We start from the raw sequence: 144179 nt of genomic DNA on the forward strand, positions 1-144179 counted from the left end.
TCATAGTAACTCTACCTGGTGACAAATACTTTTTAAGACGATGCATTTATGTAGGTATTAACTCCAAAACAAAGAGAAATCATCTTAGGAATTAAAGGGCCCAGGAAAGGGTGAAGGGTAAAGATGGTGCCACTTACGGACACTTTGAGAATCCATTTTCTCCTGTGAACTTCAGCAATGTCCAGCAGCAGTTGTTAAAAACAAAGATATAAAATGCAATTCATTCACATATCAATTACCACTAATAAAAAAGCCCTCCCTGTTATTAAATGAAAATTTTAAAATAGCACGAAGTGTCACCTGCTGTCTTGGCAAGAATTTTTCATGAATCATCATGACATGGAGAATATCTTTATTCTTTTAAGCATAAATGCCAAAAATATCTAAGCACATAGTATTAACTTAGCATAAAATATCTAAAACCAAAGAGCATTAATTTTTATATAATCTGCCAATTCATTTATATGACAATTTTTAACATTTTTTCTTTTCCAGAAACATGGCAGCAAATAGCTTACTCCTGTTAAAGAAAATAAAATCTACCATCACCCCAACAGTGAGAATGAGAAGAGGAAGAAACGTCACAGAGAAAATGTCCATGTAAGAAAAATGAATAATTAAAAGCTATTCCAAGCTTTAAGGGAAACTGGATTGCATATGTAGGATCCAGCAATTTTCAATCATAAATGCTATGTACATAAATTTTTTTCCTATCACAAACTCTTGTACTTTACAACAGGAGTAAAAAGGAGGTCATCTTCATCCTGTTGTTTATGATGCTCATCTGTCTAACGAATTTCATGTTGAACAAAGTCTGGTAGAGGAGTGGTTTCCAAAAGTAAATACCAAACCTACCGACAACATTGCTCTGTTTTCAAAAAGATAGTACATCTGCAGAAGGCAGAACTAAGTTGCCAGAACAGAGAGTCCCAAAGCTAAACTTAGTAGATTTGCCTACCATCACTGGAAATGGAATTGTTTCACAATTCATAAAATAACCAAACTAAGATAGCAAACTATTACTCAGTTTTTACTGCATCTCCACTCACAATAACCTCCAATAAAGTAATTTTAAGTTAAACTTACTTTTAATAAGAGTCTAGGTAAAGACTGAAGAAGCAGCTCAGAAAGCTCTAACTACAGAGAAAATCTGTTTTAGTAGAAAATATAATAAGCTTTCTACAGTATTAAACTACTTGGGAAAAATGCTGGATGTGGTGCTGGTTTCACTTACACCAGCATAATTCAGAAAGAATTCAGCTGAAGTCAATGAAATTATTCCTGTGGAAGACTAAAATAAGATCATTAAGTAGCAAAATTGTGGAGACTATGGCAACATATCAATCTTATTGGCTTTATAATACATTGAACATTATTCAACTTTCGGTCCTTTAGATTTTCATTATGCACGTAGGATCTGGGATAAACATCTCCCAAATTCCTCCATGATCATTCGTTCAGCTAGACAGAGAGAGTAACCTCTTTTTTCTGCCTCTTCAGCTTGCACCAGAAGACAAGCACACATTGCTTTCACTTCTTCCCAAGATATACATACAGCTGGTTGCCTGACAGAGGAAAAGAAACTACTATGAAATATCTCCATTTTAAACATAAAAATAATTTAAAAGACAAACTGCAAAACTCAGTTAAGAGTTGGAATGCACAGAGCTCAATCAGAGTAGCTGCACTGTTACTGTAAGATACATCTTTGTAGGAATTTCACTGTTCTACACTGAATAGATTCTGCTTCTAACAGATTGCTTCTCAGTTTTTCTGATTGATCACATGAAAGACTATGTTCACACTACATAATTAATCTATGTAAATGTTGCCCAACAGGTGCAGACAGAGAAAAGTTATACAACAAGCCTTTTCCTCTACCTGTATGCAATAGTCAGATCCTGCCTCATGCACAAGAAAATGTGTTAAAAAGGCTTAGTCAGGGTCTAGGAGGTACTAAATGTAAATTCAGTCTATTGCTGTTAAAGGAAACAGCACGAAGCCCCTCGAGGATTCCCTGAATGGCACCTTAGCAGCCTTGCTTTGAATAAACTCTTGAAACTACCAGTCATTAACATCATAACTCATTCTACTTTATTAAAAACATAACTCATCCTACTGTGCAATTCAAACAAAGGCATAACTTGGCACCATCTACCCCATCAATACACTACCAACAGCAGAAACTATGAAAATATTTTAAAAATAGATAAATAAAAAGTATTTTAAACAAATGAATTAAGATAAGAATTTCAAGGTAACGGTTGATGCAAAGCAGCAAAGAAAATGATGTATGCAAACTGAAAATTTTATAGCCTGGAGTAAAGCTCCCTAAAATCAATTAAGAGGTAGTTTAATTAATTTTAATTGTTATTAACAAGTGTTTCTATTTATTAGGCAAATGACTATAAACCAACCAAAAATAGAGATTAGGCTACAACTATGTTAGAAAGCATAATGACATCAGAAGCGTAACAACTGTTTTAGTATGGCCTTCTTAGAGTATTTTAAAAAACAAATTGCCAACACTAATAAAATGGACAGGAGGTGGACCAAAGGAAAAACACATGGGAAAGAAGCAGTGATATAAACATGCTTATTAATTGAACATCACAAACATATTAATAACATAATTTTCTTAGTACTACTTTGGTCAAAGTTTAGTTAGAAATGAATGCTTGAACACAGAAAAATTTAAGAACAGAAGCACTGCAGGAAAAACATAAAGTAGCTAAGGGGAAAAAGTTGAGAGAAGAAATATGTGATCAATACATAAATAATTGCTGTTTTGTGAGCAGAACTACTACATATATCCCTGAACTCTGTATACTATATTCTTAAAGGATAGTTATAGCGTCTCCTTTATTTTTTTTATATGTTTATAGAAACAAGATGGCAAATGCTGTGTGAAGTGATTCCTTGCACCTGAGCCATCTACCATTTTAGTCACCATTTCTTAGATAATTATAATGGTTACATGAAAAATTAATGAAGTCAGACCAATGGCTTATTCATTGCTATTTCCAAATATTCACCTGTCTTTCTTCAATTTTTGTAACATTTTGAATGTTGAAGTTAAAACTGGGCTATTTCCTTTAATATTTCCAATGTCCGTGTAGTTTAGCACATTCAACTGTTCTTTTTCATCTGGACTTTCTTCATAATTTTTGCAACCAATGCATTTGCAAATAGAGGAACACATAATTTTAGCCTGGCAAATATAGAATACTTATAATAAAAATTGTATAGATCTTAAATTAAACATACATTTGAGCAACTATTGGAGCTCATACCACCAAAGACTTATTCTAGATGTGCTGGTCTTGGATACTCCCAGAGTGAGACTACCAGTATCAATACAGTAAGGAAGCAAGACAGGTTTTTTCCCATGGATTCCCCATGAAGACTGATGTTCTGTACATGGACAAATCACTCCTCCCCTCAATTTGTAGATAACTTTGCAAGATAACAAAATACCATAGATGCAAAGAAACTACCAGGATTAGAAGAAAACCATTCCTTGGTTCTTCTGGAGCAAGGCATAGGCTGAGACTTCCTGATACTTTAACTGATTAACTTCAGCCAGATTCAGTTCATGACAAGAAAGATACTGTGCCTCCTGTGTTCAAAAAGTTTTATGATCAAAAGTGCAAAGAAGAGAAGTGATTATTTTTAGCAACCAGTAGTTACAGAATATAGTCAATGTTAAAGTTGTAACTGATGAGAGGAAAGTTCACCTGACTCACCTCAAAGCACTCACAATAATTCTTGAGGCATCCTGAGCGCTTGCAATTACATCCTTTGTTATGGTGAGGTTTAATTTCTCCTAGTTTCCTTTTCCCAATCTTTGGTAAGAAAGCTTCTGGGTTTCTATCAAGACAGGCCTAAAACAAAAATTGCTAGGTCATGAGAAATTCAAAGAAATGTTTTTAAACACCTGAATGACTGTGGTCCAATGTTTAACAAAGAAGTTCTTACTTCCCACTCTCATTATTGGTGGTATGAAACCCATGGATAAAGGAGTCTTCCATGGCATGTGAAAGCAGAAATTCAAAGATTCCAGAACACTAAGCCAACTTGGCTCTACCACGGGAAGCAACTTACATTGCTTTTATGGAATAACCTAAATGACCCATCTACTATTCTCCTGGGACTGGTTTTCTTTCACTGCTGATGCTACTTTCACCAGAAACAAGAAGTTCTCAGTGAAGAAAGAACCCTTGCCTACATAGCTACATACCCCTCAGAAGTTTTAAATGTATCTTGTTTTATTAATGGCCCAATACAAAGACCATTCACTGAAATCAGCAATGGATTGGAACAGCAGTTTTTAATTAGGTCCCAAGACCTCTCAATGCCATGGACTAACTAAAAGGCAGGTTAAAGAGGTTATACGCCCTTTATTTACAATATTTAGGGATGGCACAGGTATGCTTTCATCAGTGGCAAACAAGATCTATTATGCTCTACAAGATGCTGTCCACAGCAGTGAAAGGAGTGCTTAGACACCAACAACCCCATCAGCTAATCTACAGATGAGCATCTGATTTGAAAACTAGTTGTTGCATATTGACAGCAAAAACTGCTGCGGCTTTGACTGGTTGGATGTGGGAAAGCTCTACCTCTAAACAGATGGACATCTTGTACAATCCTGAAATGATGTGAGTGATACAAAAAGAGTTCTGGAGAGTTGCATAGAAGAAGCACAAAGCCATTAATATATCTTTAAAGCATGAGCAGTAGAATAAGACTTTTCATTATCACTTTAAAACTTACAAAATGTAACATACATATTAGATTAAATAATTGCCCAGATTTTGCAGTTTGATATACACACAAAAATTACCCCACACATTATTCTTTATTCCACTAATAAAATCAGTAGATTTTAGTAGATGTAGAAGCAACCTGCTTCTCACTAGTGCAGGGTTAAGTGTCGCTGCCAGGAAAGCCAACTTTGTATTGCTGCATGGGTCAACCAGAAAGACTAACACAGACAACTGTGGAAGATCTGTCAATGAGAATAATAATTTGGATAATAACAATAATAATTTGTTTTCCTTTAACTACTGGCTGACTTTGGGATATAATAAGTTTTCCTTCAAGTTAAAATTCTGAAATTAACTTTGGGTTTGCATACTTACTTCCAAGAATAAAAATTATCATTCAGTTAACACATTACTAGTTTTAATCCAAAGTATCAGAAGTTCTATAAAAAGGAAAGAAATCCCTAAATTTCTTTATATTAAGAATAATACAGAGGCAACACTTAGCTTTATTTATGTTAAAAATAACATATTTCAAATACTGTAACTAGTGGAAAAAACAATACTGCTATATTTTTCATACATGAAGCTGATACTAATGTGTACTGTACTTTTTTTCTTTTTTTACCTTAATGGCTTTAAATCGCTCAGTTTCATGAAGTTGGTTGTTGTAACAATTATTGCAGTTGCAGTTGTTGCAAAAATCACCATTGGCAAAACAATCACAATATCTATGATTAACATGTAAAGTAACATAAGAAATTAAAAGATTAACTGGTTTAAGTGTAAATTTTTAAATTTAAATTCTACTTCTAGGCAGAATGTTCAGTTTCTACTCATGAAAAATGTTCCTTCCTCTGTAATTTAATCACATCTCTCTCTCTCTCAATTTTACATTTTGTAAAATACAACCAGTCCATCCATGAATCAAACTTTAATTATCGTGTATACATCTCTGTGGATATTATTTATGTATGAGAGCAGCAGCAAGACAGAGAAATTATATTTCAGTATACAGCATTTACATTGTACATAGGATTTTCCAGATATGCTCTGAACAATTTTCTAACTTCTCTTTTTATTTTTCATACTTTGGATTATATGCAGTCATCTACACCTCTGCACCAAATTCTGAGCTTATCTCACACTAGTTTACATAAACTGTGGGTCTTTCTAACTCAGTATCAGATGAGTAATTTTTGACACATATCTACTGTTAATTTTAAAGCACACATTTCTTGTATGTTTGTCCTTTCATCTATACACTGTTATTAGCATTTATTAAATGTTGATAAACTATTACTTACAATTTAAGACACTGAGATTTTGTGCAGTTACATGCTTTCTTAGACTTTGTAACCCCTGAACCAAAAGGTAAGCTACACAAGTTGAAAAGGGAAAAAATTAGAAAACACATACAAATACAACTACAACGAAAACTAATTATTCTGTAGTTTTGAAACAATAGATACCGATTTTATTTTTTTACACCAATATTGGTGCTACTTAACAAGTGTGGCCTCACAGAGTACATGAGAAAAAGAGAATAAACAATCTGTAATCTCGCTCTATCCACCAGCTGTCACTACTTGGGACAGGTTGGCCCTTAGTCATACAACCTGGTAATGGTTGTGCAACTGCAAAGCTCTCTCACCTTTCACACCGGGGTTGCATCTGCCTCTTATTTAAAAATAATCTGCAATTAAATATTATTAAAAGAATTCCACTAGAGTTAGAAATACAGGCTAAACGCTTGCTAATTACATTTGGAAACATATCAATTAACTTAGAAAATTAAATGTTTTTCAGGCAAATGGACAGCACAATTGCACTGATCCTAAGAAAACCCTGCTACATAGTCTTGACTGCCAGCAACTAGCATTCTGACTACCAAGATATATACACACAGCATTCTTACAGAACTGCATGTTTGTTACAAGAGAGAAGCAGCTATGCAACACAAAATATCTAGGAGTCATTGCCAGTCTAAAATTCAAAAGTCATCATGGATATAAGATGTTTCATGCATCTTACCCCTCTGAGGTCATTTTCACTGGTCCATGCAGATTTGATTCTAGATGGAATGTGGCAGTGCTAGCTACTGGTTCTAAGTGTCCATTTTCAAACTGTTTAAGATAAAATGCATATATCCTGTTCATGTTAACTTTTTAAAAATTAATCTTGTAAGTTAACAAAGTAACACAAAGAAACTGCTTCAGGGATAATTTGATTGCCAAGGTTACTAGTATAAACTTATGGAAGTAGAGAGTCATGAAAACAGCATGCATCTCCTCTTGGAAACCATTCAGTATGCTAGGAATCCTGTTTTTCCCAATGCAAAGAACCAAGAACAGCTTTCAGTGCTGCAGCGTTGGTGCACTATTTTCAATTTACTGATAATTCTAGGTTCAGTTGCTTTTAATTCCAGTAGTCAATTGAAACTGGCTAGTGACTTGATGATTTACATTATGTTCAACTACAATATCACATCTAATTGGTTGAAGACTAAGCTCACAAGCTAAGAAAACACACTGCAGATCTGTTGTCTCTTCAGACATATGATTAATAAGGGCCTGGTTATGGAGAGAGACAAGGGAAGAACAATTAGAATTATGCTGATATTACTGGTAATGGAAGGACAGTGAATAATTGTAAATCACTGTTATTTTAATATGTGATTACTCTAGCTGACCATAAAGACGATGAAAATTGATATATTTAAAGCAAGAGAAGAAATCTAGGAAACAACTCATTTGGGATAAAGTTAGAGAAGAGTTACAAGACTGTCTACATCATTGCTGAATGTTTAGGCATCAATTTGCAGATATACTGCCTTTAGAGATGAAAGACTGCCTAGGTCATTGTTCGATCTGACCCTTGGGGTTTTTATCCCTCTTTTATGATAGTGGCTGATATCCACAAACCATTTGCTGTGTTTGTACCAACATCACATATTCACTTTACACAAATCAAAAGTTAACAATTAAAAATTTGCAGTGATTTTTGCTACCAGCTCTGCTGGAAGTAACACCTGAGAAACCAAACATCCACAAAGATTTTTAGGCTTCTGTTCAATTTTCATCAAAAAAAAAAAAAAATTGAAAAAATCATAAAGGCTTAATGACTGTTAAATTCTAATCAAAAGAAAAGAGTGTAAAAAATCCTACTGGAAGAAAATACTCCCTTTCATCTGGTAAAACTCAATGTGCTTTCTTTCATCCCAAAACAGTCTTAAAATGGTTCTCAGAAATAACATACTCTATACAATACCAAATTCAAAGTGTCAAAACTGGAATAAATTTATTTTTCTTATGGCAAACTGTATTTTTAATTCTGGTATTACTTCTAGAAAATGTTGAAATCAGAAACCTTTATGTGCAGAAAGTATACTGAGTGCAGAACTAATCTATCCAAACTAGCTAAACTGTCTTTAGAAAATGCACACAATTGTTATTTACCAACATAGAGTTAACAACACATTTTTAAAGAAGGAAAAAGAGCGTACATTGTACTTAACAAGTTTAAAGGATAAAACTTCTTTACCTCTTGTTCATTCAGAGCCAGTTCACCTGGAACAGGCAAAAACTGCCCCAGTACAGCTGTTACAGGGTTGTCCACATCTGAAAAGAAGATATTGACCTGAAGATAGCAGAACTACTCACAGTATGTAAAGTTTCGTTTCTGCATAAATATTTTTTGAATTAAGCATACAAGCAAATTGGTACCTTCAACTTCTTTTGTTAATAAAAAAAAATTACCTGAGGCTGTCTGTTCTCTGTTAGCACTTTCTCCTACCTCTACAATAAATAGCGTCAATGAAGGACCTAGAATTTTTCTCTCCAGAAATGTTTTTCTCATTACAAAAAAAAAAAAAAAAGAATAAAAACTTGACCACACAAAAATGCCCCTGACAGAAGAACCTGCCACCAATTTGTCAGCTAGGAATTTGAGCACAGGATGTTTGTACTCTGTGAGATCAAGTACCTTTAAATTCAAATGACTGACTTAAAATATTTTGATAAAATAAGAAAAACATCAGAAACAATTAAATATATTTATCCTGAATTCTTATTTTACAAATTTCCAGAGTTCTGAGACAGCATCTGGAACAGAGGTCTTTAGCTTATAAAAAAAATTACTAAAAACCCATGTAGAAAACCATAGCTGCAAGAGTAAGTCTTTGTGTAAGTCCTGGTGAAGAACTGCATGTAAATACATGAGCATCCTAGCCTATGCAGAAAACACCAGTCTTAGTAAGATTACAAGATGAATCTTATACCTGTACATACTTCCATCCCATCTAAAGAAAGAAAGAAAAAAAAAAAAAAAAAAAAGCAGCCAAAAGATAGCTTAATTCAAAACTTGAAGAGACTAGTCCCTAGAAACTTTTAGATATAATTTCTGGACCTAATTCTTTTACTTGCTGTGAAGATAGGTAAAGCAGAAGAAAGCCCAAGCAAATAAAAACTAAAAAACATATACCAGTACACTCCCCCTCAGCTTTTTCTTGCTTAATATTACAGCAAATGAATGAGAGTTTGAATTTTATAAAGGAATATAACCTTTAACTTGAATGTGCCTGGTTTACTCTTCTGATGGCATCTGAAAAATATAAGTAAACAGGCTCCATACCTCGAGCATCTGCTGAGAGATGCTCACACTCAGCACATGATATTGAGAGCAGTATCTGTGCTTGTACGGTGCCTAATATCAAAAGGCTTTGTTTTCGCATTGTTACCAAAATGCACCACAGTAATAAAATTATAATAATAAATAATGAAATAAACCATGTTAACAATGTTTTTGAGGAAGCTATACTTCGATAAATACTTATTTAAAACTAAACTACACTCAAATACTTTGTTGCTGCTCAGACGAAAATCTGTTACTCTATCTAAATAGCATTAACTTTAGGACCTCAGAAACCACTTTCTTTAAAAACTGATGGCATTTTAAGTTCACACAATTATGTAAATATTAGTGAGACATTCTGAATCCCACGGACAAATAATACTCACAGCCCTCAACGCTGCTCTTCATTTATAGAGAAACAGTGACACTTGGTGGCAAGGTGGGGTAAATGCAAATATACGCAGGTGCTTACGCTAAATGTGCTTTATATGAAAAGTAATCTGTGTATTAAAAACTTGTAATAAATTCAACATATCTATTACATCATTCTTATTACACTGAAGTGCCTAGCAATTTTTCAGTTATAAAACAAAGTAAAAATAATAACTGGTGATAGCTACATTAGCTTTGGTTTACCTCCCACTGTTGCTGCTTAAGAACATAGACACACACAGTTGCACATTAATAATCTATGACACACTATCTGACAGGCTAAAGACAATTTTCATTTTTATTGTACCTGATTGAAGATAATTATGTTGGTTGTGATACTCAGGAATTAGATGAACTGGTTTTAGCTCTTGTGTGCCACAACTGTTTATACAGAGTATTTGAGTACCTCCTTCCAACTGGCACATAACCTGGAATGAGTAACTAATGATTAGCTTTCATCTAAGAAACTAATTCTAAGCATATTAAGGTTTTCACAAGAGTACCATTTATCTTATAAAACTTCATAATCCCAGACTGGAATCTCTCAAACAAATGGATCATTATGCATTAAGATGTTTGCTTTTTGACCCTTAATTTTAATTTATGTTTGGAAACAGCTATTGAGATCTAACACTGTAGCTCCTCAACCTAGGTGATACAGATGGCTGGTTCTCTAAATTACTCCATGGGGCTTTGTAGATCATATTCTACCCATTTACTAGTGTGCTGGCTTCTGATTCAGTTCCCTAACCAGAACATGTCATTGTAATTGTTCATGTTTTGTTTCATTTATTTAGTTGTGATTTTAAATCAAGACTATTCCTTTGGACGAAGTAATCTTCACATTGGTGTTTTTGGGTTTTTTCTTTTGTTTCCAGCTGTTAAATAGAAAAGAATATGTTATATATGTATGTATAAAGTAGCACTGTAACTAGATAAAATTTAGACTGTGAGTCCGAGGAAGGGACTGCCTTATTATTCTTGACACAGCATACTAAGTGGGACTTCTTGATGTTAGAGTGGTACAAATAAGTTAATTTTCTCTATGATATAATTTTGCTATCAATTACAGGATATAATTACCACAGGGTTGGAATCATTTCTGTGTGAACATCTGGATTCCTCTGCTACACTGTGCAATGCTAATAACTTGCAGCCAGACTCGTCAACATTTGAACTCTGAAAAATTGCTCTGTCTTGGTGATTCTCGATAACATTCCTAACTGTCTCTCTTACCTCAGCCTGAAATACAAAGTTTTAAATCTTAACAGGGATGCTTTAAAATCTACTTTAAATTCCAAGCAAATACAATACATTTAAAAATGTATCTGCATAAATCATATATTTTAAAACAAGGATTGTATTCAAATGTAATACTGAGAATAGTTAATTCACTTGTCAATAGCACAATAATTTTTGCTTGTATTTCAAGTAAAAATATTCCTGAAGAATAACAATGAACAGTAACATACTTCACAGTAACAATGGTGTTCAGTGTCTCCAACATCACGAAGCATCAACTGATTTCTAAACTGCCTTGGAGAAGTTAGGCAATAGTCACAGCAAATTATGCAAAACAAGAATTAGTTTTGAATTATATAATTTGACTGGAGATCATTGGGATTTAGTCTAAGTAAGTAGTAGTCATCTCAGATTGGACTGCAAATTCAGTTATACCTATAAATCAGATTGTTCCAAAATAACTTTTGTTACGGTGATCAGCTACTGTGTGTCATGGCGTTCCATCATAGATGTGGTGCCACTTGCATTTGTTGAAAACATATTTATCACCTATCTTGGCAATCCATTAACTTATTACAGTGTCATATTCACAAAAGTCACACTTCCAGATGAAGCCTTGCCCCTCTCAGTACACACTTTAAAACACTGAATGGACAACCTTAAAAAACATGGCTACAAAATTCCAGTAATTTTCAGAAATCTCCCTTTCATGTAATACCTGAATTTCTGTAATTTCTCTTGCACATATCTAGGAAATTATATTTGAAAAATTCAAGTATTTTAAGAGAATAAATAAGTTGCAAAGAACATTTCTCCATAGGCAGGGGATGCTAATGTTAAAGCCATATTTCCAACCTCAGCTCTGTTCCTTTTTTATACGCTGCGCATGTGATAAAGGCTCAAATACTAATCAGGTACTCAAAGGGTATTTGGCAGAGTCCCACTATAAGCCATTTGTGTTCAGGTGGCCTTAGGAGATGCCTGCTCCCCAACTGGCCTGAACTGGGACCAGAATATGCAAGTGTCAGACAGGAGCCACCAGGAATGGAAACAAGCAAAAAATCCAGATACTATTCTTTCTTCCTCCACAATGTAGCAGTGTAGGAAATCTATGGAGCAACATTTTTCTTTCCCTCTCTTTTGTGAGCAGACCAGATAGGACAGTGTTTAAAAAAAGCTTTTACCCTCTGGCACTTACAATAAATCACATTTCAGACATTCAACACTTGAACAGATTCTTTCAATGATAATAAAACCTTGCATGCATACTTACTATTTCATCATAGACAGAAGCACTAGTCTGAGGTAAGCCACAGATATTGCTGGAAGATTCTAGTACATAAAATAAAGCACATTTTGTTTACACAAGATCAGTGTTTTATACCAAGAACTCCTTTACAGCACCAATAAAAAAGATTTTGATGTCACTACAGCATTACATTCTTGTGAGAGAAATATTTAATACTCTTTTGTAACAGAATTGCCAGGAAAAACAGACTTTGGGTCTTTTTGATGTCTTTACAAGGTTTATTTTGCCCATTTGGTAAAACTCATTTAGCTTCAGGATAAACTATCTTGTAAGATCAAATCTAGCAGTCAGTTTAACTCTGAGCAGGATTGTGAAGAGACTATGAGCAAAACACATCAAACAACTGCTCATGAGCTAAATGTCAGCAGCAGCATTATTGCAAACCACCTAACTTTCATAACCGGTGGTGAAACTTCAAAATGAAATAAAAACATTGTTCAACTCAATTAAAAAGAAAATTGTGCTGCAAGAAGGAGTATCTTCTTCACAGTCCCCTGCAGGAATGTGGAGGTGGTATGACAGGAAGTGAAAATCAAAAGTAAGACTGAACTACGTGGTTGAAGCAACATGAACACACATGGACAAACAGTGGTTCATTCTTAGTTACATTAACATCATCAGAAAAGGTTCATACTGCAATTTGCCAAATCCAGAAATTAATTTATTTAGCTATTTAAATCCTTCCCTAAGCTTAAAAGAGAAGAAAAAAGAAATAAAATCCCCTTCAATGACTTGGGGCACTTACCATTTAAGCAACTGGTCAAGTTTTGTAACTGCATAGTACTGTTTCGGATTCCTTTAAACTGATCATAACAAATACATTTATTCTCACCTGCAACTGGAGGTATGAATGATCTGAACACCTGAAGAAAAGAATGTTTTATTTATAACTATTTTATGCATTAAATGATTCATTTTTAAAAAGCCAAATGAATAAAGAAAAAACTTAGTGACCTTGAAAATTGGAAGTTATTTACATTTTCATGACATAATTAAGCACATAAATGCTGCAGCCTATTCAGCATTACCAGATACAATTATATGCCTTGAATATTATTTCTGCCTTTTCTACTCAACTTACAGTTTTGATTCAGATCTAATGAATTTACAACTATAATAGCATCATACTTAATACCTACATTTGTATTTTCAAAAACAAATCAAATGAACAGAAAATGGAACAAAGACAGAAACCAACTATTAACCAGTTTCAAATTAGAATTGAGATTGTTCGAGCTAGACAATTCGCTCTCTATCTGTGTGTGCTGTGCTTCCTCTTACTATAGACAGCAGTTTAGGAGGGTAAGCAAGCAGTGTAGAAACAATCAGCCAGCTTGCTTTATTTCAATAAAATTATTTATAACTTGATTAGAATTTTGTTCTAATACCTTCAAGAAAGAGGGCAGGTTAAGGAAACCTGCAGATTTAGTGTGATAAACTGTAATGATACTAGGAAGAAAGCTGGTCAGAAAGATTTTTTTCTAAATCTGATTTTTAGCTCCTTGTACAGAGTCCAACAAATTTTCATTATCGTCAACTTGACTTTGAAGAAAGCAACTGTTAATGCCTTATCAAATCTTTATTTTCCACAGGCTTCTACCAGTCTTTTGAATCTTATTAAGGGTTCAAAAGATTGAAGGTCTCAATTATTAAAGAACTACTAATAACTTTGAGCATGTGTGTAAACAACCTTCCAAGCCAGAGATACTTTTAAATTATAACTGCAACCTGAAATCAGAAAGAAAACCAAAACATGTGAGGTAACCGTCATGACAGACCTCAAGCATCTCAGGATGAAATGCCATTGGGAAACACAATGGACTGGGTAATGTCAGCAATGATTTCTGTGATAGATTTCCTGCACAGACAGCCTGGCATGTGCCACCTGGCTTCAGCCTGGCACCTCAGTGGGATACTGCTAGGGAAAATCAGACCTCATTTTCAACCAAGTGATTTTTGGAGGTTTTTTTAAAGTTTTTGATTTTTGCATCTGAGAACAGCACTGTTTGTCAAAATATTTACATAGAAAAAAATGTCAACTAGTATGCTTAATTATTTCAAGGTAGCTTCTCAGATAAAACCTCAGTACCCCTCCAGAAGGAGCCACAGTACAAACTTAAAATTTGGACATTTCTTCAGATGATATTCTACAGCCATAAACAAAGATGCAAGGACATATAAGTATGCTACATATGAACAGCCTGCATTAAGCAGATGGTCCTGTGAGCTTCACAAGAAGTTTTATGTAGTGTACCTTTCTAGTTACTAAGTGATCCTACATACAAAATGTAACTTCTACCTATACAGAAACCCCTCTCACAAAACTACTTTCCCCATTGAGATTTAACAATACAGGCTACAGTTTACTGCTGCAAATAAATTAATTTTAACTTATTTGGACTATAAATTTTAAGATTTTAAGTGTGTCACCTGTGCAACTATAAAACAAAAGTTAATATCCTATTTGTCTTTTGTACGCTTACCTAATAATTGCTAATATAGATGGTAATATACAAACCCAAAGTGCATATATTTGTGACGTGGTAAGATTTTTTTAAGGAGCAAAATAACTACCCAGTCATTTAAAAATATGGCTCATAACATAGACAAAAGAACAACAGTCAGAACCTTTTGTTCACATTGCATGCTATTTCTGGCAACACAAAACAGAAATTTATTTCTGTATTTACTACTAAGTTTGTTCTAGTATAAAATTCATGACATAATTTTAAGCGTCATGTGGATCCCATATAAGTTTTAATGTGGCAATTCCAAACATTTAAGTCACAAATAAGCATGAATATATAAAAATTCTTATTTCACTTAATCTTACTGGTCTCATTCTGACATTTTGATTGACTGTTCCTTCTAGAGAGAAAATGCTTGAAGTTGGAATACTGCAATTTTTATGCTGCATCGCTACAGAAGAAAGAAAGTGGATGCCATTTGAATGCAGATAAGTTGAATGCGTATGTTCAGCTGCTTCTGGAAGATTTAATTCCTTGTATTTTTCAAGATCATCATCATCATCACAGCTGTTGTTTCCATGCGGGTGTACTTCAACTTTTACTGTTGTATTTTGATTTTCAGCGGTAAGTGGATACTTGAAGTGATCTAACAAAGTCTCTCCCATGTTTACAGTGCATAAATGATTGTCTTGAGTAGATAGTAATCCTTCTTCAATGGGATTATTAATTACTGCAGTTTCCAGATTAAAGTTTTCAAAACTAATAGGACTATTTTGACTAAATATTTCAGTTACAAGTCCACTGTCTATTACTGATCTTATATCAAGCAATATCTGATTCTCCATAGTCATGGACAGACTTTCAACTGGTTCATTTTTATTTTTTTTCATTGAAGATAATTAAATTTTCTATTTTGGTATTCTTCTGAGTATTTTTTCTTTCTAGAAGTGAATGAAAAGCCAAACAACAGCACATATATATATAATACTGCATATTAACCCAATTAACATCTAAATGTGAAACTTAAAAACATAATGCTGGAAGAGGTTGTTGGGGTTCTGAATCTAGCTTTCAGAAAATATAGGCCACCAAGCCACCACAAACAAACTGCTTTTACCATAAGAACACATTCCCTGTAACCTTTAAACACATTAACAGCATTCAGACTTAAATCAGAATTTCACTACATGGCTTTAGTAGTCAAGAAGAATCATCAATAAAATTGACCTGGTACATTTGGACAGCTTAATTACACCATTTCAAGTCAGTAAGTAGCACATTAAGATCAAACCCTACCTGTACTCTCCATGTCACTATTGCCAGTCACAGACAACACAAGCCAAAGCACCTGTACCAGAGTATCACAAGGCAACCATTAAAAAGACATAGGCCAAGATCCACTTGCATTATTATCGCTACTATTTCTGGATTTAGACTAAGACAATATGAGGAGAGTCAAGCTACTCACGTCCCCCTGACCGGACTGGGATATGGCAGCCCTCTAACGGTTTAAGTCTCTCTAACCCATGTGCATCAACCACCAACTGCAGCTCTGGGACATCCGTGGGGCGGGGCGCGGCAGGGAGACAGGCCCTGCCCAGAAGTTCCGGCTGGCCTCCCACCTTCTCACGCTGGTTTTCAGGCCAGGAAGGGTGGGGGCAGGCCCCACCTCCACCCCGGGCCTTCAGGAGAGGATATGTCTCTGCCGTTTCCTCCAGGAAATTCACTTTCCCCCATAGCCAGCGCCGGCTCTAAAGTGAGTGCGGAGTGACGGCCGCGCGCCAGACCGTTTAACGGAGGCTAGGCACGCGCCAGGACGCCGCTTCCAGCCTGCCCTGCCCCCCCCTCCCCCCCTTCACCCGCCAGCGCCGGCGAGTTTTGCACTTCGCAGAGGTTACTGTGAGCACACGCACGGGCTGCAAATTTGGTTAGGTGCCTTGGGGGATTACTTTGTTTGTTTTGTATTGTAAGTGTAATTTCCCTTAGAAATTATCTTGCAGTACCCTTGTATTGTCAAAAAGATCAACCAGAGACCCTGATACTGAGTAAGAGGTTATTTGTTATAATGCATATAGAAGAGTGCTACTTAGCACTGGTAAGGCCATATCTGGAGTGCTGTGTCAAGTTCTGGGCTCCCCAGCATAAGAGAGACACGGACATAGTGGTGAAGGTCTTACAAAGGGCCATGAAGATAGTTAAGGGAGAAGAGGATTGCTCTGAGAAAAGAGCTGGGCCTATTTAGCCTGGAGATATAAAGTGGAAGGGAGGTTGCAAAGATAGACTCAGGCTCTTTTCCATGGTGCCCAGTGACAGGACAAGAGGCAATGGGCAAACTGAAACATGACTTTCCCTCTGAAGATCAGGAAACGCTTTTTCACTGTAGGGGTGACTGAGCACTGGCAAAGGTTGCTCAGGGAGGTTGTGGAGTCTCCATCCTTGGAGACAGTCAAAAAGCCATCTGACATGGTTGGATCAGATGACCTCCAGAGGTCCCTTCTTAACCATTCTGTGAAATAGCTGGCTTCCAGCTTCTGCTCTGAGAAGCCTTTCTACAACTCACTATGTAAATCTTGGAATTGTCACCTTGCTGCCATAAAGATTTCAGAGTTCAGAAAACACTCCAAACCTACCCAGCCACCACCTATGGCCATTTTAGATAAAAGATGGTTTCCTTAAAAGCAGAAATTGAACCTAAACTTTTCATTTAATATATTAATGCCTTCATTCTTAGAAAATTCTGTGTTTAAAAACCCAACACAGCACCTAAACCCACCAAAACAAATTCTAGCTACCATTCATCCATAAGGTGCCAATTAATCCAAGAAGAAACTAGAAGCAATTTTTCCTTATGCTTTTGGGTACAAACTTCTACCCTGCTGGCCCCAGGTCTACAGCCATGAAAGTTAGAAAAAACAGAATGAAGCAAAACAAAGAAACCCATCGCTTTCTCCTTACCTCTCAAAGATTTCAGCTAACAGCAAAGTTTTTTATTTTACTGCTTCCCAAGAGGAGTTCATTAATCTCAGAGCTGATTAATCCCATATATCACGTACAACTACAGCAACATTTTCTGAGTATAAGATGCATCTTATACTTGCCATCCTTAAAAAACAGGCAAAGGGAAGAGGGGGGAAAAACCCCCTCCAAAATACAGCAGTATTTTCTGTGCCTAGAAAGTTTCCATACACCATTTCTATTCAGATTGAACATATCAATTTACAACTTCAGTATCCAGCCTTGGAAATACAACCAGAAACTAGCAGTAACTAAGAGATAAAGTGTGAAATTGAAATCACTGTGTTCTTTCACATAGTGAAGGCTGCAACATCAAGAAAAACAGCAAGCTAAATGACTGTGAAAATAGTCTGTCTCACAAAACTATTTGGTGCATTTTGTGTGGGATTTTTTTGTTGTTGTTTGGTGGAGTTTATTATTATTAAACAGCAATTCAAAAAACAGCACATGAACCTTTAAAGGGTAAGAAAAAAATCCTCGTCAATGTCTCAACATAGTCCCCCTTTTTAATGCAATTTCAAAGGGGTTGTCAGGTACTGGGAATCTTCAGATAAAGCAAATAATGTTTTAACAATGTTAACTTTCTGTGCCTGGACTAGTTCTCCACTGCCTTACCATTCATATTCTATGGATTGTTCACTGTAAAGATCAAACTAGTGCTATCCACTAGCTTGCAGGCAGACTGCTTCACAGAAACATCCAGAAGTTATCTGGATCCCATGAAAAAAACCTCATCTAAAGTAAGACCTATGTTATTTCTTCTTCCTACTGAACCTGAAAAAGAAAAATTGTTCATTAACACATTCCCTATTAGTTAGCAAGACATGTATAAATCACTGCTAAAATAAACTGAGCAGTCTGCTGCTACCATTCTTAACTGGATTTAATAGCAATGATTTCACAAGTCCAGAAACAGCAGCAACGGATCTGGGAAAAAGATACAAAAGATTTTAAACACTGTACTAAGTAGGAGTAATTGTGAAATTTTATTTTATTTTTTGAAGTCACAGAAGAAGTTAGAAAATAGAGACAAAGTGTTGGATGTAAATAACCAACCATAGATGTAGAGTAATTGAAGAAGATAAATCCAAACAACTAACTTAAATTAATATATTTTATATGAGAAAATAATTGGTATGAAGGCTGAATTAGAACCATGAATTTCAAGATCAGGCATACACTTCCTTTGTCCCTCAAAAAACCCAACCCTTAAAAGAATATTTAGTTTGGAATGGTGTTAATCCTGGACAATGGAAGCCTCTAAATGCACTTAAAGCTGTCTTAATTTCTGGCATGAAATAGTTTAAATAAGAAATTTGGAAAATGCACATTTGAGGTATTCCACTAATTCCACACTGCTATTTAATAAACAGGTCAATTATCATCCAACCTTTTACTGCCTACTCAACCCTAATTTTGAGCTCTTAAATCACTAATTGAGAATAAGTGATTCAAGGTTTTAGTAACAAATTAATAGTTTTTCTGGAATATGAACATTTTACTTTATAAAGTACACTGTATTAGAAGGTTCATTAAAATCTAGGTAATTTCAGTTACATTCCTATGGCTTTTGAACAAAAAAGCAAGCAGTTTTACTCTATGTACACAATATTGAACATTAAGATTTAAATTAATATACGCTACAATCACTGTGGATTTCTAAGATTTACATCCAAAAAGCGTATTTTATTTACATGCTCTTGACACAATAAAATCTTATCTGTTTAGGAATTATGATCTATCCCAAATTAAAAAAAAACAAACAAACATTTAACACCACAAAAATGTTTAAAACATTTACAATAAAACCTAACTTTCTGTGCCAATTATACTTACTCTTTAAGAATGTAAAATTGCATTGATAACTGCATTAACTACAATTAGACTTGAAACATTTAAAACCTGAGAGTCAAATCTAAACTTTTTTTTTTAAAAAAGAAAATCCTACAAACTAATATGCCCTAATGTTAATTTAAGCACAGATTGGTCAGTGGTCAATAAAAAAAAACCAAACCAAAACAATGCATTATTTCTGCAGTTCCAAAAGAATAGATCACTGTAAAATTGTTGGGAGTTGTTTGATAAATGCCAGGCCTGCCAGCCACAGTAAAGCTTATTTCAAAGTGTCCTTTCCCACATGCTGTACCTAATCAAATGATGAGTGTCCTTAGCCAATTTCTGTGAGGGTTTCCCTACATTTATGTAAGCATGCATTTGCATAAGTATGCATCTGGGATCTTTGAGGCTTCCCACCTCAAACGTACATACACAGGTGTTTTAATAGCTAGATCAAAGAAGAAAAACATCAAAACAACATGAAGAGGCACAGAAGTTAGAAATACTGGCCAGAAAACATTCTAAGTCTAATGGGAAGTTTTATATCAACACCAAAGGCCTTTTAAAATCAGCATAGCTCTGGAGCAGCATTCACTGTATTACTAAACACCATGTACCTTACATTAAAAAAAAAACAAATTGGTGCTAACAGGTACAGTTTACTGCACTGCAGGATGTAAAAAGTAACTGCACCTATAAAGCCTGGGAAGAGAAGAATAGCACACAAAGTTGCTCCATTTTCTAGTAGCTGTTTTATTTCTACACTTGGAAACATTATGCTCCTGTTTGAGTGAAACAGCTTTCCCCTTCCTCTTTGTACTGTTCAGAAACTGCTTGACCAAGAGCGTCTCCCAGGAGGGGTTTGAGAAGGCCAGGATTTTCCCATTCTGGAGCTATTTTCCACCGTTTTATTAGTTTGCTTTTCTCATGCAGATGGTTGGCAATGTAGTAGTGGTCCTTCCAGGCTGAAAGCAGGCAAACTGTATGCAATTGATCAGTCTCTACAGGCAGCCTTGCTTTGTAGACTATCCAACAGGTTGCATTAACTAAATTGACATTCCCTAGGACCCAGAAACTCTTACCTCAAATGACCACCAATAGCATTCACCAAAATAAACACATGAGTATCTGTAGCTCTGAAAAAGTTACTCCTGCATTTCATCGGGAATGATTTTTACCATTTCAGATGGCAGCATTTCATCACAGCTTTAAGCCTAACTGCACCATATGGCAACATATTCAAGTCTACTTATACCACATCAACCTAACTTATAATTTGAAAACTAGATCTGCATTACTACTACTTCACCTCCTTCACCACTAAGACAATGTAAAACCAACTCCCAGCATAAGCTATTTTCCTGGGTTTAGGATCTTTCTTTTTCTAAGGCACTTGCATGTACAAGCACAGCAGGTCCATTTATTTATACAGAAATAAAAATCAATGATATGGCAAACATGCTTGAAAGTAATAAGAAAAATGTGATACCTGCTAATTAGGTAACACGTTTTACTACCCAATGTAACACTCACTACCTGATTTTTTTTTTTCCCCAAAACCCCCAAAATTTCTATAACTTCGTATGTTATTGTGGGTTATATCAGGGATTTTTTTTTTTTAATGTTTTACAGAAGTTATCTTTAAAAATAAAGCAAAACCAAAACAAAAAACAATGAAGGTAAACAGCCACAAGTTTTGTCATTCATTGACATAAAGCAGCAGATACATTGAAGAACATTCTGCTATTAATACATAGCAAATGGAACTTTTTCTAGTATTTGACTTTAAGACGGTGTCGTTTATCCCTTTGATTCTGGAATACAAAGTAAACTAATTTTAAGTAAAATAAGAACAAGTGTATACAAATTAAGAGAAAGCTGCAGGAGTTAGAATATACATGACCTCATGCAATGATACTATACTTCATCCCTAGAAACATACAAGATTTCAAAAGTCATCCTTTGTGGAAATAAACTCTTCCAACACTACTGAAAAAAACAAAAAGAAGAAACATTCGATACACTGCTAAGGTTTCCGCAGGTGATCAAGAAGATCTTGATTCAGTTTCTTCGCCATCTACTGTTTGACAAACCTTGCTCTCATTCACTGTTCAGAAGAGTTCTCATCCCAACAACAGGAGATTGCTTGGCACCAATAAGGCAAATCACTTAGTACAGTTTTTACTAAGGTTAAATAAACCCATGATGTCAACCATTGCTTTTTGGATGTTTTTTCCAAAACGATGAGAATCCTTTGAAAACAAACAAACAAAAAACAAAACCAAAGACTCGTACTATCAATCAACAGTTATCTTTTAAGCAAAAGAAGGATCCTTTTAACACATTGTAATTTTGGAGCTCATAGAATTAAGGCATGTATTTTACCATAAAACGTGGAATTTAAACTACAAAAATGTTAATACTATACAAATTAATCCAAGTTTATGCTATTACTGACGAGTTCTTCATTGTGCATTTACTTTCCTACAGACAGAATTGAGATCATCTCCTTTTGAAATCAGATGAATCTATACCTTTCTGTTACTTTAAAATAGGTGGCGTTTGGTATTGCTTTTTTATACAAGATTTTGCAAAAGCTAATTTTCAGAAGACAAAAGAATATTCAGAAAGTGTATCACTAATGACCTAGAAGTACTAAAAGAGCAGAAAAACATTTTTTGAGTTCCTATTAGAATCCCGATTCTTTTGCCATTGAAAAATTACATGAAGTATTGAAAATGAAAATCACAATTATCTAAGTGTAAACAAACTATGAACTTGATCCGTTTATTCTAAGTGTCAGATTAATGGTGCAAGGAAGAAATTAAGATTACAAATATAGATTATTAGCTACATTACAGGACCTGCTCTAAACACCCTACGAATATCAAGGCCATGCACATGAAATACTGCCTTTTCTGTATGGGCCTTTGACTTCACTACTAAGTAAAAAATACAGGGATATTTAAAGTACAAGCTAACAGGGATCTGAAGAACAATTTGAACTATGAAAAAACAAAGTTGTATTTCCTAATCTTTAATGATTAACCAAAGGCACCAAGATCTCTCCAACAAGTTAAGGTTAAAAGAGGAAAACTAGTTCAGCTATGTAATCCTTAACAAACTCAGCATGTTTAGTAAAGTCATAAAAAAAATCTGAAAGGGAAGAATGAATTGAAGCTCACTCAAAGTAGACCTCTGCAACAGCAGGATATTGAATAGATGACATCTACTACATTCTAATGGGTGTTATTTTAATAATTTTTTGATTGACTATATTTCTCAAGCACAGATTACAACTTACAGGAAGAAGATTTAAAGAATAGGGAGCATACAATTTACTCTGCCTTTACAACTACAGCCAGAGACAAATCAAAGCAGAACTGCAATAACAAAAAACAGGAGACATCCATCTTACTATTTATGGGACAGATATAAGTCATTTTGCATGAGTTCCAGGGAACCACACATATGTGAAGATTACCTTGGGCCACATGCATAAGTGAAATAGAATATGTTTTTCTTGGTTTATAAATCTATTAAATTTATACAGGTGGAGACAAAAAACCCCCAACAAAACAGCAATATGCTGAGAAAGAAAACACACATAACTATGTTGCAAGTCCTACTAAATTTTTTTAGACAATGAGTAGAACAGTTTTATAATCAGATATCAGAACAGATTTATTAAACCATAGGAAAGGACTGACCCTTACCGTCTCAGAACAAGATATTTTGCTGGAGACATGAAAATGGATGGAATTTTCATCCAAGATAATATAAGAAACACCATAACCATCATCAGCCACCTAGGGGAAGAAAGAGGAAATCACATTCTAAACTTTTTCTTTTTCCTTCCATTCCTAAATTATCTTATACATAATTAAATAATTCTTAGTGTGCCGTTTTTAAAAATCAGTTGCAATTTCTCCTCAAGGAAAAATTAAGCTTCCACATGTAATGCATTATTTCTGAAGACTGATTCCACTTAAGGAAACAGTTCTAGTCTCCTCTGAAGTGCCTGGAATTAACCTTTTCTGAATATATATCTGCAATATTTCCCAACTTTAGTATTTTGAAATAGAATACTTGTTCAAAGACCTTCTCCTACGAAGGTCTGGTCCTAAGCAGTTATACCGCTTCAGTGCTGAAGTAGAAAAATAGTTCAGTTGTATACCTAAATATCCTGTTTCCTGGGATCACTCTGCAGATGTAAACAAATACAGTATATAAATATGGAGTAGACAAGCCTTGTATTATGAAAACTTGCCCAAAGGCAAAGTCAGCAAAGATATGACTCTGAACACCTGTATCATGAGCAGAGCTCTGGTCCGATTTCAACATTATCAGCATTAAATGTAATATCAGACTGAAAATTGGGACAGTTAAAGTATGTCTAGTAAAGGTGCACAAGTCCATGGGACCTGATGAGATGCATCCGCAGATCTTGAGGGAACTGGCAGATGAAGTTGCTAAGCCACTATCCATCATATTTGAGAAGTCGTGGCAGTCCGCTTAAGTTCCTACTGACTAGAAAAGGGGAAACATAACCCCCATTTTTTAAAAGGGAAAAAAGGAAGATCTGGGGAACTACAGGCCAGTCAGTCTTACCTCTGTGCAAGATCATGGACCAGATCCTCCTAGAAACTATGCTAAGGCACATGGAAAATAAGGAGGTGACTGGTGACAGACAACATGGCTTAAACTAAGGGCAGATTGTGTCTGACAAATTTGGTGGCCTTCTATGATGGGTTTACAGCGTTGGTGGATTAAGGAAGTGCAACTGATGTCATCTACCTGGACTTGTGCAAAGCATTTGACACTGTCCCATGTGATATCCTGTCTCTAAATTGGAGATATGTGGATTTCATAGATGGACCACTGGGTGGATAAGTAACTGGTTGGATGGTCACACTCAAAGAGCTGCAGTTAATGGCTCGATGTCCAAGTGGAGATCAGTGATGAGTGGCATTCCTAAGGGGTCAGTACTGGGACCAGCGCTGTTTAACATCTTTGTCCACAACATGGACAGTGGGATTGAGCACACCCTCAGCAAGTTTGCTGATGACACCAAGCTGTGCCGTGTGGTCAACACGCTGGAGGGAAGGGATGCTCTCCAGAGGGACCTTGACAGGCTGGGGAGGTGGGCCCGTGCAAGCCTTATGAAGTTCAACAAGGCCAAGTGCAAGGTCCTGTACACGGGTTGGGGCAATCCCAAGCACCAATACTGGCTGGGCAGAGAATGGATTGAGAGCAGCCCTGAGGAGAAGGGCTTGGGGGTGTTGGTGGATGAAAAGCTCAACATGACCCAGCAATGTAAGCTTGCAGCCCAGAAAGCCAACTGTATCCTGGGCTGCATCAAAACCATCGTGACCAGCAGGTCAAGGGAGGTGATTCTCCCTCACTACTCCGCTCTTGTGAGACCCCACCTGGAGTACCACATCCAGCTCTGGGGTCCTCAGTACAAGACATCGAGCTGTTAGAGCAAGTCCAGAGGAGGGCCACAAAGATGATCAGAGGGCTGGAGCACCTCTGCTATGAAGACAGGTTGAGAGAGTTGGGGTTTTTCAGTCTGGAGAACAGCAGGCTTCAGAGAGACCTTAGAGCAGCCTTCTAGTACCTAAAGGGGACCTACAAGAAATCTGGAGAGGGACTGTTTACAAAGGCATGTAGTGATAGGACAAGGGGTAATGGGTTTAAGCTGAAGGAGGGTAGATTTATATTAGGTATTAGGAAGAAATTCTTCACTACAAGGGTGGTGAGGCACTGGAGCAGGTTGCCCAGAGAAGTTGTGGAAGCCCCATCCCTGGAAGTGTTCAAAGCCAGGTTGGACAGGGCTTTGGGCAACCTGGTCTAGTGGAAGGTGTCCCTGCCCATGGCAAGGAGGTTGGAACTAGATCATCTTTAAGGTCCCTGCCAACCCAAACCATTCTATGATTATTCTATAAACATAGACTATCCTGCTGCCACCCTCCTTCCTCTCATTGCTAACTCAAAGGATCACAACCTTCAAGCTCTTTGCTGCTAAGCAGCCTGATAAATCTTCTTGTCATTAGTACAACAGGGCTATATTCTACAGAATACTTTAAAAACCCCAACAAACAACACATAGAAAGTCTGATGTACTGATCTCTGGGCTACTTCAGCAAACCAAAGCACAGTTTTTATAAGGATACAAAAAAAGTTGAAGGGAAATGCAAGCAGGGTTATTTGGAAAGGCAGACAACTGAATGAAAGAAATTAAAGGGATGAAGAAATATTAAGAAAGGAGCAGTTAATGTAGCATTAGCAAAAACAAAAGGAAAAAAGTGTTAGATATTCCTGCAGCCAAAAACCTATTTCATTGCCAGACCACACCTTTTTGGGGATTCTAAATACTGACTTTATATGCTGAGCAGGTCAGTTTCTCATGAATGAGCAGCATTGCAATAGATAGGCTTCCTTGATACTGCAATTTAAACTCATTCCAGCTTCAAGAGCTACTGAAAGCTGTATCAGAAACATGAATAAATAAATAAAAAACCAACCCACAAAAAACAACTTCCAGCTTGACAAACCAGCCAAAATGTACTGCTCTTATCCCAATTTCTGTGTGGCAAAGAACAGTCCTGTGATTCCCATCATTCTTCTTTCAATAGAAATGCTTTCTAAAACCAGATTAGTCTATAGCCCCATAAAATCTGCTTAATAGATCTTATTAACAACAATATTATCATCAATGGCCATGTTCAAATCCTGGTAAAATACTACAGCATGTCAGAAGTTTGTAAAATCTCTAACAATACACTAGTTTCTTGAAAGTCTACAGAAGCTGTAGAAAGTAATTTTATTCTTGAGTTAGCCACTATTCACACTTAGGAGGGCAAGCAGAACAACGTGTGTAGCTTAATTTGGAAGAAAGCATGAACACTTTTTTTTTAATTAATCAGGAAATATATATAAACAAGTCACCCATAATTGCTTTTATAAATTCCAACCTTAAAATCCAATTAAAGTAATAAGGCATTTGTCACTGTAATAATAGCCTGATGTACAGAAGCTCTGGGCATAGGTAATACGATAAAAGCCCCCACTTTATCAGATCTCTCGGCCATGGAGCCCCATACTACATTTGATAACTGCCTATTTCCTTTAGAATAATTCATTCTTGTAGCAGGGTATGAGAAAAAAGTGATGCAGATTTTTCTGAGCACATCCACATCAAGGGGAAGCATTAAACACATGTATTTAAAAGCATATGTTGCACCTTTGATGGGCAACATTAAGGTATTACAGATCTGAAATTTTTAGATTGTCATATTTAAAATAAAATTGTTTTTAAAGGGATACTTGTATTTAACACACATACCGGTCCAAATCCTCCACCACTAGATAACATCTCAGGGTTCTTCTTCAGATCAATGTGTTGCTGTGGTGTCTGACTTGTTGACAGCCTCCAAGGCTCTGACAAAACCTTTATTAGATATCAAAGAAATGCAAAGTATAACACACTGTTTAAGAACATGAAACTTTCTGAAAAACTAGTCAAGATAAGTTAGAAAGCACTTAATAAAGCAATATTAAGGATAACTCCAGTTCCTATTTAAATGGAATGAACAATTAAGAAGGTTAAAAGAAACAGAGAATAAAAGTTCTTTCCATAGAAATGCTATTTCAAAACAGATTAATCTGGTCTATAGCCTGATAAATTCTGCACTATGGGTCTTGTAACAACAAGATCGTTAATGGCCATATTCAAATCCTGGTAAGATACTTCATCAAGTTAAAAGCTTGTAAAATCTCTAACAATACACATGTATCTTGAAAGTCTGCAGAAGCTGTAGAAAGTTGTTTTATTCTTGACTTATCCACTACTCACATTTGTCTGCTTGCCCTCCTAAATGTGAGTAGCTTAATTAGGAGGCAAGCTGAAACACATTTTTTATTAATCAGAAAACATGAACATGTGCAATATAACAACTTTTATAAAACCCAACCTTAAAATCTAGTTTAAGTAATAAAGTATTTGTCTTGGTAATAAACAGTGACGTTAATGTTGGGTATTAAAAAAAACCCCAGAACCAAACAAACAAAACCCCACAATACACAATTCCTTTAACTCACAGTAACTTAAGTGATTTTTGTCACAGTTCCAAAAGAACTGTCTTGAGAGAAAACACACAGCTTCTGTTGTGCTGCCTTGAAAATATGTAAAAACCACAGCAACCAATTTTTTTTTTAATATTGTCTTTCTTGCAGTCCTTAATAACATGTATTATACTACAAGCTCACAGAAAGCATTACTATAGGTCTATTAATAAGTGCATACGTATAACAAAATGAAACTAACCTATAATCCACCAGCAGACATTAAACAATGCTAGCTAAACTTTTACCTTTTTTCCTAGGAAAGCCAGAGGCCTATAAGTATGTACGCAGATACCACAAAACCCTACATAAACAAAGGATATTTACTGTAATTAATAGTTATCATTAAAGTCACTTACTTCCTTAAGGAAAGGAGAATCTACAGCAAGGTACTTTGACACAACATAAAGGCAGAACAGATGGCGGTCAATGCCAGCACCAGTCATGGCAAGACGATATAAGTGCTGATGTTTGGCAGCAGCAAGTCGAAAGAACTTAAGCTTATTTTCATTCTAACAATGAAAAAAAAGAAGAAAAAAAACTCAGTTAAGTGAACTGGGTTGAGGATGGAGGTGCAGAAATTAAGTTACAGCAATGGCTCTAGAGCACTTAAGGGTCAAGTACAAGAGAGAACGCATGCAACTAACACAAAATACTAGTATCCTCTGGCTTTTCAACCTCATGTATTCAATTTCAGGTATTAGCAAGTGCCAACTATTACCTGCTGTAAACAGTGCATAATGAAAACAAATTTGTATTTTAAGTATGATCTAACCCCAGAATCAAAAATGATTACAACTCAAGTTTACTACATTATTTTATATTTAGTTACTAGAGACACTGGTTTTAAAAAGTTATAGAAGAGCAAATCTCAACACAATTTAAGAAAAGCTGGAACTGCAATAACCATTTTAGAAGGCAAACTAACAACACTGAAGGTATTGGGGTCCATCAACGCTGGTCATTTTTTTAAAGCCTTTTCTTAAGAGCTCAGGAGCAGGCAATTCCAAAATGTCATAAGTCAAGTGGGTGGGGCAGAATGCCTGTCTGAGCAGGGATCTTCTAGAACTGTCACGGTTTAACCCCAGCCAGCAGCTAAGCACCACTCAGCTGCTTGCTCACTCCCCCCATGGCAGGATGGAGGAGAGAATCAGAAGAGTGAAAGTGAGAAAACTCATGGGCCAAGATCAAGAAGGTTTAATAGGTAAAGCAAAAGCCATACACACAAGCAAAGCAAACCAAGGAATTCATTCACCACTTCCCATCGGCAGGCAGGTGTTGTTCAGCCATCTCCAGGAAAGCAGGGCTCCATCATGCATGACAGTTACTTGGGAAGACAAACACCATCACTCCGAACATCCCACCCTTCCTTCTTCTTCCCCCAGCTTTATGTGCTAAGTATGATGTCATATGGTATGGAATATCCCTTTGGTCAGTTGGGGTCAGCTGTCCCCTCCCAACTTCTTGTGCATCCCCAGCCTACTTGCTGGTGGGTGGTGTGCGAAGCAGAAAAGGCCTTGACCCTGTGTAAGCACTGCTCAACACTAACAAAAAACATCTCTGTATAACAAAAACATCTCTATATTATCAACACTGTTTTCAGCACAAATCCATAACATAGCCTCATACTAGCTACTACAAAGAAAATTAACTCCATCCCAGCCAAAAGGAGCACAAGAACTTAGGAATAAAAGTGTATGGACATTGGAAACAAGAACAGGCAACACAGGCGGACTACTGAGATGCTGTTTGCTACTGTGGGAAGAAAATTTGTGTGGCCAAAGCTTCATTAGAGTTCAAGCTGGCCAGTACTGTAAAGGGAAAAAAAAAAAAAAAAGGCTCCTCACAAATCGGGATGTGGACAAAGAGACATTTAATATCTTCTTCACTTCTGTCTTTGACACTGATGAATGGCCCTGGGACCCCCAGAGGTCTGTGCTGGAAGACTGTGACCATGGGGGATGATAAAACTCCCAGTTGACTCTGAACTTGTTCAAGACTTGTGGGTAGAGCTGGAGGCACATGAGTCTGTGGGGCCCAGTGGGATTCATTCCAAGGTACTAAAAAAGCAGGCTGATATTATCATGGGACCTCTCTCCATTTTTCAATGGTCTTGGGAATCTGGAGAGGTCCCAGTTGCATGGAAGCTGGAAAACATCCTGATTTTCAGGAAGAGTAAGAAGGAAGACCCTGGTAATTACAGGCCTGTCAGTCTCAATTTAGTGCTTGGTAAAATCATGGAGGAAGTTATTCTGGGAGTTAATGAAAAACAATTGCGACAATGCAGTCATTGGTCACAGCCAACATGGGTTCATAAGGGAAAAGTCCTGTTTAACTAACTTTATTTCCTTTTATGACAAAGTCACCCATTTAGTTGACCAAGGGAAGCCAGTAGATGTGGGTTTCTTTGGATTTTAGCAAAGCTTTTGATAACTGTCTCTCACAGTATCCTTCTGGGCAAAATGTCCAGCATACAGCTAGACAAGACCATAATACATTGGGCTGATGACTCATGGTCAAAGAGTTATAATAAATGGAGTTACATCAGGCAGGCAGCCAGTTCACTAGTGGGGCTCCCTAGGGCTCACTTTTAGGACCAGTGATCTTTAAAGGATCTGGATGTAGGAGTTAAATGTACATTAAGTAAGTTTGCCAATGATACTAAATTAGGAGGAGCTGTGGACTCCCTTGAGGGTAGAGAGGCCTTAACAGAGAGAACTGGATAGACTAGAGAGCTAGGCAATCACCAACCATCTGAAATTTAACAAGAACATGTGCCGGATTCTGCACCTTGGACGGTGTAATCCTGGTTATATGTACAAACTGGGGGATGAGAGGCTGGAGAACAGCCCTGCAGAGGGCAAGACTTATGAGGAGCAGCTCTGTTTGTTCAGCTTAGAGAACAGAAGGCTGAGGGGTGACCTCATCACAGTCTACAACTTCCTCAAGGGGAGGTGCTGATTCTCCTCTCTCTGGTGAACAGCAATAGAACACAAGGAAATGGAATGAAGCTGTGTAAGGGGAAATTCAGACTGGACATTAGGAAAAGGTTCTTCACTGAGAGGGTGGTTGGTCACTGGAACAGGCTCCTCAGGGAAGTAGGCACCAAACCTGTCAGAGTTCAAGGAGCGTCTGGACAACGCTCTTAGTCATATGGTTTCATTGTAGGTAGTCTTGTGAGGAGCAGGGAATTGGACTTGATGATTCTTATGTGTCCCTTCCAACTTGAGATAATCTGTGATTCTATGAACACTGTGTGAACGTTGCAAGGGCTGAAAGAAAGTGACTGTTCAAAACACTTAGATAGCCATTCTGTTAAGATTTTATAATGCAGAATGCACCACACTGAGTATATGGCAACCTGTCACTTCTTATCTCTAGCATCACTGTGTTTTACATCACTTATTTGGGACACAGTGAGCAGCCTATTTGCCTACAGCATGAGAAACTAATAAATCACTTGTTCTCATGCTAAGCATGCCTACCATTGACACTCAAGAGTAAAGCTTTGTGGATAGTCCACGGAGGATACAAGTGCTCAGGAAAAATTCTAAGGAAAAAAACAGAGAAAAGTCGAAGCAAGCGGTAAAGGCAGACAACTATTTTAAAAATAATATATAAATCCATATAGCAGAATATTCATAACACATAAAAACTAAAAAATGCATTATGAAGGCAGGGTTCCTCTGCTCTGTGGCTGATCATTCCAGAAGAAGGGCAGTAATGGATCAACAAGTCTGAAAAAGAATCATGTTTGTAATAACTAAAAAAAAGTGAGCAGAATGAAGTCTGCTATATATATATGATCTTGCCATGTATGGGGCTACCTTTAACAAAAAGGCAGATGCTAACTGCAGAGATGTAAAGGCAGTTATTTCTGAGATTAGGATTATGTCAAAATTACTTTCTATACACAGGGTAGTTGTACAGCAGCTGTGCCACACAGTTATGTATGACATGTTGATGTGGCTGGATTTCCAGACTTGCACTGGTCTGATCTCACCTCCTAGTACAACATATTGAGAAATCCAGCAGGATTTTACCTATGTAGAACTTCCAGAAACAGGAGGGAGAAAAAAGTTTCTCTGTGCATCTGTTTTCTTGCAGTAACATTTATTCACAGAATCATGGGGCTAGAAAGAATCTCATCTGTTTAGAGTTCTCTGCCCTAAGAACTGATCATCTGAAACTTTCCTGAAGGACCTTTATGTAACTTCCTTTTAAAGATTCTCAAAGTGAAAACACAACCTCCACCAGTAATCTTTTTCAGGCTTCTCACCATTTCCCTCCTCACTCATTATCTTGACTAGCAGAAATTTAAGTCAATTACTTCTTGGGTCAGAGAAGAGATTGTTCCCATCATCTCTGCATCAGACTTTTTATCCTCTTGAGCGCAACCTGGCTCCCTACATCTTCCACAGTGTTCTCTCTCCTTTAGACTAGGCAGGAATAATTAGGTTCAAACTCTCCTCACAGATCCTTTTCAGAGGTTTCTAACCATCCTTCTTGCTCTCCTTTAGACATTCTCCAATCCATACATACCTCAAGTGTGGTATCCAAAACAGGACATACCACCCCAGTTAATGCTGTAATAGAAAAAAAGTGTAGAGACAAGAGACTACTAAAAATAAAGGGCAAGACTAACTAAAGTGAGGGCTCTTTTTTTTTTTTTTCCCCAATGGCATAGCACTGGATGTGCTATGTCAGTTTTCAGTTACTGATTGTTATCATCCTAGATCTTTTTCATTAGAATGTCTACCCATGCAGCTGTTACTTAGGCCTGGATGCAATACCTTGAGTATATTTCTATTTAACAAAATCCTCTTTTTCAGGTCAAATTTTTATTGAATCTGAAGAACTGGAAATCCCCTTCAGCTTACCAAAGCCTACTAAAAAGATTGATTTCATCAGCTGTATCTGTGAAAACTGTACTAGCAGTGGATTAAAGAACAGACAGCCCTCAAGATGACTGTCCTCCACTCTTCCATTTTGACAGCAAAGATTTTAACCAGTATTGTAAAAGTTTTCCAAACCAATAAGTTTTCCTCTAGACCAGGCTTCCTTTGTTTGCTGATCAGAACATGACACGACAGACATATTTGGCTAAATTACTGCCATTTTATTTTGGAATAGCCTTGAATTTCTGCCATGTTGACAGAAAATGTGGACAATTACTTTTTGCTGCACTTCCTTCCTAAAAAAAAAAAGGCACCACTATGTGTTTAAAAACTATTTGGATATGGATACCTAATGATAACACACATGCCTTATGGATTGTATAAGGCAACAAGACATGAACTTACACTTTCAGTTGGGTCTTCCATGGTTTGAACAAAATTACATGATTCAATAGTGCACGAACGAACAGTTTCGGTCCTGCCTTCTCTGAACAAGCGTGTCATAGAGGCTTCGTATGTTAAAGAAAATTTTCCCATGTCCTTGAAAAGGGAAACATAAGAACTTAAAGGTTTTAGCCAGATTTAGCCCCTCTTTCTTAATCAAAAGTTCAAGGTAAGCACACAGGATGTCAATCACTCCACAAATTAAACTCAAGTTTTCCGCAGCCCACCATTAGCAGTCTTACCTAAAGATAATAAAGGCTAATAAAATAATAAAGGATAATAAAAATAAGATTAGTAGTAGTATTTGATAAACACTAACAGAAAAATCAAACTAGCAAGGACTATCTCGGCATTTTATATTCAGTCTTCTTCACTTTATAACAGAAGCAGATTTAAAGGCTATCAAAAACCTATTTGGAAGTTAAGTAGCTTCCTAATTAACACACCTGTGGTAAGTAATGGAGAAAACTGTAACATCCTTTAAAGTAGTTTAAGTTAAAAGTTTAATAGCATGGAGAAGCATGCCAGTGTAGGGATTTTCAAGAAAGTGAGAACTGAAAACTGCCTGCAAAGTCCAGGAAGTGTGGCTTCCATATTTCCTATAGATGTGCACAATCTACAGATTAAAAGTTGCCAAATGATAGAAGTTTATCTAACATGCTAGTAACTCTACCCATCTAAAACAGACATCAGAACAGATTGTGAAAGTCTGTTCAGTTTTAGATTAAGAGGATGGGTGTTCAAAATAAAACAGGTGAGTGGGTAATCAAACTATTTGCCACATAGCTACCCTAACCAATGGTAAAAAAAAGACTAAGTGGTGATAGCAGGCAGGAAATCTGGATGCTTTGAAAAAAAAATTTGGAATTACTTAAAAAAATAAAAATGTTAGAACAGTTTCTCAACAGTGACAACTAGAAAGCAAAATGAAAAACATGCATGTTGCTACACAGGTGTTTTCTGAAAGCACATTATAGAAAAGGTTAACTAACAGAAGATGACACCAGCAGGCATTTCTGTTAATCCTGTTAGGGAGCGTCCATGACTACTGAATGAAGGTTGACTCCAAACTAAAAGACTAAATTTATTGTCGTTTGGATTATAACGTTGCTTGGATTATAAACACTGATACTAGAAGTTTCATATCTACTTCTTTCAAGTTCAAAATGGCTAGGGATAGACCAACTAAGCAGAAGAGCAAAGTTTGCACGAGCATCAATATGTCAACCTTTGGAAAATTAATTTCCAGCCAGTAATCTGTTTAGGGTTTGTAACAATTTCCATTGAATGTCTTTAATAACCTTGCACAACCAGTGCAAGATTACTCTAAAGTACTTTACACAGTCGTGTGTTTTAATCAAAGATGCTGTACCCAATTTAATGTGATTCTAGAAGCCGGAAACAGTCTGTTCTTACCCGATAGTGAGCAAGCTGCAGGGCAAGTTGCACGAAGGCATCAGGGCTGGTTTTTGCTTTCTTTATTAGTCCTTTCCCAAAAGTATCAAAGAAAAATGAATAGAAGTCCACATCATCTGCCAGAGCTGTAGCAGTGCTCAAAGACCTCTCAATCACTTCTTGACACTAAAATAAATAAAGTACCTATATACACATATGTGCATATGCATACATTTGATTGCATTTGAGAGAACTGTTGAAAAAGTGCAAGTATTTTTAACTGATAAATAAAAAAATGCTGCCTTTATGCATGCCAGGAACATAATTATATAAATAATCTCCCTTTAGAGAAAGAGGAGCAGCTATCTTTGCCAGAAAGTTAAAATTCAAAAAGTTAACAAAAAATAAGTTTTAAGCCAATGCACATCTGGAGTAAAAAAAATACACTTTAAAAAAACACCAGCGTTAAGACTGTTCAGATCACTAGTACAAGAATGACCCACAGAGCTAGAATGGCAATAGTTGTGCGGCTTCCAATCTGCCATACGTGCTTAAACAAACATATCACCATTACTTTTTTAATTCAAAATTAAAATCCAAATAGGTGATTGGCAGTTTGTCTTGAACTCAGGCAAAAAAATAAAAAAAAAAAAAGATCAAACATTATTAGACAGTCACTTATTTTTGCATGTTGCCAACCAAGAAAGTTTCTAGTAAAAACTTTGCATTTCCTGGCCGTAATTTTTAGAGTGATGTTAAAAATCTATCTTTTTAAATATACTGAGTAATGTCCATACATGAAATTCACATCTTATAGGACTTATTTGAAGTTTATAGGGTTTATAGTAATTTTTTTTTTTTAGGGTTTATAGGGTTTTGAGTATATAGGGTTTATAGGGTTTTCAGTAATTTATAGGATTTATCAGTAATTACTTAAATGATTTGACAGCTCAGGCAAAAGAGGAGCTTCTTCCTCAAACCACTAGCTGTTCTGTACTTACTGCTTCTGGAATTTCCCACTGCAGTTTGGTAGGAATAGGAATATTTTTATTGGTATCTCCTTTGCAATGCCCATCTTCTGAATAGCCCAGTTCAAGATACTCAGTTGCCATTACATTCTGCAAAGAACGACACTTCTTCAGAATTGCAACACATTACATATTGCTGTGGAATTAGGATTTCATTGTGAAATCAATAAAACTTATTTTCAGTACGTAGTGAAATACAATATACAATCCATTTCCAAATACTGAAAACAGCTGTAAGTGAAGCCCTCTGTTTTACAACTTACTTCAAGGCATTTTTCCTTGTGTTCTGAGTGGGAAGAATATCAGATGTGCACAAACACCTATTCAATTACACTGGTGCATTTTATTAGATGCTACTGAATTAATAGAAATGTTTCAATTAAAAATCCACCTCAAACTTACTACTAGTAAAAAAAAGTCAGTCTTAGAGTCTTAGATTTCACAACCTTTGATCAATTTATATTCTAGAGAAATTCTGCAAGTTTGTTGTCTGTCAAAATTTGCTCGTCAAGAAACAGTTTATTTCAGAGTAAGTGCATATCCCTGCAAGAATTTAATAATTTTTAAGATTTGCATCCCACTAAAAATTGCAGTTTATTTTATATATGCACTAGAGCTCTTGGGTGGGGAAATAGAATGTTTCCAAGATGAACAATACAACTTGAACAACAGACAAAAAGGGATCTGTCTCAAGATGTCAAACATCCTCCTCAATGTAACAAAACCAAAAAATAAATTAAAAAAATACAGAATTATCAATAGATTTGAAGCTACTAAATACAGAAAGGAAAAGCTTGACAAAAATCTACTGCATGTTCTACATATATATTTCTAATACTTTAATTTTCTTACATAGTGGTCAGAACATGCCAACTATGAAATAAAGCTTAATCCATTCTATTCTAAAAATAGACAGTCTATGAAGAGCTAACAACAGATAACTTTAGGAAATTAAATCCTACTTCATTTATTTTAGTCATCTTAATTCTTAGCAGGAAATGAACCAGCTAATAGTAAATACAGGGATATGAACTAAAGCATATAACATCAATCATTAAAAGAAAAAGTAACTCTTTTCCATTGAGCTAGTCTAAACGGCACTATCAAGTCAATCTCAAATCAGTTTGGCCTTCTTACTTCCCTGGTTAGAGAATGCAATGAGAATTTTTTTGTTCTTACACACATGGAAATGCTCATATAAAAAAATTAAGAAATTACTTGGGGCACCAGTCAGACCTGAGACCCATTTGCACAAATACATAATGAAATCAGAATTAACTAATGTTGATGAACCAGTTTTGAGTGATTGAGTCACGTAACTGTTCACAGGTTTAAGCTTTAAAAAGAAAAAAATCAAATAGGATTTTAAGTAATAAACTAACAAACCTGACATGATGAACAAACCTGACAAAAAGTGCATTTATTCCCTTCATTGCAAATAAATACAGGAGATAATTTAAACAGCATATCAATGTGCAGCTGATCAAACAATGCCTTAGAAGAACAGTTAAACTCTGTACCACTTCTTTAAATTTTGAAAGTGTGGGATTTTTATAGCACAAGAAAGCACAACTGCTTCAAGAGCATGTATATATGAAAAATAACAATGCCATATCAAAGAGGAAACAATTTATTGATTTAGAATATTATAAATAAGTTAAATGGGCAGCTGTATCACTTTTCTATGAAGTTGTCTATGCTTATTTAAAAGCCATAAAGACTTTTAATTTAAAGGACAGCAACCTTTTCTTTTAAGCAAGGTGTGGTGGGTTTTTGGTTTGGCTTTTGTTGTTTTGTTTTTTTTAAATTCTACCATCACTGTATATACAGGCCCATAGACACTCATCAGCAACATGAATGCAAAGGACTGAAAGTAACTGCTTATCTTCAGGACTGTTGCATGGACCATATCCCATTATCTTCTGCATTAACTTTTTGTATTAAACACCTACCTCCCACAGGTGTCCAACAATAGGAGCATCTGCCCAAGAGTGCTCTGCATTCAGACCCATTCTGCCATTTTTGAATACTATAAGCGTGAATGTTTTATCAAACCACCTAGAAAAGAAATTAGGATTTCCTTACGGTTTTGTACATTTCAACAGCATTTTTATACCGTAACTTTATCTCCCTCAAAAATTCACATTTACATACACTAGTTCTTGGCTTTTTTTTTTTTTTTAAATAATAGTTTATTTAAATAAATAGACATAAATTTGGACCTCATGAAGTTCAACCACGTGAACACCATGAAGTTCAACAAGGCCAAGTGCAAGGTCCTGCTCCTGGGTCAGGGCAATGCCCAGTATTAATACCGGCTGAGGGATGAATGGATTGAGAGCAGCCCTGCAGAGAAAGACTTGAGGTACTGGTGGATGAAGAATTGGACATGAGCCAGCAATGTGTGCTTGCAGTCCAGAAACCAAATCATATCCTGGGCTGCATAAGAAGCGGTGTGGCCAGCAGGTTGAGGGGAGGTGATTGTCCCCCTCTACTCTGCTCTTATGAGACACACACCCCCCACCCCACCCCCCCCCAAACCTGGAGTACTGCACACAGCTCTGGGGTTGCCAGTACAAGACAGACATGGACCTGTTACAGCAGGTCCAGGGGACAGCCATGAAAATGGTCAGAGGGCAGGAACATCTCTCCCATGAAGAAAGGCTGAGAGTGTGGGCTGTTCAGTCTGGAGAAGAGAAAGTTCTGGGACACCTTATTGCTGCCTTTCAATATATAAGGGAGGCTTATAAGAAAGATTGAGAAAGATTTTACCAGGGCCTGCAGCAACAGGGCAAGGGGCAACGGTTATAAACTGAAAGAGGGTAGATTTAGACTTGCTATAAGGGGGACTTTTTTTTTTTTTTTTATGAGGGTGGTGAGATACTGGAACATGGTGCCCAGAGAAGTTGTGGATGCCCCATCATTGGAAGTGTTCAAAGTCAGGTTGGATGAGGCTTTGAGCAACCTGATCTAGTGAAAGATGTCCCTGCCCAGGGCAAGTGGATTGGCCTAGATGATCATTGAAGGTCCCTTCCAATGCAAACCATTCTGTGATTCTATGAAATTTATCATCTTATACATCACTAATTTATATGTATTAGCCATGTAAATTAGTGAAATTCTAAAAAAGAGAAGGTGTTTTCCACAGTCAACACTGTACCTGTCATAACATCTGCCATGTATTAAGGATTTTGCGTATGCATCCAGTGACCTCACTGGATCTTCTTTCCTGTACCCTTGCTCAACGTCATCCAACGTCACAAAAAATGCTGCTTTTTCAACAGCATCTAAGGACTGTTTGTTCTTTCCACGGCTAAAATAAGCCTGTCGAGCTTTAGCCCATGGTACTCTGCAAAAAGAATTTGGTTTATAACCAGATTACATGAATTTCTCAATGTTTTATCACCCTTAAGATCAGTATGAGACATTGGCCCTACTTCTATCAAATTTGAAACAACTACTTTTCTTGCATTTAAACTATATCAGCAGTGAAAAATTCTGAAAATAAATGTACAGTGTAATCCTAGGAATCAATTGAACATATCATCACACATGTGCAAAGCTTAATCCTCAGAAATTCAACATTTCTGTGGCATGCAATACATACAGATCACCTATGTTTATAACTGCACAAAAGAAAATATCTATTATATAGAAGAAAATAGTAATAATAATGAAAACAATCAACAGATTAATATCCATCATTGTAACACCTAAATCTAAGAGTCTGGACAATTGTCAATGAAGCATTCCATGGTAAATGCCTGAAACAGATCTGAAGTTAAAGAAGTTCTGAACAATGTAATTTCTGTATTGTTGGGCTACTTTTATTTATAAATTTATGTGGTTTTTCCAATGAAAAAAGTATTTCAGTTTGTTTTGAAGCAGAAAGTGAGAAAAAGGAAGGACTCCTGTTAAGAAAGTATATTAAAATCCACAGCTCTTTCTCTCCCTTGTCCAGAAACAACTAGGCAGATTGAACTGTTTGCCACAATTTACTTGAATTCAATGATCTTGCACCTAGAACCAAGTACATACTGCTTTATTTTGTAGGTTCAAGTCATGAATATGGAGTAACAGTTACTGAATTCACATTCTAAATCTTAAAAATTAAGATATTCTTTAAAATGCCAGTGAAGCCCAGAGTAGATAGAATACTCAAGTAGTTCAATATGTGTAATACTGTAAAACTTCCAATGACCACTCTTATGATAACAATTAAACCAAACTTCTCCAGCTAAGTATAGGTAATCTGTATACAGGTTTGCCACTGCAAAATTACTTTTAACTCCTTGTAGTTACAAATGACTCAAGAGCTGTTACACATTAGCAATATACAAAATCAGTGATCAAGATATAATCAACTGACTGCGGCCTATTTAAAATTCCAAAGCCAATATTCAATTAATATGTTATACAGCTATTTCTAAATATTAAAATTAATTTTAAAAGTAATAACCACCATACCTATCTCCTGCAGTAAGAGCTGCTAGTTTCTGTTCACCAGCCTGAGGCTCTGAATCATCATCAAGAATTCTTTGCATCTGTTGTTCGATTTCTCGGGGTTTCAACAGTCTACCATCATGGTACAGCCACACTTTGAAGTAACGGCCCTTATGATACACAACAATGTGTTTGCTGTCTTTCACATGCTGGAGAGTATCTAGAATTACAATTAATTATGTGAAAACAAAGCTGAAGTCCCAAACCACTAATGCAGTAATTAACATCAAATGCCTACTCCATTCACTACCAGTTAGCCACAGCTTATTTATTTTAACAAAGTAATAGTGTGGAATAAAATGCCCCCCCCCATGTTATTTTAGCACAAAGATTCCTGCATGAAACAGTTAAATACCTGGATTTGTTATTCATTTGCATATATAGCACCACCAGTTTCCACACTGGAGGCCAATATTAAAACAACTAAATCTGTATTTCTGTGTCTGAAAAGCAAGCACTAGTAGTATAGTCTGATTAAGCAGTGAGGAAAAGAACACACTAGATGAGTCTGAGGAAAGGTACTTTTAAATCATCTGCATTCAAGTGCTAGACAACTCATGGTACAATCTGTGGGGAATCTTAAGAGAGCCCAAATTTAGCATCATAAGCTTTTGTTCACATTTATCCTGGCAGATGCAGAGTGAATACTCTACCTATGGCCAAAAAGTGTAGCGTTATGGAAGCCAGTGCAGCAGAAACCTAGGCCACAAATTTTTCCTCACTTTATTATTTATATGGCTTAATTGGGGTAAGCCTGAACTTAGTCATGAAGACATTGTATCAAAGCCTTCAATTGATGAAAACTGTTAATTAATTCCTTCACTACCTTAAAGAACTGCTATATTCCTATAAATCTTAGAAGTCCCATTACTGAGATGGTGAAGAAAGATGATGTCAAAACCGAGGGCTGAGCCTAAGAGTCATGATTCCAACAGATCCAAGAAGCATTGTACCAGAAAAAAGTTCCATAGTTTGGGTGCTCTCAGCTATCCATAAAGTTTTGGTAGGTATGCTCCATCTACCGATTGGAAGCAGTTTTATGCTAATCATGCCTTTGGCTATCCACTTTGCATTTCTGCCAAAGATAGGATGCCTGTGATAGAAGATTGGCAGAAGCATCACTCCAACTGTCAAGTATGTTAATACAATGGGTTGTGAATTGAGGAGAACCCCCACAGAGAAGGAAAAGAAACAGCAAAGCAATCATCAGCTAGTGAGGTAACTTCTTCTATAATCCCAACCTGAGTCAGGACACCTCAAGTATTTGTCTCCTGTACATGATGTGTTTCCACAAAAAAGACAACCTCTTGAATGTAAAAAGCAAGTGAGATCATTAGTCATCTACATGAACAACTGACTTCACAACAGTTGTTAAGCCCTGGCAATTACCTCTCAGCTTACTTATGGGTCTAAATACAGATTTATGCTCCTGGAGTAAAGATTTGTTGTAATACAAAAAAAAAAATCCCTTTCCTTTTTCTTGTCACTCCAAGAAGTCATTTATGTACATCTGAAGATACATATAACATATTGCATCAGTTTCCTATAAAAAACAAAAACAGGAATGGAAAGACATAAAGGCTCTTAGCTGCTTAAAAGAAATAGTTCACTCCATAGTGTGTTTTGTTAAAAGACATGAAGATTAAACAACTGTTCATGTGACAGGATACAATGTTCATTAAGATTTTACCACAAATTAACATGAAGACATGCTATAGAATTTTTCTTTTTTTTTCTCCCCTAATATTCTGCTCCTTTAGGAACTGTAACATACATAAAATACTTAAAATATAATTGAAATCAGTGGGCAAGAAATCAAGATACTCATGAGAATCTGAGAAAAGTACCTTTATAACTCCCTTATCCACATACAGAATGACAAAAGTTGTTTTTCCTTTAGAAAAATAGAAACAATGAAAAACTGAAAAAGTAAAACTAAGTGAAAACTTAGTTACTCATAGCTTAGGGTAATCCGACCATTGCTGGGAGTCAGGGCAGGAACTTACAAAATCTGTAGCATATATTTTCTTAATGTGTTACAGGGAAAGTTTTGGACACATTCTTTATTACAGGTGATTTCACTTAGCTGATGTCTTACAGTGCATATAAAAGGTCAAGGTAACAGTGGCATTGAAAACCTTGACAGGACTAAGACTGTACCTGCCTCTAAACAAGGTAAACAACTAGTGCTGAATGTATGTTCACAGTGAGAAAACATTGGAATGTTGTTGTGAATCATATGTTGAAAGGAAAAAGGAAGACTCAAGCAAGCAAAAGATTTTAAAATGGTTGAGATAACAGAACACAACTTTTACAGATATAAAGACACAGATATCAAAGGATCCTGCAAGATTAGAATGAAGAAAAGTAAAGGCTATTTATAAATTAAAAACACAGGGCAAACAAGAGTTTCTTGAAGTTAGTTTTTACTTTAAGTAAAGGAAGAGACAAAAACCACTGAAGGTTCAAAATCACCCTAAAAGCAAAAACATCAATGCACTCTATAGCAATTCATTCATTCCTAAGTATTGGAACAAAGTATGAACTGTGTCCCTGTGTCTGTCAGATCCTTATCTGGGAAAACAGTATTTTCGCAGAAAATACCTAAAAACCTGAATTCCTTTAAGATGTTATTCTCCTTGGCTGGCCCTGCTTACCTGATTCCTCTCCCGGGATACGGGAGGTATTAAACATCCGTTCCCACTGAGCTGAGCAGAGTGGAACAGTAGATCCCATCAGAAGAATCTGTGCCGCAAATGTACATTAAAAATGTAATTTTGCATATATATTAGGACATTAAAAAGGAAAGAAAAAACAGGATCTGGTTAAAGACACGCTGTAGAACAGTAAGATTTAAATACATCAACTCAGGTTCGTGTGTCCCCCCTCCCTCATTCATTGGCTTTCCTTGAACTACATGTGGAAGATTCCACCAACATCCCAGTAGCTGTGGTTTTTTACCCTCCTACCATAAGTTCACCCTTCAGGAGGGATGACTGAAGCTAGTTAGCATCTGAAATCCAAAGAGCTCTCAATGGCTGGTCCAGACGCAAAACTTACACATGCAGCTTAATTTCTTCTTTTAAAGTTAACAACAAAAGTTCACATTTTTCAGATTTGTAGTTACACACAACTAATCACATCCCTGCCATGACATTCAGCAAAACTACTTAATTGTTTCCACAATATTTGTTTGCTACGACACACAGCCACTGGACAAAACAAATTCAAAATGGAATTCACCTTGCTTATCTTTGCTACCTAGAAATTAGTGCAACACAGGATTTTATCATCTTCTATACTTAGGCTGCCACTGGCCCACTCTTGGCCTTAAGGTGCAGTCCTTTGTCCCAACCACCCCTTGTGCTCACACTACATGATACCACAGGCTTTCCAGACTTGAGCAGCTCAAAAGTACCATTACATGCTGCATACATAACAATAACATCTGTCATACACAATGCTTAACATATGCAAGTACAAGCCTCTACTTGTCTTCTGCGCAAACACATATGTTAATTCCCAATACTGCAACTAGTTGGCATGACAGAATCCTGTGTTTTTGATGGTAGTTTCTGCCCACATGCAATTCAAGTGATAACCAAGATGTTTGCAACCACAAATTTAGTTACATCTTACATGTAGTTCTGACAATAAGACATTCCTCTCCCATTCTGAAAACTGATCAGCTTCCTATAGACTGTGCTGGAAAAAGATCAAGAGCCATTTAAAATTTATAAACATACTGGCTTGATTTCTTGTCTGTCCAGTTTTTTCCGATAGAGCAGGATGGCATGGATAACATTACCAGCTCTAGCTGCCTGCAGGGTTGTTGGTGATAAGTTAAGGAAGTCCTATAAAGTACATAAGAATCATAAGTTAATGATTACCAGACTACATTAAAAAAAATAAAATACTGATAGTACTTCTCATCCATGTTCTTAAAGTTTATTCTGGTCAATATAGAAAAGGCTTTAAAACATATATGAATTGCATAGTGCAATGAGTTGATGACTTGAAATTTAAATTTCTTCAACAGTCAATCTCTTTAAACAGCATCAGTCCTAAAACATATATGATAACTGTTAATCATTCCAGTAGGAAAAAAAAAAAAGACAATGCTACTTAAAACTTGAATCCAAGACGACCATATTTGCACTTTTAGGGTCTCTTACTTCCCATATAAACATTTGCAAATATGAGCACACACCTTGCTGAGTTGTGTTACCCATGAAGTTTTACATGGAGTTTTTGAAAGATTGCTTGTTGCAGTAAGCACAAAACTGCGTAAGTCATTACTGCATGAGTTTGCCTAAGTGGTAGGTGTGCTAAGTATATTATTAGGATAGCACTGTACTTGAAGACATTGGCTGCAGGTTATACTAGAAGAAAGAAAAAACAAAGGTCACATACTCAGTGGCAATGGATTTCTAAACAGAACAATATTAGGAAATAAGATACCTGACAGGAATTTTACAGTGCTTCTTTTGACACATAAATGTGTTTATACTATTTACCTACCATCGCAAAATAGTTACTATTAACCATAATCGGTCCACGTCCTCTAAGGTAGATATACTCTTCCCACCAATCACTAACCTGTAACAGGAAGGAAAACAAAAGCATTAAAATCTCATAATTTCCACAGTTTGTGTCTTCTATGTTAATGACTCCACAACACAATATTCCATACAGAAGCAGAAAGGAACCTGATAGCTTGCCCCCCTACTTAAAAAAGACAAACAAACAATCTGATTTGTGTTAAACTTTAGGGGAAAACAGCAAAATAGGGGCAAAAGAATTGAATTAAATTCAGCTGTAGCTCTCTGATAAGCTTCTGAAGCAGTCATCATCTTCAGATAACATTTAAAATCCATCAGATCTCCTGAATGTTTTGCAGCCTTTGCCAGGACACTGTAGCTCAGCTTAGGCTACTGGGTACAGCTAGATGTTAGATAATACATTAGAAAGGAATTATATTACAGTTCTCACTATCATGTAGGGGTTTAAGTTTTCTTTTTGGTAAAAAAACCCTTATTGTTACAATTCTTTATTTCTGTTTCATGTGCTTTAGCTACTCAATATAAAAAATTGTCCTAAATTACTCTTCTAAACTACCTGGGTAGCCAGGCTCACTGTTGAGTTACCAAGCTTAAGCAGCAAATAAACAGATGTCAAAAGCAATCAAAACAACAAAAGCTAAATCACCTGCTCCAGAATAACAAATACAAAATGAGGATTCATTCTTTCAAGTTCCATTCTCCACACTATTTAGCAAATCACACAAGTTATTTCTGTGCAAACCAGGGGGATCTCCGATACACTTTACAAAAATATCATGCAGTATCAATTACCACCTTTTACATTTAAGAAAGAAAGTTAAGCCAAAAAAGGCAACAGAGAACAAATAGTTATGTCATTTGAACAAGTGAGCCTCCTATTTATCTACTCACATAGTTTGTGGCCCACCAGGATTTTAGCTTCAAATACCACTGAAGCCTTGGTCCCAAATTAAATGCAAAATCTTTGGCAAGACCCTCCATTCTTCTGAACTCTTCGTCATCCATAAGTGGCCGAACTGATTCCAGATACTAGAATCCAAGAAAAGAATCAGCATCAGTACAGTAACTAATATGTAGCTTCTTGCCATTCCTACACAAAGCATTTGAACAGTAGACAAAGATTATCCACACTCAATTCATAAGGCTGCAAATACTATGTTGTTAAAATAAGAGTAGAGTCTTCTAAACATCTGCCTGCAAACTACAAAAATGAGATCTTTTTCCAGACATTTGTCAGCAAATCACAAGTGGAAGAGGTTACTTTTCTAAAGATATATTTTCCAATCAAAAGGGAAAGACATACTGTTTCTTCAGTATCAGACAGAGATATTTCATCTCTAAAAATCAAATCTTCAGTTTCTGTGACATGCTGTCCTACTTACACACTTTGCTATAAAGGTTTTGTGTCATAAAACACACATTTATATGTTTGAGCTGTGTAAGATGACAAAACTGGTATGTTTCAAAAGCCCTGGAAATCACACTTCATTGCATAGTCTTACATCAACAGATATCACATCATCCCCAATATAAATTACTCTGGCTTCAAATTGTCACCAGTTTCACTGGTTTGTCATAGCCTTTGTTTTAATTTCTACGCAGAAGTTTTAATCCATTACACCATTATTAATACCACCATGCAATACTTTTATAAGAAATGGGAAAAAAAAACCCAGAAGGACATCTAAATATGGATTCGATGTTACTGAAGAAAATGAATTAATGAGTGTACACACCCTATTGACTGTGTCTTTAACAGCTGGAACTGGCAATCGTGGTAAAGATGTCTGGAAACTGTATAACATGGGTTTACGTCCTGAGAAGAGTTTTACAAGTGCCTGAAGAAAAACAAAAACAAAATATACACCTCAAATTATTAGGTTCAACAAAAGAAAAATGACAGAGTAATAAAGTGTAGCATAATTCAGTTCTTTTCACTGTAAATTATACTGTACTAAGTTTAGCAAACTATCATATTTATCACTGTTTCACAAATAAAAAATGGCACTGACATAAGCTAACTTCCTAAAGGTTAAACAACATGTCAGAAGAAGATAGAGACTGTCATAGTCATTCCTGACTTCCCAGACAACCTTCTTGGTCATTACGCAATATTGTTGTTTATGAATAGCATACCTTGATCTCAACAGAAAAAGACAGAGTTACTTAGCACTTCTTTTCTTCATACGTTTCCTTTTGTAAAGATTAAAAAGCAAATCTACCAGTTGATCTTTTACTATATAGTAGATACTACAAAAATACCTATATTGTGCTTCAAAACAGGAATCATTATCAAGCCCATCACTCAGCTAAGGATCCCAGATAACTATAACCACCTTTAAAAATAATAATTATGTTTTGGAATCATGGTTTACTATTTTCCAAAGTTATAGCTCAACATCAATAACAGTATTGATGTTACAGGGAGTTTCTTCAAGCATGTCTATTTCAGGTAGCCTACTGCATGATTTGAACATATCAAACTGTGCAGGCATGCCAGTGTTATACACAGTGCTTGTGTTACAAAAACACAGCAACAAAACAAAAAAGCTAGAGATGACAGTTCCCATCTTAATTTCAAACATTACAGCATCTCCTGTTTCCACGGGAGACTGAAGACAGAAGCAGTATTCTGTCTATGACTGCTTCTCAGCAGTGACATGCACAAGGCTGGAAGTCTAGACCATGCAACTTCTAGATTACACATGAAAGGATTTTGACATTATCACTCTATTTCAGCATGAAAGTCAAGTATTACACCAACAATCCAGTGGAAACTTTATTATGAAAGTCCAACCTTGGTCCAATATACTATACTGTATATTGTATGTAAGGCAATAGACTAAAGACAGAAGAAAACAGAGGATGTCATTTCACTACTAAATTCCTGGAACTTCTCTCTTCTGTCCTCCATAACTACATTTTTAACAAGTAGTTTTGTCAGATTCCCTTCCCCCGCCCCAATTTCCTTGGTCAGCACAGCTCGAGGAGGTTGTTTTAGGCAGCACAAAACTATTAAGAATTGCAGAGAATTACCAGCAACAAAGACCTCCTTGCAAATGGATCTGTATCAGAGTTGTCAGATGTATGTGGATGCACCACAGTGATATGCCCAGTGAAATCTAGTTGTGCTTCATTACAAGATAAATTTGAAACCAGGTGAGAAAAAACCCCCTCAGCTTTTCATAAGAAAATCTTATTCCATACTTGGAGACAATTTGATCCCAGAACTCTTAAGCCAGGAAAGGCTGAAATTATCTTCTGACAGAGAGTATCTGCTCAACTGACAAAAAACAGCAAACACATTTCACGGTATTTCTCTCAAGTAAACTTGTTATAGAAAAATTATAACAGTTTGAGACCACTAAAGTGATCTGACAGACATGCATACTTAATTATGTCTCTGATTTCATATGCAGACACAGCAAATAATCTCATTCTAGCATGCACTGTACCTGTTCACTGATTATTAATATTTTTTAACTTATTTTTTAACACTACAACTAATATTTGAATTTTTCCCCTAATCCTGCTACAGGAAATTTGGCATTAGAAGATGGAATATGTTCATTAAAAGTGTCACCAGACTTTCAACCAGCCTGAAAATCACTTTGTACTGTGACCGAAATCAGCACTCGGGTTGTTGATCTGCATGACTATTTGAACAGAAGACAGCATATTCATGACAGCATTTTTCATGCTGTTAATAAACATGAAAAACAGCTACAACCTCCCCCCAAATATCAGGAAAACCCTTCCAGAAAATTACATGATATTAGACGATAATAAAAATCTAGAAAGCTAAGGTAGTTGATACTGTTTTAAATAGGGAAACCAGTCTTCTCTTTTGTTGGGACAAAGGTAAAGAAAGAATAAGGTATTAAAATACAGTTTCACATTAAGTATAGATGAGACACTGTTGGGCATACACCTTTATAGTGTTCTATATTTTAAATCACATGTAATACACAAGAAAATATAATACACAACAAAATACATATGCAACATACATAATAGACAAAAAATTACAAATACAATATGCAACAAAGCATGGTAATTAGCATTACAGTTCATACTGTTTAAGATTGATAAGGCAATGTTAACAACTTTAAAATATCTATCTGGTAGGACATGCTGAAAACTCAGACAGCTACAGTTTCAAGCAATTGACAGAAAGCCTTACCATTTAGAGCCTGTACTGTACAAATTCGAGTCATGAGGCTCCTGATACCGCTTCCAGGAGAAACTATCAATTAGAAATTTCATTTGTAACAAATCAACATTAAATTATATTTTAGTGTACTATTCTGGATACCTGTTCTTGAGCATATTTCACAATAAATCATGAAATGTTGTTAGACTAACACAAATCAGTTAATTTTTGAGGCTGCAGAGACTAATTTTTATCATAGTAGGGCACTTAAGTTATTTCTACAACAATACTGGCAAAAGTGAGTTGAAACAACTGAGTCCAAGTAACAAAAACCCACTTCATCTCTTGGAGCACCTATATGTATATTTACTCACTTTGTACCTATCATGTCCTTTAAAGGATCCTTTTCCAAAGCACCACAATAATCAACAGGAGCCAGGTCACTCTCATCCTTACATGAAAGCTATGTAACAAGGTACCTACCTTATGGTTTTTCTCCAACTCATTTTGGAGGCATACTGCTAAATCAATTGAAAGGACATTCAATATTATTTTCTTCAAGTATAAGATTAATTTTAGAATGGATGACTAGAAATCGTAACATTTCAACAAGGAATTAGAGTAGCACTTTCTGGGGAGGACAAGAGTCTTTGGTACTGCAGCCCAAGTTCTTTAAGCTGTAGTTGCATATAGAGAAAAAAGTAGGTATTTGAGTCACACAGTCCCAAGGTGTTGGCAAATTTGTGAGTTATTCTTGAAGTGTTTACTCTTCCTTCTACAAGGCCATCCTGAATAGTTTAATTATAGCATCAGAAGGATGACAGTAATTAGTAGAATTATCTACCTAGCAGCCTCCTGCCCCATGACACAGAAAACACAAGCAATGAAAAAACAATAAAATTTTCTCTTTTAGGGCTTTGAATACAGATCAGACAAAAGTTAGGACAAAAAAGGAAGACAATATATCCTTACCATCCAACACTTGGTGCCTGCAGAAAGTTTGCCATGTTCAGCGAACATCCAACCATGATAGGAAAGCAGCATTTTTAGAGAGTAGCGCATTGTGACAATAAGGGCAATCCAAAGCCCTGTGCCAAAAAGTATTCCACTCACGATGTTCTGTGTTTGGTTTGACATATAGCCACTATTTAAAACAAACGCTAGTTAATGTCAGTTTACGTTTTAAAGAGAACCTAACATTGCAAGCCTAAGTCTAATGGTACTACAGGCAAGTATTATTACATAAGCTTCATGCCCGTTTAGCCCCTTTTCATAAACTCCTTTCCAAACACCCTCTCATGCAGCAAGATCAAAGGCCACAGAGGTTGCCAAATGCGCTTCCCAAATACTCAGAAAGCAATGCAGTAATACTGGTAAAACAACCTACCTGTTTCATACCATCATACATCTGCTTATTTGGCTTACTCTGTAACAAATACACTGTTCAAAAACTGATACACTTTAACAGGATTAGCTTTAAGAGTAGCTACAAGAAAACCTGATTTCCTTTAGAGGAACAGTAACTTTTCAGTCTACTTACGTTGTATCAAGTGTTCGGTTGATTTTAGCTATTATTCCTAAAGAAGGATCAATTTTGGCATACATTGTTGACATCACACCCACAACTACAATAAGCCAGCTAGACGGGCTAGCAGGATAAACGCCAGTGATAATTCCATTCTGGAAAGAAAAGCCTTCACATAATTTTTTCATACCAAAGTGGTTGACTTCATATTACCATGAAAAGAAACAAAAATCAACACATTTAAGTCATTTAGTTTTAAACAAGAAGTTGAGATTATTCAACATTTTCTTACATATGGTTAATTTGGGAGTAGGGAATGGAATTATTTAAGATAGGCTGCTACAGAAAATTGTCACAATGATATCAAGAATTAAAAGAATTTTTAAGTTATTTCATAGACAACACTGATCCTGCTGCAAGTCTCACTAAAAATACTGAAGTTAGTAAACAACTTTGGAACAAATAATTCCCACTTACACTGAGTTAGGCCTCTCTAAATGAATACATGGCAAAAATATTTTACTGAACAAGACACTGAAAACCAAAATTATGTTTTTTTAGTATCATTTAAAAACAGTCCTTCTCATAGCTTCATAAGAAGATATTATTAACGCTACTGATAAAAATATGGTTTTGAAAGATGTTGTAGATAGCCTGTATGTTATCTAGTTTTCTACAAATAAGAGAGATACTTACTATTTATGATCCCATGAACAAAACAATAAATTCACAAGAATCTATATCAAATACCTCATCAGAAACATTACTACTTAGCATAACTTGTACAAGATAGATGTTCAGGTAACTTTTTGAAAACAGCAAACATTGTCTTTAATTTGAGAATTTATTTTTGGCAAAGAATACATAGAATCAAGAGTGTAGCCTTGTACATCTTAAGTGATATGGCACTAAAGATCACAACTAGATATATTTCTGACTTAAGCTAAAAGATTACATAACTACATGATATGTTATGAAGAGAATGAAGTAAATTAAGCTATTCTTAATTTCTGTTTCATCTTGCTTCCACAGAATAAATAAAAAAGATGTACCCATTCAGTCTTTACAGCATCATCCAGTATTATTTTCCTCAGTATCCCTTGTCCTAACTAAAACCCACACAAGTCTTTTACAACAAGGAATTTATTTGCCATAAAGGCAAAAAAATTAAGTTTTGCCTAAACAAAACCTCAATAAATCTATAAAACATTAACTAACCCTTAAGTTTAGTGGACTTGACTAATTCAAAATACCTTGAATCTGATGAACTTTTTCTTCCATGAATGGACGCCAGATAGGTAAATTTGTCTGAGTGCCTCATGGCTCATTCGCAAGTCAATCCCATCTGGTGTTACTGTAAATTGAAAAGCTACTGCTTGATGAGCTTCTGCCATTTTCAGAGGAGTTCTGTCAAAAAGCAAAATTAAAAAATTATTTCCTTTGTGTTCAAAGGAACTAGGAGCTAGTCCATTTCTAGCAAGATATCTTCTACAGAGTAATTTTTGGAAATATTTCAAAGTTTGCCAAGTTTACACACAGTACTTGCCTCTTCCTTACAAGCTATGCTTGCACTTCAATCTGAGCGTCCAGTATGTTAATTAAGGTACCTCTTCTAACCACAACAGCTGAAAATGGAAGCAAAACACTCTCATGTAACTTTTGGCAGGATTGCAGCATGCTGAATATAATTCATACATGCAATATATAAACACTTGAGCAGAGCAGAAAAAGCCATAATATCTAGAAAAAGCATATCACAGGTACATATCGTCTCACTCTGTAATAATAAAGGAGATTCAGAATTTTTTTTTCCCCCATCATTTCAAAGCAAAAGGTATTTAAAGTGTTCACCTCAGCTAGCAAAACAAAGCTGCTTCTGGCCGTATCTTCCTCTGAAAGGTTTTCATATCTTAATTTCAAGCTGATTAGTCACAGCAATAAAACACTACAGCCCATGTGGCTCTCAGTTCTGACTGGTAAATAAGTGCAAAATCAAAACTATGCAGAGTTGAGGAAACCAAACCACAACTGTCAGAAAAATGACCTTCACATAAACAAATCTGAAATTAAAAGTAAATTTAACTGAACTGCAGCTCAGTTTAACTATCCAAACAAATACCAACAACACTGCCAATATAGACAAAAAGCCATCATAATGGGCAGGTATAACAGGCTCAAATAAAAACCACTGGAAGTTAAAACAGAAATGTAACTGATTCTGTTTACACATTTATGTCTCAATTCTGTCCGAGGATACAGCCAACTCAAATTGAACTGTATGCAGTAACACATGGCATACCCTGGACTCAACAGGGTTCGCAAAAGGGGAAAGCACTTAAAGTTAAGAATTCATCATATGTTATAAATAAGAATTTATCAGCTCATCTTCCTAGCTTCTTTCTTTCCATAACCAGCATTTCTACATAAATATCCTGGAAGTTACCCCTACTCATCATTAATTCAGAGTAATGTTGTTTGAGCACTTACAATCAGAACACAGATTTTTTTGCAGACAGGCTCTATGTTTGACATTGATATGGTCCAAACAACATATTCCTGAGAAGACCATTGAGATTCCAAAGTCTTTTGTCCACATTCATTTATTAGCTTACCAAGATTTCTGTGCACAATCCTACAAACAACATCCTCTTAGAAGTATGGCAAAAAGGTAGAGGAATTCATAATCCCATCTGTAGGTCAGGTTTCAAGGCCAAGTTTTAATTTCACATTTTTACCGGTACAAAACACAATATTATCAATACCAAGTGTTTTAAGGTGGCATTGGCATTTCTATTTAAGCAAAATCAGAAGAAAGTACAACTACTTCATGCCTTTTGAATCCTAAAGCCCTAAATTTACATTTCTTTTGCAACCCTGAAGCTCAGACTTCGTACTTAAGTTCTGGTAGACATTCATCCCTTGTTAAACAGCACGTGAAGGCTAACCTGTGCAGGTTAGCTGGGCACTTCAAAAGCAGTTTATTATGATTGTAGTGCTGCTCCTTCAGTCTGTAAATATTCTACTATATCAAAGTCATGTGGAGCACAAAGAAGGGGTGCAAAGGCAATATGACTAGACAGCTAGGGAATGCAAGCACTAGGAATGTTGCAGTAATAGTAGGCTTAGGAAATAAGTACACAGTATAGGAAAGGAAGGAGCATTAGGCAGAGATTAACAAGTGCTGTTGCGCAACATCTAGTAAGGTTTCTGATCAATAGGTAGTGATTGTTTGCAATATTTCAAGTGCCTATCCCTAGACCAGTCTGCAGTAATCAAGCTCTGCAATGTAACTACTGCTGCAGTGGCTGATGGTAATTCACAGATCTCCCAAATCCATCAGCCACTGCTCAAGTTTTATAGGTTGAGTTCTGGGTGAATCAGGCTTCTGGATTCAGAAGGGTAGCTAAAACTCACAGTGTCATACAGATAGTATACAATTTAATCTATGCATGTACAGTGTCTGATTTGGAAAACAAAGAAACCAAATCAGCTCTGAACATCAGCTTCAAAACCTTTTGAGACAAGTCCGGTATGCCCTAGTAACAACAGCAATTTGTAGTACTTAATGACTCCATCACTAACAACTGCTTATTCACAGGGGCCTTGCTGTAGACAAGCATCAGGAAGTGAAAGTCAGCTGTCTATTCCCTCATTTAAGTTGTGCATCACCAGCTTCGCATTAGGACCAAAACTGCAAGAGAGCAATAAAACAGAGACAGGCAGCAGTAACACATGGCATACCCTGGACTCAACAGGGTTTGCAAAAGGGGAAAGCACTTAACTTTAAGAATTCATCATATGTTTAGCAATACTACTAAGACTGGGATAAAAAAACCCAACAAACCAAAAACCAAAACACAAACCATGACAAAAACAACTATATCCCCATACTGAGAATCAGGCACCTGGATTGGTCTCAAGAAGGGCCAACAAGTTCTCCAGTACAAAATTCCATGAGTGAAATCTGGAATGTCAGTGTCTTAAGTACTAGATCAACTAGTTTTGATTATCCTTCAACTCCCCTGTGACTTCTCAGCCTGGGAATTTGTATCTATTCCCCAATTTGTTTCTGAAGAAAAAGAATTTCAGGAACCTTTCCCTTTTTAGGCATTGCTAGCAAGCATGTGACTGTCCAAGGCAGAAAAAAAGATTATAAACAGCATTAGTCATAAACAGTCAACCTCATATTTTAATGAATTAAATTTTAGCATGATCATAAAATTAAATAAGCTTCAGTAAGGAAAATATTCCATATTCCCAAATGAAGAAACATTAATCCAGCAACAATGAATCCTGAATCAAGTAAACAAGCCCGGGAAACAAAGCCAAGTCTAGTTCTAGGACTGTATTACTTGACCCTAAGATGTGAAACAATCGAATGGCTTGTTTCTTTTCATATCCTTTTCCTTTACTTAAGAAAACTGTAAGCCTTTAAGACTGTTCTGAATTATGATGTCTGAACACCAAAGACTTCCTGAAGTCCTTTTCTTTGAACATTTTTTTTTCCTCCTTAAAGGCCAATTTAATCATTAGCTGCTGTACACTTCCCCTCCTTTGCATTCCTCTGCTGTCACATGCTTGCTAGCAAAGTAGGTAAAAGGGCACAGGCCAGAGGAGCATGTGTTAGACTTATAAACTTGACTCGCCCATTTTAGTAAGGCAGCACACACATCAATTGGCTAACTAACACTGAAACAAGAACTTCTAACTTCAGGCATTTTGGTCAGCAAAATATTTCTGTACAGCATATACTAATTAACCTCATTCCCAACAGAGAGCCATAAACAAGAGCTTTTGACTTTCTTAGCAGTTTGGCCAAGTCTTACTTAAAGAGGAAAAAAGAAGAGCACAATAATTTTTAAAAGTAATCTGAAATGGCTATTTTCATTCCTTTCAGTGTTCTCTCATAATATTAACGTATCTTAAAAAATACACTTGCCCCTTAAAACTTGGTTTCTTTTTTTTTTTTTTAATTAAAAGAGAAAGCTGCCTGTTCCTTGCTCTTCTCTAGTTTTACTTCAATTCAAACATGCTGTAATAGCTGCAGATCTTTCTCCTCTTCCCTTTTCATACCTCTGCTCGAGCCAACGAAAACAACACATTTTTTTTTCCGTTCTTATAAACAAGTACTGTTAGATTGGATGTCACTTTTACGTCAAGAAAACACACTGCACGCTAGAAGGCCTAAGCCCTGATAGACCTGATGGTTTGAAAAACTATGCCGCTATGCATAAAGCCTCCTCAGACTGCTATTTTTGCAGTTTCAGGATATCTACACTATGAAGACCGAGGTTTAACTCACAGACCTTATGATTTCAGGTTGCAGACACTGAACAGTCAACTCTGTATTAGGGCTTACGTGTACCTAGAGCCATGGAAGAAGATGAGTGCCTCAGCTCTGGAAAATCTGAAGCTAAAACAGATCCCATGTGCAGGATTCTTCCATTTAGTCAGGCATGCAAGAAGTCACTTGTGATTGGTAATGTCTCTCTGAAGCACATAACACAATGTCTAAAAGACAGTGAAAGAATTACCAGGTGCACCAAGCCATGATACAAAATGTTAAATGTATTACAGTACATTGCACAAAATAAGGCATTAATTCCTGAAGCAGTTACTTTTGGAAATGCTATTGAGTATGGACCTGTCTATGTTTCTGTAGATTTCATAAGGTTTATATGGATAAAATGATAGTGCTAAAAAAAAGTTAGTCACTACCTCTACCTCATAAAAAGCAACTCCTCTGCTTTAAGGGGATACCCATGTGACCTCTTATCTCAGAGCTCATCTTAGCCACTTGCTTCCCATACATTCCTTAGCTCATGCAATTAATTTTTCTCCCCATTTCCTATTCCTCTTGGAATAGGGAAAATCCTGCCATTTCTCCTTGGTGGGAGTCCAAACATCCACTGGAAAAAGAGAGACATTATTTAAATGTAGTGTTCACATCTATAGCTCTTTTTCCTGCAAAGCAAGCAAGTTAGCAAATGCAAAGGAAAACTGGAGAAGTCTTATTCACAAGACCCAGCATAGCTAAAACTTCAATGATTTCACCAAGGGGAAATCACGTCTGACCAATCTGATAGCCATCTCTGATGGCATGACTGGCTGGGTAGATGAGAGGAGAGCAGTGCGTGTTGTCTACCTTGACTTCAGTAAGGCTTTTGACACTGTCTCCCATAACATCCTCACAGACAAGCTTAGGAAGTGTGGGTTAGCTGAGTGGACAGTGAGGTGGGCTGAGAACTGGCTGAAGGACAGAGCTCAGAGGGTTGTGTTAAAGGGGCACAGAGTCTAGCTGGAGGCCTGTAGCTAGTGGTGTGCCCCAAGGGTCACTACCAGGTCCAGTCTTGTTCAACATATTCATCAAATACCTAGATGAGGGGATAGAGTGTACCCTCAGCAAGTTTGCTGGTGATACAAAGCTGGGAGGAGTGGCTGATACACCAGAGGGCTCTGCTGCTGTTCAGCGAGAGAGTTGGGCAGAGAGGAACCCAATGAAGTTCAACAAAGACAACTGTAGGGTCCTGCACCTGGGGAGGAAAAACCCCATAAACCAGTACAGGTTAGGGCTTGACCGGTTGGAAAGCGGCACTGCAGAGAAGGACCTGGGAGTCCTGGTGGACAAGAAGTTAATCATGAGCCAGCAATGTGACCTTGTGGCCCAGAAGGCCAGTGGTATCCTGGGGTTCATTAAGAAGACTGTGGCCAGCAGGTCAAGGGAGGTTCTCCTCCTCCTCTACTCCGCCCTGGTGAGGCCACATTTGGAGTACTATGTCCAGGTCAGAGCTCCCCAGTTCAAGAAAGACAAGGAACAACAGGAGATAGTCCAGCAAAGGGCTACAAGGATGATTAGGAGACTGGAGCATCTCTCATAAGAAAAGGCTGAGAGAGCTGGGTCTGTTTAGCCTGGAGAAGAGAAGACTGAGAGCACTGAAACAGGCTGCCCAGAGAGGTTGTGGAGTCTCCTTCTCTGGAGATACTCAAAATCTGCCTGAACACAATCCTGTGCAATCTGCTGTAGGTAATCCTGCTTTAGCAGAGGGGTTGGACTAGATCTCCAGACATCCCTTCCAACCACTATCAGTCTGTGAAAGTCTTACTTCTATGACTCTTGCAATCCACCTCAACAATTTAGTTTGAGGTTGTCCTCACAGATTTTTGACATCTGTTTGTAGATTAGCTTTTATATACAGGGCATACACCTGTCAATATCCAAACTAAGCTCACAAAACAGCTGTCTCCAATTATTCTACTTTGATGATCGAAGTTTGACAGTTTTCTTGGAAAAGCAGTGACTGCTGCATACAGTTTCTCAGAGAACACCGCTACGTACCACCCCACAGGTTTCATACTGAGAGCACCCTCTAATAGACATCTTTGGCACCCAAACCACAGATGATGGGCAGACTTGCAGCATTACATATTCCTGTGCTAAGAGCTAGAACACACTGCATCTTGAAGTATGATGGCAGTTATGAAATCAGAAGGAACTGGAAGCCCTCATAACTTCATGCAGATTGAAGGTACAACCAATAAAGCAATGAGAAGCATCTTACCACATAGGTAGTATCTTCTGGCTCCTGCCAAGTTCCTACTAGCAAGCTTAAAAGTAAAGCAAAAAACCAACCAGAAATCTGAGCTTGAAGAATTATTTGCCTCTTAAAATAAACTTACAACTTCAAAATTTAGCTTAGCACTCAAGTTTCAAATAGGAATAGAGACTGGTGAGGAGAAAGAGAGGGATACTAAATCATTTACAATTATATTGTTTAAGGAAGTTTTCAAGATGAGAAGTGGAGAGAGATAGAAGTTGAAAGTGCATTAAACCCAATTTTAGTTAGAAATCATACTTAGGACTATATTAAGATTTCTATTAAAAGCTAGACACCTTGAACTTAGAAGGTCTTGGGAAATCAAGCAAGTGCCCCAATATCTTTGTCCCCAAAACAGTTTATTTCAAAAAGAAAAAGGGTGTGTGCATGTATTGGGGGGGGGGGGGGAAGGGGAATTCCATTTCTAGCAACATGCAAAGCAGTAAGAGTTACTGCTTGAATGTTACAAGCAGCCACACAGAACAAGAAAAAATCTGGAGCTGTCAAGCTCTCTTAAAAGACTTCAACTCTGAACTTCAATGTTTTCAGTATGTAAACAAGTTTTATCCAGTATTTTATTGTCCACACATCAAATCTCCCTTCAGGAGATGAGCTTGCTTCAGCTTTTGGAAGAAAACAGACATCCAAAATGTTTCATTTGTACATTCATTTGTTAACATATTTTGACACTTTAGGATAGATCACTGAATTCCAAGAGTCTGAGGACAGACTTAATGAAATCAGAGCCAGTATTAAAACACTAGAACACCTGCGCTGTGTTTGTGCTGAGATAGTGATCAAGTATTTTCTCTCACCTTTTTAAGCTATTACTATAGAAATTTGCATTTCCAACTCTCCCAGAAAGCCAAAACTATGAATGCCTTTTGTTTTATACAAATCAACGAGTAATTGTTTATGCTCAAATCTGTTGATTTCATACCAGATAGTAAACTAAAACCAAGAGAATTCTGAACACTGAGATGTCCATCCAAGTCTCTTCATGCATTATTCCAAACTTCTCTTCAGATTTCTGTTATTGATGCTCCTTTCAATCCAAACCTTCAGTATCACCTACACAAAGTAATCCAGACTATCTTATGGAAGCTGACTTTGCCTAGATAGCTTGCAGTGGAACAATACGTAGTGAGGCACAACAAAGCCAGTGCCAACATCTTAAAATAACTCACTAGTATATTAGTTTACTTCCACACTTTGCGACCAACTACAGTTTAACGGCAACATTGATCTATACAGCCATCCCAGAACTGGATGCAATCTACATGGATAATCAAGATCGCTTGAGTTTTTTGGTTTTGTTGAAAACGACTCATATAAATCAGGTTCTCCAAAACAAAAAGCATATCACTTACATCGAGCAGCAGGATCTCTTCTTAAACAAACGTAAAGGGCTAGAGTCTTAAAAAAAAAAAAAAAAAAACACCAAAAAAAATTCGAAGTGTAGTTGTCTTTGTAACATTCATCAATTACATCTTCACCTATCTGAATTCTGCAGAGGTTCTGAAATCTATCAATTTGACATCCTTCCACATGTTTGATGCAAAAGCAGTAGCTGTCAAACGTATTTAAAACGTTGAAGACAGCAAAAAAACAATGAAAGAAAAAGAACCAAACTGCAGATGTATTTACAAGTACAGGGACTGAAACTGGGAGCAGTGGCTGATAGACCAGAGGATTTTGCTGTCATCCAGATGGACTTTGGCAGGCTGAAACCTTATTAAGTTCCACAAAGAGAAGTGCAAAGTCCTGAACCTAGGGAGGAGTAACCCCATACACTGGAGACTGACTGGCTAGAAAGCAACTTTGCAGCAAGTTGCACACAAGCCAGCAAGGTGCTCTCACAGCAAAGGTGGCTAACAGAATCCTGGGGTACATTAGGAGAAATGTTGCCACCAGGTTACGCAAGGTGACTCTTCTCTTCTACTCAGTGCTATTAAGGCCTCATTTTGAATACTGTATCCAGTAAAAGAGAGAAATGAAACTACTGGAGAGAGTCCATTGAAAAGCCACTAAGAGGATTAAGGGCTTGAAGCATCAATCCTATTTTTCTATACAGTTTTAACTGTATACCTAGCAGAGATGCTTTATGAAATTTTATGTAGGAGTTTTTATAATAGATTTGCTTCAAAAAATAAACTTACTTTAGAACACTAAGGCCTGAACAAGAAATCATGTGCTTCAATTGCTTTAAATGAACAGCACACCTTGGAAGTCAAATTGGTAGTAGCAGTCAAACATTCAAGAAGAGCCAAGTTTTCTGCAACTGACAAAAGTGTTCTACTAGTTTGGAGGATAAAAGAAGCTGAATTTTGCAGTAGAATTTTTACAGAGATTTTGCATGAACTTTTCAGACAATGATTCATCTTAACTTTTCAACATTATTCCAGTAACTTTGCCCTCACTAAAAAGCACCAGGGTATCGTTATACAAAGCTTTTAAACGCGCATTGGTATTTTAAACACCACTACATTGTGCAATGAGAGACTGCTAGTCTTAAGGCAGCAGGTAGATTTCTGGAGCTGACCTTAAGTGCCATGCATACTGCAGTGAAACAGTGGGAAACAGTACAAACTTCTGATAAAAAAAATAAGCCCTTGCAATTTAATGTTACATGTATATACCTATCTAGAGAAAACATTGACTGTTCCTATCAAATTAAGGAAGCCTGCATTATCAATAATAAACCCAATGTCACTTCAATAAAGTGTTTTCATGGAGTTTGCTACAGATGCAATAGTTTCAGACACTAAAGTTTATGCTGTACAGCAATATCCAGCACTGACTCAGTAACTCAAGGTCCTATCTGCCTCCCCATCACTATCTGACATAAATACCTAAATTTTGCCCTAATGCTAGAGGGTCAATTAAGTAAGGCAGCTAACTAGAGAATGCAAAATATCCCTCTACTGATGTGCATCTGGTGCTCCTTTGATGCAGAGTTGAACAATGTTAAAACTAAAGCTAAAGTAAAAAGCATTCACTTTAACAGAAATGCAAACAAAGATCAAAGTTGTCTAGAGTGTTATGTCTTTCAAAGGAAATTCAGATTTTGATCTATAAAATCTTCATTAAACTGTGCAAAATATAGAGCTCAAACATTTAAACATATGATCAAAAAGGCTAACCAGTCACTCTTGTATCTGTTTCTTGCATATTCTACTAGCTAATGCCACTTTGTTGCAATGTATACTACACTTCTGCTAAAAGGTAACAAGATATTTAAGCCTCAGAAAGAGTAGAGAGCTTATTCATAGTTCATGTGATATTCCGCAAGGCACTGACTTCTGAACTTACTATAAAGATTAACCAGACACTGTTATTCACTTGAGAATTGCTATTTCTAAATAGCTTCCTTGCATACTAATCTTCAACAATATCTAATCATGCTTCAGCATATAAAAAGACACTGATACTTGCTGCTCTCAAGTCTTATCAACCTTACAATGATTAATCATACTCTACAGGCACAAAATCATTAAGAGAAATAGGAGAGGAGTGAAGCCACATAATTTCTGTGCAATAGTCACATGGATTAAATTCACTCAACAGGGTTTCTCAGGTGAACCTAATGACTATAGCATAGAAACAAAACAGAAACCAAAGCAGTACTCTCCTTTAAAGTTTTAATTAACATAGCATTCAATCAATTATCATTTGATCTGACAAAAACAAAGTTAAACTGACAGGCTCTCTCATGCTACTTTAGTTGTGACTTGACACATGCTAAAACCAGTTTAAGCCTCCTAAAAGCTAAATCTGTTGTTTATGCAGTAGTTCTCCTCCACAGGGTCCCCAAATTAAAGTTACTATGTGATGACTGAAGTGGTTTAAGCCACGTGGAAAGGGACAGAAGACAACAGCCATCATTTGACATGTAAATTTCAAGATATCATCTCTGATGATTGCTAATCATTGCCTCCAATCCTTCTCACCCTCACCTACAACTGACAGCTGTGGTCCCTTGGAATTGCAAGTGTCTTAAAAGCTTTAGCACATTTAAAAACTGAAGAAATACTGTGCAGCAGGACAAGATCGAGAACTGAATACCTGTATTTGCCCAGATATAGCAACACTGGGACCTACTGCAAACCTCACCCACAGCAGACAGTTGAAATCAGAACAGCTAAGGAGTTCGCAGTAACTTGCTGTTCCACTGACAAACCTATCCACTTGTGTTCTGTCCTCAGCAGTTTTCCACTATCACCTGTGGGTGAATATTAGCTACCCTCTGCAGGCATCTCCTTTGGAATCCTGGACCAATTTCTTTATTCCCTTCCCAAGTGGTAAACAGGAGCAACAGGCATATATGTAAAGGGAAGAGATAATAACAAACGGACCAATGAATGAAATGTAAGCATACCTGAACAGCTGTCTTCCTGAAAAGCAGACTTGAGATTTGTCACGCAAATCTTCTATCCCACAAGCTCACTGCAGCTCGGATCTTGGAAAGGTTAGGACACACTGAGTGGCAGATTCATTCCAATGCTGCTAGCTCCTAATAGACATCACACTACAGCAATGGCTAACAGTCAGTTGTAGCTCTGAAATAGAAAGTCAAGAAAAAGTTAGCTTTGATTCACACACAGCTTTCAACCACTCAGAGGGACTGGATCAGACTGGAACCATTTTAGAAAAAATGATGGCAATGGAGAGAACAATCACAACAGTTCTGAAACACTGTTTTCCATTACACTGGATAAATGTAGTATCTGGAACAATCTGTCTTTATTTAACAGGTCTGAGATGGTGGGGAACTGTGGAGTGAAAGAAAATTTATCTGCTACCCACTTAGTAATTTCTGAGGGCTCAAATTAATGATTGCTAGCTAGTGTGATAAACAAGCTGACCTCGGGCTAGACTGCAATGCTAGTTTCAGCTTTCAGTTTAAGACATCCAAGTGTTTTCCTGCAGGCTTTAAACTCACATTACAGTCATCACAGATGCCATAAAGATTGCACAGAACACAGTGTTTTCACTGCCACTCCAGGAGAAAAGCCACAGATAGTAAGTTGTCTTCTCACCTGATCAGACTGGAGACAGTCAGGTAAAGTAGGAGACTGGCTATAGCAGACAATGTGTTAATTACTAGGCTAACACTAAGGCATATTAATCCCTACAGTTTCTGTATCATATGGCCTCTCTCCTCTTCCCAAATAGCATGCTCCTGTAAAAAAATTGTACCAAAATGTACACTTAAAACCACCAAACCCAAAACAAAAAACCCACAAAATACCAACATGCTCCACAACTGCAGTCAAAACAGAAGCTTTTACAACTGTCACATTATTTATGGGTTTTTACCCTATATACAGAGTAGGACATAGTATACTGTTCCTAGTCCTTTTAGATTATTCTAGTATCTACTGTAATACACATTGTATTGTACACATCCCAGCAAGCTACCTCCTCTGCATTCTAGAAATTCAGAATAACCTTGCTGAGTAAGAGATGAGCATACAAAACTAAAACACTGCAAAGTTACCATACCATGCAGAAACCTCCCCCACCCCCAAAAACCTAGGCTCTAGGATCTGGGTATTTCTTTTTAATACTGCTACAAAAGACATACCTGGGCATTTAGATTACACGAGTTTTATTCCTTCTCTCTCCCCTTTGCACTGAGCTTCTACGCTCATGCAGTAAAAGAAAAATGGTTGTCTTCTTTACAACAACAAATATGCCTGGAATGGCAGGACTTTAATGAGACATGCAAGATGTCACATTTTAGGACTTTGAAGATCCTGGAAGATGGGCAACAATGTTTGGTGACCAAAGGCAAATTGAATGGAATGCTCTTGCAGTAGTTCAATGATCATTTACTGTACAAGGTTGAAAGACCTGAATAAGGTTTTTCAGCCTGTATAAGGTTGAAAGAGTGAAGAACCAGTTCCAAACATTTTACAAACATTTAAATTGAACATTCAAATTAAAGGTAATCCAGACTTGGAAAAAGAGGGATGTTTTTCAGTCATTAAGATCTTGTTTTTCTGAACATGTGGAGTTCAAGACTATGACACAGCATGCTGCAGGACAAAGGTTTTGGAATATTTAAAATAAAACCAAAAACAACACACAGATTTGAGGGGGGGTTTTGTTGGTCGGGTTTGTTTGTTTGTTTTTTAAATACACAGGCATTCACTTAAGTCACCTTTTACCCAAGATTTTCCAAAACCAGTCATGCTCGGGATTCAATATTTTGACTATCCCTGCATGCAGCAAGCAGAAACATCCTCCCTGCTGTGCACACATATAACCGTCGATCACTCTAGAACTTTATTTGCCCCGGAGGATGCGCTGGTCTGTCTCCTCGCTCCCCGATTTTCACCCCAGAACGCGGGGAGGCCTCTGCGGGGCGCGCCCTCTCCCCCAAGCGCTCCTCCCCTCTCCGGGTCTGCTCACGTGACCACTCCCGAGAAGTGGGTGAAAGGTCGCGCCGCCGCAGCGTCGCGCAGGCAAACAACAGCCAGGCCTGCGGCTGGGACAGCCCCGCCCCGGGCTACCAGCATCCCCCAACTTCTCCAGTCTTTTCTACGCGGGCCGTGAAGGCACTGCCAATGCCAAACAGAAGTTTCCAAAGAGAAAGACCGGAAGCAATGAAGGAAGCAAAGCATATCTCAAAGCTAGGAGAAAAAAAAAAGGGGTGTACTTAGCTTGTGCAACTTAACAGTTTCTATTCTGGTTCTCAGTGCTAAAAAGCTTCACTTGTTTGATGATAGTTTTCTTTAACCAAGAATAACGTTTTCTTGTGGAAGAGGCTCTTGATTCAAGGCTGTAATACCCCAAAATTTTAAAGACCCCTCAGATCACTTATCTTTCAAACCAAGTCACAGCTATGACAAAGCCTGATACTGGTACAATCATATAAAGTTACACTTCCTAAACTAATAGAGATCCACATCGTGCTTACCTACAATATTACCTGTGCTATTATAAACTGGTGATTATCAGTTTATATCAGTATATCGATATGCTCACAACAGGAAAAGAACCTGTTAATTACCACTGAAGACTACAATACTTTTTTTTCTTAAATAACATCCGTTCACAATGGCCAGAAAACAGAAAAATCCCTTGTAGATCTGGAAATAGAAGAGGTCAGACACTCGGGAAACGTAATTGATTAAGGAAAGGAGAATTAAGGCATTAGATCTTCCCCATTCTCAATGCTACACTCCTACAAACGTGGTAAGAAAGAAAGCAGTTTTCTGTAAACTCCTCTAGACTGCAGTTTCAATATGATTGTCCTCTAAAGTGCTGACAAATTGCCAGATAAGATGAAGAATGAGACATTTGCCTTGATCCTACTTTACACTTTTCTCTTTCCAAAAAAGGTGCTTCCTGATAGTTTCATCAAGACTAGTATAGATCTGTTATAACTGAAGTCATATTTTAGGTTGATTTTTCTACTTCCACCAGAAAACATAGCACAAAATATGAAAGTTGTGTGAAAATAAGGCAAGAAAATGGAGTTCTGAGATGCTGCAAAATTCTTAAATCTAATTTTTGCAACAAGCCTAATTAGCATTCTCATCCTGTAAACCTGCCATGAACAAAGTATAACACTTCCTGCCTATGTGCATCTCAAGAGCAGTTTGCAGTGACTGCGGTTTTTATACGTCTCACAACCTGCAATCCCATGAGCATGTGGACTAGCGTCTCTCTCGCTCTCACACACACAATTAAGTTTACACACACTTGAAAACCCACCACTGATACCAAGCCGCGTGCACACTTCTACAGAGCTGACACTCGTCCTGGTAATGGGTCAAAGCAGCTCTAACAAACCCGCGAAGCTGCGCGTCGCCAATGTCGTCTTCGTTTACACGGCGTAGATTTAGTGAATCTCCTCGTATAACCGTAACATCGCTCCCCCTGCCCCCATCCCCTCCCCCCCTCCGCTGCGGCAGTAACGCACCAACCCTCAAGCCAGGGGAAAACGCGAGCAGGATGCCAAGGACACCCTGCCTTTCCAGGGCGCTCCCGCGCCCGTCCGGGTGGACCCTCCCGCGCCTGCCGGCACCGCTAGGGATCGGCCCTGCACCCATCACCCTTACTGCGTTTTCACCCTTTCCTCCAGCAAGGATAATCCCCGCTTAGGAAACAGCACCCAGCGCACTCGCAGATTTACCACAGAACTTCGTGCTCGCCCTAATAAAAATAACTAGGCTAAACCCAGACCAACCGAACCCGTCCGCCTGACTCCAGCCACGTTCTCCCTCAGCCCCAGCGAGGACAGCAGTGCGCTGCGGGAGTATCCCGGCTGGGGGGGCGGGGGGAGAGGGAGGGGGAGAAGAAGAGGGATGGGTGGAGTGGCAGCCCGCAGTGAATCAGCCAACTCAGAGGAGCACGGCCTTTCGCTGCTCCCTACCCCGTTCCTCTAGGACCGCCGGAGCCCACCGCCTGCAGGCGGCAGATCTAAGCCAAGCCGCACCAGGAAAGCTGCGTCCCACACCTGCCCGGGGCTCGCTGTCGACGACCGGGCCCCCCTCCCGCTCACCTGCTGAGAGAATGGCGGTTACCGGCGCTCAGGCGGGCAAGGTCGAGCTAACCTGAAGGTAGCAGCAGCACAAGCAAGACACGAGTGAAACAGCGACCGCTCCCTCACACACCCTACAAGAGCCAGGCTTGGCGCCCGCTCCCCCATTGGCTGCCGGCGGCGGGGGGGGCGGGTCCAGAACGGGGTAGGGGAGGAGGTGCAGGCCGCGGCCCGTGTGAGCGGAGCGGAGGCGGGTAGGTGGGCACAGATAGGGGGGAGAAGGGCCGTGCCGTGCCGTGCCGTGCCGTGCCGTGCCGTGCCGTGCCGTGCCGTGCCGTGCCGTGCCGTGCCGTGCCGTGCCGTGCCGTGCCGTGCCGTGCCGTGCCGTGCCGTGGTCTGCACGAAACACAGGCTCCGTGGTCTCACAGCCGTCCTGGGGAAGGAAGCTCTAGGGATTGTGAGGGGAAGCCCCGGGGGTGTAAATGTGTGTGGGAAAAGGTGCACTTTGGGGGAGCATTGCGTGTGGGGGTACCTGTTTGGGGTGCAGCCATGGAGCCAAGATGGCCTCCCTGGGAAGGAACAGCCGGCCCACTCTGCTCCAGCAAATACTGGGATTTGAAGGAAGTAAGTACATTCAATGCATCTCAGCAAAAGTAATTGCATTCTTAAAAAAGAAAAATCATGAAAGTAATTCAAACAAAAGCCTATGTGCCAGTCTCAGGGCAGAATGGCACTCAATTTAAGATTAGTAGTTCTCAAATTTGTAATGGGCTGGTCACTTTCAAGAACTCGGAGCTTGAATATCTGATGCTCTGTTTGATTTCGGCATGATAAAAGCAGGAAGAATGCTCTGTCCCAGAAGGAGGTCAGACTGCAGTGATGTCAGTATGAAGTCTATTCTTTAACTAGTACGAGTTGGGATTCATACATTTTTCCCTCATGGGTAGATCCATCCAGCCACGCACTCCTGCCTGCTGTGATTTATAGGATGTGGCTGAAGGCTCCAAAGCACCCAAACATATGACCAAATTCAGAAGTGTGGACGCTGCACACTAAGTCTCTCCCTTACCCTTAAGATCATGCAATGCCAATGAAAAAACCCGCAACACTTCTGGTCAGAATTTTCCCTTCTAGTGTTCTGTGCCTAATGGTGCAATTTTATGAAGATGTTATTCTTTCAGAAGGAAACATGAAGCCTAATAGAAAGTAAGGGAAGGAGGAGAAAAAGAAGAGGGATTTAGATCCATTAATATTAGCAGGGAGAGAGAGAAAACAAAAGAATAAAATCACTACAAACCCAGCTATGCCCCCAGATTCAGCAGCATTCATATGTACATATTTTTAGTCATAGCTGATAGGAATGTAATTTGCATGGTTACAAGAAGGTAATTAGTAACTTAAAAAAATAATCTGTATGTTTTTCATTACACAAAGGCAACCTAAAATGTCACTGAGTCTTTTTTTTTTTAACCTTCCAAGTGCCTTTTACCTTTGAAATATTAAAATAATAAACCAAATCTGCTTTTGCTCATTCTGCCAGGAGTTTCATACATTCTGCCAGGAGTTTCTTACGTATCTTAGTCTCAGTCAACATTTTCATCTACACAGTAATCAGGAGGGAATCAGTCAGCTGGCAACAGATGTTAGTTATTTTGTTCTCCAAATAATTGTGCATGCTGTCATGAATTAAGGAGCACCAAGATAGAGTGCTTACTTTAACATGACTCTAAGCCTCCTGCAGCTAACTTTAGCAAGACATGAAAAATATTGTATTACATAAGGCTGCAATGATTGCAACTTAGCCAAACTTCACTTGGCTGTGTTTAGCTGGCAAATGTAAACCTTACAGATAATCCTGTGACTAGTTCTTAGTGGTCCTGACACTGACACCTAGGTCAGGCTTTATTCACCCATTAAACCACAAGGAGCAAGTTAGATACTTCTGTAAGACTGTCCTAACCAGAACATAGTGCATCTTTTATTGTGGCAACATGCACTGCTGAAGTGCTCTGTCTCCTCTGCTAACCATGTTTCTTCAGCTAAGGGCATAAGGTGGTTCTCCCTCTCATTGCTGCAACTGTAGTCATCTGCAGGCTTGCAGTGTGGCCTGTGCTTCTCTGGCAACCTTTCACTGCTCAGCAAAGGTAAGTCAATTTTCCCCCCATAATTGACATATTTCTAATTTCTAAAAAATTATCATAGAATCATAGAATCATAGAGTGGTTTGGGTTGGAAGGGTCCTCGAAGATGATCTAGTTCCAACCCCCCTGCCATGGGCAGGGACACCCTACACTAGACCAGGTTGCCCAAAGCCTCATCCAACCTGGCCTTAAACACTTCCAGGGATGGGGCCTCCACAACTTCTCTGGGCAACCTGTTCCAGTGCCTCACCACTCTAACAGTAAATAATTTCTTTCTAACATCTAATCTAAATCTACCCTCCTTTAGCTTAAACCCATTACCCCTTGTCCTGTCACTACACTCCCTCACCATCTTTCCTGTAGGCCCCCTTCAGATACTGGAAGGCTGCAATTAGATCTCCCTGGAGCCTTCTTTTCTCCAGGCTGAACAATCCCAACTCTCTCAGCCTGTCCTCATAGGAGAGGTGCTCCAGCACTCTGATCATCTTTGTGGCCCTCCTCTCGACTTGCTTCAACAGGTCCATGTCTCTCTTGTACTGGGGCACCCAGAGCACCCAGAGCTGGATGTGAGACTCAGGTGGGGTCTCACGAGAGCGGAGTAGAGGGGGAGAATCACCTCCCTCGACCTGCTGGTCAGACTTCTTTTGATGCAGCCCAGGACACGGTTGGCTTTCTGGGCTGCAAGCGCACACTGCTGGCTCATGTTGAGCTTCTCATCAATCAATACCCCCAAGTCCTTCTCCTCAGGGCTGCTTTCAATCCATTCCCTGCCCAGCCTGTAGTTGTGCTTGGGATTGCACCAACCCACGTGCAGGACCTTATGAGAATCAGCAGCACAGACCACATGTGCTTGGTGCTGTAAGACCTCTTTAGCAATTAATTCTGATCCTTGTAATCCAAAGAAATAAAAATAATCAATGACAGGTCACATTTGTCGGTGCCTGGGCAGACTGAAATAATTTCAGCTTACCATGATGGATATGTAGCTCTTTTAATTAAATACATTTGGTTATCTTCTCCCAGCCCTTCAAGACTTCCTGGCTTTTGTGCATGCAACATGGCTTCTTTGTAGTAGCTTTTCTTATCCAATATATCTATCTGTCATTATTTTTACTTTTCTCTACTTTTTAATAGATTTTAAAGATGGCAAAGCACTATACCTTAAACCTGGATCTGGAGTGGAAACCTGGCTATCTCCAGTGTGACTTTGTGGTGTTCTGTTTTAGTGTCTTTTTTTTAATTAATTCAGGACTGAAAAATGTTTCTGGCCTGAAACTTCCCTCAGCAGCCCTTTCACAGAATTTTTTTTTTTAATTTTTTGAATTAATTAACCACTGCAGTTTCATTTTAAACAGGAACAAGATCATTTGTTTTTTTCACTCATGTTATCTCCCATGATATCTGAAAATGAAGGTTTCCATCGTTAGGATGTAAGCACAGGTAAGTCAGTGTCCCATAGCAACTTGCCACTGATAGCCTGAGTGGCAAAACAAATCGGTAGTAAGTGAACTGAAGAACAGCTCCAAAATGTAACTTTTTTAGATAGGTAAGTGGATGCATGTTTTTATGCCCAGGAGCCGAGGGTGAGAGCAAAGCAGGCAGGGCAGGACCCTCCCTCATGAGGACACCTTCCCATGGTACCTGAGCAAGGTGAGCAGAACAGGTCCTCTGACAACAGAGTTGGCCAGATCATTAGATACATCTTCAGTGATGAGGCAAGTCCGAGGTTGTCAAGCTGGAAAACTGAGTAAGATTGGGGTATGGATCAAAAGGGAGCATGGCCAGGTGCAAGGCAGCTGCAGGAGGGCACCAAGGATGAGAGCCTCAGCTTAAACGCTACTCCCAAGCAAAGTGGAGAGCCCCACTGGGGCCTTGCAGCACAGCTTCCCCCAGCAGTTCATTGCAAGACCGGACACCTGCACCATGTGTCTGAGCAGGCCCAAAGGTCTGGCAGCCAAAAGCCCCGGAGGGGTGGAGGGAGAATATTCTCAGGTGACAGTGTACACACATACACATGTGCAGACTCACAAAATAGCCACATATACCTTTCTGTGAGATGATGCAGGAAAAGTGAAGGTCCTTACAAAATGCTAAGTCCAAAAGGGTATAGGATTTTTTGTCGAGAATGAAATGTTGCAAAACTGCAGTGCTTAATACTGACCAGTGAAAATCACTGAGTGATTTTACGTACCACGAATAATGCACATGCTTTGCCACATCCTCCTTTTCTTACATGTTCCAGACCACTCCTGTCTCCCAAGCCATTATTGCTGTAAGTCAACCATCTCAGCCACTTCAGGGTTATTATACGGAATATGAAGCTGTTGTTATACTGAATATAAAACTCTGCCAGCACAGTAATGTCTCAGACTTTGATCTGGCTTGGTCTTTGTCCATTCTTAAATACTTTCTCATGAAGATACAGTAGCAATTCAACAGATATTTAAACAGAACAGAGTGAGTTGCCACGGCTTGTCCTGCTTTTTTTTAACCAAATAAAATGGATATTACTAACCTCACTTGACTGAGTTGTCAACAGGGTTATCGGCCTATCCTGTGGCAGTGAGACCTAGCAGAGAACATATGGTGTGCATCTGTGACTGCAACAGCAGAAAGACGTTTTGGGAACATAAATATGCCCCTCTTCTCCTAAGCAATATCATTTTTAGAACTGATTATTCACTTTTAGTGTATTCATTTTTCTTGAGTGGGACAAGCATTTTGTTTTTAAATTTATTGATTAAAGAATTGCAAAAAGATCACTCAGAACATGTCACGGGTTTTGATTAGAGTTTATAAATCAAAATAAAACAAGCATACCTTTCCAGTGCTCTGTCAAACTAACTAGACTTTACAGTCTTCTTGAAAGTGAACACTTGTAGATGACATTTAGCTAGTAAGTAATATGTTATTGCTTTAGAAATGACACAATGACAACTTTTCAGGTGCTGAAAACCCACCTGACTTCCTCAGATCTGATCCATGGCTAGGGTTATGCTCCCAGTGTCTAGTATTACTATTTTGTACACCTGAAATAGTCTTACCTATTGTAACATTACCTCCAAAGAGATGACCAGGGGACCAAGTGAACACAAGCACTAATCAATATCTGTTGAGAAGTGGATAGGTATAGGTCTAATACTGTCATGGTTAACCCGGCAGGCAGCTATAACAACCACAGAGCAATTCTCTCCCCCATCCCCCCCAGGGTGGGATGGAGGAGAGAATTGAAAAGAGAAAGGTAAAACTTGTGGGTTGAGATAAAGACAGTTTAATAGGACAGAAAAGGAAGATAACAATAACAATGTAAATGATAAAAGAATATATAAAACAAGTGATACACAGCACAGTTTCTCACCATCTGGAGCCAATGCTCAGCTAGTTCCTGAGCCACGTCACCTCCCTAGTTATATACTGAGCATGACGTCATATGGTGTGGAATATCCCTTTAGCCAGTTTGGGTCAGCTGTCCTGGCTGTGCTCCCTCCCACCTTTTTGGGTGCCCCCCGCCTTCTCATTGCAGGACAGTATGAGAAGCTGAAAAGTCCTTGACTGCTTGGCAACAACTAAAATATTAGTGTGTTACCAGCATTATTCTCATCCTAAATCCAAAACACAGCACTATACCAGCTGCTAGTAAGAAAATTAACTCTATCCGAACCAGGACAAATACATTGCTGGCCAAAATGTCCATAAACTTGGCAGGTACCTAAGTTTTTCTGGAAAGGTTAAATTTATAATCAAGTAACCAAGGGTAGACCCCATTGAGATTTCCTAAAAGTACCTGAGCATCTTGGTGGAAGAGCCCAAAAGAAATTGTGACATCTGCATACTCAAAACACCAGGTTCCAAGCAATTCACTGTGTCTCCAAGTTATTTTTAGTACATATTGATCACTAAGAGCAAAATGAATAGTAATACTTTATGGACATTTTGGCCAGCTGTGTATCTGTCCTGGTTTTGGCTGGGATAGCGTTAATTTTCTTACCAGCAGCTGGTATAGTGCTAGTAAAGCCACGGCATACAGATGAGAGGGCCCTCTTGGGCAAGCTCACAGTGGATCCTCCACTCAGAAAAACAGGGCAAGAGGCTATTTGGTAGGAACATCCACAGCAAGTGACAGATCTGCCCCACACACAGATTTTTAGATCTCTTGGTTTTCATTTCTCTCCTTCTGATGTTTCAATTCTTTTCTCTTACTTTGTGTATTTATGACTCCTGGCTTTGTCCTTCACAGTTACATTGGGTGAGGAATATGGATCTCCTGATTCCACCCCTGATGTGAGAAGATGGATGACAGGACATTACTTACAAGCTTCGTAGCATGTGCCTATGATTATATTAACAGTAGCAGAATGGAGCCTAGTGAAGCTTTGAAAGGAAAGTATGTAGTTGGAAGTTTTCTAAGGTAGGAGAACCTAAGTCAAATATACAATAATAAATGTCACTGCATATTAAAAAAAAGCCACAGTGAATGTTGTAACCTAATGGTGGTTGTGTTTGTGACAGTCCCTAAACTCTGCAAAACTTTTAGAAAGAAAACTGTAGCCTGAAAATGCACATCATTATTTCTATCAAAGATTAGAGGTTTATTTAGAGATTATTTAGAAGGTTATTTAGAGGTTGGTTTGTTCACGTTGAAGGATCTGGCAGATAATTTTGGGAAGACACTGTTATATCCACTTGTAAAATATTTTAAATAATCCACTATCAATAGAAAATCTGTCATTCAGATGAACAATTGCTCATAAATTGATAGCATCATTTTCCTTAACCGTTTCAAATGTGAGGCATAACTAAAGGGGTTTGTATTGCAGATCTTTTGCTTATTGGGCAACAGATACTGTATGTATTATTTTCTACTGTAATCTACTGGATGGAAGCAGAACCATTTGTTTGCTACCCACACAGGTCTGCAAGGACAATAGTATTAACTATTTGTGACTATTTGTTTGATATCTAGTATACCAATTATATGCCTTACAGTAATTCTCAGACTGTATCAAGAGATTGAAGGAGATTGAACTGCTGTTTAGAGACCAAGCCTAAAATGAAGGGAGTTCAATTCCTTGCTACTCTACTTTAGGGACAAAGCCTATTAGCTGAGTTCCTCAGTAGTATTCGTAGTTCAAGATAAGCAGAGCACATAGGAAGGCCATGCAAAAACTGATCTGTGCAGGTGGGGAGTAAGGAGGAGAAACTTCCCTTTATTTCACGTGGTTTTGCTATTTTAGACAGAATGAAAAATGTACAGGATAAATGTACATGCCTCCAGCTGAGTGGATTAAGAGATTCTTCTTCCACTTTCTTCATAGCTTTTGAACAAATAAAATAAAACTCCAAAGCATCGCAGCACTCAATGGGACTGCTGTTGGTTCTGTAGCGTTGCTGTGTCAGTGTAGTCTTTTCCATTCAGATGCCAGCAGTTCATCTGTAGGTGACTGAAGCACATCCATACTTCATTGATGGCATTTTCCTTATTAATTGTCATGCTAACTCAGATATGCCTTTTCTAGTGATGAGTACAGCTGTGTGAGGACATATGCTTCCATTCTGCATAGTGCTTTGTGATTTTCTTGCTCTACATTTCAGAATACCTCCCAGAAGATACAGGAAATCTGGATCATACCAACCCTGCCCCCATCAAGCTTCTCTTGGCATCCAATTTCAGTGCCAGAGCTATTTCCAAACTAAGCCAGATAAAATATCCAGTACTGAACACCATAGTCACAGCAATCAAACTAAGACCCACAGTGCTACTCTTTACAAAGACTGTTCCCCAACCACTGTTTCAGGAAACAAAAGGATATTCTAACTACTCAAAGTTGTGAAAGAGGGTTCATTTTCATTATAATGTTCATGCCAAAATGAAAACTATCTGTGCTGTAGTTGCTCTCTTATCGCACTAGTTGATTTCCATAAACAGGCTGCAATATAAGCTCGATTCCATAGACTTTGTTTCAGATGTATAATGCATAACCAAGAGATTTTTAAGGCCCTGTAGGTTTGCAGTGTATGCAAGTCTCATCTTCAGTCAAAGCTGAGTGCACACATAGGATTAAAATCTACCTTTGTACCTTTTCTATTGAATTTCCTTATCTTTCTATATCTGCAGCCATAATAAAGCACAATTTATTTGCAATGTTTCCTTTAACTTATATAGTATCATCAACTCAAGCAAAGCAGAGTGCTGAGTGGGTAAGAAGAGGGAAAAAATCCTCCAGAAATTGGAGCAGGACACGAAAAAGCAAGTGTGAGGCAGCTTGGGTATGACAATGTTCGCACTGGAAGAAAAGCAGTTTAAAATCTCCTTGCATAGTTATACTACACATCCATGTTACTGATGCAGCTCCTCACCTGCAGCAGTAGTGTGTGCTTGCTGTGGCAGCAAGTATCAGAGATCTTTTGTGGATTCATGGTGCTAAGTCTTGCATAAATATAATTTAGTTCCTTACTCTGCCTACATGAATTCTGTTGCAGGACTCTGGCATTCAATTTCCTCCCTTTCAGCTTGTGTTCCACCCTGTTGCCTTTGCTGACCCTGATGACACTTTGAATCTTCTTGCATCCTTACTGGGAAGAGAGGAAATGTGCATTTAAAAGACAAGCAAACATTGCCATAACCTCTCAAATGGTCTCTAGGAACATTGTGGGGGCTAGGGAGGCAGCACAGCTGTCAAAACAGCATCCGATATTCACAAATAGTACCCAAAATGGGCAGTACCCACAGTTATGCTGAGTTTTCATAACTGCCTAAGACAGCTATGAAGCAGTGGGAACATTCTGATACCAGCCCTGGTTCTCCAAGAGTGAAGCAGCACAGTGCGATAAACTATTTAGCTGACTTTAAATACACTCTTACAACAGATGGATCCCAACTATAATGCTCAAAGCTGTAGCTGCAAAACTAGGATCTTGGTTAATGCTCATAAATGTTTAAATTAGAAACTGAAATCTTCCATTCATATGCCATGGAATCTCTGACATCAAGTAAGTTTGGTCGGGTTTTTTTGGCCTTTTTTTCCCCTATCAGAAGCTGACACCAACATCAACAAAGGCAGTTAGCTAGTTTTTACCACTGAGGCCTTACTAGAGAGGAAAATTGTTTAAAGGCTGGAGAATTACCAAGTTCAAAAGTTTGGGGGTTTTATTCTGTAGTCTTCTGTTCTACTGTTTGTATTTATTCTGCTCCCTCCATGAGGAAGCCCCTTCCAGAACAAAAAATTTGTCATGTTGGTCTTTCTTCCTCACTTAATTGGCAAAATGTATTGCCTTTATATTTTTATAATTTAATATTTCCTGAGCACATTTATGTATTTACATATATAAAAGCAAAGCAAGTCTGAAAAAGTGGTTTATGTTTGGTGCAGCAGGCAGTGAAGTTTGTGGTACTCTTCATTGAATATCAGCAGGTGAAATATTGACTCTGTGGGTAAATAGCTAAGAAAAGCACCATAAAATTTTTGAGTTTCTGGAGAAATTTAAATATTTTTCATGTTTAACAACCTCATGTTTATCAAACTATTCTAATGAGTAATAAAAATTGTTACAGAAGGCGAAATGTTTGACTAACCTATTTACCAACATTAACTTCAGCTCTTATCAAGATAGGCAGCAGAAAGTAAACCAAGCAGTGCACAGTACTTTTGTGCTGTTTGGCTGACTCTTGGAAGTGACGTAAGCATCCAATGGACTTTGTCCGTATTTGTGACTGAATAGTTCAATTCAGTGTAACTCTGCTCAGCATTGTGGTAGTACATGAAGCACAAATGCTACTTATACATATCTAAAACACACATCAAAACCACATAAAGAGATGAGAATAGATAAGGAAAGGTGACTGGAAGCACAGACCATCAACATATTTCATAAACAAGTTTTCTGGGACCTAAAGAAATATAATATACATGTCTCTGTGGGCTATTTACTAACCTGTAGACAGATCAGCTTCCTAGGTAAGCCATATCTGCCAGGCTGCTTTTCAAAGTACTGTCAGCCAGGGAATGACTATTGCAAACCCCATGTTCTGCCTGCTGGACCTTTACCTCATTGTCTGTGAGAATAAGTCTAGTTTGCATTTGTGCCGGGGAAACTAATGAATTTAAGAAGCTCACAGATAACCTGCTGAATGACTGGAATACCACCAAGCATAAATATGTTCCTGCAGTTCAATGAAGGAACAGAAGGATCCAGGGAAAAATGGCTAGGATAAGAAAGCCATCAATATGTGGAGTTATTAAAAGTTATATAGGGCCAAGAAGTCTCAGTGTATGACAATATAGAAAAAATTGAATTGATCAGAGAAGGGACTGAAATTGCACTTCTCCTTCAAAGACTATACTTTTCTGAATGATTTAAAATTAATAGTGAAGACAAGCAATATTGTGAAACATCACAGAATCAAAGGAAAGACTGATTTCTACCAAAGCCCATGAAAATAGTAGAACAGTGTTTCTCAGGATATCTTAATGCAGGCCTAATGTTTGTAGCAAAGTGTTAATGTAACTGATTTTACATGGCTTTTCTAGGAAGCTAATATGATTTGAATCATGAACTTGATGAAGGCAGATTTTGATTTTAAAAACAAATACATGAAAATGACTTTGTAGAAAGAATACATGTGGGAAAATTATATGATCTTGTATAATGCCATTTTAAAAAGGCCATAATAAGTCTCTAATAGATGTTCTTGTTTTCCTGAATCCTGAATTTCATTCAGGATTTCAAAGTGATCCTCACTTTGAAAACTTGGTGAGTTATTGCACTGTCTCACATTAGGTCCTTAGTGCTATTGAACAAGCACTTTTTGCCACGTGTTCAGAAATTGAGGGAAAAAAAATGCTTCCTTCAGTAGAAAATAGAGCTTACTGCCCTCGTGTGGCTATTGTAAAAAAAAAAAAAAAAAAAAAAGCCTTGGAAAATTTATGCTTCGGGATTTAATCCAACATAACTACTAGGAACAGGCACTCACAAAGCATAGATTGCACATTTTTCTCATTGTGAAACTTTCCTGTCTTGCCTTTGAAGCAGCTGTGACTTCTCATACTCCAGCACTTAGCTAGATGACCCAGCAATCTTATATTGTCTGACTATTTCTGGGCTTTTCTAAATCTGGGGAGGTATTTTAGATCTTCTGTTTGGAGATGGTAAGGAAATTATGGATTCATTTTCTCATTCTATATTTTTTGTGACTGATCTTTTGTTATTTCATAATTTTCTCAGGAACATAGGATTACTTGCATGGAGGTCAATGTTCTTAAAAACTCAGCATGAAATGTGTTTTAATAGTTTTTGATTACTGCATTTGAGAAATTAGCTAAATGTAGAATTACTCTACTCATACTTTTTCAGAGGGTACTTCTATTAAGCCCTTTTGAAAGGTTAAGGCTTTTTTTTTATTTTGTTAATTTTTATCATCATAAAAACTCCTACACATTGCAGGCTCCTCACAGATATCTGCAGTTCTCACCCCTCTCATGGGATTTGAGCTGGGCATGACTTCCAAAGAGAAAAGTGTACAGTTTTGCTGAGCTTCTTGTGAAAGTGTGCAAAATGCATGAATATTGAATCAAATATGATTGGACTGTTTGGAGATTAGCTAACATCACTCACTGCCTTTCATCACTAGCTTTTGTAGAGATGGCTGTGTCCCTCACTACTTTTCAGCAGCTATAATAATGATGCCACATAGATGAGCTTGCACAATCTCTGGGTTTTTTTCACAGGTGGATACCTTCATAATCTTCCTCTAATACCTGGTGATTACACTGACAACATTATTAGCCCTGTGAGATCATAATTGACCTTCCCACATTGTACTTGCAGCCTCCAAGTGGAAATGTCACCCTCTGATGTAATGAGATACCAGCATTGCATGAAGGGCCATTTCCCACCAAAGATGTCCTTGCCTGGAGTTTCATGTGTAGGATGCTGTCAATTGTCCACACTCCTTACCCGAACCAGGGATGTTAAGTAAGTAATGCATATGGCATGTGCAGGATGCAGTATATGTGTAGGGTAAATATCAGGCACATGACCTGACTTTACTGGGAAAATTTAGGTGTGTTCTCCATTCCTACCTCTCCCTCCCAGACAGTCTTGCTGCAGTCAAGAGACTGTGGAGACCTTTGAGTCTGCCTTTAAAAACAAATGATGGGGATAAATAGAGGGAGGGAGTCTTTCTTAAACAGCCTGTCCTTTCAAAAGAAGGCCACAGGCACAAAAACACTTGGTACCCTTGCCCAAGATGGACTCTTGAACTGGACAAGATATTGTCCAGTCTGAGGTTTAGCAACTTATTTATTTCTCTCTCTGTAAATACTGGTGCTAGGACACTATCACTTGCTCTGGTATTTACACTCCAGCCTACTGACAGACAAGGTGCACAAGTGTAGCTCAATCACATCTCATTCTGCAGAATCCCACCAAATACCAACCAGACACAGTGTAAGTGTCTCAGGTTGTTCACACAAGTGCTCAAGTTGTTCACACAAGTTAAAAGAAAAAGAAAACCAAGCAACATGCTTGGTTGGTAAAATTACTCGAGAAAGTGTCATTGATGGTGTCCCAGCTCTCCAGGGCTCTCCAGGGTGCCACAGATTTTTTGCATAGCCCCAGACCCTAGTCTGAACTGTTTAAGCAGAGCACTGATGGTTTCCTGTACCTGGGGAGTTTATGATTTCTACCATGGAAGAGGAAAGCGTAGTTTATTCATGAGGCTAAAGTGGGAAGCCTGATAATAAAAAGAAGGGCCCATAAAACCAAGGTGGTGGTTTTTTTAGGCCCAGCAACCCAGCTTAATGAAAATCTTCCATTATTCAGGCAGTTGCCACAACTAAATCTGCCATGAAGACAGAGTTCACCTTACTTCATGGTGGCTCACTGATACTCAGTTCACTAAGTCTGATCCCAAGTCCATCTGTGAGCAGTGGCAACATATCCTCTTCCAGGTAGCTGGAGCATGGCCCACAGGCATTGCCATCACTCTCCAGGGCTAAGAAGCCCACAACAATATCTTATACTTACATAATCAATTCTTAGACACCTAAAATTAAGTGAGATGGATCCTCCACAAGTAAGTTGGTCCAGTGCTATTTATTTATGGCCAAATACTGCCTACCTGCTCCCATTAATGACCACAGTACTGTACAGTTAGCCTCATTTCTTCCATATGTGAGTGAAGTGTTAGGCTGTGGGAGTTAAAGCTACAAATCTGGTCCTATGAATATAATCTCTGTTCTATCTATATAGCAACTGGAGCAAAGAAACATTTAATTTGAAAAGGAAGTGATATAAAACATCAACTTTGAAGCAAAATATTTTACCTTAATGAAGCAAGAAAGTTGCACTGACTCATTTTAGCTTCATTAAAATGACAGGGCTTCCCAAGAAGTATCTGCACTTTGATGGAATCTCCTTTGAAAGCCAACCCAATTCACTTATTTCTCTTGGATACAGCCACAGTGTGGCAATGCCTGGGAGCCTAGTCTGAACTTTTCACATGACATGCTCTGTGAAAGGCATTGGCTTTCTGGATGAAGAAGCTACAGAAAGGTTTACACCCACCTTGCAAGACTGCTAATTTAGCCTGCTGAGATCCTGGCTCCGACAGCTGATTGCCTTGACTATCCCAAGTTGCTCATTCAAGCCCATCCATGCTCTTCTAGTCTACAGCTCATAGTGCACACACAGCCTAAACAATCTACAGCATTTCAGTAAAATTACTAATTGTACTTACTGCACCTGCATCCTGGTTACATTTAAATAAATATAGTCCTGTCTGACTTTTGGGTCAGGGCCTTACCATTTGTAATGATGGATTCTTATCAAGAACAGAACCAAAAAGTCAGTTGCAGATCCTCCCTCTTCCCAAGAGAGATCACTACTGTGACTGTTAAGTCCCTGACTCCAACCCAGCAAAGCACTTACTTAAACCATTTACATGTGCATTCAGTTGCAGTGTTCTTGTGCTTAAAGATGAACCTACATTTTGATGGCTTCTGGAGAGGACACCAAGTCCTTAACATGCTGTGTAATATACAACACCACAAGCAGCATTAATACAAAATACTGTATTTGAACTTCTCACTTTTAGAATTTTCAGGCCTTCCAGCTAAATGACAGTGCTGAACTTTGTCAATGCTCAAACAACTACATTCAGCAGTGATTTTTTTTTATATTAAAGTCTCCTCTTAGGTTTTGCAGTCTAGATTTTTCCACAACCACAGAGAATGGGACCTGGGGTTCAAATTCCAAGACCACCAACCTCACTAACAGGAGTGACAAATAAGACAGAAAGAGTTGAAGAATGTATATTGTTGGTGCATGTCTGGTGTTTGAAATACCCTTCTCTGCTAGATGCCACCACCAGTTATTTTTCAGAAATCATTTTCACAGCAATATATATACTTAAGGTATGAGGATAATAAATAACACAGTGTGAGGTACAGAACAAGTTGCCATTAGACGAGCAGACTCAGCACCAATGGCACAAAATTGTGCAAGAATCTGTAACTGATGACTTATTAAACTAAGATGTGTTTATAGACTGCAGGGATTGGTTAGTTATCTACTTCCTGGAAGTACTTAAGTGTTCCTAGAAATATTTAGTTCACTTTAACTGAACAAAGTTGGCTATAACACAGAAATATCTCACAGATTAAAGACAAAACTTGTCAAGATTAAAAAAAGGGGAGAGCAAGACTGGCATATGAAGTAAACCACTAGAATCAGCTCTTACGACAGTCTCAAGCTATTGTAATTTATTTGCTGCATACCTGGCATGTCTTCTGTCCTGGTTGTCGACTGGGATAAAGTTAATTTTCACAATAAGCTGGGAAGGGACACAGCCAAGATAGCTGTCCCAAACTAGCCAAACACATATTCAAAACCATGATGTCATACTCAGTTGATAAAGGGGGAACTGGCCGGGGAGGAGGAGGTGCTGCTTGGGATAAACTGGGCATCAGGTCCTAGGCAGTGAGCAAATTGCATAGTGTATCATTCCCTTTGTGTATTTTTATAAGTATTGCTGTTGTTATTTTCCTCTTCCTTTGCTGTCCTAGTAAACTGTCCTTATTCCAATCCATGAATTTTACCTGTTTGTTCTAATTCTCCTCCCAATCCCACTGGATGGGGGGAGGGGGATGGGGGGAAGTAAGTGAGCAGCCACGTGGTGCTTAGCAGCTGGCTGGGGCTAAACCATGACAGATGGATAAGGAATCAACTGGCTGGCTGCATCCAAAGAGTCAATGGCTCAATGTCCAAGTGGAAACCAGTAAAGAAGGGTCGCCCTCAAGACTCTGTACTGGGCCCAATACTGTTTAATATCTTCATCAATGACATAGATAATGGGATTGAGTGCATGCTCAATAAATTTGCAGATGACACCAAGTTGAGTGGTGCAACTGATACATTAGAGGGAAGGGGTGCCATCCAGAGAGACTTTGACAGAAGTGGGCCTACGCAAATCTCATGAAGTTCAACAAGGCTAAGTGCAAGCTCCTGCACCTGGGTTGGGGCAATGCACGGTATCAATAGTCTGGGGGGTGTGTGTGTGTGTGTGCGTGTGAATGGATTGAGAGCAGCCCTGCAGAGAAGAACTTGGGGATACTGGTGGATGCAAAACTGGACATGAGCTGGCAATGTACACTTGCAGCCCAGAAAGCCAATCATGTCTTGGGCTGCAGAAAAAAAAATGTGGCCAGAAGGTCAAGGGAGGTAGGTGATTCTCCCCCTCTACTCCATTCTCACGAGACCCCACCTAAAATACTGCATACAGCTCTGGGGCTCCCAGTACAAGAAAGACATGGACCTGTTGGAGAGGGTCTAGAGGAGAGCCATGAAAATTATCAGAGGGCTGGAACACCTCTCCCATGAAGAGACGCCAAGAGTTGGAGTTGTTCAATCTGGAGAAGAGAAGGCTCTGGGATACAATATTATGGTCTTTTAATATATAAAGGAGGGTTTATAAGAAAGACAGAGACTTTTTACAAGGGACTGTAGTGATAGGAAAAGGGGCAATGGTTATGAACTGAAAGAGGGTAGATTTAGATCGGACATAAGGGAGAAACTTTTTTTGATGAGAGTGATGAGACACTGGGACAAGTTTGCCAGAGAAGTTGTGCCCCATTATTGGAAGTGTTCAAAGTCAGTTTTGAGCAACCTGATCTAGCAAAAGATGTCCATTCCCATTGCAGGGGGGTGAAGGGGGGAGAGATGATCTTTGAAGGTTGCTTCCAACACAAACCATTCCATGATTCTGTACTAAGCCTGGGCAAAAATTAGGAGAACTACTATTGCAAGTGTGGGACAGGGTACAATTGATCCATCTTGGAGCAATTTCCCAATATCCAATGGTCGTTCAGTGATTCAAAGGGGCAGAGGCAAATGGAAGTGTGATTTATTTTCTTGGGGAGTGTTTGGGGGGGGGGCAGTGAAGCTACAGCAGCCCTCCCAATTTGATTGCAATTATAGAACAGTGACATGGAAGTGCTTGTGCCATCGGGGGGGGGGGCAGTATTTGAGCTATTTGGTTATTCAACAAAGCGTTTACAATTTTGCCTTTACTAATAGAAGTATTTAACTCCAGCAATGCAATCCAGAGTGTTAAGCTGGAGCACGTTTTCATCTTAAAGGGGAGATGATATCACTCCTGGGAGTTGCCCAGGCGAAAGTGGTCAGTGGTGTAATTCTGGCATTAGGGTAGTTTGGAGAATACCAGGCTGAAAGGGGAGAGGATATTGTGCTTTGGAGGGGGGGGGGGGGGGAAGAAAAAAGTTACCTGAAAGGACATGTTTGTAGCTGTATTCTTGTCTGGAGGCCCAAAAGGCAGAATTGATGGGAAAACTAACCTCTGTTTATGGGAGATATATAAGCAACTGCAAAGGAAAAAGAGATTACAAAATTATTTCAGAACAATGGATAGACCAATTACACCCTCCGCTCCCCTCCTCCATCTTCAGTGAAGAGAGGAAGAGTACACCAGGACGAAGGGATAAACCCATCTTGCCTCAGTGGTTCACTGGAAAAACATATAAAACTCAAACGGACTGACTAGATCTGGATACCACCTCCCTTCAAGGTGCAACAGGTTTTTCGGGTCCCACAGAGAGAAGACAGATTTTGTATTCCACTGACAATACGTTGGAGCCATCATAAGCAGCAGTGGGTGACAGCTCTAATGGACACAGGGGCTAAAGTAATTTTAATTCCTGGGGACCTATTCCAACATCCTATCCTGGTTTCGGCTGATATAGAGTTAAGTTTCTTCACAGTAGCTAGCATGGGGCTATGTTTTGGATTTGTACTGAAAACAGTGCTGATAATATAGAGATTTTTTTTGTTATATAGAGGTGGTTTTTGTTGTTGTTGAGCAGTGCTTACACAGAGCGAAGGCCATTTCTGCTTCTCACACTGCCCCACCAGCAGGATGGCTGGCAGTGCACAAGAAGTTGAGAGGGGACACAGAGAGGACAGCTGACCCAAATTGACCAAAGGGATATTCCGCACCTTAAGGGAAAGAGGAAGGAGGGGGGACATTGCGAGTGATGGCATTTGCTTTCCCAAGTCACCATTACATGTGATGGATCCCTGCTTTACTGGAGATGGCTGAACACCTGCCTGCCCATGGGAAGTGGTGAATGAATTCCTTGTTTAGCTTTGCCTTCATGTGCAGCTTTTGTTTTACCTATTAAACTGTCTCTATCTCAACCCATGAGTTTTCTCACTTTCACTCTTCTGATTCTCTCCCCATCCCATTGAGGGGGAGAGACAAAGTGGCTGCATGGTGCTCAGCTGCTGGCTGTGGTTAAACCACAACATATCAAAAAAAATAGACTGATGGAAATTTATGTCTTTGGGGGGGAGAAGAATCTGTTTGTGAAATCTCTTTGATACTGCAATTGGATTCCTACCTACCCTCTATAGCAAAAGTGTGGATAGCTAAAGTATCCAAATATATTATTTGTTGGAAGGTAAAACTTCCATGATGGGGGAAATACTCTTTTGTAGTTATGCCTCCTGTTGTTTTGGGCCCACCTCCCTCCAAACTGGTTGCATCCAAGAAGTACAGATAAAGATTGCCCAGATAATTAGACAGGTATCAGAGACTGAATTGTTCCCCGATGGATCCTGAAGAATGACAGTTGATTGCTGATTCTTCAATAAGGCTGCCCTCACTTGCAGCCTTCATGTCTGATATCATCACTTTCCCTGAGCTACGTGAAACTAAAGCCGGACCATGGCACACTGTGTTAGAGCCAGCTAATGCTGGACCCAACTGCTAATGAATCACAGGAGCAACTGATATTCTCATGGGAGTGTCAGCAACATGCCTTCATGGTTCTACCCCAGAGGTATCTACAGAGCCCTGTGATTTGCCACAGGCTAGTAGACCAACATTTGGAAGATTGTAGTATTTCCTCATATTATAGATTGTGGGGGAAATCCACACTGTGGACAATGTTATGATCACTGGTCCCTGCTGAAATCCTGGCCCAAAAGAACAAGGGTTCAAAATTCTTAATTTTGGAACATTGTACTAATATTTATAAATATGTTATGCCAAATTTGATTCATAGAAAACAGTGAATTTAGTTTGTTTTGCAGAAAATGGATATTGATACCCTACTGCCTGTCACATCTGCACTAGCCCAAAGTGATGCCTGTCAATGATCTCTATAATACACTCAAGTTTGAAGCCCCACCTGTTCAGCCTATGTGGACTCTCTGGTGGGAACTAAAGGGCCCACCAGTGTTGTCTGTCTGCTTAGATTCTTCCAAGTCTCCTCTGGGGCCATTCAGCATCCTCTTGGTGCCTCTCTGGCAGATCTGGGGTATCCAAGTGCCTTTCAGTGCACCCTAGAGGTTTCCGGGTATATTTTGTTCTAGCAGAGTATCGTGGGGTTTTTGTGCATCCCAGGATCACCTGAATCCCTTTTCTTGTAACTCCAATTTCCTTTCTGTGCTGTCTGTGGTCATCTTCATATCCTCCAGGGCAGTTCTGTGTCCTCCAAGTGCCTTTTTGTGTGCTCCAGGGCCTCTGAGTCCCGATCAGTATTTTCAAAGCACTGCTGAGGGCCTTTTGGTGTGTTTCAAGTTCCCAAGGTGCCTTTCAGAGCAGTCCAGGGTCCCATGGGAGCCTTTTTGTGTGACCTGTGTTTCTGAGTGCCTTTGTGGGGACAATAAGTACTGGCATAGTCCTCCAAATGCCTTTATGGGGATTGTGAGCCCTCCTTTCAGTAAAGTCTAGAGAAAGCTCCAAGTGCTTTTCAACAGTGTTAAAGGGCTGTGAAGTGCCATCCTGTGCTACCTGGGGTCTTCCAAGTGTCCTCTGGAAGAGTTCTGCATCCTCCAAGGTGCCTTTTTTGTTTTTGTGCATTCAGGGGATAGGAGAGTGGTGAGGAAATGGGGACAACACACCAATTGCCTGTCAGTACTGTCAAAGCACCACCAACTCTCTTTCTCTGAATTTTAGCATCCTCTGAGCATTTTTTTGGTGCAGTTCAGGTTCTCCAACTACCTTAAGGAACAGTCCAGGTGCCTTCCCATGTAGTCAGCAGCCTCTGAATTAATTTTGCTGGGTTCAAAGGTTCTCCAATTGCTCTTTGTTGGCTTTGCAGAGCTGCTGAGTGCCATCCTGTACTGCTGGGGTCCTCAATCAGCTCTCCAAGTGCCTTTCTGTGTGCTCCAGGGGCCTCTGAGTGCTTGTTGGCACAAAGTGCCACTGAGTGCCTTTCAGTGCAATGCAGGGCCCCCTGCATGGCTTTCAGTGTATTCTGTGGCCTCAGGGTAACTCTCTCTCCAATTCAGCAGTCTCTAAATGTATTTCGGTGCAGTTCAGGTTCCCTGGGAGCCTTTTGGAGCAGTCCAGGGTCCAATGGTAGCCTTTTTATATAGCCTGTAATCTCCTGAGTGCATTTCAGTGCTGTCAGTGGGCCATAGATTACTTTCTGGGCATCCTTCTGTGCTGCCTACATTCCTCCTGGTGCCTTTGTGTTCTATCCAGACTCCTCTGAGTAGCTTCTAGGTCTGTTTGATGTTCTCCACGTCCTTTCTTGTGAGAACTGAGGAACATGCCAGTGTGTTTTGGTGAAGTCCAAGGGTCCCCAAGTGCCATTGCATGCTGTCTGGGGTACTCCAGGTGTCCTCCAGAATGGTTCAGCTTCCTCTGTGTACCTGTCAGAGGGATATCCGAGTGCCTATGGTGCTTGCCAGGGTGCTTCTGGTGATACTCATTGCTGTTACTGGGAAAAGTAACAGCCCAAGAGAGACCAAGTGCCCTTTGAGACAAGGTAGAGTATCCAAATTCCTTTAAGGACATTCCAGCTTCCCTATGTTCCATTCAGTAAAGTATTGTCTTGAGAACATTTCATTGATGCCAAATGACCCCTCTACAATTCACTGTTACCAACAGTATCTGAGTGCCTTTCTTTTCTCTCCGAGACCCTCTGTTCACTGGAGGTGGTAGAGCAAACGTAAATCTTGAGGCCTTGGTAGAGCTGCCAAGGGAAATTGAGAGCAAGAAAAAGCTTTCAGTTCTGCCAATTCCTGTGTGGAAAGCCTCACTGGGTTATTCTTTTGGACTTAGACTCTGAGTAAGAGCAAGGCAGTATGTGAGGGAGATCCTTAGGTGTCAGAACAGAGTACCAGTGTTGGTGTGACTGATGAAATTGGCAAGGGAAGGCGAAAGTTACAAACAGCTTTGCCCATGGCGCCCTCTGCAGACGGACACTCACAGAATATTTTTCTCTTTCGGACTTGACCTCTGGCTAGAGTGAGGCTAGAACTCTGGCTAGACTAGCTCTGCCTTAGGAGGCAGCAGAACTCCCGTGTTTGTGAGGCTGTGTAGGGGCTTTCCAAAGGAAGGTGAGAGCCAGCAAGAGCTTTCAGTCTGGCCACTTCTGTGTAGGAGCCTTACCTGGAAGAACTCTCCGTTGTTTATTAGGTTTGGCTACACAGAGGCAGGAGATGATGGAAAACATTAATTAGGTGTCAGAACAAGTGCAGATCCCCATCTTGAGGGAACTATAAAATGTGCTGCCAAGGGATGGTGCGTGCCAGCAGTAGTTTTCAATCCTATCCACTCTGTAGGAGTGATAGCTGTACATTCTATTGCTGGGCTAAGGTGATCGTGTGATAACATGTTAGAGCAAAGTGAAAGCCTTGGATTTGGTGGGGCTCTGAAAGGATTTCTGATAGAACATGAGGGCCAGGAACAGTTTTCAGTCCAGGCCACTTAAGTTTGGGATGCATATCTGGAGGCTGTACATTTTGTTCGTGTGCACTGGCAACAGTGGAGGTTACATGGTGGAGCAAGCACTGAGCTTCCATGTTGGTGGGGCTTTTCAATGGCCTGCCAAGGCAAAGGACAAGCTTTCAATCCTGGCCATTTCTGTGTCGAAGCCTTAGCTGGCAGCTCTCAGTTTTCTTTCTGAGATCTGACAATGGTGATGATTAGGTGTCAGAGCAGAGACAGAGACATGGTTTCAGTGGGGCTGAGAATGACTGCCAAGGAGAAGTGAGGGCCAGGTACAAGAGCTGTTCCTGGCCACTTTTGTGTTGGAGCCCAAGCTGGACTTTCTCCCTTTCCTTTCTGAGGTCTGACAATGGTGATGAGTACATGTTAAAGCAAAACAGAGCTCTGTTTCTGGTGACACTGAGAATGCACAGCCAAGTGAAGGTGAAGCTAACAAACAATTTTTCAGTCCTAGCCACTTCTGTGTTGGAGGCATATCTGGTGGTGGTACATTTTGTTACCATGCACTGTCGAGAGTGACTTTTAGTAGTCCAGCAAGCACAGAGCCTCGCTCAGTGTTGGTGGTTCTGTGCAATGCCAAAGGAAGATGAGGGCTAGGAACCGCTCTCATTCAAGTCTGTATTTGAGTCCAAGGTTGCCATTCTCCCTTTCCTTGCTAAACTATGACGATGGTGATGATTAGATGTTATAGCAAAACAGAGCCCTGGCTTTGGTGACACTAAGAATGCAATACCAAGTGAAGATGAGAATAACAAAGAGCTTTCGGTCACAGGTTCTTCTGTGTGTTTGTGCCATACATGATAGTTGTATGTTTTGATAACATGCACGAGCGACAGTGAAGGTTAACAGAAGGAGCGAACACTAAGCCTTTGTGTTTTGTGGGAATTTTCAATGGCCGCCAAGGGAAGGTGACAGAAGAAACACTATTTAACCAAGGTAAATCCTTTGTGGGAGCCTGAGTTCATTGCTTTCCACTTTCTTGTGTAGGCTATGATGATCATTAGGTGTTAGAAATCCATCTTTGTAGCCCTCCACTGGACGCTCTGCTGTAGTTCCTTGTCTGGAACTGGGGAGCCCTGAAAAGGACACAGGACTCCTCCCTAAGGAAGAGTAGAGGGGGAGGGCAACTTCCCTTGACCTACTGGCCACAGTCTTCTTAATGAACCCCAGGATACCACTGGCCTTCTGGGCCACAAGGTCACATTGCTGGCTCATGATTAACTTCTTGTCCACCAGGACTCCCAGGTCCTTCTCTGCAGCACCACTTTCCAACTGGTCAAGCCCTAACCTGTACTGGTTTATGGGGTTTTTCCTCCCCAGGTGCAGGACCCTACAGTTGTCTTTGTTGAACTTCACTGGGTTCCCCTCCACCCAACTCTCCAGCCCATCCAGGTCTCACTGAATGGCAGCACAGCCTTCTGCTGTATCAGCCATTCCTCCCAGTTTTGTATCATCAGCAAATCTGCTGAAGGTACACTCTGTCCCTTCATCCAGGTCATTGATGAATACATTGAACAAGACCAGACTCAGTACTGGCCCCTGGGGCACACCACTAGCTACAGGCCTCTAACTAGCACAGCCTCCCTTAGCACAACCCTTTGAGCTCTGTCCTTCAGCCAGTTCTCAGCCCACCTCACTGTCCACTCAGCTAACCCACATTTCCTGAGCTTGCCTATGAGGATGTTATGGGAGACAGTGTCAAAAGGCTTACTGAAATTGAGGTAGACAATACGCACTGCTCTCCTTTCATCACCCAGCCAGTCAAGCCATCAGAGATGGCTATCAGATTGGTCAGGCATGATTTCCCCTTGGTGAATCCATGTTGACCACTCCTGATAACCTTCTTTTCCTCCACATGCTTAGAGATTACCCTCAGAATGAGCTGTTCCATCACCTTTCCAGAGATGGAGGTGAGACTGACTGGACTGTAGTTTCCTGGGTCCTCCTTCTTGCCCTTTTTGAAGGCTAAAGTGACATTGGCTTTCCTCCAGTCCTCAGGCACCGCTCCTGTGCTCCATGACCTTTCAAAGATGACATCTGCCAGCTTCCACAGCACTTCTGCATCTAACCCATTGGGGTCAATGGATTTGTGGATGTCGACTTTGCCTAAATGATCTCTCACCCGATCCTCCTTGACCAAGGGAAAAAAAAAAATATCTTCCTTTCTCCAGACTTTCTCTGTTAGATCCAGGGTGTGGGATTCCTGAGGGCTGACCTTAGGAGTAAAGACTGAAGCAGAGATGGAATTCAGTAACTGCCTTTCTCTAAATCCTCCTTCACCAAGGCCCCACCTCATTCAGCAGCGGGCCAACATTTTCGCTAGTATTCCTTTTATCCCTGAGCCATTAATGGTCCTCTCTTGCTTGGCCTGAGTGCACCTCTGAAATTGGAACCTTCCAGCAACTATTCTCACAGGAAATGTGCCATGACTGCAGTAGATAGTGAAGCAAGCCTCGTGCCTCAGTGTCAGTATGGCTGTGAAAGGATTGCTGAAGGAAATTTCAGACCAGAACAGTCTTTCGGTGCTGCCATGTTTGGTCTGGGAGAATTGGCTGGATGTTTTCAGTTTTGAGGCTGGAATCTGCTAAGCACTGAGTGTGACATAAAGGCACTGTTAGGACTGATTAGGTTTTGAGGCAAGCCCACAGCCCAACTGTCTATGCGACTGTGAAAGGGCAGCTGAGGGAAGTTTCAGGAGAGATGCATCTTTCAGTGGTGGCAGCTTTCCTGTAGGAACATTGGCTGGATGTTTTCAGTTTTGAGGATGAACTCTAGTAGACAGTGTCACCTAAGGCACCACTAGTATTGCAAGAACGTCCATCCTGGAGGATTAGTTACAAAAGACCCAACAACAGATGCCAGATAAGACCACCAAATGAGAGTCAGGAAACGCCTCTTGTAAAACACTGTGACAAAATTGCTCGATGAGCCAATTCATGATCATGTATGGCAGAAGTTCATCAAAAAGTACACCAAAAGTGCCTATTCAACAAACCGCTAGGGACCACCAGACAGTTAAAGCACATGCGTAATTAAGATGCGAATAATATAATGATTTCTGGGAAACATAATGAATATGTAATATTTGAGGCAATATAACCCTCACTGGTTGTAGTTGGAGCCATGCACAACAGGCAGAGCTATCTCCCGTGCATCCAGTGCTGTAATAAAGAATGCCTGTTTTTTAATACTACATTGGTGTTAAAGAGTTTTATTTCTCATTTTTGGTGACACTAGTACTGTTTAAGTGGCAAAGCAAGCTCGCAGCCCCAGTGTTACTGGGGCTATGAAAGGGATGGTAAGGCAAATTTCAAGAGAGAAACATCTTTCAGTACTAGGATCTATGCTATGGAGTATTGGCTGGACATTTTCAATTTTGAGACTCGACTGTGGTAGATGGTGAATGTGACCCAAAGGCAATATTAGGACTCTTTATTTGTTGAGGCAAACCCACAGCCCAGATGTTAGTGGAACTGTGAAATGGCTGCTGAGTGAAGCTTCAGGCCAGAACCATCTTTCAGTGCCAGCAACCATCCTTTGGAACAGGGGCTGGACATTTTCAGTTTTTGAGGTTGGATGCTGGTACTATGCCAAGAATGAGGGTAAGACAGTCCTGGGATTGGTTCAGTGGCTAGGTGAGCCTGCAGCCCCAGTGTTAGTAGGGCTGTGAATGGATGTCAGAGACTTTTGAAGAGCCACCAGTAACCTGTTTTGTCTTAAACAAATCCTGGTTGCCACGGGCAATGCAGAGGGGTGGGGGTTGCACGGGTGCTGCAGTGGTGGGGGGAGCTGCCTCCCTCTACCTCTGGTAACTTTCCAGCACTTGCTTTGGGCATGTGCTGGACACCTGGGACCCCAGAGGAGCCCCCAACCTAATTTCAGAACTCTGTGGAATATCAAACTGCACAGATGTGAATCACTGAACCTTCCAGAATAATGGACTGCACAGGTGCAAACCATCTGCATGTTATTGCCATGAGGGTGGTACCAGAGGGGCAGAACAGCACAAAGACGAGCACATGTGCCACATTGTTGTCGATCCACCACCTGAGGAACAAGACACTATTCATACCTCTGACGACACTGTGGGATCCAAGGGTGGTGATACCTGTTCTAGCCTCTTTATTTCTTCTCTTACTTCTGTCCTTCTTCTCTTCTTCACCTTTCCTCTTAAGAAACTTCTGCGTTAGGAAACCGTTGTTGCCTTTGCCAGAAAAATGTGTTTACTTGACAGTTGTCCTTTGTGGCAAGGGTTTTATCCATTATCAGCCCAGTTGCCCATGCCTAGCCTGTAGATTGTTAATAAAACAGTTACATTGTTCCTACAAGTCATTATTGTGACCCATTCAATTTGAAGCTCCACTGGGCAGCACTTGTTCCTGTGGGGGGATACAAAGATTCACCTTCCTCACAATTCATGAAGTGAACAAGGCAATGAGTTGATGAGACAGGTTTCCGGAAAGAAAAACCTTTTGGCGCTGGCACCTTTTGTCTGCGAGCAGGATCAGGCTTGACTTTTGAAGCTTGAAACCGCTCGAGGGCCAGAGAGAGATGGTAAGTCACTCATTGGATTTTTTGAAGCCTAGAGGAGCCAAAAGTCCCTGTCTTCACAATTGTTAAAATTTGTTCCTAATACATGACAGAAATGGGAGACAAACTTAAAGAATGTTCCCAAGCACAGTCCTGATAACACGGGGACTGCAAGCAACTCTAAGCACTGAAAAACTGCAAAGACTTAATTCCATCTCTCTGGCCATCAACCTGCTTCGAGCTTGAAAAGAGAAAAAAAGTCGCAGCCCTGCTCCCAGATAGTGTTTCTTTCCTGAAACTTACTGCATAGTCCCATGCACAGTCCTGATAAGACGGTGACTCCAAGCTCCTCTAGGCTTTGAAAAAAATCTAAGGAGTGATTTACCCTCTCTCTCTAGCCATCGAGCAGCTTCCAATTTCAAAAGTCAATAATGCCCCATCCTGCTCCGAGATGAAAGGTGACTTTCTATAAAGGTGTTTCTTTCCAGAAACTTATAGTATGTTCCCAAGCACAGTCGTGAAAACACGGGGACTCCAGGCTCCTCTAGGCACTGAGAAACAGCTGAGAGTGACTTTCCATCTCCCTGGCCATTGACCTGCTTCGAGCTTGAAAAGAGAAAAAGTCCCAGACCTGCTCCCCGATGCAAGGTGCCTGTGACTATAAGGTGTTTCTTTCCTGAAACTTACTGTATGGTCCCATTCACAACCGTGACAACATGGGCACTGGAGGCTCCTCTATGCTTTGAAAAATCCAAGGACGAAACTACCATGTCTCTGATCATGGAGCTGCTTCCAGCTTCCAAATTCAAGAATGCCCGGTCAGTCTCCCAGACAAAAGGTGTCCATCCCAAAAGGTGTTTCTTTCTTGAAACTTATAGTATGTTCCCAAGTACAGTCCTGATAACACAGGGACTCCAGGCTCCTCTAAGCTTCAAAAAATCTAAGGAGCGACATACCACCTCTCTGACCATATACCTGCTTCGAGCTTCGGAAGTCAAGAATGCCCACTCCTGCTCCCAGACAAAAGGAGACTGTTCCCAAAGGTGTATCCATCCTGAAACCTCTCCCTGCCCCTTCACAATCTACAGTCCTTTATATCTAGGCCCAGCCCCATCTTCTTCCAATACACCTGGGCTACCCCATCCCACCACATACCTGTGAAGATTTGTTCCTAAGGCCCAACAGAAATAGCAGCCATAGAGAACAGTTTTTACATTAACCTTACTTCAACCACCTATTCACAGTTCTTGAAACACTGTGAATAAGGGCTCACCCAACCACCAAAACAAAGTTCTAGGATCAACTTAACTTCCTTCTCAATGTGGACCAGTATCCAGCCAGACAAATGAAAACGTCCCAGCCCTGTTCCAAAAGGTGTTTCTTTCATGAAACTTACAGTACAGTCCCATGCACAGTCCTTATTCATTGGGGACTGCAGGCTCATTAGGAATCTGAAATCTGTGAAAGGCGACTTACCATCTCTCTGACCATTGAGCGCCTTCATGCTTCAAAGATCACCAATACCAGGTCCTGCACCAGATGAGCGGTGACAATCCCGAAAGGTGTTTCTTTCATGAATGTTATAGTATGGTACAATGTTCAGTCCTCATTACACAGGGTCTCCAGGCACGTCTATGCTCCAGAAGATCCAGGAGATGACTAATCCTCTTTCTGCCATCAAACTGTTTCAAGCTTCAGAAGTGTAAATGACCCAATCCTGATTGCAGATGAAAGGTTCCCATCTCTAAAAGTGTTTCTTTCCTGAAACTTACCATATGGTCCCATGCACAGCTGTGGTAACACAGTTACTGCAGGATCCTCTAGGCTTTGAAAAATCCAGCAGGTGACTAACCCTCTTTCTGCCGTCAACTGGTTTTGTGATTCAAAAGTGAAAAATCTCCCAACCCTGTTCCCAGACAAAATATGCCCATCTGTACTGGGTATGGCTGAGATGGAAATAATTCTCCCCACAGCAACCCTCACGGTGCTGTTCATTGGTAGCTAGCAAAATGTTGCTAACACACCAAAGTTTTGCCTACTACAGAGCACTGCTAGCACACATCAAGGCTGTCTCTCTCCAACATTTCTTTCCCCCCCCAGCAGAAGGCTGGGAGTGGGCAAGATCTTGGAAGGGGACACAGCTAGGACAGCTGACCCAAACTGACCAAAGGGGTATTCCATACCATAGGATGCCTGCTCAGCAATAAGAAACTGAGAGATAGGGGGAGGAACAAGGCAAGGGAATTCATTTTGGTTTCTTTTTACAATGTTTGTCTTCCAGAGTAAGGAGTATGATTACTGAAGCCCTGCTTCCCAGGAAGTAGCTGGACATAACCTGCTAATGGGAAGTAGAGAATAAGCTTTTTGCTTCGCCTTCATGCGCGGCTTTTTGCTTTAGCTACATTAAACTGCCTTAATCATGATACCTGTGTTTAGGGTTGTTTTTTCCATCTTATTTTCTCCCCTCCCCGCCTTGCTGAGGAGGGGAGTGATAGACCAGCTTGGTGGAAACTTGGTGTCCAGCCAAGGAAAAACCACCACATGTTCCTAACATAGCCTGCAGCCCCACTGTTAGAAGGGCAAGGAATAGGGCCATCAGACAAGATTCAGTAAGAAACGCCTACGGGACTGGGACTTTTCGTCTGGGAGTAGAGCCTGGACGTTTTCAGTTATAAAGCTCAAAACAGGACAACGATGCCCAGAAACATGATAAGTCGCACATTGCAGTTTTCTTTGTCCCTAAAGTAGCCTGCAGCCACAGAGGTAGTAGGGCTAGGAGTAGGGACATGAGAGAAGATTCACAAAAGAAACACCTACCAGACTGGTAATTTTTTGTTGGAGCAGGGCCGGGATATTTTCAGTTTTGAAGGTCGCAGCCGGAAAATATCCATAGAAATGCTGAGTTGCACATCGGAGTACTTGGATGCCTAAAGGAGCCTTCCGCCCCAGGGTTAGTAGCGCTTTGAATGGGGCCATGGTAGAGGTTTCAGGAAAGACACAGCATTCAGGCCTGCTGGGAGGTTTTGCCTGAGAGCAGGTCCTGGACGTTTGCAGTTTTGAGGCTGGAATCTCGAAAATGACTAGAGAGCTGCTCAGTCGCATGTCGGAGTTTTTGGCTGCCTAAAGGAGCTTGCAGCTCCAGGGTTAGTCTGGCAATGAATGCGGCCATGAGACAGCTTTCAGGATGGAAAGACCTCTCAGGGCTGGCACTTTTCTTCCAGGAACAGAGCTGGTCTTTTTGACTTTTGAAGCGCAGCCGACTGATGAAGAGAGAAATGCCGAGTATGTCTTTGGCCTGTCTTTGGTGCCTACAGCACTCTGCAGCCTCAGTGTTAGTCAGGCAGTGAATGGGGCAATGGGAGAGGTTTCACGAGGTAAACGCCTTTCGGAGATGGGACTTCTTTGTCTAGGAACAGAACTGGACATTCTCAAGTTTTTTCAGACCTGATGCTGCTACACCTCGACAAGGAGGTTAAGGTCACTGCTAGAAGTGGTTCCTTGGGAGGGCAAGCCCCTAGTCCCCGAGATAGCAGGGCTGTAAATGGGTTGGAGTGGGAAGCTTGGTCTAATAAAATATTTTTCTATTGCTTGTATTGCTGTTGCTGACCAAAGGAGAAATCTTCACAGCTGTGTGCTGGGGGTTGGCAGCACAGGTGGTAGAGATGAAGATGGGCTGGGTGTGGTGTTTAAAAGGAGTGTAGGTTGCAAAGGGGTGGGGGCAGTTTGTAAGAGAGAGAAACACCTCTTGGGGCTGGCATTTTTCTTCCAGGAGCAGAGCTGGTCATTTTTGAGTGTTGCAGCTCAAAGTTGCTAGCTGGCTGGAGAGAGATGGTGAGTAGCTCTTTGGGCTTTCTTTGGTGCCTACAACACTGTGCAGCCTCAGGGTTAGTCGGGCAGTTAAGCCTGGGAACAGGGCCCGGACGTTTGCAGTTCTGAGGCTTGACTCTTGAAAATGGCTAGAGAGCTGCTCAGTCGCATGTTGGAGTTTTTGGATGCCTAAAGGAGCCTGCAGCCCCAGGGTTAGTAGGGCTGTGAATGGGGCCATGGTAGAGGTTTCAGGAAAGCAATACCATTTGGGGCTGGGACCTTTCAATGGGGAGCAGGGCCTGGATGTTCTCAGTTGTGAAGATTGACACCAAAACTGGGCAAACAGATGCTCAGTTGCATGTCGGAGTTTTTGGATGTCTAAAGGAGCCTTCAGCCCCAGGGTTTGTAGGGCTGTGAATGGAGACAATGTATAGGTTTCAGGAAAGCAATACCATTCAGGGCTGGGACCTTTCACCTGAGAGAAGGGCTTGGACATTTTCAGTTTTGAAGCTTGAAGTCGGAAAATGGCTAGAGAGCTGCTCCGTTGCATGTCGGAGTTTTTGGATGCCTAAAGGAGCCTGCAGCTGGAGGGTTAGTAGCGCTTTGAATGGGACCATGGTAGAGGTTTTGGGAGAGCAATACCATTCAGGGGTGGGACCTTTTGCGTGGGAGCAGGGCCAGGACGTTTTCAGTTTTGAAGAGTGAAACCCAAAAATGGCTAGAGAGCTGCTCAGTTGCATGTTGGAGTTTTTGGATGCCTAAAGGAGCCTGCAGCCCCAGGGTTACTAGTGCTGTGAGTGGGGCCATGGTAGAGGTTTCGGGAGAGCAATACCATTCAGGGCTGGGACCTTTTGCCTGGGAGCAGGGCCTGGACGTTTCCAGTTTTGAGGCTCGAAGCTGCAAAATGTCCATAGAGATCCTAAGTTGCCTGTCAGATTTTTTGGGGTCAAACAAGCTGCAGCCCCAGGGTTAGTAGCGCTGTGAGTGGGGCGATGGTAGAGGTTTCAGGAGAGCTACACCATTCAGGGCTGGGACCTTTTGCGTGGGAGCAGGGCCTGGACGTTTTCAGTTTTGAGGCTTGAAGCTGCAAAATGTCACTAGAGACCCTAAGTCGCATGTCGGAGTTTTTGGGGGTCAAAAAAGCTGCAGCCCCAGGGTTAGCAGCGCTTTGAATGGGGCCATGGTAGAGGTTTTGGGAGAGCAATGCCATTCAGGGCTGGGACCTTTTGCGTGGGAGCAGGGCCCGGACGTTTTCAGTTTTGAGGCTTGAAGCTGCAAAATGTCCCTAGAGACCCTAAGTCGCATGTCGGAGTTTTTGGGGATCAAACAAGCTGCAGCCCAAGGGGTTAGTAGCGCTGTGAGTGGGGCCATGGTAGAGATTATAGGAAAGCAACAGCATTTGGGACTGGCAGGTTTCGCCTGGGAGCAGGGCTGGACATTACCAGTTTTGAGGCTTGAATCTTGAAAATGGCTAGAGAGCTGTTCAGTGGCATGTTGGAATTTTTGGATGCCTAAAGGAGCCTGCAGCTCCAGGGTTACTAGCGCTGTGAGTGGGGCCATGGTAGAGGTTTCAGGAAAGCAATACCATTCAGGGCTGGGACCTTTTGCCTGGGAGCAGGGCCTGGACGTTTTCAGTTTTGAAGAGTGAAACCCAAAAATGGCTCGAGAGATGCTGAGTCTCACGTCGGAGTTTTTGGATGCCTAAAGGAGCCTGTAGCTCCAGTGTTAGTAGGGCTGTAAATGGGGCCAATGTATAGCTTTCAGGAAAGCAAGACCATTTGGGCTGGGACCTTTCACCTGAGAGAACGGCTTGGACGTTTCCAGTTTTGAAGCTTGTAGCTGCAAAATGTCCATAGAGGTGCTGAGTGGCATGTCGGATTGTTTTTGGGGTCAAACAAGCTGCAGCCCGAGGTTTAGTAGCGCTGTGAATGGGGCCATGGGAGAGATTTCAGGAAAGCAACAGCATTCAGGGCTGGCAGGTTTCGCCTGGGAGCAGGGCTGGACGTTTCCAGTTTTGAGGCTTGAATCTCGAAAATGGCTAGAGAGATGTTGAGTATCATGTTGGAGTTTTTGGATGCCTAAAGGAGCCTGCAGCCCCAGGGTTAGTAGGGCTGTGAATGGGGCCATGGTAGAGGTTTCAGGAAAGCAATACCATTCAGGGCTGGGACCTTTCACCTGAGAGAAGGGCTTGGACGTTTCCAGTTTTGAGGCTTGAATCCAGAAAATGGCTAGAGAGATGCTGCGTCGCATGTTGGAATTTTTGGGGTCAAACAAGCTGCAGCCCCAGGGTTAGTAGGGCTGTGAATGGGGCCATGGTAGAGGTTTCAGGAAAGAAACTTCATTCGGAGCTACTGGGACGTTTCGCCTGGGAGCAGGGCTGGACATTTCCAGTTTTGAGGCTTGAATCTCGAAAAAGGCTAGAGAGCTGCTTAGTGGCATGTGAGAGTTTTTCGATGCCTAAAGGAGCCTGCAGCTCCAGGGTTGGCAATGCTATGAGTGGCGCAAAGGTAGAGGTTTTGGGAAAGCAATACAATTAGGGGCTGGGACCTTTTGCGTGGGAGCAGGGCCTGGACGTTTTCAGTTTTGAAGAGTGAAACCCAAAAATGGCTCGAGAGATGCTGAGTCTCACGTCGGAGTTTTTGGATGCCTAAAGGAGCCTGCAGCCCCAGGGTTACTAGCGCTGTGAGTGGGGCCATGGTAGAGGTTTCGGGAGAGCAATACCATTCAGGGCTGGGACCTTTTGCTGGGGAGCAGGGCCTGGACGTTGCCAGTTTTGAGGCTCGAAGCTGCAAAATGTCCCTAGAGATCCTAAGATGCCTGTCAGAGTTTTTGGGGTCAAACAAGCTGCAGCCCCAGGGTTAGTAGCGCTGTGAGTGGGGCCATGGTAGAGGTTTTGGGAGAGCTATACCATTCAGGGCTGGGACCTTTTGCTGGGGAGCAGGGCCTGGACGTTTCCAGTTTTGAAGAGTGAAACCCAAAATTGGCTCGAGAGATGCTGAGTATCCCGTCGGAGTTTTTGGATGCCTAAAGGAGCCTGCAGCCCCAGCGTTAGTAGGGCTGTGAGTGGGGCCATGGTAGAGGTTTCAGGCAAGCAAGAGCATTTGGGGCTGGCAGGTTTCGCCTGGGAGCAGGGCCCGGACGTTTTCAGTTTTGAGGCTTGAATCTCGAAAATGGCTAGAGAGCCGCTCCATCGCATGTCGGAGTTTTTGGATGCCTAAAGGAACCTGCAGCTCCAGTTTTTGTAGCGCTTTGAATGCGGCCATGGTAGAGGTTTTGGGAAAGCAACACCATTCAGGGCTGGGAGTTTTTGTGTGGGAGCAGGGCCTGGACATTTCCAGTTTTGAGGCTTGAAGCTGCAAAATGTCCCTAGAGATCCTAAGTTGCCTGTCAGAGTTTTTGGGGTCAAACAAGCTGCAGCCCCAGGGTTACTAGCGCTGTGAGTGGGGCCATGGTAGAGGTTTTGGGAGAGCAATACCATTCAGGGCTGGGACCTTTCGCTGGGGAGCAGGGCCTGGACGTTTTCAGTTTTGAAGAGTGAAACCCAAAATTGGCTCGAGAGATGCTGAGTCTCACGTCGGAGTTTTTGGATGCCTAAAGGAGCCTGCAGCCTGAGGGTTACTAGCGCTGTGAGTGGGGCCATGGTAGAGGTTTCAGGAAAGCAAGAGCATTTGGGGCTGGCAGGTTTCGCCTGGGAGCAGGGCTGGACGTTTGCAGTTTTGAGGCTTGAATCTCGAAAATGGCTAGAGAGCTGCTAAGTCGCATGTTGGAGTTTTTGGCTGCCTAAAGGAGCCTGCAGCTCCAGGGTTATAGGGCTGTGAATGGGGCCACGGTAGAGGTTTCGGGCAAGCAACACCATTCAGGGCTGGGACCTTTCGCTGGGGAGCAGGGCCTGGATGTTCTCAGTTGTTAAGCTTGACACCAAAACTGGGCAAACAGAGATGCTACGTTGCATGTTGGAGTTTTTGGATGCCTAAAGGAGCCTGCAGCCTGAGGGTTACTAGCGCTGTGAGTGGGACCATTGTAGAGGTTTTGGGAGAGCAATACCATTCAGGGCTGGGACCTTTTGCCTGGGAGCAGGGCCCGGACATTTTCAGTTTTGAAGAGTGAAACCCAAAATGGGCTCGAGAGATGCTGAGTCTCACGTTGGAGTTTTTGGATGCCTAAAGGAGCCTGCAGCCCCAGGGTTACTAGTGCTGTGAGTGGGGCCATGGTAGAGGTTTTGGGAGAGCAATACCATTCAGGGCTGGGACCTTTCGCTGGGGAGCAGGGCCTGGACATTTTCAGTTTTGAAGAGTGAAACCCAAAATGGGCTCGAGAGATGCTGAGTCTCACGTTGGAGTTTTTGGATGCCTAAAGGAGCCTGCAGCCCCAGGGTTACTAGCGCTGTGAGTGGGGCCATGGTAGAGGTTTCGGGAGAGCAATACCATTCAGGGCTGCGACCTTTTGCCTGGGAGCAGGGCCCGGACATTTTCAGTTTTGAAGAGTGAAACCCAAAATGGGCTCGAGAGATGCTGAGTCTCACGTTGGAGTTTTTGGATGCCTAAAGGAGCCTGCAGCCCCAGGGTTACTAGCGCTGTGAGTGGGGCCATGGTAGAGGTTTTGGGAGAGCAATACCATTCAGGGCTGGGACCTTTCGCTGGGGAGCAGGGCCTGGACATTTTCAGTTTTGAAGAGTGAAACCCAAAATGGCTCGAGAGATGCTGAGTCTCACGTCGGAGTTTTTGGATGCCTAAAGGAGCCTGCAGCCCCAGGGTTACTAGCGCTGTGAGTGGGGCCATGGTAGAGGTTTCAGGCAAGCAAGAGCATTCGGGGCTGGCAGGTTTCGCCTGGGAGCAGGGCCCGGACATTTGCAGTTTTGAGGCTTGAATCTCGAAAATGGCTAGAGAGCCGCTCCATCGCATGTCGGAGTTTTTGGATGCCTAAAGGAGCCTGCAGCTCCAGGGTTATAGGGCTGTGAATGGGGCCACGGTAGAGGTTTCAGGCAAGCAAGAGCATTTGGGGCTGGGACCTTTCGCTGGGGAGCAGGGCCTGGATGTTCTCAGTTGTTAAGCTTGACACCAAAACTGGGCAAACAGAGATGCTACGTTGCATGTTGGAGTTTGTGGATGCCTAAAGGAGCCTGCAGCCTGAGGGTTACTAGCGCTGTGAGTGGGACCATGGTAGAGGTTTTGGGAGAGCAATACCATTCAGGGCTGGGACCTTTTGCCTGGGAGCAGGGCCTGGACATTTTCAGTTTTGAAGAGTGAAACCCAAAATGGGCTCGAGAGATGCTGAGTCTCACGTTGGAGTTTTTGGATGCCTAAAGGAGCCTGCAGCCCCAGGGTTACTAGCGCTGTGAGTGGGGCCATGGTAGAGGTTTTGGGAGAGCAATACCATTCAGGGCTGGGACCTTTCACTGGGGAGCAGGGCCTGGACATTTTCAGTTTTGAAGAGTGAAACCCAAAATGGGCTCGAGAGATGCTAAGTCTCACGTCGGAGTTTTTGGATGCCTAAAGGAGCCTGCAGCCCCAGGGTTACTAGCGCTGTGAGTGGGGCCATGGTAGAGGTTTCAGGAAAGCAATACCATTCCGGGCTGGGACCTTTTGCCTGGGAGCAGTACCTGGAAGTTTCCAGTTTTGAAGGTCAAAGCGGCAAAATGTCCATAGAGATTCTAAGTCGCATGTCGGAGTTTTTGGATGCCTAAAGGAGCCTGCAGCCCCAGGGTTAGTAGCGCTGTGAATGGGGCCTTGGTAGAGGTTTCGGGAAAGCAACACCATTCAGGGCTGGGACCTTTTGCGTGGGAGCAGGGCCTGGACGTTTCCAGTTCTGAGGCTCGAAGCCGAAAAATGTCCATAGAGGTGCTAAGTCGCATGTCGGAGTTTTTGGGGTCAAACAAGCTGCAGCCCCAGGGTTAGTAGGGCTGTGAATGGGGCCATGGTAGAGGTTTCAGGAAAGCAAGAGCATTCGGGGCTGGCAGGTTTCGCCTGTGAGCAGGGCCCGGACATTTGCAGTTTTGAGGCTTGAATCTCAAAAATGGCTAGAGAGCCGCTCCGTCGCATGTCGGAGGTTTTGGATGCCTAAAGGAGCCTGCAGCTCCGGGGTTAGTAGGGCTGTGAATGGGGCAAAGGTAGAGGTTTCAGGAAAGCAATACCATTCAGGGCTGGGACCCTGTGCCTGGGAGCAGGGCCCGGACCTTTTCAGTTTTGAAGCTCGAAGCCACAAAATGTCCATAGAGTTGCTGACTCTCGTTTCGGATTTTTTAGATGTCTAAAGAGCTTGCAGCCCCAGGGTTTGTAGCACTGTGAATGAGGCAAAGGTAGAGGTTTCAGGAAAGAAACAGCATTCGGAGGTGCTGGGAACTTTTGCCTGTGAGCAGGGCCTGGACGTTTCCACTTTTGAGGCTTGAATCTCGAAAATGGCTAGAGAGCTGTTCAGTGGCATGTCGGAGTTTTTGGCTGCCTAAAGGAGCCTGCAGCCCCAGGGTTAGTAGGGCTGTGAATGGGGCAAAGGTAGAGGTTTCAGGAAAGCAAGACCATTCATGGCTGGGACCCTTTGCCTGGGAGCAGGGCCTGGAAGTTTCCTGTTTTGAAGCTCGAAGCAGGAAAATGTCCGAGGAGATTAAGTCGCATGTCGGAGGTTTTGGATGCCTAAAGGAGCCTGCAGCTCCAGGGTTAGTAGCGCTTTGAATGGGGCCATGGTAGAGGTTTCGGGAGAGCAATACCATTCAGGGCTGGGACCTTTTGCGTGGGAGCAGGGCCTGGACTTTTCAGTTTCGAAGAGTGAAACCCAAAAATGGCTAGAGAGATGCTGAGTCTCATGTCGGATTTTTTGGATGCCTAAAGGAGCCTGCAGCCCCAGGTGACTTTCCATCTCTCTGGTGGTCAACCTGCTTCAAGCTTCAAAAGTGAAAATCTCCCAGCACTGATCCCAATCAAATATTGCCCATTTTGAAAGGTGTTTCCTTCCTGAAACTTACTGTATGTTCCCTATCACTACTGTGATAACACAGGCACTGCGGACTCCTCTAGGCACCGATAAACTGTGAAGAGTGCTTTTCCATATGTCTGACTGTCAACCTACTTCAAAAGTGAAAATGTGTCCATCCCTGTAGGTGTTTCTTTCCTGACACCTGTCTCATTGCCCCATTCATTCCCCTGCTAACACTGGGGAGTCAGGCTAGTCTAGGCACCTAAAACTCCAACGTACGACATAGCAGCTCTCTGGCCATCGACCGTCTTTGAGTTTCAAAAGTGAGAACATCCAGGCTGTGTTCACAAACTAAAGTTCCAAGGCCTGAAAGGGATATCTTTCTTTAAACCTATCTCATAGCTACATTCACAGCCCTACTAAAGCTGCCCTAACCCTAAGCCTAACAGAAAGCCAAACCCTTACCCTAATGCTAACCCTAATTTTAAAGCCTAACTCTAATTAGACATTTAGCCTAACCCCTACTGTAACACTATCCCTAACTCTTACCATAAGCCCCATCCTAACCCTGACCCTTAACCCTATGCTAACATTAACCGTAAGCCTTATCCTAAACCTTACCCTATCCCTAACCAAAAACCTAAACCGTACTCTAACCTGAAACCGAACCCTAATCCAAAGTCTAGCCCAAACCCTTATCCCTGAATGTAATCCTAAACCTAAGTCAAACCCGAACCCAAAGACTAAAACTAACCCTAACCCCTAAATATCTAACACTAAACGTAACCCAACCTGAACCCTCACCCCAACCAGATCGCAAACCCTAACTGTAATCCCAAACCTAACCCCTAGCCCTTGAACACTAAACCCTAATCCAAAACCAAACCCTAACCCTAAACCCTAGCCTTATCCCTAAGCCTAACCTGAACTAAACCCTAAACCTAAGTGTAACATTAACATATAAGTGCCAGGACTGCAAGCCATTGACTGCCCTGACATTGCCATGCCACTCTTTTACAGTCATACCAACACTGGGGCTCTGTGTTTGGATCGACATGTAAGGGAACACAACATCCACTCTCACTCTTTACAGAGCCCAGCTCCAAAACTGAAATATTCCAGCAAGTTCTACTAAAGGATAAGTGCCTGGACTGAAAGGAGTTCCCAACCCTAGCTCTGACCCTAACATTAACAGTTTAGTACCAGGACTGAAAGCTGTTGCATGCCCTCACCTTCCCATGGCACCCTTTTACAGTCATAGCAACACCTGGGCTCTGTGATTGGTTACACATGCAAGGGATACAGCACTCCCAGTCTTCACAGAGCCCAGCTCCAAAACTCAGCTGTTCCTGCAACTTATCCCAAAAGATAAGTGCCAGGTCTGAAAGGTGTTGCCAGCCCTCACCTACCCATGGTACCATTTCACAGTCACACCAGCACTGGGGCTCTGCGTTTGCATAGACATGTAAGGCATACCACATTCATGCCTAGTGTTCACACAGGCCAGCTACAAAAGTGAAATATTCCAGCAATTTCTCCCAAAAAGTACCAGGACTGAAAGTTGTTTCAGGCACTCACCTCAACTCCGTGGATTGTCTTATCCTATTTTATGCATCTACCACCATCCTGCTGAAAAACTGAAAAACTCTATCCCATCCTACCATAGAAAAGCTGCAAGCATTGAAAAGTGTTTATTTCAGGAAAACTTTCTCCTCGCTTCATATACAGCGCTAATAACTGAAAACGGCCAGGCTTTGCACCCAGATGCAAGGTGAGAGCTCCGATACATGATTCTTCCCTGAAACCTGTCTCATAGCCCATTTCACAGCCCAAAAAACACTGGGGCTGCAGGGTCATCAAGACACCGAAAAAATCCGCGAGCAACACCCTGTCTCTCTGGCTGTTGACTGGCTTCATGTTTCAAAACTGAATCTGTGCAAACTCTGCTCCAAGAAGAAACGGGCAAGCTCAGAAAGGTGTTTCTTGCCTGAAACCTGTCTCATCAGTCCTTTCACAACTATAACAGAAAATGTTAAACCTAACCCTAGCCCTTAAACCTAGTTAAACCCTAACCCTAAATCCTAAGACTAATGCTAACCCTAACCCCTAATCCTATCCCTTAACCCTAACCCTAAAGGTACCCCTACACCTAACCCTAACCCTTACACTATCCCATCCCTTAACTCTAACCAGTAACCCTAAGCCTAAACCTGACCCTAAACTTAAACATAACCCTAAACGTAACCCTAACTTAACCATAACCTAACCCTAACCCAAATCCAAATGCTAACCCTAACCCTGAACTTCATTCAAACTATAACCCTTATCCTAAGTTAACCCTTACCTTAACCCTAAATCTCCCCTAGCCCTAACTCTAACCTAACACTGAACCCTAAACCCAACCATAATCCTAACCCTAAGGCGTAACCCTAACATTAACCATAATGCTAACCCCTAGCCCTTACTCTAATCCCAAACCCTAACCCCAACCCTAAACATAGACCTAACAGTAATCTAACTCTAAACCTAATGTAACCATAACCCTACACCTATCCCTATACCTAAACATAACCCTAAAACCTACCCCTAACACTAACCATAACACTAAAATAACCCTAATTCTAAAAGCAGCCCTAACCTGTGCATCTAACCCTAAACCTAAGCCTAATCCTAACCTCAATGCCTAACCTTAACACTGATGCCTAACCTGAAACCTAACCCTAATGGCTCTGAGACTAATAGCCCTAACCATAACACTAACCCTAGCTCTAACCCAAATGCTAATGCTAACACCTACACCTAAACCTAAAGCCAACAGTAACCCTAAGTCTAACCTAAACTGAATCCTAGTCCTAACCATAACCCTTAACATAATCCTAACCCCTAACCACTAGCCCTAACCCTAATCCTTAATTGTAACACTAAACTTAACCCTAATTATAACCCTAACCTAACCCTAACCCAGACCTTAACCCTAATCCCAACCTATCCCTAACTCTAACCCTAATGCTAACCTCACCCCTTACCCTAGAGGCAACCCCCTAACACTAACCTTAATGCTAACACTAACCTTAACCCAAAAACCTCCCCAGGACTCCTCCCAGGAAATTCCAGAATTTCTTGGACACCCCTGGAGACAGCTGATTTTGGTAGGTAGCAGCCCCAGACTCCTCTAAGTTTGTCCCCAAGGACTTTTGCCCATGCTGGAGAGAGGTTCAAGCCCTGTATCTTCTTCGGAGTGCTCCCAGGACTGTCTGGCATGTGTTGGCATCTCCTAGAGAGCACCAAACTTGGCAGGTAGCAGCCCCAGACTCTTCTAAGGTTACTCCCCAAGGACTTTTGTCCATGCTGAAGGCAGGGTCAAGAACTGTAGCCCCTTCAGAGTCCACCCAGGTAGGTGTGACTCATGATGGCATGTCCTGGAGAGCATGGAATTTGGCAGGTAACAGCCCCAGAGTCCTCCAAAGAATCCATGCAAGAAGTTTGATGAGTGTTGCAGGCAGGTCTATGCTCCGTAGCTTGCTGATATTCCTGTCAGACAGCTTTGGAGGGCTTTGACCTTCCCTGGAGGTGGCTGAATTTCCTGCATACTGGGTGATGACTCCTCGGTAGTTAAGTTAAAAGATTTCTCCATGTAGGACTGAGGGGCACTGCTGGTAGGTGCCCAGGTCTCCTCCCACTTACATCCAAGAGTGTCTAGCTTGTGATATCCGTGGTGGTTGAGGAGCTGATAGGCCAGGAGTAGGCCACTGGCTTCTGCATGTCCTGGTGCTGTTTCTGAGCATTTTGTCTCTAATGGAGGCAGGTCCAGGCCTTGTATGTCCCCGGGACCTCTTCCAGGAATCTGCTGGAGTGTTTTGGGCTCCTCTGGAGATGGCTGAATTGTCAGGTAGCAGCTCCAGGCTCTGCTAACATTGCTAGCCAAGGCATTTTGTCCGTTGGAGGCAGGTCCAAGCCCAGTAGCTCCCCAGGATTCCTCCCAGGAAGCTCCAGAATTTCTTGGCCACCCATGGAGACAGCTGAATTTGGCAGGTGGCAGCCCCAGACTGGGGCCCCTCTAAGGCTGCTCCCCAAGGAGTTTTGTCCATACTGGAGGCAGGTTCAAGAACTATAGATCCTTCTTCCAAAGATGGTGTTCAGAAGAAAAGGACTCCAAAAGGGCCCACTGATTTAGTCTTATTTGTAAACTCTTTTTCTGAAGGGCCTCCTCTTAGGCCTTTTCCGCTTATCTCTATTTATCTCGTCCTTCTTGGCCTCCTGTGTCCTGCTCTGGCCTCCTCTTGCCTTCACATTTCCCCCCTCTCTGGCATCCTCTTGCCTCAGCCACTTCCTCTAGCCTACTCACCCTATTCTTGCCTATTCTGCCCTCATGCTACCTTTTCCTCATCTTTCTCTTGCCTTCTCTTCCCCCATCTTGCCTCTCTCTTTTGCTCCACCTCATAGGCTTCCTCTAAACTCATGCCTTCTGCTGCCCCCTCTCTCTGCCACTGCCTCATCCTCCAGCTAGCTCATCTTGCTTCTTTCTCCTCCTCCTCTTTTGCCTGCCTGCTCTTGACCCTTCTTGTCTCCTCTTTCTCCTTCCCTTCTTTCTCTTTCCTCCTCTTGTTACTATATGTTTCTTCCTCTTGACTCCTCTTCTTCCTCCATGTATTTCCTTGTCCTCCAGGAAGCAACAGGAAGTAACAGGAATAGGAGGCAACAGCACACAATAAAAAGGCAACAGAAAGCAAGAGGAGCGGGAGGAGAAGGATGACGCTGAGGATGAGGAAGCAGAGGACGAGGTGCAGGAAGAGAAGGATGCCACCACAGAAGACAACAAGAGGTAACAAGAGGCAAGATGATGAGGAGGAAGATGAGGAGGCAACAGAAGGATTACTTGGTGTGGTGGGTTGACCCTGGCTGAAGGCCAGGTGCCCACCAGAGCCGCTCTCTCACTCATTCACTAGAGAGGGGAGAAAAGGTATAACGAAAAGCTTGTGGGTCGAGATAAGGACAGGGAGAGATCACTCACTAATTATCGTCACGAGCAAAACAGACCAAACTTAGAGAGGGAATTCATCTAATGTATTACTAAGCAAAACAGAGTAGAGGAATAAGAAAATAAAATCAACTCTTAAAACACTTCCCCCCACCCCTCCCATCTTCCTGGGCTCAACTTCACTCCCGGCTTCAACCTTCCCCCCCATCAGTGGCACAGGGGGACAGGGAATGGGGGTTACGGTCAGTTCATCACACGGTGTTTCTGCCGCTTCTTCATCCTCAGGGGGAGGACTCCTCTCATCATTCCCCTGCTCCAGCGTGGGTCTCTCCCACAGGGTGCAGACCTTCAGGAGCAGACTGCTCCAGCATGGGTCCCCCACAGGGTCACAAGTCCTGCCAGCAAACCTGCCCTGGCATGGGCTCCCCTCTTCACGGGTCCACCGGTCTGGCCTGGAACTTGCTCCAGCGTGGGCTTCCCACGGGCCACAGCCTCATTCAAGTGCCTCCACCTGCTCCATCGTGGGGTCCTCCACGGGCTGCAGGTGGAATCTCTACAGCCCCTCATCCCTTCTTCCATGGGCTGCAGGGGGACAGCCTGCTTCACCATGGTCTTCACCACGGGCTGCAGGGGGACCTCTGCTCCGGCGCCTGGAGCACCTCCTCCCCCTCCTTCTGCACTGACCTTGGTGTGTGCAGAGTTTCTTACATCTTCTCTCCCCTCTCTCCAGCTGCAAAAGCTCCCTCTAACTGTTTTTTTCCTTCTTAAATATGTTATCGCAGAGGCGCTGATTGGCTTGGCCTTGGCCAGCAGCGGGTCCGTCTTGGAGCCGGCTGGCATTGGCTCTATCAGACACAGGGGAAGCTTCTAGCAGCTTCTCAGAGAACCCACCCCTGTAGCCCGCCCCCCCCCAAAAAAAACCTTGCCATGCAAAACCAACAGTGTTGGGGAAGGGAACAGGAGAGCAGAGGAACTTCAGTATGAGTCGTAGGAGGAGGCTACAGGAGGCAAAAAGAAGACAGAGGAGGCAAGAGGAAGACAGAGATGTGGAGGAGGAGGAGGGGCAAGAGGAGGCAGAGCTGACAAGAGAAGTAGGCAAGAAGAGGCAGCATGAGCAGGACTGAGAAGATGAGGTGAAGGGCATAAAGAGGAGGAGGAAGAGGAAAGAGGATATAATAGCACGCATCATGATGATGCAGGAAAAGGAGGCCAGAGGAGGAGGATGAGGCAAAAAAGGGAAGAGTAAGACACGGTAAAAGGAGGAGGAGGACAAGCACAAGGAGGTGCCGGCAATAGGAGGAAAGAAGAGGCAAAAGGAGGCAGAGGAGAAGAAGGCAAGAATGGCCGTGACTAGGCAAGAGGAAGAGAAGGAGGAAACAAAGCCAAGAGGACAAAGAGCAAAGAGGATGAGGAAGCACCAGAAGGCAACAGAAGGAGGAGACAATATGAGGCAAGAGGAGGAGGCGGCAAAGGGAGGCAGAAGGAGGAAGAAGAAACAGGCAAAAGGACGAGGAGGAGCAGGAGCTCAAGGCCAAGGAGAAGGAGGAGGCAAGAGGTGACAAGAGGAAGAGGAAAAGGAGGAAAATGGCAGAGGGGAAACAAGTAGGCAAGAGAAAGCAGCAGGAGGAGGAAGAGGAAGAGGAGATGGAAAGACAAGCCAGGAGGAGGCAAGAGCAGAACGGTGGAGCAAGTGGAGGAGGAGGAGGCCAGAAAAGGCCAGAGAGGGAAGACACTTTGGCCTTTTGCCACTTGTTGCCTGCTGTTGCCTGCAGTCTCCTCCTTCCTCATCAGGTTGTTTCCCACGTACTTGCTTCACATTCCTTACATGGTCTCCGAACCTGATCTTCTCCTACAGTCGGCAGTTCTCCATCCTCCCAGTCCCTGCTTTTGCCTTCTTTGACTGCTTCAGCACTTGCTAGTGAAGACTGAGGCAAAGAAGTCATTGAATACCTCAGCCTTCTCCATATCCTGTGTAACCAGGTCTTCCTTTTATCACTGACATAGCTATAGAAACTTTTCTTCTTGTCCTTAACCTCCCTGGACAGATTTAATTCTATCACAGATTTAGCTTTCCTAACCCAATCTTCCATTCCTGTGAAGATCTGATTTCCAGCAGTAGAGATGATTTTCACTTTGCGGAAGGAGGGAGGGAAGACTGCTGGAAGTTTTAAAGGGACAAGAGGCTGAATGAAAAAGAACTAATGTAAGTGTAAAGAAAGATGACAGCAACAATTACATGTAAAGGGAATAGAGGGAAAGGAAACTTAGTGAACATAAATGATGTGAATACAGACATATAGACACAATGCAAAGAAGAAACATCCAAAAGTTAAACAAAACACCCACAGACATAGTCAGAGTAGTGGGAGGAACATCATTTTAGCAACAGGTAAGTTGAAAAATTATTTCATAGCTTTATAGTCTGCATTTTCTACAAGTTCTATTCTGAGCTATATTCACAGGCATTGATACAAAAGGTCAGGACCTGGCTTTAAATTTCAGTTCAGAAGTTATTCTTGTGAAGAAAAGAACTGAGCACTGGGTTATATTTTTCCCTGTTAGGCATTTCCTTTTTTACTGATGCAGAAGAAACAAAGTCATCCAACAAGGAGACTAAGTAAACTTGTTTGCATATAATAAGCTCAGTTCAATGGGAAACACAGTGTATTAAAACATTAGCAATATTTAGCAGTTCAAGGCAGTTCTAAAAATGAAAAAAAGTCCCGGTCATTTACTTCTTCTCTAATGCTTTTCTTGAAAAACCTGCAGTATGCAGAGAAGTAAAGATTAGCATAGATCCAAATATTTCTGAATTGGTATTTGGAAGGGAAGCAAGATCCCAGGAGCCTTTGTGCATTCACTGAGGCTGCAAGCCAGGCACTGAGCAGAGCAAAGATGTTCCTTTATGCATAGATTCCACGAGGGGAGAAGTATGGCTTTGTTTCCATGAGATTACTTTGAATTTTTGTGGGAGGTGGTGCAGCTGGTGGACCAACATACAGTCAGAAATACAGCTCATGTTGATCTTAAACATCGTGAAGGTTGCTATTTATCTTCTGAGGAGACAAATGGGTAAAGCCAACAAAATACCAGGCTTCTGACTATATCTGAGCACAATCAGAATATTCTGTTATCATTCAGTTCTGACCACAACCAACTCAAATAATCTAATAAGTCTCACTCAGCTCTGGGATATTAGTGCTTCTGGCTAGATTTACCTGTGTTCCACATTAGGATTTAAACAATGTGGGATATTCCTTTTGTCAAACTCTTCACCCAATAAAAGAATACTGAACAAACTCTTTGACATGAAAGAGCAGTGAAAAGAAGCAGTCAGAAAAATTATGTTCCAGAATACTGTTTTACTAATTCTAGCTGATTCTCTTTTGTGCCAGAAGGAGACTCCAAATATGCTATGAAGCTTTCATCACTGAAAGCATAACCGCATTGGATAGCTCTGCATGTTCATAGACATCTTGCTTCCACCTTTTTGTGAATATTATGGTTTCACATGCAAAGTAAACTCTTGGAAGTTAGCTCTTGGAAATATAAACAACTCCCTTACTTTGTTATTTTTAGCCCACTACTATTTATTCGCTGAGATGGATTTGTGGGTCTTCACATTGTAATCACTGTCAGAGGATTTCACTGATCACTCTTCTCACGAGATGTGTCTCGTCCCAGTAGGTGAGTTGTGAGGGAGGTGAATCTTTGTATCCCCCAAAGGTGTGAGTCCCGCCTAGCGGAGCAGCGAATTCAATGACTCACAATAATGACTCAGAGGAACAACGTAACAGAGTTTTATTAACAATCTACCGGCTAGGCATCAATAACTGGCAACTGTGGGGTAATGGTAAAACACTTGCCACAAGCAACAGCAAGTACAACCGACAACTAGGCAAATTTATCTGGCAAAGGCAACAACCGGTTTTACAATGCATAAGTTTAAGAGGAAAGGAGAAGAAGAAAAGAAGGAAGAGAAGAAAAAGAGAGCATAGAACAGGTTTCACTACACTTGGATCCTGCAATGTCGTCACAGGAATGAATAGTGTCTTGATACGCAGGTGGTGGATTGACGACAGTTTGGCGCACATGCTCACCTTTTTACTGTTCTGCCCCTCAGGGACCGCCCTCGGGGGGTAACATGCAGATATTTTCCACCTGTGCAGTCCGTTATTCTGGAAGGTTCAGGGGTTCACATCTGCGCAGTTTGATATTCCATAGAGTTCTGAAATTGGGTTGGGGGGGCTTCTCCGGGGTCCCAGGTGTCTGGCACATGCCCAAAGCAGCTGCTGGAGAGTTACCAGAGGTAGAGGGAGACAGCTCACTGCCCGAGCTCTGGAGCACCCCTGCCCCCCCCTCCGCAGTGCCCATGGCAACCAAGAGCTTTTTGAGACAAAGCAAGGTACTTGTGGCTCTTCAGCAGTTTTTGACACCATTCCATGAGACAGGGTATTTGTGGCCTTTCAACAGTGTCTGACAAGGTGTATACCAATCAGATAAAATTTTTTGTAGCCACTAGAGTGGTGAAACACTGGAACAGATTGCCCAGAGAGGTGGTAGGTACCCATCCCTGGAAACATTCAAGGTCAGAGCAATCTGATCTAGTTGAAGATGTCCCTGTTCATTGCAGGGGAGGTTGGACTAGATGACCTGTAAAGGTCCCTTCCAACCCAAACTATTCTATGGTTCTATGATTGCATATAAGTGTCATTATCAGAATTCAATAAGTCTTCCAGTTGCAGTCATTCAATGTTCTCTCTAATTGCTCTCTGCACCACTACAATATTGAGACAGACATTGTTGAAGTGTTGGTCACCTGCGCAAGCATGTTGCCTGCTGAGGCAGTCTTGACTTTTTAGAAGAACTTCACAGCACTAAGCCCAGAAATCTTCAGGCTGCACATCATGCAGGGTTACATTTCATCCATGCACAGCATGTGCCAAATTCCACATGTCTACATAATCCAAGTATTTTGAACAGAGCATTGAAAAAAATCTTTTTTTTTGTTGTGCTGCAATCTATACAGTTGCATGTTGAGTATTCACTTGGCTTTTCCTTTGTGCTAGAGCTTTACTAAAGAGAGAAAAAAATCAGTAGCTCACAGTCAGCCTTTGACATAATGTTGCATGGGTTTTGAATAGGTGATCTTCTGACCAAGTTGCCACCAGACTCAGGAGGTCCTTCTTCACTTTTCATGTTATTCTGCTGTTCTGTCCCAGCCTGTGATAAGGCATGCATGAGGGCAGGTAGCATCAATGGCCAAGAATGTCACAGTCATGGCAGAACAAGCAAGTATATATCAGAAACTCAAAACTGGAGTTACAATTATAGAGGCTATGTTGCTCTAATTCTCCAGCTCCACGTGGTTAATCAAAAGAAACAATAATGACAAAACAAAGAAATAAAATTTCACTGAGGTTTGGCTTTTAAGTACTGCTGTCTCTCATGATTTAAACATGAGACTTGAGGTACTCAGCATTTTTGTTTACCTTTTAAAAGTTCTTCTAGCTATCTTAGTGGCAGAGTTGCAGTAAAACATAAGCTGAAAATAGTTTAAAGTCTTCGAAAACAGAAAAACTAGTAAGAAATCTCAGATATTTTTATAATTGTAATTATTCTTATGTTGCTCTCATGACTTTGCGGGGGATGTGGGTTGTGTCTGATTCATGATTTTTAAATGCTTGTGGTCAGTGTTGTGATTGAACATTCATTTAACATCCAGCTCCTTGATTAGCAAGTAATTAATCTGAAATTAAGGCAATAGCTGCACATAACAGCTCTACCAGCTTTTTTAGCATAGCGCCATTATTTATATCACATCTGATGCTCAAATAAATTTTTGAACTGAGTTGAAATAACAAAGAGTCTAGCAATGCTGGGAAATAGGCTTTGCAACTACTCATACTAGTGTCTCATTTTGAGGCAAGCCAATGTATGTTACAATCTTTCACTTAAAACACTTTAGATGAACTTGAAAATTGCTAAATTGTTAAACAATATGTTTAAGTCATTGTTGATCAGTGGAACAGAAGCTATGAATGACGTAAACTCTGCAAGACAGTAAAATTCACTAGTTTCTGGAATAAAAACCAGATTCTAGCATCATAGCTATTTATATGATGCTGATTTATTTCTTTCTGGAGCAAGTAATTTGAAGGCAGTTACAAAGAAGCAATGCACTAAAATTTTGAAAGTTAAATTGAGATAAGTGCAATTGGTTTGTGAGGTTGACAAACCAATAACACAATGTACTATAAATATAATTCTACCTTAGTACTTTGGCATAAGTAAGAAAACATCTACCTAATAGCTCTTGTGTTTTTGTTCAAGACCTGCAGAGTTATTGTTTGTGGATATTTGTAAGCGATCTGCTCCTTTCTCCTGAAGAAAATGGTGGCATCCTGGAATGGTAAGACAGGAAATAAGGCATTTTTTAGGATGTCAAATCAGAAGCTCTGGCAAAAATATAGGAACAGAGGAAAAAAATGGCAGAATGACATATGAAAAGTTGAGCAGAGCTCTTCAGTGAGTTGACAAGAAGCAGGGGCCCCTCATTTCAGTTGTTTTCTAGCATCCATTTTTCATAACTGTTCTGAAAACTCACATGTGTGTACGGGATTGGGTGGTGGGGTGACTGGTTATTTTCTTCATTTTTTTTTCTATATGCATTGAGATAGCACCCGGTTGCCTTTGCTTCTAAATATCATAGGGCTAAACGTAAAGCAGCACAGAGTTATAACTCTATTGATGACAAGAAGGTTATCATACTTTAACTCAGTTGAGAATTTTTAGACTATGTTTGCCAAATGACAGCACCACCACACCCAAATGACCCTTTTTGCTGTAGCAGTAACACTGATGGTTTCTTCTGAACTGTAGTAATCTGAGGAAAAAAATACAGTGAAGCAAAGAACATTTCAAAGAATTTTTTTGTAATTAATTCAGTGAAAGAAATTACTGGCTGAGGAAAACATGATTTCTGATATGAACCAAAATAGGTACAGAAAAGGAGAATTTTTGCCAATCTCTTTCTGATATACATGTATCACATATAGGTCCACACACATGGATTTCTCTGTTCTTTGTGACTGAGACTCACAATGCCTTTTAACCCTACTGCCATTTAGTAGAAATGGAGATAGTTTAGGAGACTTGAAGGAAAGAATTAAATAGAATTTAAACCTATGGTTCTTTATGTTCTACTTCACATCTACTTTCTTTTTTTGGGAAAATCCAGAAATGTTCCATGGACTAACTACTGTAAATGCATAAATGGACCTGATTCTGGCTCTTGCCTTTCAGATTTCATGCAAAACTGCTCAAAACAGTTTTAGCTCTTTTCTTCAGACATAAGCTGCTTCCCCCTTTCATAACTAATTCCAGCTTGGGTAATTCCTAGCAGAAAGACAGCTGAGATAATTAGTGGGCTAATGTGATCTTAAAGATCAATGCGTAGTCAATAATTATCCATATAGCTGTGTATACTGAGGAAATGCGAAGTACTCAGAAGTTTTCATGGATAGATTGTAGAATTGAAAGAAAACTCTGATCTTAGTTTAAATAAAGCAATGATGACATATGGAAAATGTAAACATTTGCGAGGGTCCTGAAATCCTTTGATATACTGGAATTCATTTATAGAGCAAAGTAATATTTCAAGAACATCACATTTCCACCTACTCATAGCATTATTAATGGAACATATGAGAATATAAAATATATTAATATTTTTAATAAACATATATTAATATATAAATGTATTAATAGAAAAATATATTAATATATCAATTTATTCAATATGCTCTAAAAGTTTATTTTCTATGCATTTCTACCAAAGGATTTAATGTAGAATATCTCATACAGGTATATATGTGTAATTGTGCTTTTGGAGGAATATCACATATTCAGTGAATAATATTGAATTTCACAGAATTCATACAAAGTGATCTATATGAAGCTACCAGGTCCTGTCTCCGATACAAGAGGATTACTAGAGTTGAATTTTGATATCTGATTTTTTGTTATTTCTCTGAGTGGCCCACTGAGAGAAATGTTCCAAATGTCATATCTAGTTACAAACAACTTAAAAAGTCAAATCAGTGGCATTTTTATCAGTTCTGAGTTGCTGCAGAATGTAATTCAAATCTAAATAAGTACAAAAATCTCCCCCCAGTTACTTTTGCTTAATTCCAGTAATTTAATGACATGATGCCAGCTTACTACGCACACAGTTCTGAAGTTCACAGTGCCAGGTAGAAAGTCAAGCACTCCTTACTACAATGCAAGTGTATTGACCCAAATATCTTTGAAAAATGATGAATTAGAGACCTAGTCACTCTTAGCATCTGAGCAAAAGAGAATAATTGTTTACCACAAAGTAAAAACAATTTTGGCCGTCTTGAAATCAATGGGAATTCTTTCAACATAAGAATATCACTGGTCATGAATGACCAAGGGGTGGCAGGGCAGAGACATGCAGAAGAGCTGGATAGAAAGTCACAAAAGAACAGGGAGAACTACAAGTCACTGACAACCCACTTGTATAATGACAGGATATTGCGAGAGATAGCCATCTGTGCATTAGATGGTTCCAGTTACCACCTCTGAAAAAGACAGAGACCTCCAGGACATGTGTGGTGCCAATGATCTTCCCAACCATACCCTCCGTAGACAACAACTCTCCTCTTCCTGTAACAGTCTTGCGCTCAGTGCAATAAGCAGGCCACTGTGTGTATACCCTGGTACCAGCTCAGTGGGCAGAAATAAACTACTGAAAGCCAATTGCCATTTTGGAAAGAATACAATATCTCCTCAGATCATTGCAGAGATATGTTTTAAGAATGATTTTGAAGATAACCTGTTGAATGTATCTCCCCCATTCTCTATACATGCCTCCACATATGTAAGATTTCACACAGTGAAATATCTGGAATGAAATCCCAGTCCTCCTCAAGACAGAGAGAATTTTCCCCATCAAATTCATCAAGGACAGGATTTCACAGTTTATTTCTACTGACTGTCAGCAGGAAAAAAAATCTATCTGACACTTTCACAAGTTTTAAGAGTTACTTCTTACTAGAAATGCAAATAAAAAACAGTGAGAAGAAGGTGAATTCGCATTGTCTTTAGAGTATGAAAAGATTTCTCTATTAATTTTTTTTAGGCTATTGCTTTTAGTGAAAAAAAAACATTCAGAAATATCACTTAGATAGAAGAGTATGTTACCTTGCAAGATTACAATTCTTCCTCCATCAGGGTAAGCTTTAGGTAGGAAAGGAAGAAGTTATTAGTATTTGCATCATTGCTATCCGAATGGTAATGACAGATCAGGAGATTTATTGCATTGCTTGTGACTTTTCATGATGATTTTTTCAAACACGAAAAGTAGATTTGCTTAGTGAAATGGTACCTGGGAAGATGGATGAACAAGCAAAGACGGGTGTGAAATAAGCCTGTTGGGTTTGGAAAAATTGAGAAGTAGGCACATGCTTGATTTTGTAGTTTACTGTGAGGAAAATTTATTTCTCCAAGCTGGGAAACCAATATTGTGAAGTAGAACGGCAGCTTCAGCCGCTGCTGAGGCCTAGACTCAGACTCACAAGTGTGGGGCAAAGCTGCCAGTGTCAAATCCTACCAACAGGTTTGACCGCATGCTGTGACAGGCAGCAAAGCCCTTTTCAGAAGGAAAAAATCCTATGTTACTCATGTGCAGTGCATACTGCTGCTCCCATATAGAGCCATGGATGTTCTAGAAAATAATTTTAATTATTAATATCATTAGCAAAGATAATCTCTTTTCAAATATTTTATGCAAACAGGACATTGATTTGGGTCACATCGAATAGTATTTCACTATTGGCTGATGCTGCTTATGTACACACATACATATCTGCTTAAACAGAGTTTGTGGACAATAGAAAGGGGAATAGACAGACTGTTTTTATACAACAGGAGAGCTTTACAACTCTTGGTTTTACTACAGATAGTGCTGGGTTTGAAGAAGCTATTAATTAGCTGTCACATTACAGACAATCTCTTTTGATTTAGTGAGACAGACCTAGATTGTTAATTTATTAAAAAGTATTTATTGAAGCTCATTAAACCAAAGTCAATTGTTATTACTGATAAAACTGGTCATGCACAAATGAGAATAGCAGGCAGCTCATCAGTTGCATGCCTGATAAAATCATCACAGCAAAAACACTTCTTTAACAACATACAGCTCTTTTAAAAACAATGACTTCAATAAAGAAATGGGGTTTACTTGTAGGTAGGTGATTGCAGAAATGAAGTCCAGAATAGGTCTTAGGAGCAAGGGGAGAGCAGGAGGCTTTAACAGGAGCACAGCCCAGCGCTTTGGAAATAAAGCTGCCTGCAGGACTATGATATGCAGAACGCCTTAAAGACAGGTTCATTTGGTTTTTCAGGTTCTTATACACACCTCTTTTGATGACAGTGTTAATATACAGTATAACATAGCCCAGGGATTGGGGGAGAAACATTTTCATGTGCAAAAAGTTTACCTTTCTCCTTTTTTTTCATTCTCTAAAAAGTGTTGATTTACATAAACGTGAGTCTTGGACCACCTTAAGCAAACTTGCTGTGTTTAAGCACTTCAAATAATGAGACCCTCATGCTTTCTTTCATGATGTTAGTGTGTATGAAGGGCTATCACATTTGGTTTAGAGCTCTCAAAATCCAGGAAGTGGCATTCTCACCTGGTCTCAAAGACCAGGATGCAGAAAAGTGACTGTCTCAAAGCTATGCAGCAAACCACTCTGGGTGTTAAAGAAAAGACAGCACTTACCTGATGTCAGGCAGTATCTCTGGCTAAACACAGTGCTTCTGTGATCCACAAAAAAAACCCCTGCTGTATTATAGCTGTGATGCAAATTCCTTTAGGTCTGAAATGACTGCAAAGTGATTTCAGCGTTCATGGATAGGATGCTTGGCATTATTAGAGGCAACAGATCAGAGACAGATCACCCTCACCACGTCATTAGAGGTAACAGGTCTCTACCATGGCAGTGGAGAGCATGAATTGGAGAATGAAATGAATACATCTAATATAAAATGATACCTTCTTTTAATATAAATTAGGAAGAGCATTGTTCAGCCAAAATCAAAATATTTTTGTGCCCCAGAGGTTAATGTTAATTAGTAGTCACTTGAGGATGCCTGCATAAATATCAATAGTTAAAAATTTAGGCACATATAACACCTCAATTATCCTGAGATACTATTTCTTATACTGAAAATATCTGATCTTTAGTATGTTTTAGATGGGCGTTGTACTAAGATTTTCCTGTGTTCAGAAATTTCTCAAACAGAATTTTCATTTGGGATGAGGGGGCGAGGGGAGGGGGGAGCAATTAAATGAGACAACAGAGGCAGAAGCTCACAGAATCCCTTTGGTTTTTGTCTTCTGCTTTTCTTTTACACTCTTGCTTCAAGTGAAGGCATTTATTTGCTCCATTACTGTGGCATTAGAGAGCCTCATGAGCTTTACCATGCTGCTCTCTTGTCCATCTCACATGAGTGGTGCTACTTAGTGTGACTGTAGCGAGAAGCGAATCTCATGTAAGGAAATGCTGTTGCACAGTGTGAATACAAGGAGAAGTGACTGAGAGGGAGCGTCACATTTTATCTCCCCAGTGCAATACGGGCTACGACAAGACATACTGCTAAAGAAGCTGGTAGAGGGCCATCCAGGTGCAGTGTCCCAGCTACCCATTTCAGAGCAGCACATTCTACTAGGAGACTTAACCTTCAGTTACATAAGATAATGTCTGAAAAACACAACTGAGGGTTCATCTGCATGGCTCCCATGTGGCAAAGCCTTAGCCCTGGATGACCCCTCCTTCATTCTCCCCACTATGTTCTCCTCAGTCTCCTTTAATGAACTAAATTCTCTCTCTCCCCCTTGCTTCTTTTTTTTATTTCCTTCTTTGCTTACCTTTCTTCTATTTTTCTCTCTCCACATTTCTTCCAAAATGGCAAAATGATGGAGTTTGCTTCTACTAATGGGGAAAATGCATATATGCTGTGCCAATTCCATTCCAAGCAGATCTTGGTAGAATACCATAGGACAAAGCCCTGGAGGGAAGTGGGGCCCAAAACAGCTGGCTAATATTCAGGAGTCACCTCCTCCAAGCTCAGGAGCGATGCATCCCAACAAAGAGGAAGTCAGGCAAAAATGCCAAGAGGCCCCCATGGGTGAACAAGGAGCTCCTGGGCAAAGCCAAACAAAAAAAGGAAGCCTACAGAGGGTGGAAGAAGGGTAAGGTAGCCTGGGAGGAATACAGAGAAACTGTCCGAACAGCCACAGATCAGGTTAGGAAAGCCAAAGCCCTGACAGAATTAAGCCTGGCCAGGGATGTCAAGGACAACAAGAAAAGTTTCTATAGGTATGATGTCAGTGATAAAAGGAGGACAAAGGAAAATGTGGGTCCCCTCTGGAATGAAACAGGCAACCTGGTTACCCAGGATATGGAGGAGGCTGAGGTACCCAACGACTTCTTTGCCTCGGTCTTCACTGGCAAGTGCTCTAGCCACACTGCCCAAGTCACAGAAGGCAAAGGCAGGGACTGGGAGAATGCAGAACTGCCCGCTGTAGGAGAAGATCAGATTTTAGAATATCTAAGGAACCTGAAGGTGCACAAGTCCATGGGACCTGATGAGATGCATCCACGGGTCCTGAGGGCACTGGCGGATGAAGTGGCCAGGCCACTCTCCATCATATTTGAGAAGTCATGGCAGTCTGGCAAAGTCCCCACCGACTGGAAAAGGGGGAACATAACCCCCATTTTTAAGAAGGGCAAAAAGGAAGACCCAGGGAGCTACAGGCTGGTCAGTCTCACCTTCTGTGCCTGGCAAGATTATGGAGCAGACCCTCCTGGAAACTCTGCTCAGGCACCTGGAAAATAAGGAGGTGACTGGTGACAGCCAACACGGCTTCACTAAGGGCAAATCCTGCCTGACAAATTTGGTGGCCTTCTAGGATGGGGTTACAGTGTCAGTGGACAAGGGAAGAGTGACAGACGTCATCTGCCTGGACTTGTGCAAAGCATTTGACACTGTCCCACATGACTTCCTTGTCTCTAAATTGGAGAGACATGGATTTGATGGATGGACCACTTGGTGGATAAAGAATTGGCTGGAAGGTCGCACTCAAAGAGTCGTGGTCAATGGCTTGATGTCTAAGTGGAGACCAGTGACGAGTGGCATTCCTCAGGGGTCAGTACTGGGACCGGCACTGTTTAACATCTTTGTCGGCAACATGGACAGTGGGATCGAGTGCACCCTCAGCAAGTTTGCTGAGAACACCAAGCTGTGTGGTGTGGTCGACACACTGGAGGGAAGAGATGCCATCCAGAGGGACCTTGACAGGCTGGAGAGGTGGGCCTGTGTGAGAACAGCATGAAATCCAACAAGGCCAAGTGCCAGGTCCTGCACATGAGTCAGCATAATCCCAAGCACATCTAATAGGCTGGGCAGAGGATGGATTGAAAGCAGCCCTGAGGAGAAGGACTTGGGGGTACTGGCTGATGAAAAGCTCAACATGAGCCAGCAGCGTGCACTAGCAGCCCAGAAAGCCAACCGTGTCCTGGGCTGTATTAAAAACAGCATGGCCAGCAGGTCAAGGGAGGTGATTCCGCCCCTCTACTCCTCTCTCATGAGACCCCACCTGGAGCACTGCATCTAGCTCTGGGGTCCCCATTATGAGAAAGAGATGGAGCTGTTGCAGCGAGTGCAGAGGAGGGCCACGAAGTTGATCAGAGGGCTGGAGCATCTCTCCTATGAAGGTAGGCTGAGAGAGTTGGGATTGTTCAGCCTGGAGAAAAGAAGGCTCCAGGGAGACCTTATAGCAGCCTTCCAGTTCCAGGGGGCCTACAAGAAAGCTGGAAAGGGACTGTTTATCGGGGAGTGTAGTGACAGGACAAGGGGTAATGGGTTTAAGCTGAAGGAGGGTCGATTTAGATTAGATGTTAGAAAGAAATTCTTTACTGTTAGAGTGGTGAGGTACTGGAACAGGTTGCCCAAAGAGGTTGTGGATGCCCCATCCCTGGAAGTGTTTAAGTCCAGGCTGGATGAGGTTTTGGGCAATGTGGTCTAGTGGAGGGTGTCCCTGCCCACAGCAGGGGGGTTGGAACTAGATGATCTTTAAGGTCCCTTCCAACCCAAACCATTCTGTGATTCTCTGATTCTATGATCTCTTCAGAAACCTGGTTCACCACATGTGAGGCCAAAGAAATGAGTTTATGCAATAGCTTATCATTTTGTCCAAAGCAAGACTGATTTCCTGCAATGTGATTTTTGTATTGATAAAGCAGCACACAAACTCTGAGATCATCCAGACAGGAAATTCTTGGTAACCTTGTAAACATCAATAACTACTTCAATAAGGACTAGCAGTCACTGTATTGTACAAAAGGGTTCTCAAAGGCTGTGTAAACACTATGTGATAGGTATATCCCTAAGAAATGAGTCACCAAAAAAAAAATCCTCTCCTTTCTCTCCCACACCATGAAGATATTTAAAGAAAATTCTCAGTTGTCAAGGATGTGGAAAAAGGCTTCTCTTTTAATGCTTGTAAGTATGCTTCTGCCCCTGTGAATTCACAGGGCAGCACCAGGCCATGTTGTGTACCTTGTCTTGCAAACAAGTGCCTGAGCCTTGATATTTAGCTCCTGAACAAAGACTTGCATGTTTAAATAACATCAAGCCCTCGCGAGTAGCAGGAAGAAGTTATTATTGGATTAGCCCATGACACCATCTTTCGCTGGTTTTAATGAAGTGCCTATCACAGATCTTTGCAGACTGATTGGAGAATGCTGAATTGCTGATGAATGCAAATGGACACTGAAGATTTCCACAGTAAGATGTTTCTGATTCAAATGCAGCTCAGATCTCGACTGGTTAAAATGAACTTTGTTCACATTCTATTAAACTGAGTTCATTTGATATTGCCTCAGTTTATGGCCCATTATTATTTTTTATTTCTCACAATCATCAGAGTGATGCCAAAGAGACTTTGACTTTTATTATGTGGTCTGGAAAGTGTGGTGATGATAACACTGTGGATACTAACGTATTTTTTTTTTCTTTCAGCTACAGCAGCAGAAACTTGATTAATTCTGTTTCCTCCACTAACCAATACCAAAAAACACAGAGTGAACTGCACTGTCATAATGGAGTGTATGATGAACACACTTCTGTGTAGCATGATCAAACTGTGTGCACCTTGGGCAATACAGCTCTCAGGCACTGCAGCCTATCCCATTTATCTCTGAATTGCCTGTAGCAAAGAGCCAGTGTTTTCCTTTCAAAGCGCTAGTCAAAATGTTAGTAAAAGTACCAAGTGAGCTACCAAATCTCAGTGACAATGTCCATATCAGTGAGCTCTCCTCAGCATATCTGAGATCATAATGACCTGTTTTATTTCATCCTTAAACAAAGCTAATGTGAGTGTTCTATCAGAAGGGGGGGGAGCCTTTACAAAGACAGGCAGCGTTAAGGTTATGTGACAATATAACAGACAGTACACTGGGGAGGGAAAAAAATAATAAAAAATCCACCAAACCAATGAAAAAACCACAACCCATGCCTATAATGAAAGGTAAATATTAGGTCCATGTTCAAAATTAATATACATAATGGATGAGATTTCTTGGATCAAGTTTCAAGACTCTTTTCAAGGGACAATACTTACAGTACATGCTAATGTAGTTTGGTTTTTTAGCCACAGCAGCATAAAAAAATATTAATTCTGTTTCCTTCATTCAGAGCTGACCAACACCAAACAGCTCAAGTTCAACTCTCCTAGCATAGCAGAGGATGTTGTGAACACATTGTATCACATCTTTATCCCTGCACATGTAGATCGTTTAAACAAGAATCATGCCACTTTTCCTGGAATAGAACTTTCTGGGAGATCTATCTGGAAAAACATTTATTGGAAAAAGACAACCTACTAAACCAAATGATGGACTAACTGAATTAATTAACACTTTTTCACAGCAATGTCCTCTACAAATCCTGACATACTTCTGAAAAACTGTATGAGAAACAAAAATCTGAAGTTTTAGTGACATGCATGAAATACATTAAATATTCCATCATTCCTCATTGAGTGTGCATCACCCCATGGGTCACCATCAGGACTGTCACCCTGACATTTGCAGTGAGGATAAGTAATAATGTTCGAGCAGAAGGAAGACTAGGTAAAATGTGGGGCAGCTGCTAATGAGGTGGGACCATGGTGATGAAGGATACAAAGAACGTGGAGTTACTGAATGCCTTATTTGCTTCAGTCTTTACTGCTAAGGCCAGCCCTCAGGAATCCCAGACTCTGGAGGCCGGAAAGTTTGGAAAAAGACGACCTTCCCCTGCTCAAGGAGGATAGGGTTAGAGAACGTTTAGGCAAACTCAATATTCACAAATCCATGGACCCCAAAGGCATGCACCCATGAGTGCTGAGGGAGCTAGCAGAAGTAATTGCTATGTTATTCTCCATCATCTTTGAAAGATCGTGAAGAACAGGAAAGGTGAAGGAAAGCCAATATCACTCCAGTCTTCAAAAAGGGCAAGAAGGAGAACCCAGGAAAACTACAGGCATCACCTCCATCCGTGGAAAGGAGATGGAATAACTCATTCTGGATGTCATCTCTAAGCATGTGGAAGAAAAGAAGGTTGTTAGGAATGGTTCACATGGCTTCACCAAGGGGAAATCATGCCTGAACAATCTGATAGCCTTCTATGATGGCATGAGTGGCTGGTGGATGAGGGAAGAGCTGTGGATGTTGACTTCAGCAAGGCTTTTGACTCTGTCTCTCATAACATCCTTGTTAGCAAGCTTAGGAAGTGTGGGTTCGATGAGTGGACAGTAAGGTGGACTGAGAACTGGCTGAAGAGCCGAGCCCAGAGGGTTGTGATAAGCAGCACAGCATCTAGCTGGAGGCCTGTAGCTAGTGGTGTTCCCCAGGGGGCAGTACTGGGTTCAGTCTTGTTCAACATATTCATCAATGACCTGGATGAAGGGACAGAGTGTACCCTCAGCAAGTTTGCTGACGATATAAAACTGGGGGGTGGCGGCTACCACACACCAGAAGGCTGTGCTGCCATTCAGCGAGACCTGGACAGGCTAGAGAGTAGGGTGGAGAGGAACCTAATGAAGTTCAACAAAGGCAAGTGTAGGGTCCTGCACCTAGGGAGGAATAACCCCGAGCTCCAGTACAGGTTAGGGCTTGACCTGCTGGAAACCAGCTCTGCTGAGAAGGACAACAAGTCAATCATGAGCCAGCAATGTGCCCTGGTGGCCAAGAAGGCCAATGGTCGAGGGAGACTATCCTCCCCCTCTACTCTGCCCTGGTGAGGCCACATCTCGAATATTGTGTCCAGTTCCGGGCTCCCTAGTTCAAGAAAGACAAGGAACTACTGGAGACAGTCCAGCGGAGGGCTACAAAGATGATGAGGGAACTGGAGTGCCTCTCGTATGAGGAAAGCTGAGAGACCTGGTTCTGTTTAGCCTGGAGAAAAGAAGACTGAGAGAGGATCTTATTAATGCTTATAAATATCTAAAGGATGGATGTCTAGAGGAAGGGGCCAGACTCTTCTGTGTGGTGCCCTGTGACAGAACAAGGGGCAATGGGCACAAGCTGGAACATAGGAAGTTCCACCTGAACATTAGAAAAAAACTTTACTTCAAACGTGACAGAGCACTGGAACAGGCTACCCAGAGGGGTTGTGGAGTCTCCTTCTCTGGAGATATTCCAAATCCACCTGGATGTGATCCTGTGCAACCTGCTCTAGGTGAATCTACTTTAGCAGGGGGGATGGACTAGATGATCTCCAGAGGTCCCTTCCAACCCATATCATTCTGTGATTCTGTGAAAAATCTAGGTGGTTAAGCAGACTGAATTATTACTGTGATGTTACTGTTATGTGATTTTGTTTCGGATTTCTCAGGCACCTGGGCTACACAGATGTTCGCAGACATCACTGTGAACTTATTCCATGGGAGCCACCATGGAAGGCATTTCAGACCAAGAACCAGGCCTCTCCCAGGTTCTTTTCCACCAAGTGGGATATTAGGTCAGGATAGCATGAACCACTGATTAAATTGGCCTGTACCAAAGAGAGCAACTTGCACAGATTCCTTGCACAGCTCCCCAGTAAGCTAAACAAGGGTGTAGCATACGACAACTTCCCAGCATCTCTTCTGACATATCATTCCCTTGGAGAGCCTCTCTACCAGACAGTCCTATTAACACTTTTATTAATTTTCCATTATGCTGGCTTACAGGTCTCTCCCAAACCAACTTTTAATGAAGAAGTTTAGAAGGCACGTCCTTACTGCTCATCCAATTCCTTTTACAACATTGAAATACCGTCAGGTCTTAACATAGACAGTACCAAGGCCAAGACAGATAGTACTCAATTGTTATGATTTGAGCACATTTGCTTGTACTATATCTCTGTATATTTCTGTGAGAGAAGAGTTGCAAGTAAGGTGCCCTGGGAGGGCAGAGGCAGGAGTAATGGGGAACTGCTGTGATTCATGTGTGTTAAACACCTAGAAAGTGAGGAAAGTATCTTTGTTTACTTTTGCTGTGCGGGTTTGCAATGGTGTTTTCAAGGCTTCAATTTTTTCCTTTGGGATGTCTTGGAGTCTGCATTAGAACAGCATTAGCTGTCACATAGCTTAGACACAGCTTATGAGAGTGCGATACAGTTGTTATCACATAATGCTTGTGCAATGACCAACAATGTAAGCTTTACAGCCACAAGGAGCACTCATCCTTCTTGCTTCATTTTTAGTCAGTAGTTCATGTTATTCTTTGTGCTCTTTTTTTGTGTAATTTGTGAACATTACTTTTTTTGGAAGGCATCTCTAGCATCTTATGGGTCTTTAATAGGCATTTCAGACAGGATAGATGTTTAATAAGCATTTCAAGCAGGAGCAGTCCCTTTATTTGTATACTGTACCTGGAAGAAGTCCTTAGTGCTTAAGCTGACTGCGGTCCTCATTTACCTAGGCACTTGACAAGGTAAATTTTAGAGTTTAATTCACAGTAAGATAAATCAAATACTTTAAGATATATGCATAATTAAATATAGGAAGGTTAGTACCATCTAAGCGATTCATCTGTCATTGCAATATTATTCTTTAAATGAATACAATAACCATCCATAACCTATAATTTTTAGAGGCAAATATGTTCAAAAATCTCATCAGAAAGCAGGTTTGAGTACTACAATTTGCTCCCAAGTCCTGTTTAGTCTTGTCCATAGAACAAGGATAAAATATGGAGGAGAATTATCAATGGCAAAAGCTCCTTTCTGCTTATTCAGGATGTTGCTAAGTGTTGTAGAGCTCCAAGAGTTTGAATATGCTTCCATTAAAATTCTGTCTACAATTTAAATATATGCCAATTCTTGTAAGTTCACAAAATGGAACTCTGATCCAAAACTTGTTATGCATCTTAATCAATCAGCGACAAATGGCATCAATTGGTTGTCCGCAGTAGCCTTACATAAGATATATCTAGACACTCATTTTGCAACCATCCTTTTATTAGATTTTTAAGAAAAAAAAAAACCAACAACCAAAAAACCAAACAACAAAGACTAACAGCGTGAACAAGGAATGAAGTATATGTTTTATGATACTGAGAAAGCTCAAACTCACTTCAGACAGAGACTTTTCAATAACGTACATCATTAGAAAGTAGTTTTTATTCATCTAGACCGTAACATTGTTACATACAATCTCACAGTCTTTGTAGTTAAAACTACATATGTAGTTATCTTTAATTTATGAAACCTTTTTGTTTGACTGTAGGGTGGAAAAAGTTAGTTGCTTGTTTAAAGTCTACTGCCTTTAAAAAAAACCCTCAAAATGCAGAAGAAAAGAGAAAGACTCTGGAAGGACATATGCATGTCTGGAATCCACAACAATATGCAAAGGAGCAAGATTACTACATTAAATGTACTCAGGCAGGCATGGGTCCCAGGCTGAAACAAAGAGCATGCTAGACTGATAAAATAGATTTAGGCAGTAAGTCAAATTCTTACTTCTCTTAGCATTGGCTCCAGATCTGAGTTACTAGTGCTCCTGGAAATTTTTTTTTTTTTGGAATATGCAGTTACTGCTTGGCAGATGTAGTGGAGGCTCCATGGGCAGGTGTAGGGGCCATGTATACTGCCTTTACAAGCAGGTAGGAACTGTCAGTGAGGAATGTAGCTCATAGGCTAACCCCCCCTATTTATGACTCCTTGTGGAGAAGCAAGATCCAAGTCCCTAAGCCAAGGTTAGGAGTTCTTTTTTTGTTAGACACTAGTGACTGCATTTTCTGATAAGTACTTGCATGCAATGCTGGTGAGGAATCTGCCAAGACAGCATTTTTCCACCAGAGAATTCCCTTTTGTTAAAAATTGAAATATTTTGTGAAAATATATCCACTTCAAGAGAGTATTTCTGGAAATGGCACTCTTGATCAAATCAGATAGTGAGGAACTCTACTTGGTTCAAGTAGGTGAAGCTATGTGGCAATAGCAAGACAGATATAGTTTCTTAGAGGGCAAGATGTCCAAGGTTATACTCGAGTTAGGTGAATATTCTTTCCTGTGTTGGATTTGCGTGGCAAGGTTTTGGGGGCTACTGGGGTGGGTTCTGTGAGAAGCTGCTAGAAGCTTCCCCTGTGTCTGATAGAGCCAATGCCAGCCGGCTCCAAGACAGACCCGCTGCTGGCCATGCTTAAGTCAAGCAGCACCTCTGTGATAACATATTTAAGAAGGAAAAAAACCCACTTAGAGAGAGAGAGCTTTTGCAGCCGGAGAGAGGAGTGAGAAGATGTAAGAAACTCTGCACACACCAAGGTCAGTGCAGAAGGAGGGGGAGGAGGTGCTCCAGGCACCGGAGCAGAGGTCCCCCTGCAGCCCATGGTGAAGACCATGGTGAAGCAGGCTGTCCCCCTGCAGCCCATGGAGGAAGGATGAGGGGGTGTAGAGATTCCACCTGCAGCCCGTGGAGGACCGCACGCTGGAGCAGGCGGAGGCACCTGAAGGAGGCTGTGGCCCGTGGGAAGCCCACGCTGGAGCAAGTTCCAGGCCGGACCGGTGGACCCGTGAAGAGGGGAGCCCACGCCATGGCAGGTTTGCTGGCAGGACTTGTGACCCTGTGGGGGACCCCACGCTGGAGCAGTCTGCTCCTGAAGGTCTGCACCCCGTGAGAGGGACTCCATGCTGGAGCAGGGGAACGATGAGAGGAGTCCTCCCCCTGAGGATGAAGAAGCGGCAGAAACACCGTGTGATGAACTGACCGTAACCCCCATTCCCCGTCCCCCTGTGCCGCTGATGGGGGGGAAGGTTGAAGCCGGGAGTGAAGTTGAGCCCGGGAAGATGGGAGGGGTGGGGGGAGGTGTTTTAAGAGTTGATTTTATTTTCTCATTCCTCTACTCTGTTTTGCTTAGTAATACATTAGATGAAATTCCTCTCTAAGTTCGGTCTGTTTTGCTCGTGACGATAATTAGTGAGTGATCTCTCCCTGTCCTTATCTCGACCTACAAGCTTTTCGTTATACCTTTCCTCCCCTGTCTAGTGAAGGAGGGGAGTGATAGAGTGGCTCTGGTGGGCACCTGGCCCCCAGCCAGGGTCAACCCACCACACTTCCATTAAATTGTTAAAAGATTTGGTAGTGAAGGAATACACAAACGCAAAAGAAACATCCTTACAATGAACTGGAGTGTAGATTTTTTGAAAGAATTTTGATGTCTGTTGTTAGAACTTTGAACACACACATAGATGCTTTTTTCCTTTGCGCAATTGTTACTGTTTTGGTTCCCAACATGGTAGACAATGAAGGTGAGGCACTGATATAGACAGCTTGGACAAACACATATTTATTTGTCAATGCCATTTTGGTGACTTTAGCTACAAATAGATTTGATATTGTATACTCCCAGCTGACCCCAAACTTGTGCGGGACTTGCTGCTCCACCTGGATGCATACAAGTCCATGGGGCCCAATGGGATTCATCCTAGGGTGCTCAGAGTGCTGGCTGATGTCATTGCGAGATCTCTCTCAATTATTTTTCAACGGTCTCAGGAATCTGGAGAGGTCTCATTTGACTGGAAGCTGACAAACATTGTTCCAATCTTCAAGAGGGGCAAGAAAGAAGACCCTGGTAATTACAGCCCTGTCAGTCTCACTTCAGTGCCCCTGGTAAAATTATGGAGAAAATTATGTTGGGAGTTATCGAAAAACACCTGAAGGACAGCGCAGTCATTGGTGACAGCCAACACAAGTTTGTGAAAGGAAGGGCCTGTTTAACAAACTTAGTTTCCTTTTATGACAAGGTCACCAATCTAGTTGACCAAGGGAAGCCAGTTGATTTCATTTTTATGAGATTTCAGTAAAGCTTTCGATACCGTTTCTCACAGTATCCTTCTGGACAAAATGTCAAGCATACAGTTTGACAAAAACATAGTGCGATGGGTGAGCAACTGGCTTATGGGTCGGGCCCAAAGAGTTATGGTAAACGGGGTTACATCAGGCTGGTGGCCAGTCACTAGTGGGGTTCCCCAGTGCTCCATTTTAGGGCCAGTTCTTTTTAATATTTTCATTAAATGACTTGGATGTAGGACTAGAAGATGTTGTGAGCAAGTTTGTGGATGACACCAAATTAGGAGGAGATATTGATTCCATTGAGGGTGGAGAGGCCTTGCAGAGAGATCTGACAGATTGGAGAACTGGGCAATCACCAACCACCTGAGGTTTAACAAGGGCAGGTGCTGGATTCTGCACTTGGGAAGGGGCAACCCTGGCTATACATACAGACTGGGCGATGAGACAGTGGAGACGAGCCATGCTGAAAGGGACTTGGGGGTCTTGGTGGACAGCAAGTTGAACATGAGTCAACAGTGTGCCCAGGCTGCCAGGAAGGCCAACTGTATCCTGCAGTGCATCAAGCACGGCATTGCTAGTTAGTCTAGGGAAGTGATTGTCCCAATCTACACTGCACTGGTGTGGCCTCACTTTGAGTACTGCATGGAGGGTGTCCAAAGGAGGGCAACAAAGATGGTGATGGGTCTAGAAAGGAAGATGTATGAGAAGAGGCTGAAGTCCCTTGGTTTGTTCAGCCTAGAGGAGAGGAGACTGAAGGGAGACCTCATCGCGACCTACAGCTTCCTCATGAGCGGGAGTGAAGGGGCAGGCGCCGATCTCCTCCCTCTGGTCACCAGTGATAGAACCCGAGGGAACAGAATGAAGCTGCGACAAGGGGGGTTTAAGTTGGAAATCAGGAAAAGGCTCTTCACTGAGAGGGTGGTTGCGCAGTGGAACAGGCTCCCCAGGGAAGTGGTCACAGCACCGAGCTTGACTGAGTTCAAGAAGCATCTGGATAACGCTCTGATTTGGCTGGTCCTGTGTGGAGCCAGGAGTTGGACTTGATGATCCTTATGGGTCCTTTCCAACTCAGGATATTCTATGATTGGTTATCATTAACATTTATCGACAAATTCGATAGTGAGTACCAGTAGCAGTCCTTTTATCAAAGACAAGCATCATAATTTCTGTATTTTACTATTTTCTTTGTGATATTTGATTATTCCTGAAAGAGCATTATGCTGGTTTTGGCTGGGATAGAGTTAATTTTCTTCATAGTAGCTAGTATGGGGCTATGTTTGGATTTGTGCTGGAAACAGTGCTGATAACACAGGGATGTTTTAGTTATTGTTGAACAGTGCTTACACAGATTCAAGGCCTTTTCTGCCTCTCATGCTATCCCACCAGCAAGTAGGCTGGGGGTACACAAAAAGTTTGGAGGGGACACAGCCAGGACAGCTGATCAGAATTGACCAAAGGGATATTCCATGCCATTTGATGTCATACTCAACAATACAAAGCTGGGGGCAACAAGAAGGAAGGAGGTAATGTTCAGCGTGATGGCGTTTGTTTTCCCAAGTCACTGTTACACATGATGGAGCCCTGCTTTCCTGGAGGTGTCTGAACACCTGCCTGCGGATGGGAAATAATGAACAAATTCCTTGTTTTACTTTGCTTGCATGCACAGCTTTTTCTTTACCTATTAAACCCACAAGTGCCTTACCTATTTGCTTTACCTATTAAACATATCTCAACCCACGAGTTTTCTCACTTTTACCCTTCCTATTCCCTCCTCCATCACACTGGAAGGGAGTGAGCATAGTGTGATACTTATTTGCCAGCTGGGGTTAAACCATCACATGCATTAATCGTCTCCCCTGCAACTGCTGTTCAAGTGTTATAGGATCCATTGCTGTCATCTGTTCTCTCCCTGATACCTTTTATCTTATTTCTTTAACAAGGCAATATTTTGTGGTTTAACCTGGCAGGCAGCTAAAACAACCAGACAGCCATTCGCTCACTCCTTCCCCCAGTTATATAGTTATATACTGTATATGATCATGATGTCATATGGTATGGAATATCCCTTCGGCCAGTTTGGATCAACTCTCCTGGCCATGTACCCTCCTAGCTTCTTGTGCACCCCCCCACCTCGTCGCTGGCGGGGCAGCATGAGAAGCTGAAAAATCCTTGACTTGGTGTAAACATTGCCTAGCAACAATCAAAATATCAGTGTGTTGTCAACATTATTCTCATCCTAAATCCAAAGCATAGTGGGATACCGGATACTAAGAAGAAAATTACCTCTGTCTCAGCTGAAACCAGGACATGAGCAAAAATAAAATAGCTTGGAAGAGACCACTTTACACAAAACTGACAGTCATCTCCCACTAAATTACACAATACTGTACTTGACTTAAATGCTCTATTAGTGCAAGACAACTAAATGCTGTTAAAATTGAAGGGAGGAAAAGAAACTGTGAGCCCATTTGAGGAAACAAAAACTCAACACAGTCTGCTGCTAATGTAATTCTCAATGTTACCGATTTTGGAATTTCTTTTCAGGTGTCCCTTCGATCTTCCCTACTGCAGAAATATTAAATGATGTTTGCTGACTCAATATTAAAATCTGAAACTACTGCTAGAAGTTTTCTCTTTTCCAAATTACAGAATCATTGGAATTGACCTGAATTGTAACTCATCAGCTTAATTCTGATGGATGTTGCACTTAATTCTTCTGAATTATAATTAATTACTTGTGTACCGAATAGGCTTAGATGCTTGGCATGTTTCTGCTGCTATGTTGTTGTTGCAGAAATACTCTGAAATCACTAGACTGAGACCCATTCATTGCAAAACAATCAGATGAGCTAATAGCTCTGTCATGGTGTAGCCCCAGCCAGCAGCTAAGCACCATGCAGCCGCTCTCTCACTCCTCCCCTGTGCGTTGGGATAAGGCCAGTTTATCAGGACAGCAAAGGAAGAGGAAAGTAACAGCAACAGTACTTATAACAGAATATACAAAGCGGGTGATACACAATGCAATTTGCTCACTGCCCAAAACCCAGTGCTCAGCCCGCCCCCAAACAATCTCCTCTCAGGCCAGCTTCCTCCTTATATACTGAGTGTGACGTCATATGGTATTAAATATGTCTTTGGCTAGTTTGGGTCAGCGATCTTGGCTGTGTCCCTTCCCAGCTTCTTGTGAAAATTAACTCTATCCCAGCTGAAAAGCAAGACAGGCTCACATTTTGTTTCTTGTCTTTGCAGTCTTTTTTTCCCAAGCAAGCTTGTGCATGTGTAAGTTCATGTGCATCTTTCCTGTCTGCCTCCTTGTTTCTTTTGAAGCTCTTGGTCAGTTTCAACTGTGTTTGACACATGAGTAGCAGTCCCAAGGATGAGAGATTCAATGGAAATTGTCAGGAGAGGAAAAAGGGGACACTCTTCAGGTCCCTCAGTAAAAGACAACGTCTAGGAAGTGCTGCAAAATTTACTAGACAGGAGAGAATCTAGATGAGACATATCTACAGTTAACAGTCCTGCTGTGGGAATCTCTCAGGCACAGCCCACGTGAATTTTGAAAACTGTGCCAGAAGACCCAAATCCACAGGCAATTGGGATTTCTTGGTCTCACTGCTTATAGTGCTGCTCTTTCTGACTTCCTCCTTTTCAAGAAATTCAGTGTTTTAACAAATGAAGATGGGGGACGACTCTAACTGGAGAGAGGAGGAATGCTTAAAAATGCTTAAAAAGACAGAGTCTCAAGAATGTATTTTTCAGAGGAAGACAACATGTGTGGCTTGGTATAGAATTGCAACAGGTTGAATCTAGATAATCTGGATTTTTAGAATTAAACTAAAACCCTGATATTTTTTAAGGTATGTCATACCTGGATCTGATTCTGCTCGGAAATTTAAATCAAAACCATCCTTAAACTCCAAGTTTCCCCTGATTCATAGACCATTTTTAACTTATGCACGGACTACATACGTCAAGTGAGACAGAACTGATCTTCTGTTAGGAGTAAGTCAGGGGTTCCCAGAGTCGTGCAAGCAGTAGCAACTCGTTCATTCTTTGTACGGCGGTTCCCCCTGAACTCAGGGGAATCACAGCTTTTAATTTTGGCTTGTTGCCCACCAGATGGTGCTCTTTCCCTTCTCCTAAGGTAGTTGTTGGTCAATCCCAACCAATTCGTACCTAGGTGTATTAGGCTCTCTGAATCTTTTTTTACCGGTCTTTACCGACACTGTGCACCTGAATGCATTGCACTGGGTGATCGCCTTTGGCAAGCCTTGTTTTCTCAGGTCTGACCTGCAGTTGTGCATGACTGCTTTACAGGATGTTTGGAGTCTCTTTGGTTCTTCAAAACCTTATGCTTCATTGTGAAATTGTGATATTGCAACTGAGTCCAATCACATTGCATCAATATGTCCCAACGCTTGGTTACAACCATACATATTCATCTTTATGGCACTGAGACAATCAAACAAAAAAAAATGAGGTATCCTCTGTGTAATTCCACACACCAGCATGACTGTTAGAGGTCACAATGTATTAATCAAACATGGGATTATGACCTACAATGGAATGCATTAGCTCTTTGGAAATCATGTATTGCTTTCTCCAGACTAGGTCTATATCACTGTAAACAAATGGATGACATGCCAAATTAAAAACAAAGGATGAGTCAAGTAGGAAGCAAATCTGATTTTACACTATCTACATCCTGTGATTTCCAGAGCACTTGCTGCACTTGCCTTGACACAGGGGTGTCTGCTCCCTGCTGAGAGCAAGCTCTGATCTTGCATCAGCCAGAGCAAAGGCAATTTGGCTCATCCAGAGCAGCTCACCAAAGAGCTCTTGTAACTTCCACTTGCATCTAGTACCAGGAAGAGAGCGAGCATAGGATATTGTAAAGACTTCATTATCTCTAGTAAAAGATCTGCAAAGTATGAAGTTAACACAGTGTCCCACGACATGTTCCCTGTCATTTTACATGCATGGAGTGACACCATTCAGAACAGTAAAGGCACTGATCAACAAAAAACATTCCTGGGACCTGAAAAGTCTCCAGCCACTGACTACTTAGTAGGGGTTACAGAGCCAGCTGCAGCCCTGTCCTTCAGCTGTCAGCATCCTCAACCTGCCCACCATCCTCACCTCTACCTTTTCCATGGATCTTCTTTTAAGAAAAATCCTGAAATAATGAAGCATATATTTTGCTGTAAGGTTTTTCCTTCCTTTCTTTCTCCCTCTCTATATATTCCACCTGCTGTCAGTCCCCACACTACCTCCCCACTGCCTGTGATAGTGTATTATTGGTGGCGTTGAGGAAATACACCTGCCAGATGACTCAATGATTAACTCAGTGTCAGAAAGGAATGGGTCGGGGTTCCAACATCTGCTATAAATAGATGGTGGGCCATAGGAGTTGCTTTTCTGTAGGACTTTTGCTCTGATAATGTTACTGGGCTAGGAAGGAGGCAGGTAAGAGAGTGTAGTTACAGAGCTAGAGTTTTTCATAGGAAGTTCTTAAAGTATTTTATGAGACTGAGAATTGTCACTCCTTCGTTCACCTCTTCATGAAATAAGAGAGACACTTGCCCAAGGTGCACAGTGAGTCACTGTTTAATAGGTATGCCTGGGTTTTAGCTTGTGACTTTATAACGCATTTTGGGGAGTCTGTAACAACAGCAGATTTAAAAGGGAAAAAAAGTATTAAAGAAAACCTTGGTGATACTACTTGACTGTAATGAACCTAAGCCTTTCAGCTGTTGAGTCTTAGCCTCTGTTGTTGGAGGCTGCTAATTCAAATAAGTCCTTTCATCCATAGATAAAGTGCCATCTTGAAAACAGTTAGGACTTTTACTGGGCAGCTGAACTAAAATTTCATTCTACTTCATTATTTTTTTTCCACCTTTCAGTGGAAAATGAAGAAAATATATTGCTGATGATGCAGAAATGCAAATTGTACAGTATGTGTGCAGAAGAGTTAATCCAACAAAAAGTGTTTTTCTCTCAAGACAGGCACAGAGTTTGAAACTGTGCTGCCCTTTCCTTAGACATTTTAATTACAAGTGGATAAAGATAAGCTAGCGCTCAAAATGATAGCAAGCCAATTTAATACTTTGTATTGAGATCAAAGGAATGAGTAGCTTTCTTGTTACCAATTTCAGGTGTGGACAGGCAAAAGAAAAGGTAATGTTAAGATTTGGGAAGGGTCTAGACATCTTGCTGCCTCCCTACACTAGCCAATCCGGGGCAGTGGAAAGGTAGCTCCATTGATGGGCCTGGTACAGTCTATTTGGACTCTTGAAGTTTAGCAGTAGCACTATCAATAGTTAATGGGCCAAAAGTTACTGAGATAAACTGCTTTTGCTGAGTCATAGACTCACACAATATAATGAAGAAGATAGTCTAGAAGTGACAAAGACAGTGGCAGGCTGCGCTAATGTCTTAGTTCTAGCTCAACTCTGAAATTAACAGGCTACAAAAGCTAGTGCTCAGATGATGTGTAGTAGGACTCTGTGAGGAAGGAGTGGACTCTGCCTCCCAAAGATTACCAGAGAACTGCAGTGATTCAGAGCTTATCAGAGCTCAAGTGACCAAAACAAGAATGTGTCTTCCAGAGACCCTCCAGCTATGTAGCTCAAACAGGCACTGCTCCTGGCATGGTGCCATGATATCGATTGCTGGGCTAGCACTATCTGGTGTCGTTGAAGTTGATGGCACATGTCTTCTGACTTTGCTCTCTGCATTTAGATTTGGGTGCTGGTTGTTAGCAGGCTCTTTTCTTCTCCATAGATACTATGGTAAACATTCTGTTTAATTATAAAAAAGAACTCAATGTCTAGGCCAAGTTCTCATCCACCACTGAAGTCCTCAAGAAAGATTTTCAAGGGTGGAGTACAGAGTATGAGGCACTCTGCAGCACAGGCACTGGCAATGACAGTGCCCCTTGGCACCCACTGAGATGTCCTAGCTCCTGTGGCCTTTTCAGAGGCTGTGAGCATTTCCTGGAGAAACGCATCTAGTTGAAGATCTCTCAGTCACATCCCTTTTTCTCTCTAGGGCATAAGAAGGGCCAGCAAAACTGTATTGTATAGGTCCTGCATATTAGCAAAGTAATGATGAGTTGCTTTGTTTCTTTCTCAAGGGAACCTGAAAGAGTGATTCAAAGAGCTTTGGGAATGTATGTTTTAATAATCACGCTGGACTCTGCTTGCTGGTCTTCGCATTTGGCTTGACATTTTGTTTACTATAGTGTTTGTGAAACAGGGACAAGCCATCTAGCTGCACCTCTGCAATGACATGCTCTGACATGCACAAGCATTTTCAGTGGAAGTATTCCTGTAGCCATCTTAGATCTTTGTGGGTTCTCAAGTCATCCAGTTAGGGAGAAAAACAACCATTACATGTTACTGAGGTCACAGGATGAATAAGACATTATGAATAGTCATGCTGGAAACAAAAGCTTTGGTGAATATTTGGTGAGAACTGTGGGGGCTGACAAAAGTTTGCAGAGAAGTTCAGAATAATGAAGCACTTGGAAAAATGTTAGCTTGTGGATAATTTCAAGGCAAAAAAAGTTTCTGAATAAACTGTTCGATGTGGGGATTTCACTCACTCTTATTTTAATCTGAGCTGTGAATCTTCCAATCATTGTCTTGTAGGTAAATCATTAAGTAAAAAATTGAGGGGGGGGTGTCAATGTGTCAGCTTTACCCTGTGTCCCAGAGCAGTCAGTAATTGCTTTTTGTTGCTGTAGTAACTGATGGCTTAATCCCCTAAGCTTAAATTTGTCACCAGTAGCATCAGCTCTTCTGAATGGGTCATAAATAAATGTGAATATATCTTCTTTGCACCAGAAATTTTGCCAAAGGTATATTTTCTATACCCTTCTTTCCTATGCCTTTAAAAAGAGGGCATATACTAACATGCCCACATAATAACTTGTCCATTTGTGACAAAGCTTTTCTCCACATCACATCTTACTGTTAATTCATAACTTCCTTCATGAACTGCTGGGATTTTATCTGGAAGTTTCAATCATATGTGTATTTATAAAATTTTCTGAAATATAGATTGTGAACATACATACATTTATTCTCCCAGCATCTGTATAAATAGATATAATGTTTTACAGCTCTGGACCTGAAAGACAGGTATCGTATAACCCCCATATAGTCTTGCAGAAAGTCTATGGTAGAAATACAATTACACTCCAGATTTCCTAAGATGAACCCCACAGCCTTAAATACACAATCATCCAAGCTAAACATCAACTCTGCCATCATGGGTCCAGGCATATCTGTCCCTAATATGATAAATGGCAGAAATATACCAGCACAAAATGATGGGGTGAGGTTGAGTGTTAGAATATTTACTTTTCTCAGTCTTACAAAATCCTAGCGTGTTGATCTGGTTTTACTCCTCTGAGGTAGGTTTTAACTTCAAGTTCACTTTGGTCTTTCGGTCACTTATTTCCCCTTTCTTCCACAAAATACGAAGAGGTTTGCCACCTGTCAGCAAATTTCCAAGGGAAGAAGAGTTGGTAGCAGCAATCAGCTGAAAGGATGAATGTGTTTATTACACAGAAGTGCATGCTTAGCAATTAAAATATTCTAAAATAACTTTGTAGTTGTTTTTGTACTTTATGTACAGTATTAAAAAGAAAATAGTATACCACAGGTAATTTATGAAAGCAGCAAATAATGAGTTCATTATTGCATAGCAAGCCAATGCTGCAGCTGTGGTTATATGCCTAGCCAACGTCTTTGATCTTCTGGTTCATTAATGTATAGATGAAAAGACTTTAGCTTTCATCTCACATTCATTGGCTAATTATCTCAGTAACTGGTCTCAGTTCTAATTCAAGGACTTACCCTTTCATTTTCCATCCTCTATACAGGGAGTGAGTCACCAGTCATGATTTATTATCCTTTCGTGTAAGAGATTTGTTATTTTCACAGTTCTGTCCAGAAGACTCATCTGTCTACGAAATTAGCAGTTGAAACAATTTGAAAAATACCAAGTGATGTAGCTATTTGCAGCAACACAACTGTATATAATTAGTGATTTTAAATAGGAAAACACAGTACTTACTTAAATGTTCAACCAACTGCAGGGCTGAACTGAGTATCATTGGAACTTTACTATACTCTTCAGACTTCTTCCTCTGCTCCCAGTTGATCAGGACATGAAATCCGTGACTGTGAATAAGATTCAATGTTAAGAGGGCATTTGAAAATCACCAAAGTTGAATTCTTGGATCTGCTAGCTTGAGTATTGGAGTGTACTCTGTCAGAAGCGAATAGAAATATATTGGAAAACTTTGTATCAGTTTAAAGCTTCCTATCAGATCTGGGATCTCTACACAAGAACATGATGTAGTTTAAAGCTTTCATTATCTTCCAAATATTGCAAATGGCCACTTCTATTCAGATCAATTTCAGTCAAAATGTTATACAAAAAATATAGGTCTTAATATTCACTCTCAAGTCTAAAGGAATGAAATCTGATCCAGATGGTGATTTTAAAATGTAGTCTTTCTTTTATATATAGATTGTGGTTTTCACCTAGCATCTCAAAGAATATTAATAGTTACGAAATAGTGCCTAATAGATGGTTGCCAGTCTCTCTCTTCCCCCCTTATAATGATGATGATAATTATTATTATTCAATGTCAGCAAATATGAAGATTCAGCTCCTGACTTAGAACACGCATGCCAAATATTTTATGCTAGAATGCTAAGACACACATCCTGTGTTTCTTATCACTGTAAACAAAACACATTTCTTGAAGAATTATGTCATTAGAAACTCACATTAAATTCAAACGTTACAGTGTAAAGATGATGAATGCTTGGAATGGTAAGACTGCTGATAGTTCTAGTATAATTTCTTTTTCATTATATCTTTCAATGAGTGATGAATGCATGTATGAACAAGGCTTACCTGCGTTGAGTGCCATTGACTTTCCAGGGATGGGAGCTGGTGCTGGGAATGAAGCTTGGTCTATGCAACTATGCTATATGGAGAAAAAAGCTGAAGGTGATATTTAGCAATAGTCGGACTCACATATAATTAACCATCATTTTCAGAAGAATTTGCATCTGTTATTTTTTAACTATACACAATTGCACATGAACAGGTGGCTGCTTTTTTTTTTTTTTTTAACCTTGTACCCTTATGGACACTGGATGTCACAGAGCCTCCGTGTCTCTGCATATAACATTATTGGAGATGTGAAAAGGGATATGATGTACAGTTTAGAAGATGAAGTCACATGACAAGAGGAATTTGACAGTGTATTAGAACTGGAGCATATGGCTGAACATGAGCAGGGCAAAACTGAGCCAGATGACTAGGATAAGCTTCTAGTGAGAATGTGATGAATAATTGAATAGTCTTGTAAAGGAAGAGATACAGGGAACACTTAAAATTAGTCTAGATGATAGACTAGTTACAATGGTAGTTACAATAGCAGTTTCAATTAATGGAATTTCTGATTGATCAAGGAACTGATTTAGATTGTGTTTTCCTTGACAAATGAAGCCATAAAGCCTATAGGAACCTGGTCTGATCACTTATCTGACTGTGGTTTGAGCAGGAGGTTAAACTAGAGACCTCCTGAGGTCCATTCCAACCTGAATTATCCTATGAAATAAATACATCCAAGCATACGGTGAAAAAAAGAAATATAGAAAGTGCCTGTACCATTTCCTACATAGTCCATAAGTTGAAACTCCCACTCTTCCCCACTCCCCCCCTTTTTTCCCCCCTCTTTCCTTTTCTTCTCCTCTTCTTTTCTTCTTTTGTAAGTCCTGGGCATATTAACATGCTTTCCTGTGTAGCTATGTTGTGATTCAAGAACATGCTTTTTGTGCACTTTCTATCCTACCCAAGAATGGTCAGATGTAAGAATGTTGTGCCGGTCACCATTTAGATTAGATCATCAAGACCAATAACCAAATTATGTAATTGGTAGTAATGACAGAATAGCCAATTCATTTTAGTAGCAATGGTACGATCTCCTAATACAGAAATCAACTTAAAGACCGGGTCCATTTTTTCCTCCAGATGTGGCTTCTCCATAGGTGCCTCTTTCAAGTATGCTCTTGAGAGACATTTCTGCAATGTAAGTGTATGTGTGTGGAAATGCATGGTGAAGCCACCTGTCTACTTAATTAGCAGCTCACTTCACTCTTTTGTGGGGATTCACTCCCACCACTAGGGTGATTGCAGCAGACACTGCTACCTGTTAATATGTCCTGGCACTTAAATAGAATTACTTTCACACAAAATAAGCTTGTAGAGTTCTATGGAAACTGCATGTAAGTAGAAGGATTGCCTGCAGGGCATGAGACCAGCAATGGAGTTTCCTGAAGATCACAACTCCAGCTTCAAGGCTTTCACTGGCTTACTAGAAGAAAAGGGAGCAGCTCAAGAAGAGACTCACTCCTTTGAAATTCAGGGCTGTGTTTCTGTGGGTAACTGAGCATAGTTTGCAAGCCACAGAATGAGTCCTAGAAAAATCACTACAATTTTTCTCATTCTTTCCTCCCACAGATACACCATGCCAGCTACTAAAAGCCATTTCAGAAAGGGCATGGAAGAAACCTGGGAGAAGTTTTTTCTTTCTAAATAAATCAAGTAATTAATTCTGACTAATGCAATGTTGCATAGTAACTCTTTACAGGGGTTATGAAGTGCCAGCTTCATGCCAGTGTGCTTCACTGCAGTACCTGTGATACTGTTCACATCATTACTCTCCACGATTTAGCAGCCTGGTTGGTAAAAGGCAAATGTAGCTCTTCAGTGCTCACTGATCAAACAACCACTTAGTTGAATAAAATTTGCCTCTTCTGGCAAAAAGGATGTACATGTACGTTCAACATGGCAAATGTAAGGATTAGGAAAAAATAAATCTTTGCAGAGTAAAAGGCATCTGGATAATATTATAGCTATCAAACACAAACAGCTCATCTCAAAGACTAATGCAGCAGAACTCTAAGCACAAAGGCTGAACTTCTGCACCCCTCAAGTTTAATTTGCATGATAAGGGCTAGTACAGTAGCCTGGCATATGCAAGACCTTTGTTTATGGGGTCCCTACTTAACTGTGTAGAGTCTTTATATCTACACATAACCACTGAAACCTGGAATGTCTCAAGAACTGGAATGCATTAATCTTTATAGTATTACGTTTTTTCAAGAAGAGTTACCTCATTAGCAGCATAGACTAGAGAGAAAAATTACTGAAAAGCTGTGGAAGAACCCAGAGGAATAATCAGGCCTCTGAAGTCCTATCTGTGTCCTGCTTAGCAGAAGTATCTGCTCCACAGTACAAGTTTTCTAGTGGGAGCCAACTGACTTTCTCTGAGGTCAGGGTAAAATATTTGCTTAGTCTATCCTCCATGTCCATTAGAACAATATTTGCCCTGGTCACACATGTGTTGAACATGCATATTCCCTGGCAGATAGTGTACTGCTATGTCCAACTAAGGGATGTGAAGGAGATTCTTGGACATAAAAGGATATGTCACATATACCTACTGAGAGACTTCCTTTTAACGGCTAGCAAAGTGAAAGTACAGTTAGGAAAGGGTGCATTGTTTCAATTTCATTATACAAACAAAAAAAAAGTATTTGCAGTTCCATGGAATTTTAGCACAGTTAATCATAAACCTGATATTTGCATCTCAAGAGCACTGGGCATTGTGTAGATATTGGTGTCGGAATAAACTGGTTTGGAAATGTTTGCCTGTTATAGCTATGTTCAAGGGTTAACTCTCAGTCCCCCCACTCAGATGCTTGTAAAGGAAATCCTCTCATGATCACAAAGACTGAAAGTTAGCCTATGAATTCTTCACACCTCATGCTATTTCATAAATAGCTGCTTGCTTTGAAATGTGCCAAAAAGATCTGTTCTGGTATGATTCCTAAGGGTAACTTGAACCATGAAGAGTTGGCTTTATAATGTCCTTTGCACCTATGCAGTTCTTAGACCCTTCATTCATTTCTGTGAAGCTATTCCAACTATGCCTTATGGCAGATGCATCCACTGCCTCACTCTAAATGCTGAAATCTTGGAGGCTTCTTTAACCACCTTTCACAGGTACGTGAATGTAGCCATTTGAATGCGCTCAGCTCACATTTATGCACCAAGACAGACACACGCATAATGAGTTTCTTACTTTATCCCTGCCTCAGTCATTCAATCATGTAATGCTCACACACGTGCATGCAGACATGCATGAAAATGAACTCATACAGAATCTTATTACTATTTAATGTCATGAAGAGTAAGAAGCTTACATTGAAGAACTTGGTCATCTACATATTCATGCTGCCATGGGTCTCTGTTGGGCGTATTCCTACTTGAGCAATCCAGCACCTCTGCCATAGATTTCTCATAACTAATCAAATCCATAATCTCCCAGTCAGACACCCTGCACCCCAAGCTGTCTGTTTCTGTATTCTCAGTTAGGACCTATACTGTGCCATCCTGTCCTTGAACTGCTTTTGATCTAAATCTGGATGTGGGTATTTGTGTCCAGGGATGCCCTTGACTCCTCCTCTCAATTTCATTTTGCCACATTGGATTACAAGAGTGACTGCCTTGAAAGGTAGCTGATTACAGTGTGAACAATTTCTATTTTCATATAACTTGCCCTGCCATCCCTTTCCATTCCAATTTTATTGGCTCCTCGATCTGTCCTTATGACATATAACTGGTCTTTT

At 40.7% G+C, this 144179-nt stretch overlaps 1 protein-coding gene and 1 long non-coding RNA gene across 13 annotated transcripts; one reads left to right on the forward strand and one right to left on the reverse strand.

The window, feature by feature from the left end:
• Nucleotides 1–3031: 3031 nt before the first annotated feature.
• On the reverse strand, nucleotides 3032–66603 carry LOC129206825 (carnitine O-palmitoyltransferase 1, liver isoform-like). Of its 12 annotated transcripts, XM_054826798.1 has the most exons (24): nucleotides 66446–66584; nucleotides 62309–62489; nucleotides 51882–51960; nucleotides 51589–51742; nucleotides 50351–50490; nucleotides 49783–49954; nucleotides 46394–46495; nucleotides 45549–45686; nucleotides 44617–44694; nucleotides 43842–43949; nucleotides 42753–42840; nucleotides 40060–40255; nucleotides 38753–38941; nucleotides 37545–37650; nucleotides 35566–35682; nucleotides 34586–34750; nucleotides 33131–33265; nucleotides 28187–28339; nucleotides 27049–27153; nucleotides 23417–23509; nucleotides 6801–6892; nucleotides 5395–5497; nucleotides 3747–3884; nucleotides 3032–3211 (listed from the first exon to the last, which is right to left on the reverse strand). In XM_054826798.1, the coding sequence occupies exons 4-24, from the start codon at nucleotides 51727–51729 to the stop codon at nucleotides 3032–3034; spliced, it is 2739 nt and encodes a 912-aa protein (XP_054682773.1). In that variant the 5' UTR covers nucleotides 51730–51742; nucleotides 51882–51960; nucleotides 62309–62489; nucleotides 66446–66584. The 12 variants fall into 12 exon arrangements, 10 of the variants coding, with proteins under 10 accessions (XP_054682773.1, XP_054682762.1, XP_054682765.1 ...); XM_054826787.1 differs by lacking the exons at nucleotides 3032–3211; nucleotides 3747–3884; nucleotides 5395–5497; nucleotides 6801–6892 and adding an exon at nucleotides 18830–21952 and having other exon boundaries at nucleotides 66498–66603; XM_054826790.1 differs by lacking the exons at nucleotides 3032–3211; nucleotides 3747–3884; nucleotides 5395–5497; nucleotides 6801–6892 and adding an exon at nucleotides 18830–21952.
• Nucleotides 66604–69930: 3327 nt separating this feature from the next.
• On the forward strand, nucleotides 69931–74671 carry LOC129207630 (uncharacterized). Its single transcript, XR_008577490.1, has 3 exons — nucleotides 69931–70215; nucleotides 72803–72973; nucleotides 74158–74671. It is a non-coding gene; the product is annotated as an uncharacterized LOC129207630 (long non-coding RNA).
• The last annotated feature ends 69508 nt before the right edge of the window (nucleotides 74672–144179 follow it).

This window comes from Grus americana, chromosome 5, assembly GCF_028858705.1.
Source record: "Grus americana isolate bGruAme1 chromosome 5, bGruAme1.mat, whole genome shotgun sequence".
Classification (NCBI taxonomy): domain Eukaryota; kingdom Metazoa; phylum Chordata; class Aves; order Gruiformes; family Gruidae; genus Grus; species Grus americana.

Coding starts and splice junctions, on each gene's coding strand:
- LOC129206825 (XM_054826798.1), bottom strand. CDS start 51,729: ATGGCAGAAGCTCATCAAGCAGTAGCTTTTCAATTTACAGTAACACCA. Junction 34,751..35,565: donor AGTGGGAAATTCCAGAAGCA/GTAAGTACAGAA, acceptor TATTTATTTTAG/TGTCAAGAAGTGATTGAGAG. Junction 33,266..34,585: donor TGCAGCTTGCTCACTATCGG/GTAAGAACAGAC, acceptor TCCCTTTTCAAG/GACATGGGAAAATTTTCTTT.